The sequence below is a fragment of the Schistocerca cancellata genome, chromosome 8, assembly GCF_023864275.1.
Source record: "Schistocerca cancellata isolate TAMUIC-IGC-003103 chromosome 8, iqSchCanc2.1, whole genome shotgun sequence".
NCBI classification, from domain to species: Eukaryota; Metazoa; Arthropoda; class Insecta; order Orthoptera; family Acrididae; genus Schistocerca; species Schistocerca cancellata.
In genome coordinates, this window is record NC_064633.1 from 290,079,117 (window position 1) to 290,223,295 (window position 144,179).

Sequence of the window (144,179 nt, forward strand, 5' to 3'; positions counted from 1 at the left end):
CAAAATTACAACTTCTTGTCTTTAATGTTGCACACATTCGAAATTTAATAAAAAGTGTATTTTTCTGGAAACTAGTAAGTGGACCACACAGACTGAAAATATGTAACACTGGTATGGTCTTACATCATCTGCAAAATTATAGTGACTTTATTAAAACATTTATATAATTTTGTAGTAATCTGAGAGCTCGTGGAAACGTTGAGAATGGCCAACTTGGATTTGGCCAGGTGATGGGGAAATACTGATCTCAGTTGCTCGCCACCGTTCCTGTGTAGCCACCGCACTTGCTTCCCCACAACTGTATGGCAAAAATGTTTCATCTTCTTTAAAGCTGTTTTGATTGTCAAAGATATTAATAGAGTAAACGTCATCTGAGCCTGTCATTAACATGCTAAATTTCTTTGGAGTGTTGCTTACACAAAATTCGAGGATGTACACAGTATATCGCACTTGCTATAGGTTTCTATGCATCGGATACTTTGTATAAGATTGTGGTGTAGTTACGAGAGTATCATTCCATTTCATATCAGTGTCTCCACAAGTGCAAATTAAACTACCTTTCTCATATTTCTGAAATCAAATGTCTGGGGAGATCTGCAACATGGATGCCTGATTAGAGTCGATAATATTATGCTTGTACGTGAACCTAGAACATTCAGCATCAAATACATGTACAAGAAGCATTCAATTAGTAACGCAACACCTTTTCCTATGAAAGCAGGTTGGTTTAGTCAGGTCCAATACACGATATTAATTCAGACTATTTTGGTATACACCCAAATTTTCATCGTAATCGCCGTTCAATACGACAGCACTATGATACCTTACTAGACGGGGCTGTAGGCCTGTGTGATACTGGTGGACGTCAGAGCCAACGTCTTGCTGCATCAGTAATCGTCCCACCATTCACAGTTGTGCGACGGACTGTTTGATTGTGATCCGTCAATCACTTTGAATGGTAGAGTCCGCACGCAACAACATGGCAGGAGTTAAAGTGTGCGGCTGGCCGGCACATCGGAAATTAGATAGGCTGCGCGACCTTGTTGTGATGACGTTTACAATGCCATTTGGCACGAACCTCCGTCACAGACACAATTTTAAACGCTTCGTATAGATAGATTGATTAACTGACTGAGTGGGCCTGTGGGACTAATCAGGAAGGCAACGTATAGTGCCGCCACCTAACGGAACTTCATGAAACCATAGGGCTAAAGTGGGAATATTCCACGATGCTCCACAACAAATTACATATAATTCCAACCGACAGTGGCCGAGAAAAAAATAGCGTTGGACCTCTTTATGGACGCCCCTCGTATTTTGCCATGTTTTATGTTCATTGATAAAATTTGTTGCCTCATACTGAAGTGAATGTGCATTCAGAATCACATCGCAATCTCAGATATGGAACCAACAATTTATTTATGTAAGTGGTGATTTTATTTTGGTTCAAATGGCCCCCTCCCGGATGACGAACTTCGTCGTGACATCTACCCTTCCTTCCAACTATAACATGGCCTTGTCCCCCCCCCCTCTCCAGGGACCCCTTTTTCCTCTCGCCTCTTTCTCTCAGGGAAGATTTTCCTCCTCCACCCACCCCCCCTGAGACCCTACACGCCATACTTGCCTCTTTCCTTCCCACATCCCTCACTTCCTTGCCCTCTTCAGCGCGCCCCCCACCCATCTCCCCCCTCTCCACCCCACCCACCCTTCTACCAGTCTCCCTCATCTCCCAGCGCCTGGCAGATCCTCCGTTTTGATCATCGTCAGTGTGCCACGTCAGTGTTTAGTTCTGTTTCTCCTGTGCGTCAAGAGGTGTGATTTTAATTGTGTGCTGCCTAGAGGTTGGCTGTCAGTGTTTGTTATGTGCTACGCCATCCATCGATACTTTTTATGCTTGTCATATTGTGCCTTGTGTTCTTTTCACTGTCGCAATGTGTGGCTTTTTGTGTGCGCTACTTTCAAACAGATATCTCCCTTTTTTCTGTCTATTGCCTTCCACGATGTTCCCCCTTTTTTTTATATCTATGTTCACCATATTCTCTCCTTTGTATATTTTTCACTGTCTTCTATAGTTTGTTCTATGTCTTTCGGCAGAAGAGCAGCGCATATGCTGCTGCCAGCCCGCCCCGATGGGGAATTGAAATACAATAAAGAAAAAAAAATAATTGAAGTGGTTCAAATGGCTCTGAGCACTATGGGACTTAACCTCTGAGGTCATCAGTCCCCTAGAACTCAGAACTACTTAAACCTAATTAACCTAAGGACATTACACACATCCATGCCCGAGACAGGATTTGAACCTGCGACGGTAGCAGTCGCGCGATTCCGAACTGAAGTGCCTAGAACCGCTCGGCCACGGCGGCCGGTGATTTTATTTTGTCCATGATCAAGTTACTAAAACAGAACTTACGTCTCATTTCTAATGGTATACTTCCAACATTACATTTTCGAGACATTTAAAATGTGTTAGTTTGTTTTAGTACAAGAAAATGCCATCGAAATTGAAAAGAAGAAAAAGTTGCAGTAAAAAAGACCAGTAACAGAGAGTTATAGATGAAATGAGAATTACTTATTCGCAAATGAGAGCTAATTAATTTATAAATAAAGATTAAAAGATGGCCTTTTGAGTTTATTTTTAGTATTGTTACTTTGCTAGGAACAATTAAAAAAATTAATATTCACTTCATGTTTCACTCAGTATCTGACCTCCTCACGATGCAGTGTGCCTTGTCCGTGACCTGATGTTACGCTAAAGGCCATCAGTATTCGAAGACACAATGAAACATTGGACAAAGGCGGTTGCTAAACACCATAACTTCCTACCTTGTTATTCGTTTTCCACATCGGCACACAGGGGTACGACTGAAGTTAGTAATTTACCGTTTGTTGATCCACTTAATAGTGTAGTGTATTCGAAATACTGTCAAAGTTTGGATTTGAAAGCTGTTAATCCTGATAAAATTTGGGGAAGATCGTATACTTAAACACTGAAGTAGCAGAGCTAAAACAATTTCGAGAAAACTTTATTATTCTGTGAAAAAAACAAAAGGTCTTGCTCATGTAGATGGATCAGAACTTACACACTGAATATATCTGAAAAGTGTAGACCAAGTGAGCTGTAAATTTGGGTTTACTACATTGTTGTTGTTATATCTGCCAGGAGATTTCAGTTAGTAAAGTAGCATACTGATATGAACTTCCAAGAATCTATGAAAAGATAACTCTTTTAATATTTCATACAATGAGGTGTCAAATGTGGTGGGGTACCTCGTAATATAGTGTCGGACCTCCTTTTGTCCGTTGTTGTACAGCAACCCGATGTAATATGGACTAAAGAAGTCATTGGAAATCCCCTGCAGAAATACTGACACATGCTGACCTATAGCCGTCCACAACTACGAAAGTGTACCGGTGCACGTTTCTGTGTACAAACTGTTGATTATGTCCCATAAATGTTCGATGGGATCATATCGGCCGATGTGTATGCCCCGTCATTCGTATGTATTGCCCAGAATGTTCTTCAAAACCAATTACAAGGGATTCCGTCCCGCCACGCGGAGTGGACGCATGGTTTCAGGCGCAACGTCACGGTTTGCGCGGTCTCGGCTGCCGGAGGTTCGAGTCCTCCCTCGGGCATGGATGCATGTGTTGTTCTTAGCATAATTTATATTAAGCAATGCGTAAGTCTAGGGACCGATGAACTCAGCAGTTTGGTTCCTTAGGAATTCAGACACATTTGAACACTTGAATGTGCCCGGTAACACGGCACATTGTCATTCACAAAAATTTCGTCCCTTTTTGGATATATGAAGTTCTTGAATGGCTACAAGTTGTCTCCAGGTATCCGAAAATAACCATTTCTAGTCAATGATCGATTCAGTTAGTCCAAGAGAGCCAGTCCATTCCACATAAAAAACCAACACTATTATAACCCCGTCACGAGCTTGCAGTGCCCTGTTAACAGCAGAGTCCTTATTTACGTGGGCTCCGCGCTACGGTCGAACGCTACCATCAACTCTTATGAACTGATATCGTGGCTCATCTCGCTTTTCCAGTCGTCTAGGGTCCAGCCGATGTGGTCACGAGCACAGGTCAAACGTTTAAGGCGACGTCGTGCTCTACCAAAGCAACTCGCGTCGGTCGTCTGTTGCCATAGCCCATTAACGCCGAATTTCATCTCACTGTCCTAACGGATACGTTCGTCGTACTCCCAGCATCGATTTCTGCTCCTGTGTAACGAAGTGGTGTTTGTATTTTAGCACTGACATCTCTACGTTAATGTCGCTGTTCACGATTGTTAAATGAAGGCCATTGGCCACAACGTTGACCGGGGTTAGAGGTAATGCCTGAAATGTGATATTCTCCGCATATTCTCAGCGCTGTGGGTCTCGGAATATTGAATTCACTAATGATCTCTGAAATGGAATGTCTCATGTGTCTAGCTCCATCTACCATTCCGCATACAAATTCTGCGGCCGTAAACACGTCGTCTAATTTTGCGCATGAATCACCTGAGTACAAATTATCTCTCCACTAATGCATTTCCCTTTTATACCCTGTGCACGTGATACTCCCGTCATCTGTACAGTATATGTGTATATCGCTATGCCATGACTGTTATAATCTCAGAGCATGTTTCAATAGTAAGGGTAAATAATGCACTTTAGAATTGTCATCTACAACCTATCTTGGAGATACACACACAGAACATTTGCTTTACAAACTATACTAAGATTGCACGAAATATAAGGACCGCATGAACTTTGTAAAAAGCCCACGCTCCAGTGGTTACCATAAAGAATAAAACTGTGAGCGTTTGAATATAGTAGCTTTTAACTGTTGCTGCAGGGAGAGCATTTAATGCACCGGTTACCTGAATATAATGCAAATTCAATGGAACAGATACTTCCCTATTTCAGTCATTTAAAAGAACACATAGCAGCATTTGAGGAAACATGAAGATTTCTATATTTAAGTTCCGCTCCAGGCAATTATCAAGTAGTAGGTTCTTTAAAAGTGCTTTGCTTTCCTGCTGTGAAACAGGTTTCGTAGTCAACCGTATAATTACACCAGTTATCACTAGTTATTTATGCACACTCAATTATTTACTACAAAGGGAATGACGGGCTAGAGGTTTGCTCATTGAAAACCAAAACAAAAGATAGTGGTCTGCGCCGTTTGACAAAGAACATTCATATAATGCTTTGGTCTTGCCTTGGAGGCGAAGTCCACGATGTTTGTGCACATTTAATGGCTGTTCATCAGTCTGGCTCCATTTTGTACAAACCACGTTCTAATTGTAAATTCTGGTTCTGTAAATACACTCCTGGAAATTGAAATAAGAACACCGTGAATTCATTGTCCCAGGAAGGGGAAACTTTATTGACACATTCCTGGGGTCAGATACATCTCATGATCACACTGACAGAACCACAGACACATAGACACAGGCAACAGAGCATGCACAATGTCGGCACTAGTACAGTGTATATCCACCTTTCGCAGCAATGCAGGCTGCTATTCTCCCATGGAGACGATCGTACATATGCTGGATGTAGTCCTGTGGAACGGCTTGCCATGCCATTTCCACCTGGCGCCTCAGTTGGACCAGCGTTCGTGCTGGACGTGCAGACCGCGTGAGACGACGCTTCATCCAGTCCCAAACATGCTCAATGGGTGACAGATCCGGAGATCTTGCTGGCCAGGGTAGTTGACTTACACCTTCTAGAGCACGTTGTGTGGCACGGGATACATGCGGACGTGCATTGTCCTGTTGGAATAGCAAGTTCCCTTGCCGGTCTAGGAATGATAGAACGATGGGTTCGATGACGGTTTGGATGTACCGTGCACTATTCAGTGTCCCCTCGACGATCACCAGTGGTGTACGGCCAGTGTAGGAGATCGCTCCCCACACCATGATGCCGGGTGTTGGCCCTGTGTGCCTCGGTCGTATGCAGTCCTGATTGTGGCGCTCACCTGCACGGCGCCAAACATGCATACGACCATCATTGGCACCAAGGCAGAAGCGACTCTCATCGCTGAAGACGACACGTCTCCATTCGTCCCTCCATTCACGCCGGTCGCGACACCACTGGAGGCGGGCTGCACGATGTTGGGGCGTGAGCGGAAGACGGCCTAACGGTGTGCGGGACCGTAGCCCAGCTTCATGGAGACGGTTGCGAATGGTCCTCGCCGATACCCCAGGAGCAACAGTGTCCCTAATTTACTGGGAAGTGGCGGTGCGGTCCCCTACGGCACTGCGTAGGATCCTACGGTCTTGGCGTGCATCCGTGCGTCGCTGCGGTCCGGTCCCAGGTCGACGGGCACGTGCACCTTCCGCCGACCACTGGCGACAACATCGATGTACTGCGGAGACCTCACACCCCACGTGTTGAGAAATTCGGCGGTACGTCCACCCGGCCTCCCGCATGCCCACTATACGCCCTCGCTCAAAGTCCGTCAACTGCACATACGGTTCACGTCCACGCTGTCGCGGCATGCTACCAGTGTTAAAGACTGCGATGGAGCTCCGTATGCCACGGCAAACTGGCTGACACTGACGGCGGCGGTGCACAAATGCTGCGCAGCTAGCGCCATTCGACGGCCAACATCGCGGTTCCTGGTGTGTCCGCTGTGCCGTGCGAGTGATCATTGCTTGTACAGCCCTCTCGCAGTGTCCGGAGCAAATATGGTGGGTCTGACACCGGTGTCAATGTGTTCTTTTTTCCATTTCCAGGAGTGTATGTTATCATGTGTTACTGACATCGTAATGTTACAGATTTAAGTGAAAGTAAAAGAACAGATATTATAATCATGGCATGACATAAATATCATTTTAACAGGTTTAGTAAAAAATACGAATGATTAAAAAACGACTCAAATATAGATATGGAAATCACATACCCTTTCTGTTGTTTTACTCTTTATTTAGTGTAGCTACGTTACAAGCTCAGTGGCAAAAATGCGTACGCTCCTCCGACATCCAGGAGATGGTATATTGCAGCCCCTTTTACTATGGCTTTAAACTGAGAGTAACTGTAAGAAGAATATAATTAACAAAATATATACTTTGTTGTTAGCTAACATTACTATAAAAGAGAGCAGTCGTTATCCTTTATCGTTCACCGAATGGATAACGTGATAAAATGCAGTCACTAATTTCTTCAGTAAAATTTGAAAAGTCAAGGAACAAAATGAACTGTGGAACATGGATACAAACTAATGGGCTACTGCAGATGATTACATTAGGGGAAGTACAACACAATGTGTTTTGTTCCGAAAACAGCATGACATTTGAGGAGGGAGGGCTCTCAATTTGTAGCAGTAAAGCCGGCAGTTTCTACTAGAGGCGAAGTACAGCACTCGTCCGATGAAACCGGAAGCTCTGTCGGACTTAAGTGAATAAAAGCAGAAATGCTCTAACGTCGTAGAACTAAAGAGGGTTCTCTAGAAGCAACACACATTGGTCGGACGCTGAGAGTGCTTCTCGGAAGTGAGGTAATGTGAGACGCAATGCTCGATCTCGTTAGCGAAGTGTGACGTGGTATAGGGAGCCGAAAGTGAATTGGATTGGAACATAAATGAAACATAGCTACAGTTTCTGTGGGAAATCCATCACGCTGGGTATAAGAAAATGTACAGCAATCGAAAGACCACGGCAACGAGACGAACTGTGTTGCAAGGGATTAGGTAACTCTCACAGGTTCTTATTTCGCTTCATGACACTAATAGGTATGAACGTCAAACTAAAAGTCCATTTAGGTGATCTCCTTACGTTGATTGTACTGCAGTGATTTGAGAACTCTGTTTCATGATGGAACATGTGATTATTATATTTATTACCTTCGTTAAAAAAGGAACACAGTGTTAGAAACTTATTTTTTTTTTAATTTTGAAGGCAAACGTCAAAGTGCGGAAAAAATGCGAAAAAATTATCTGAGTCACACAAAAACATTAAGCTTATTAAAACAGAAGGGTGGTTCAGTTGGAAAAGAAGACTGGAACTCATTGTCATATTATGAGGCAAACATAAGGAATTTTTCATAGAAAACTGAAATCTGTGTGCATCGCTTGGAAGGAGAAAGCTTAGGTGGTTTCCTAATATGCAACATGTTCACTGCCTCCTTTACAGTGAAAGTTTCCCGATTTATTTCAAAGTATGTTTTCTACATACAAGTACATAAAAGAGTGCCAAAAGGACTAAGAAGGTATTAACTGTGGCACTAATTGAAAATGGCAGTACTAATATGGCACTGCATCCTGAAAAATTTTCTTGTGATGCACAGATGATTATCGAAAAGACTATGGAACATGGAAGGCACATCATGCTTACCATGCTAAAAGACAGGATAAAAACATGTTACAAAAGAATTATAAATAATTCTGCTTGCGCATAACGACGTACGAGAATTGAACACTGGAACAAAAATAATTAACTGCAGAAAAATTTTACATATGTCACACTGTCATCATCTGGTAAACGAACACGTTTGATTTTAACACAAATATCGACGAGTATAAATTGGAAAATGTCACCTAAAGTTACACTGTTGAGTACATATGTAACGAAGGTAAGAAAACGTCCAGCGTACACTACCGAACATGGGTCAACACGAAACACGAAACGTTTAAAACGTCCACAATTCGGTTTCTGCTTTCTCACATCATAGTCTTACATCTCAACGAGAGTTCATGAGCCAAACACTCTGTAAAAGATTAGATGGATGAAGACGGTATAATAACAGACGCTAATGAAACGATACGTTTACATTTGTAGATCTATTCATGGAAGGAGAGTGTACGAGAAGTGTTACCAGGAAAGAGGTACATGAAAATAGTTGGTAAAAAAGAATGTGAAAATGGCGTCCTCCACAGAGAAGAAAGGAAGACTTTCATCCAGGAAATGGCATGAAGACCTTAGTGAAGCAATGTTTCCAAAATAATTAGAAGCACTGACCATATGAAAACCAGTGACTGAAGATCAATTATAATCATAGTGCACAATATGACCCAGTCCCAGAATTCGCTATTTTCTAAAACAATAAATTTGGGGCAACCGAATGAGATTTAAGGACAATCTACATTCACACGAGACGCTTTTCGTACCAAAGCGAAAGCAGCTGACCCCATTATCACGATTCTACCCACATATAGATAGACAACATTCATTACTTAAGTTTTGGTATTGTTGGGGTGAAGGTAAATGATTGGAGAAATCTTCTAAGACTTCTTCAAGCACATAAACATGAAATAGTCATACAATACCAGAGAGAAACTCAAAACATTCAAGGACTGTTTTCAGTGGCACCAGGGCATGGTATATGCATACTGAGGGGTTGCAGGTTTAGTGCTTCATTTGTCACTGTCATTGATGGTCAGTAGGCGCTTAGTAGGCCTGTCTGTGAACCCATAGTTCCGACTCTGCAAACAGTAACAGTGCTGAGTTTAGGTGTGGACTGTCTCTGCGACTTTCATTCTAAGATGCAACAATGCACGACGTAGGAATACGCACTTATATTGAAGAGATTCAGCCATTAGAACGGGAATGCGTTGTGAGTCTGCAGGCAGCTGTATGGGTGCATCGACGACTATTTTGGGCACAATGAACCGGTGAAGTGTCTCGGGTTTCATCTGTGGTCACTGAGACATTCCCACACCTGCAGCCCATGTTCTAAGCGTCCACGTAGTACAAATACACGTCAAGATCAGCGCATTGTGACAGCAGTAGTGGCTGACCAAACATCATCCAGGGACGAAATCCAGTCACATGTACCCCCTGCTGTGTTATTACGAGCAACTGGGAATCGTCTGCTACCAGCAGGATTAAGACCACGTATGCCTCTGACTGTGCTACCACCGACACCACCTGACCGACAAATATGGCTACCCTGGTGTCGTTAAATAGTGGAATGGCGTTTTATTGTCTTCTGAGATCAGCCCAGGTGCTATCAGCATGCGACTGACGAAGTTCACTGATATGGCATGGACCGGGTGAGTTACGCAATCCAAAGTGAATTCATCCATGACACACAGGTCTAATCCTAGGCTCCATGGTGTGGGTGGTCATCAGTTACAATTCGCTCTCACATTTGGTGTTTCAGCTGGGTAAAGAAACCAGTGGGTGCTACAATGCATAAGCCGTTAGCCTTGTGCTACTGCCATTTCTTCGCCCTGAGGGTAATGTGCTTTTTCAGTAGTACAGTGCTCTTCAACAAATGCCTGTTCCAATGCAGGGTTGTCTTCATGATGTACAATAATGATCCTGTCCAGCAAGATCACTAGGTGTCTCATTAAGTGAAGACGTCACAGGTCAATATATATATATATATATATACACACACTCATCGCCTCAGTTTAGCCTTTGTTCTCCACAGTAATCTCAATTTTGTGAGTGAAAAGAGCTATCAGAGCCGTACACGTAAAGAAGCAGTGATTAAAATGTATAGTGCAAACACATAAACAGTTATGCAGTAGTTTCATAATTCTTTATATGTGACGGAAGGTAGATCTCATCGAAAATTATTTAACGTTAGTAAGAGGCGTGCTGATTCGATTCACACACTCAGTAAATGGGAGGCTGAGTTGAGAAGTGGACGTCATTCATCTGAAGACGATGCACACAAAAGTGCTTTACAAAATGGCAACCACATGGAAAGATATCGAAAAGTGCACTTTGTGTTACTACACGAAATGCAACTGATGTTTTACAAGGATAGATAATGCCAAAGGTGTTTGAGGAGAGGGAGACTCTGTAAGTTGGTGCACGGGATCTAACTCTGAAAAAACTTTATCTTGAATAAGTTTTTACATTTTTCTGATATTTTAGTCATTTATCTGTCTGTACATGTATATCACAGCTACCGATTTCCGTTATATTCGGATAATTCCTTAGTTGCAACCACGTTCTTTTTATTTTTCATTTTTTGTCCCAGATTTTACTAAACAATTATGAGTGCAGTTACTAGGATAAAAATGTGGACTTTATAAGCTCTGTGGAAATATACGATACTGTTAGAACTCAAACTAGTTTCAGTGGCAAGCTTCGTGTCATCACAGTACTGCAGAATACAGAGTCAAATATAACGCTGTCCTTCTTTATGTCACTACGAAGAAATAGGCACATATTTGGATCATCCGATTTATCGCTGGATTTTCTCTTCCAGACTGATGGTTGTAAATGTGTAGTAAACTGCTACTGCATAACGTGTAGTTCATCTTCTTTTGCCCACATCAGAGCTTGTATAAATTTAAATTACTGGTGACATACGAAGCTCTCATATAACTTTAGAGATCGGATAATACAATTTTTGCTTCCATAATGTCTTTCATTTCTTCATACAGAACTGAAATTGTATTTTGTTTAAATAACGGAGCTAAATACAATCCTGATCACGACAACATTATGCTTTTATTTTCATTTTACTTAATTTAAAATAGCTCTCGTTTAAAGACTAACAAGCGGTTCTGGAGACAAAGACGATCTTAATGACAGACGATGAAAGCAATACAGATTTAGATATTTAAATGCAAGGTCCACCATCATAGTTTTAAAGTATCGCTCTACCCTGCATGGCGTATATTGGAATAATTTCGGATGTAAAACAAGAAGCTATATCTTAGAATAATGCGCAACACATTCAAAATACTGAATAAGATATCTTCGATACACAGGCACCTACCACATACCGACGATACGTTGTGTTTCTGATTCACTTTATCATATTACAAGCTCTATTTATAGGAATATTAGTAGTGAACTTTATTTCATTCTAGAACATTTCTCATTTTTTCAAGCCTTCTTCTGTCTACTATTTTAACACTAATCTAGAGCATAAGCAATTTATATCTCACCATAACGTCTCTCAATAAGTGTTAGTGTGATTTTTCTTTGACGTCCTGGGACAATAGCTACTGGTAGTAGCAAAGACTATGTCGCTGTTAGCAGTATCAACACAGATATACGTAAAATACATTCCGCATTATTTTAAAGATGTTACTAGAAATTTTCGGTAAGTGATGGTCTGTCAGATTTGTTTAATTTCGTTAAATGAATTTTTACAATTCTTGTTTCAGCATGTGAAGTATAAAGCCGAGTTGCTAAACATGATGGAACGATGACTGAAACTAAAGAAATATGTGATACACAGTGATCCTGAGTGTACGTGAAACCACTGAGTTTGCTATCGAAGGAAAATGCTTCCAAATGTAATTACCATCGCGATCGCATGCACCACGGCTGAAGTAAATAGTTGGTGTCTGGCGACATAGAAGCTCATTCCTCATTTCTAACAATGGACTTGAACAATAGTAAATGGCTGGAGGTACTGTGAACCGTTGCGTAGCATCAGTCTGAGGAATTCAACAGTCGAGTAAAGAGCCTTTCGGAGCTTTCTGACCGTTGCTTGATCCAGTGAAGACTCTTACCGTCCGAGGTAAGTATCAACTGTCTTTAATTTCATTGTCTACTTGAACTACAGTGATTATTCACAATATGAAGGCTGAGATATAAAAAGTGTGCGATAGCAGACGCAGTCTTTTGTACAGGCCTACTGTGGTGCTCTATGGGAATTTCGGAAGATACAGGTTCTCGGCAGTCGGAGGGGTGAACATGCGTTAAGGGGAGGCAGCTATAATGCAGATAAATACGAATCCACAAAATTTTCAGTTATTTACTAATGACGGAAGAATTTGTAGATATATAATTTCATTTACACCTGTATTAGTATGGGGTCTAGTGCAGCAGGGGTTACAACCCGTCGGCTTTGAACAATGACGTCATTCCTTAGTCATAGATCGTAATGTCTTCACTTCGAGGCATAGATAATAAAGCAGTTCTGTGTTCTAATAAGCACTATCATTAAAATAATTGAATGTTAATCTAAAAGCGATTTCACGTTAACGATATCGCGTGTTTGTATCTTACTATTTCTCCGCAAAATACAATGGAAAGAAATGAATGAAATTACTAGCAAAGAATACATTACGTTACATGTACGTCAGTTGTATCTCGAAAGTCTTTCGAACTGTATTGCTGAAGTGCAGTACGGGATACAAGTTCAACGCAGTCGATTTCTTACTTTCAACTAGCATTGCTGTCCTGTTGTTCACTTGAACTATGTATCCCCTGCTTCACTAAAACGCAAATGAAACCCGATACAAATTAAAAGCTCATTCGAAGTGTTTTGCTCAAGTACAGTCGGGAATACGAGTTTGTCGTAAGGCGATTTCTTCGTTTTCACTAGCATTACTGTCCTGTTCTTCACCTCAACGATGTATCCTCCGCTTCAGTAAACCCTAAGTGGAACACGGAATACAAATTGTAGATGTGCTGTTTATTTCGTCTCCGCTATTACGAACATAAAGTGGGATCAGTTTATTCTATCTCGTGAGATTTTTTTTAAAGCCAAAAAACACTTATCAGCTACTGAAGCATCTGTATCTTAGGATCAGTTTATTCTATCTCGTGAGATTTTTTTTTTAAAGCCAAAAAACACTTATCAGCTACTGAAGCATCTGTATCTTCTAATGGGTGCGGGAGTTCCGACTCCTGGGGAGGTGGGTGGGTGTGAATCGGAACTCCCGCACCCATTAGAAGATACAGATGCTTCAGTAGCTGATAAGTGTTTTTTGGCTTTTTTAAAAAAAAATCTCACGAGATAGAATAAAGTGATCCTAGGATACAGATGCTTCAGTAGTTAAGTGTTTTTTGGCTTTTTTAAAAAAAATCTCACGAGATAGAATAAACTGATCCTAAGATACAGATGCTTCAGTAGCGGATAAGTGTTTTTGGCTTTTTTTTAAAAAAAATCTCACGAGTTGGAATAAAGTGATCCTACTTTATTAAGCAGTCAGTAAAAAAACTAAACTAAAACATAACAGCTTTTGCTGTTATGTTTCAGTTTCGTTTTTTTACTGATTGCTTAATAAAGTACGATCACTTTATTCTATCTCGTGAGATTTTTTTTTAAAAAGCCAAAAAACACTTATCAGTTACTGAAGGGAGCTACAACACTAAGAAGAATCGCTTCTCGGCTTTTGACAAATTATTGCTTAATAAAGTAGGATCAGTTTATTCTATCTCGTGAGATTTTTTTTAAAAAAGCCAAAAAACACTATTGCTTAATAAAGTAGGATCAGTTTCTTCTATCTCGTGAGATTTTTTTTTAAAAAAGCCAAAAAACACTTAGCTACTGATGGGAGCTACAACACTAAGAAGAATCGCTTCTCGGCTTTTGACAAGATCAATGTTTATCTCTCTCGCATTCCTTTGTTTCTCAACATTCTCCTCAGCTCTTTCATCTTTCTAATACATGGTCTCTGGCGACTTGTGACGTCATTGTTCAAAGCCGACGGGTTGTATCCCCTGCTGCACTAGACCCTTAGTATGTAGGGAATACCATGTGCTGTCGTACGCTTCGGAACGAACAGGTAGCATTGACACAGCTGTCATTTGTACTCAGATGATTCATGTGGAAAGATTTCCGATGTAACTGTGTGCGCATAACTGAAATCAACGGACTTAGAACGCGGAATTGTGGATAGAACTAGACACATGGGGCATTCGATTTCGGAAATCATTGGGGAAATCAATATTCCGAATTCTCCAGTATCAGGAGTGTGCCGAAATACCAAATTTCAGGGAATTACCTCTTGTCGCGGAGAACGCACTGGCCGACGATCTTCACGCAACGAAAGAGAGCGGCATAGTCTGTGCAGAGTTGTCAGTGCTAACAGCCAAGCAACAATGCGTGGAAAAACCGTAGAAATCGACGTGGTACGTACGACGAAATATCCGTTAGGTTGGTACGGCGAAATGTGTCGTTAATAGGCTAAGGCAGTAGACGACCGTCGCGAATGCCTTTGCTAACAGGCGCCGTCTACATCGCCTCTCCTCGGCTCGTGACCATATCGATTAGACGCTAGACTACTAGGAAACAGTGACGTGGTCAGATGAGTTCGAATTTCAGTAGATAAGGGCTACACCTACATCCGTCTGATTACTCTGCTGGTCACAATAAAGTGCATGGCAGAGGGTTCAATGAGCCACCTTCAAGCTGTCTCACTACCGTTCCACTCTCGAAGAGCGCGCAGGAAAAACAAGCACTTAATTTTTTGTGCGAGGCCTGATTTCTCTTATTTTATCGTGATCATTTCTACCTATGTAGCTGGGTGCCAACAAATGGTTTTCGCAATCGTAAGAGAAAACTGGTGATTGAAATTTCATGAGAAAACCCTGTCGCAACGAAAACCGCCTTTGTTTTAATGATTGTCTCTCCAATTCACGTATCATGTCTGTGGCACTATCTCCCCTACTTCGCGATTGTAAAAAACGAGCTGCCCTTCTTTGTACTTTCTCGATGTCATCCGCCAGTCCCATCTGAAGGGGATCCCACACCGCACAGCAATACTCCAGAATTGGGCGGAGTAGCGTGGTGTAAGCAGTCTCTTTAGTGCATCTACATCTACATCTACATCCATACTCCGCAAGCCACCTGATGGTGTGTGGAGGAGGGCACCCTGAGTACCTCTATCGGTTCTCCCTTCTATTCCAGTCTCGTACTGTTCGTGGACAAAAGCCCGTACCGAGCTACTGAGCGTCTCTCCTGCAGAGTCTTCCACTGGAGTTTATCTATCGTCTCCGTAACGCTTTCGCGATTACTAAATGATCCTGTAATGAAGCGCGCTGCTCTCCGTTGGATCTTCTCTATCTCTTCTATCAACCCTATCTGGTACGAATGCCACACTGCTGAGCAGTATTCAAGCAGTGGGCGAACAAGCGTACTGTAACCTACTTCCTTTGTTTTCGGATCGCATTTCCATAGGATTCCTCCAGTGAATCTCACTCTGGCATCTGCTTTACCGACGATCAACTTTATATGATCATTCCATTTTAAATCACTCCTAATGCGTTCTCCCAGATAATTTATGGAATTAACTGCTTCCAGTTGCTGACCTGCTATTTTGTAGCTAAATGATAAGGGATCTATCTTTCTATGTATTCGCAGATCATACACTTGTCTACATTGAGATTCAATTGCCATTCCCTGCACCATGCGTCAATTCGCTGCAGATGCTCCTGCATTTCAGTACAATTTTCCATTGTTACAACCTCTCGATACACCACAACATCATCCGCAAAAAGCCTCAGTGAACTTCTGATGTCATCCACAAGGTCATTTATGTATATTGTGAATAGCAGCGGTCGTATGACACTCCCCTGCGGCACACCTGAGATCACTCTTATTTCGGAAGACTTCTCTCCATTGAGAATGACATGCTGCGTTCTGTTATCTAGTGAAACGTCCCCTTATAACAACTTGACATATGAAACGTCCACTTAGAACAATTGTACAAGCCTGTGCTTAACCGGACACACAATATTATTTAGCGCAACGCAATCTGACTTTCAATAACCCCTACAAAACAATGGCCCTGACTAACTTTAACCTATACCTTTTACAAATCACTTACCTCACAAAAATCTTCGCTACTCAAGCTACTGCAAAACAGCGAGCGCCACTATTTCCAGCTAAATAAAAGATTCAAACTACTGAAGGTACTAACTACTGATAGGGATAGTTAGCAAATGAAAGATATTAATAGAGAACAAACAATGTATTTACCTTAATATTCATAATTGACATTCAGTCTTACAGATTATCAAAACTCCGCCATCTCTCTCCCCACGTCCACCACTGCTGGCGGCTCACCTCCAACTGCCCAACGCTATCTGCTGTTCACATCCAGCTATAGCAGTTCATGACAACAATGGCAGGCAACAATGCAAACTAGCGACATACTGCACACAGCACAGCCAGTGATTTTCATATAGAGTGCTATGTAACGTTGCCAATAAAAAACATAAACAGCAAACTTACATAAAGAAAACATAAACAGCCTACTTACATAGCCCCCATGCTCCCCACAAAAAATTTTACAAAACATTTTTGGGCAGTGGCCAATAAAGATTTGATAAAATTTTTCATAATTACAGTAAGAAAGATATCAAATGCACACACTTATTAATACAATGTTGGTCAACAGCTAAAATTTTCTCACAGTCAATAAAGACAGTCCTGATCATTCACCACAGTAAAACTGCCATTTCTTTTATCAAAGTCTGAGCAATAAAAGGCAATGCACACGGAAGTAGTGGATGTCCATGCAGTCTTGAAGAAGTAGTGTTGTCCTTCTAACAGAAAGACAGTGCTGACTCTTGAAATGCTGACAGGTAATGGGCCACAACAGAGCAAACCCACAGCAGAGTCAGTCGAAGTTGATGAATATTGGTAGGTAGGTCATCACAGAGTAGACCCACTGTAGTCCTGGTAGAGATTGTGGTAATGGTGGGCCACCAGAGGTGTAGACCCACTGTAGTCCTTGTAGAAAGTGTGGACAGGCCCACTGTAGTCCTGGTAGAGAGTATTGGTGGGCCACCAGAGATGCAGACCCACTGCAGTCCTTGTAGAAATAATGGTATTGGTGGGTCATCAGAGATGCAGACCCACTGTAGTCCTTGTAGAGATAATGGTATTGGTGGGTCATCAGAGATGCAGACCCACTGTAGTCCTGATAGAGATAATGGTATTGGTGGGTCATCAGAGATGCAGACCCACTGTAGTCCTTGTAGAGATTGTGGTACTGGTGAGTCAGCAAAGGTGTAGACCCACTGTAGTCCTGGTAGAGATGGCCAGCAGCCATCTGCTGCGACTGTGCAGGTGCACAATCACCATCGAAGAGTCTTGCAGAGAAGATAGCAAGTCCATAAACCACCACTTCTGCACTCACAAAGTTTGTGGAATTGTCCTTAGAACCAGCAATGCTGTTATCCAGTCCCTTGCGGAATTATTAACACACGTGCAAACACTATCAGTCCCTACTTCTCACATATTGTCCATATACTATGACCAACAGAATGTGTGCAGTGAAATGAATGCGTACAAGTTGCTTAATTGGATTAACTGGCGTCAATTACAGTTATATAACATAAGAATACAATTACAAAGATACAAAATACTTCATTAAAAACATAACAATACAGATAATATTTGTAGTAATAGGGCTTTACAAAACAATAGAAATAAACATATACATCAGTGTTACAGGAATGATGACATGAGTACATACATAAAAGATCAGAATCACTTTTAAAAATTCAACTTCACACATGAGCATTAAAACAACACAGAATAAATAATGTCTAAGCATCTTTACAAAGAAAATAACAGAGTATTAGAAAAATTCTACAACATAGCTCTCATCAGCTAAACACATAAAGACAGGAAAAACACAAATACACAAGGGTACACAAACATATAGCGGAATAACACAAAAGGAAAGGACAGGGTTTGTTTTCAGTGTAACATTTGGTACTGCAGTCCACCCCACAACTTCATTCCGTATATCTTTCCTCGTATTTCATCCTTTGTTTCCACCAAAAAATTCTATCTAAGCATGCTTTCTGTATTTATATGTTCACACATTGCTTACCTCATAATTTATTTCCAAGAAAATCCTACCTATACCTCGTTCCTGTATTCTATTCATATTCCTTTCAAAATAATTATTTCTGATTGTACCATACTCATTTGGGCCCAAATCTTTCTTCGCAATGCATTCTTTACCTATTCTCCATAGTCAGTTTCTTATATAGTCTACCCCCTCTTAAGCTAACTTAAATCTACTGAGCTCAGATGCTAAACTAAGGGACGAGGCAATGCAGCAAAAAAAATAATTAACACAAACATCAATGACAAAAAATAGAAATGGCAAAGCAAGCAGCATAAATTAGCAAAGCAAGTGCAATATTACAACTAATATAAGGCAATGCAGGAAACAAGAAAAACTAGCTTAGAAGAGTAACACAAAGTCAAATTCAGTAACACTATGCCTGACAAACAGCAGCAACTTATACCTAAACATGACATAGCTCAAGCAGAAAAAATATTACAGGAAACAACAATGCAGACAAGGGAAATGCATATTCACATCTTAATGTCTATGTAATTAAAGTGGTGCACCATAACAACTGATTGTAAAAAAAATATTACCATGTACCTGAAAAGAAAATTAAGTGTTACTGTTACTAGTTACTTCTTATTATTCTTTCCTTTCCAAGTGCTCCTTTTTTAAAGAATGTGGATTACAAAATTATCATTTAATAGATCTGTTGACAGAAAGAGTTCACATTAGCAAGTGCATCTCATTTTATAAAAGCAATGCTGCAACACAGCTGGAAACCAGATATCAAATGAAATAAGCAATTACACAAACCAAAGCATAAAAATATCATTCAGTAGTCATGTGACATTTCATTTCATAAGTTAATGGCTCTCAACTCTCGTAGAAAGACACTTGTCATAATCAGGTGTGCAGATGTAAAAATATTTCTTGTCATTTTGTTAGGCATTTCAGTAAATATCATAAATTTTTAAGTAACGAGGGTGTTGCATTAGCGATGAAAGGCACATCCTAATGGCTTATTCTCCAGGTGTTTGACACAGCTGTGTGCCCACAACGCATTACAAAAATCATATGTTTTCAAGTAACGAGCGTGTCGCATTAGCGATGCCCTCTACAAAGGAATGTCATTAACAGGCCTCTCTTTCTCCTTCTCTATTCATTACTCCTTACCTTATTCGTCGACACTTTTTCCATATTTCATCATAACAGATACATAGCATAATCAAATAACTCATATAGCATCAGCTTATAGATCATAAACTTACCGCAACAGCATAATACACATCGTCGTCGTAAAAATAACATCATAAAACCTCAGTCAAATCTCAAAATCGTCGTAGCTTCCTCCAATAATTTCAAAACCTAAACAAAATTCTCTGCTCATTTCAGTAGTGTCATCTGCCTCCAACGTACTTTAAAATCATACTCTCTTACCAAATACATCATTCAAAGCTCTCATAGTATCACAATGGTTCCGAAAAAAATATGAAGAGTTCACACAGTACAGACAAAGTACAATTTCTTAAGTGTGAAGTAATCCAACTCTGTAATTGCGTAAACATGTGTCACTGACGTAATAAACAAGTTTGTCTCTCTCAGTTAAATGATCAGATAGCTGTGTAATTTATGTGTTAGAGAAATATGGTACCGATGTGTAAAGTTGTATAAGCAAATACCATATTAGCTAGGGCTCCTTGTGCTTGCCAAACACATGGTACACAAAGTAGGCGTGTACCCCCCTGAGGTTTATTGTAATTATACCCTCAGGTGTTACAGATTACAGCAATGGAATGAAATGTATTGCGAAAAACTTTCTTTGTAATTCAAAAATCTTTAAAAATAAATGTTTTAAGTACAAAATTAATCACTCAAATACGTGTCCTGTAGCGCTAAATGTGCGTCTTGCTGTAAGATAATCTCTGGGAAGTGTCGTAGTTATTGTCCTCCGAAAGCTAAGTTCTGCAGAAGTCAATGTACTTACCTCATGATACACAAAAGTGGAATGCTTTGCGTATAGATATCATACTTATTACGCTTATTGCCGTGATGAGGAAAGTACTGTGCTGTAACGTATTGTTGTCCTACGGAAAAGGCTGTCTCCTTGTAGCTGTACCACAAACATTACTACTAAAACATGTTTTACTTTCCAGAATAATACATAAAACTGTGGAGACATAAAACAGAAACACCGCAAAAGCAACATTGTAAATTGTCACTCATTAGTAGCGTCGTGATAAAATCGTGTAGCTGTCACATAAACTAACCACTGTGTCATCTGGTATCTCACAGAAAGCACCTCAAATCCAGAATCCACTCGTAAGCAAACCAAAATGTTGCATGTTAACAGTTTCTCAGTGTGACAAATTGTACAAGTAGCGTGAAGTGAAAATTGCAAAGACTAAGTTAAAAAAGCAGATTATCTGTCAATAAATGGTTTTACATGAGAAATGTGGTGTAAACCTTTACTCTTCCTAGTACGCAGAGTTTCAACTTCAACGCAATTATCATGTGGTATACGTCGGGTTCTGTAAGGTCCATTGTAAACTAGAAAGAATTTGTGACTCAAGTGTTTCTTCTTATGTGACAATGAATGAGCTTTAATGAGAACTTTCTGACCAATATATAATTTCTTTGCATTTGCTTTACCGTGTAGTTTTCTCCTTTTGTCTGCTGCAGATTTTATATTTTTTAGAGCCAAATCAATTATGTCTTTGTGTCGAAGTTTACGTGTATTCGGGAAAGGTACAAGCTCTCTGATTCTGTTCGGAGGTTCTTCATTCTTCAGTACAAGAGTAGGTGGTAAAGCAGTGGAATCATGAGGCATTTCATTCAGCACATTTTGAAATAAGTGTAAATATCTGTCCCAATGCTGATGCTTTCTGTGACAATAAAGTCTGCAAAGCTTATTGATTTCTTTCATAATCCGTTCAGACGGGTTACAATGTGGTGAATACAATGAAATAAAAACAGGTTTGATTTTATGATTCCGAAGCATGCGTGACCAAACAGCAGATCTGAATTGCGGTCCATTATCTGAAATGACTTTACTAACGTGTCCAACTTCACGTAAGAAATTTTTAACAAAGGCGTTGGATACAGACCGTCCAGTGGCTTTACGTAACGGAGTGAAAGAAACAAATTTTGAAGTAAGTTCAACAGCGACTAGAACGTACGAAAATCCATTCGATGTTCTGACAAGGGGTCCCAAGAGATCAACAGCAGCAAATTCTTTTAATTTAGAAGGAATAATAGGAAACAACGGAGCACGATGTGAGATAGTAGATGGTTTCGCCTTTTGACAAAGTTTACAAATAGACAAGACTCTTCGAATTCGCTTTTCCATATTGTTAAAATAACAAGTCGTTCGAAGAATATGATAACATTTTCGTGGGCCAAAATGTGCGTAGCTGAAATGAATGTACCAAATGAGCTTATTAACAAAATCGTCTGGAATGCAAAGTACCCATAGCTTGTCATCAACAGTGCAGCGTTTGAAGAGTATGTTGTTTCTAACCAGGTAATAATGCCGAATCTGAGTGTGTGTCTTTTCATGCCATTTACTTTTGATATCTTTCCAAATCGGATCTTTATCTTGTTCATGAGCAATGTCCTTTAAAGATGTGGTGATGAAGTTTTCAAAGGCGACTTTCTGAATGTAAAGAATACTGAAATTTTTCTCGAGGTTGCCTTCTGTGTTACTTTTCTCAAGCCCAGCCGGTGCGCGTGACAGCGCGTCCGCAACAATGTTCTCCTTGCCGGGAATGTAGACTATTGTGAAGCGGAATTCTTGCAGAAACAATGCCCAACGTTTTAACCTATCATGATTTAATTTTGAAGACATAAGAAATTGTAATGCACGATGATCACTGTATACTTTTACGTGCTTACCAGAAAGAAAGAAACGGAATTTGTTAAATGCCCAAACGATAGCTAAAGCTTCTAATTCAGTAACGGAATAATTTTTTTCAGATTTTGTTAGCACTCGGCTAGCAAAAGCAATGGTTTTCTGAACAGTAATGTCATCTTCTATGGCTTCTTGAAATAAATGGGCACCAAGACCAACTTTGGAAGAATCAGTGCTAAGGCAGAAATCTTGTGACAGATCTGGATGAGCTAGTATTGGCGCGTGAAGTAACGCTTCTTTCAAAGAATTGAATTCCTACTGTGCTTGTTCGTCCCAGTTCCAAATTGTATTTTTTCCAGTGAGAGAACAAAGTTTTGGTGTAACTAGAATTTGCATATTCAGAAAACGACGGTAAAAATTTACGAGACCTAGAAAACTGCGGACTTGTCTTTTTGTGGATGGAACAGGAATGGCTCTGATTGCTTCTAACTTTTCTGGATCCGGCTGAATGCCTTCAGAAGAAATAATATGTCCCAAAAACTTCATCTTTGACCTACCGAATTCAGACTTTTCCAAGTTAACTGTAATTCCAGATTCTGCAAAAATACGTAACAAACTGTTGAGGATGCGGTTATGTTGTTCCCATGAAGCCTCTGCTATTAGAATATCGTCCACATATAAAGTGATGTGACGTTTTAAGAACTCAGGTAATATGGAATTTAACCCACGAATTAATGCTGCCGAAGAAATGTTCAAACCAAAAGGAAGTTTCCGAAACTGATAACAAACGCCGAAACAAAGGAAAGCTGTGTATTTTCTGCATTCTGGATGAAGTTCGATCTGATAAAAGCTGGATCTGAGATCAATGGAAGACAACACTTTTACACCATTAAAATTTTGAAGAAGTTCTTCCATCGTCTGCGGCCTGTCTGTTTCAGGAATAATGATAGTATTGATTTGTCTCGAATCTAAAACAAGCCTAATCGATCCATTTTTCTTCTCAACAACATGTAATGGATTGTTGTATGAGCTTACTGCAGGCTCAATAATGCCCTCGTCAAGCATAGATTGTATTTCTGTTCTAACACGGTCGCTATAATGTGCCGGAATTACGTATGGTCTAACACAAAATTTAGTATGCTCACGAACACGAAATTGGTATTGAAATCCCTTGATTGTTCCTGTCTTGTGAGTAAAAACTGTGGAATGTGCTTGTAAAATCTCAAAAAGGTCCTGCCTATCAGTGTCATTACAATTCTCAATTGTTTGAATTTTAGTCTGAATTAACTCATTAATTTCAAATATGCCGTCCATATCATCCCTTTCAGTACTTGCAGAGTGATTGTTGGTGTCTAGTTCCGTAGAAAATTCCGAACTGTTATCTAACAGAAGGTAAAGCCGATTAATTTCCTCATCATGGTTTGAGAGCCAGTCTTCAAATTTCAAAGCTATTGACTTACCTTCTTTCTCTAAACTTATTTCAGCATCGTGAAAGCTTAAGATTGCTTTGTATTCATTCAAAAAGTCTACTCCCAGTATAATTTCCGTCGACAATAATGGAACAATAAGGAAGTTCATAGAGAAGCTGTGGCTTTGACAAAAGAATTCTAAGTTGGTTTGTTTGCGTACATCTACACTTTTTCCAAAGATTGCACCTTGTAATTTAATCTTACGTAACGGAAGTGTGGGGCAATCGTTCGCTTTGTTGCATTTGCTAAAAGCTGTTTCGCTAATTACTGAAATGGGACTGCCAGAGTCAAGTACTGCCGTAAATTTTACGTCATTTACAGTAATGTGAATCACAGGATATTCAATGGTGTTACGTGTTACGTCGTGTTCCTGGAGTAAGATGTCCCTAATGTCTTCCATTTTTACGTAATTACTAGCTACGGCAGCTGCGTCGTCAGTTTCATAAGTACGTCTTGTGGCTGCCAGTGGTGTGAGTCATCGCCTATTGTCTCTTTGTTGGCGCGCGTCGTTATTGGGATTTGGAGACCTAAGTTCTACAAATTCATCGTGACGAGAGTGCTCTGCTCTGTTTAAATCTCGCCAGTTCTGATGCAATTCAGGTCTGTCGTTACGATCATATCGTCTGTCGTCATGTCGGTAGTTTCCATAGTTTCTTTCTTGTCGGTCACATGGTGGAGAATTTCTCCTTGAATCGTAACTACGCGCTGGACCGTTGCGTCTAAAGTTATTCTGTCTTCCTTGATAATAGTTATTTTGGTTCCCATATTGTCTGTTTCTCTGATTGTCTCTGTGATAGTCATTACCGCGGAAAGGTGATCTTTCCCTGTAACTATTACTCTGCCAGTGGTTATCATATTGGTGGTGTCTGTTTTGGTCACGATTTACGTTGTAAGAATAGGTTTGTCGTGGCCATTTATTGTTTCTGTCGTCACGGAGTTGTGACAGATGTGACCTGTAATGATTGTTTTCCTGTTTTCGCATCCCGCGACTGTCTGTGTCAATTTCCAGTTCTTGTAACAGTCCCTGAAAAGCTTCAATGTCGTCTTTGCAACGTCCTGCTAAAATAATATGTCTCAAATGTTCAGGCAGTTTGATTAAGCAAATGCGGATGAGTTCTGAGGGGCTGTATGGGTTTGACAGGTACTGATTCTTGTGCAACATGTCTTCAAAATATTTCACAAGACTGGAAAATTCAGATTGTTCAAAGTGTTTCATCATCATGATGCTATGTTTTACGCGGTCTTGTGTGGCTTGAGACCAATATGCTGAGAGGAAGGCATGGTAAAATTCTCCTTCACTGTGGCAATCGTGAATGACCGATCCATTATCTCTACAAGGACTACAGTGGGTCTGCATCTCTGATGACCCACCAATACCATTATTTCTACAAGGACTGCAGTGGGTCTGCATCTCTGGTGGCCCACCAATACTCTCTACCAGGACTACAGTGGGCCTGTCCACACTTTCTACAAGGACTACAGTGGGTCTACACCTCTGGTGGCCCACCATTACCACAATCTCTACCAGGACTACAGTGGGTCTACTCTGTGATGACCTACCTACCAATATTCATCAACTTCGACTGACTCTGCTGTGGGTTTGCTCTGTTGTGGCCCATTACCTGTCAGCGATCCAAGTAGCCACACATAAATTCTAATCTGTGCTCCAATGACCAGTTGGGAGGAAAACAATGAGAGAATTGATGGAGCCACGCTTGTGGATGAATGTCGTTGGCAGAATTCTTGAATGTTTTGAATTTACGTGTAGTAATGAACAGCTTATAGTCAAAATCATCGTGTCGGCGAGTAGCATATCGGTCATTGTTACGTCGTGTCGGCTGTTCCATCTCAAAATTCGGTGTACCTTGCCAATTGCTTTCATAATTACCGAAATGCCCTGTGTTATTATTTTGTGGCTGTTCCGTATTTCTATGTCCCTCTTCCCTTATTGGGGCGCGAGTGTCCTCTGAAATACGTAATTCTTGTATTACCTGTGTCAGCTGATCTTGTACTTCCCGCATTTCTCTTTTGTATTGCGTATTAATTTGATTCTGATTTTGTTTGAATTTTCTTATTTGTTCATACTCTTCTGTGTCAGTGAAGGCTACGGGTCTTGTGTCATTCAGATCATCATCTACCTTTGTAGATAAATTAGTGACCTGATCCGAAAGTTCGGCTACTTTCTCTGATAATGAACTAATTTCCCCCATGTGTCTTTCTACTGTGTCCTTTAAGTTTTCCTGAGTTTTTGCAAGTTGCGTAACCGAATCGGTAGATGCAACTGAGTCCATTTTAGCTTGCAAGGTCTCATGATTTTCATGAACAATAGTTTGCAGTTCTTTTATGGCTGCTTCGTGATTCTGTAATGCATTTTCATGCCGCGAAAAAATAGGCTGAAAATGCTCACAAATTTGTGTTTTTACGTCATTACAGACTTTTTGACATTTCGATTCAATGTTATGTAACTCAGTAGTTAAATCTTCACGTGTTTGTTCAAGTGTGGTATCTAACTTTTGAAGCTTTTGCTGTGTTTGTCTCTGATTTTGTTCCATTGTGTCTAACTTTTTAAGATTTTGTTCCATTGTGTCTAACTTTAGGAGATTTTGTCCCATTTGTTGCATTAATTGTAATAACAATGCATTAGTGTCTGGAATCTGTTCCTCTACGCTTTTCGGCAGTGCATTTGCACCAGCAACATTCACATTTTGACAAGCAGAAAATGTGTCTTGACTCATTTGAGAAGACGGTGAGGACGCAAAACCTGAATCTACAGTATTTGCAAAATTGTGTCCTATCATTTCGGATTCCTGAGGCGAGCTGTTGCCGACCGATCGATCGATAATGCTTCCCTGTTCACTACCTGTTTGACTGTCTACGCCATTGTTTGACGCCTGCTCCATTTCCCTATGCACAGTTACCAAATTACTACTTTGAACATTAGTTAACTCATTACACAGTGGCGCTAACACATTGCTTTCGTCTTCACTGTCGTTTCTCATTTTACTTTGGAGCCGAGTGTTACGTTTTTCACACGCCATTATTGTGACAATATTTCACACGATAACACAGAAAAGCACAATTTGAATAGCAAAAATAAGAGAACACATTAACATAGCACTGAAAATAATGCTGCGAAATACTTGTTGCAAATCTACATGCATGCCACAACTGTTTTACATTACAACAATGAAAGACTGCAACTACAAAGGAGATTCTCTCTACAATTACGCGCTAGCAATAAACAAAAGCTACACTAAATACACAAACTACAAGAAAAAATCAGAAGATTCCAGTGAGGTATCCTGGCAGGGTCGCCATATGAAACGTCCCCTTATAACAACTTGACATATGAAACGTCCACTTAGAACAATTGTACAAGCCTGTGCTTAACCTGACACACAATATTATTTAGCGCAACGCAATCTGACTTTCAATAACCCCTACAAAACAATGGCCCTGACTAACTTTAACCTATACCTTTTACAAATCACTTACCTCACAAAAATCTTCGCTACTCAAGCTACTGCAAAACAGCGAGCGCCACTATTGCCAGCTAAATAAAAGATTCAAACTACTGAAGGTACTAACTACTGATAGGGATAGTTAGCAAATGAAAGATATTAATAGAGAACAAACAATGTATTTACCTTAATATTCATAATTGACATTCAGTCTTACAGATTATCAAAACTCCGCCATCTCTCTCCCCACGTCCACCACTGCTGGCGGCTCACCTCCAACTGCCCAACGCTATCTGCTGTTCACATCCAGCTATAGCAGTTCATGACAACAATGGCAGGCAACAATGCAAACTAGCGACATACTGCACACAGCACAGCCAGTGATTTTCATATAGAGTGCTATGTAACGTTGCCAATAAAAAACATAAACAGCAAACTTACATAAAGAAAACATAAACAGCCTACTTACACTAGGAACTCTCCAATTGAATCACACAATTGGTCTGATAGTCCATATGCTCTTACTTTGTTCATTAAACGGCTGTGGGGAACTGTATCGAACGCCTTGCGGAAGTCAAGAAACACGGCACCTACCTGTGAACCCGTTTCTATGGCCCTTTGAGTCTCGTGGACGAATAGCGTGAGCCGGGTTTCACACGATCGTCTTTTTCGAAACCCATGCCGATTCCTACTGAGTAGATTTCTAGTCTCCAGAAAAGTCAATACACTCGAACAAAATACGTGTTCCAAATTTCTACAACTGATCGACGTTAGAGATATAGGTCTATAGTTCTGCACATCTGTTCGACGTCCCTTCTTGAAAACGGGGATGACCTGTGCCCTTTTCCAATCCTTAGGAACGCTATGCTCTTCTAGAGACCTACGGTACACCGCTGCAAGAAGGGTGGCAAGTTCCTTCGCGTACTCTCTGTAAAATCGAACTGTTATCCCATCAGGTCCAGCAGCCTTTCCTCTTTTGAGCGATTTTAATTGTTTCTTTAGCCCTCTCTCGTCTATTTCGATATCTACCATTTTGTCATCTGTGCGAAAATCGAGAGAAGGAACTACAGTGCAGTCTTCCTCTGTGAAACAGCTTTGAAAAAATACATTTAGTATTTCGGCCTTTAGTCTGTGATCCTCTGTTTCAGTACCATTTTGGTCACAGAGTGTCTGGACGTTTTGTTTTGATCCACCTACCGCTTTGACATAAGACCAAAATTTCTTAGGATTTTCTGCCAAGTCAGGACATAGAACTTTACTTTCGAATTCATTGAACGCCTCTCGCATAGCCCTCTTCACACTACATTTCGCTTCGAGTAATTTTTGTTTGTCTGCAAGGCTTTGGCTATGTTTATGTTTGCTGTGAAGTTCCCTTTGCTTCCGCAGCAGTTTTCTAACTTGGTTGTTGTACCACGGTGGCTCTTTTCCATCTCTTAGGATCTTGTTTGGCACATACTAAGTGTCTGTCAATGAATCACAGTCTTTAGTTTTGTCCACCCACAACATTATTTATATGATCGTTCCAATTAAGGTTATTTTTAATTGTAATCCCTAAGTATTTAATTAAATTTACGGCCTTCAGATTTGTGTGACTCATCGCGTAATCGAAATTTAGCGGATTTCTATTAGTAGTCTTGTGAAGAACTTCAACGTTTTTTAACCATGATCAATTGCAAATCTAAATCATTTTGGAATTCGTTTCGGTCATCCGATGACTTTACAAGACAGTAAATGACAGCATCAACTGCAAAAACTCAGAGTGCTACTCAGATTGTCTCCTATGTCGTTAACATAGATCAGGAACAAAAGAGGGCCTATAACACTTCTTTTGGGAACGCCGGGTATTACTTCCGTTTTACTCGATGACTTTCCGTCTCTTAGTACGAACTGTGACCTTTATGACAGGAAATCATGAATCAAGTCGCACAACTGAGGCGATATTCCATAGGCATGCAGTTTGGTTAGAAGACGCTTGTGAAATACGGTGTCGGAAGCCTTCTGGAAATCTAACTATGTGTTAATAAATCGTTTCCTTCGAGGTAATTCAAACACAACATATGTTCCAAAACCAACTGCAAATCGTCGTTAGTGATATGTGCCTGTAAATTAGCGGATTACTACTATTTCCGTTTTCGGGTATTGGTGTGTCTTGAGCAATTTTCCAGTCTTTAGGTACGGATCTTTCTGTGAGCGAGCGGTTGTATATAATTGTTAAATATGGAGCTATTGTATCAGCATAGTCTGATAGCTGATGCTGGGTTTCGAGTGTGGCGCAGACGCCATGAACCATGGTCCCGAGGTGCCAACAAGTCACTGTTCAAGCTGTGGTGACTCCATAATGTTAATGTTTCACCACTTTAATGATCGTATGCAACAGCATTTTAACTGTTGGACAGTCGTACTAATAAGTATATGGTCGTTCAGTTGCACTTGTAGGCTTGTTATTAAAATTTTATCGTAGATATCAACTACTTTCCTGATAAACGATGCGATGTAGCTCAATGTGGGGAGTGCCACCTATGGCGCGCAGGATGTAGCACATTTGACGACCTTGCGCCTAATATAACAGACGTGGTGGCGTAGGACATAAACAGTTTTACTTACGATCGCAACAGGCTTACGTCTGTTGAAGTTATTTTATTTTATTGCTCTTGACGAAGCCGCTGGCCAAAGACATTTTTCATTTATAAAAGCTCATGTAGGTAATTTGTTATCACATACGTAATTTTACGAGTTTATGTATAGGCCTAGATTGTATTACTGGTCTAGATGTTATTTTGATCACTTTAGGACTTCTGGAGAAGGTTGTATTATTATAGCAGAAACCATGGTCAAGGTTTGGGATAAACATAATTAGTGCAACTGTGAGCTGTTTTTCATTCGAGACGACTCCATAATGGTGTGGGCTGCGTTCACATCAAATGGACTGGGACCTCTGGTCCAACTGAACAGATCATTGGCTGGAAATGATTATGTTCGGACACCTGGAGACCATATTCACCAATTCATGGGTTTCATGTTCACAAACAACGATAGAGTTGTCGTCGTGTCACATTTGTTCACAATTAGTATGAAGAACATTCTGGACACTTCGAGTGAATAATTTGGTCACCCACATCGCCCGACATGAATCCCATCGAACTTTTATCGGACGTAATCGAGAAGTCAGTTCGTGAATAGAATCCTATACCGGCAACTTTTTCGCAGTTCTGGACAGCTGTAGAAGCACTCAAGGTTGAATATTTCTGCAAGGGACTTCCGAGGACTTGTTGAGGATATGCCACATCGATTTTCTGCACTATGCCGAACACAAGTAATTGCTACACGATATTAAAAGGGCATGACATTTTTCACCTCATGGTATTTATAAACGGCTGGAGACCGTGATTTGTGTGTAGAATCGAAAACAGCACAAACAGGCAATGTTCCCGCAGAAACGTTGCCTGCTGGCCGGTCTTTACAGTGTTCCAGTGAAATACCACCCCTCCTCCACGCTGAGATGGTGGGGCACCGGGATTCTACGGGTTCTCATCCTGATGATCAGGTGACGCAATCCGACATCGGCACTGCATTACCTGTCTCTTCAGTTCTCATGTTGCTGTAAGTCGTTGTGAGTTGTGCTCTCCGATTTCCGATGAGTGCAATGGAGATGGCTCCTCTATTAAATCGGAGCTTGACGTGACCCCAACCCTTTCACATCAAGAGTGTGTGTATTCACGGAGTGGTGTGAAACAGCGTTTTGAACCTGCAAGTGCAGCGGCGCGTCGTAGAAAGAAAAACGAGGATTCCTCGGTTCCCGGTGGGGAGGATTAGAATTATATGTTCTTTCCACCACCTCCGGACGTTGAGGAGAGAAGGGCGTGATGAGTGCATTTTCCTTAGTGTTTTTTCATTGACCTTACATGTGATAACGGATGCAGGCATATACACTTCTCACCTTCAGTATTAATAGGATATGTTCCCAATTACGGCTTGCTGCATTACGCCAGTTTATTTACGATTCCCAAGCTAATATCCTGTGTTGACAAGTGGTGTCATTTGATGTGTTTTGTCTTCCTGGGTACTCTACGTTTTTCAATGTCGCGCCTAAAAATTCTACCGGTATGGCTTTGCTTTATCGAGATGGAATCCCGCTGACGGACTTGGAAATGCTAGATGATGTTCGCGGTACAGGCTGTAGCTTTTTTTTTTCTTTACGCTCCGTTTGGATCCGGTCGTTCATCCGACGGCGCGCTGTTTTATAAGGAAGAAGTTGTTTATTTATTTAGACGGAACCCACGATAGGTTTTGTTGGGGGAGGCGGGGGGACAATTTTAAATGCGTCTTACATCGTGTAAATCAGACCCCCAATTATACATATTGTCATGAACTTAACGATACGGTGACGTCTTTGCATCTCCAAGATGCTTGGGCATGCAGATATTCTACATTGGTGCTGTTTACGTTTTTTACTGCTACTTCAAGTAGCCGATTGGACCCCTTTCATTTATCTGCCCCCACCTGTAGTCAGGTTCTATCGATTGATGTAATTCCTGCCAGTTTCACCGATCACTGTGCTGTTTCAATTACTTTTAACCACGTCCCGCAGCGGGTTCATCTTTTGCGCCCTTTATGGAAGCTAAACACTACATCTCACGGACCCCTCTCTGAAAGGCATCATCGCAGACGTACGGCGGCGGACAATCCAGTCCCAGGTGCGTTATCCCTCAATTCTTGAATGGTGGGTTACCTTTGCTAACCACGGATTCGAAATACACTCAAGCGTTTTAGCGCTGAAAAATCTGGTGAAATAAGGCGAACTATGGAATTTTATTATGCTCTCCTTTCCCATCTTTACGATAATGCTCGTAATTCCCCTTGAGAGTCTTAGACGTCCACCGTGTGAAGGCAAAAGTGCTACATCTCAAACGTAGGCATATGGATGGTGTCTGTCTGCGTTGCCAGCCTCGTTCAATCGTACAGGATGAGTTGGCCTCTCTCTATCATCTTCTTCGGCTTCACAAAAGTTCTCAAAGGACGTGCCTTACTACCATTCGTTCTCTAGATGGGCGTGAGTGGTCCTCCCAATCTGCTATCGTGCGTGAACTTTACCATTACTTTTCTGACCTTTACACTGAAGTGGATTCAGACAGTCTACCGTCTGTTGATTTTATCTCCCTCCTTCTTAGTGTTGTAACGCCAGCTCACGAGGGAAAGTTTATCTCTGTATTCCATCTCGATGGCATATTTGATATTGTGGCTCAATCTCCCTACCACAAATCGCCTTATTTCGGTGGCCTTCCCAGAGAATTTTATATTCGAATTTGGCCCCTGATGGGAGATACGAGAACTTCTATGGTGAATGAAGTATTCCACAGAGGCCTTATCCCGCCCAGCTTTAAGGTTGCTAAATTTTCCTGATCCCCAAGAGATCGGGACTTTTGCGTATGGACCAGGTCCGGCCGATAACCATCTTCCACTATGATTGTAAGATAGTGGCGCGAATGGTAAATAGCAGACTATCGGTGTTGTTGGCTACCATCATCGCGAGCCATGTAAGTTGTCTTCCGGGTCGTACCCTCCTGAATCCCGTTGCTGAATGTCGTGATCTAATTTCGACTGCTTCCACCATTCTCGTGCCAAGCGCTTTGCTTTTCATTGATTATTACCATGCGTTCGACCGCGTTAATCATGGTTTTCTCATGCGAGTATGGACGACTGTTGGTTTTAATTATTAATTAATTAATTAATAATTAATGGTATTCGGGTGTCCATTGACATAAATGGCCCTCTTACTTCCCCCATCGCGGTGTGTCAGGGCGTCCTTCAAGTTAGTCCATTATCTGTGTCACACTACGGTCTGTTTCTGGAATCCTTATGCGATCTATAGCTGCTCATTTGGGTGGCTGGTCGCTGTTTGGAGAAAAGTTTACCGTTCGTGCATATGCTGATGACGTTATGGTTCTTCTCCGTACCCCTGATGATATACCACTGCTGAAGGAGGTTTTGGATGCTTTTTGTCGTCTTACTGGAGCGCGGGTTAATGACCAGAATTGTCACTTACTCAGTTTGCTAGGATTTGACGCTGTTGAAATTCAATGGGCTTTTAAGGTCACCCGCTATCCATCGTTAGGTGTTATAATTGACAGTTGTCCGCTAAAGATGGCTACGAAAACTGGAAGTCTGTCACGGATAAGATTCAGGGAGCAATCATTGAACACGAGCGTCGGTCTCTCTCACATCTTCATAAGGTCCGGGCCATGGAAACGTATGTGTTAAGTAAGGCTTATTTTACTGCACAAATCTTTCCACTTACTGCGATAATGTACCGCAAGTTGCAAAGTTTAACTGGCAGGTTTATCCGGCCCAACTCTATATTTCTCTTGCGTTATGGGGTCATGTGCGCCCCCATCGCCTGGGAGGTTTGGGCCACCCTGACATTCGAGGTAAGGCTTCTGCCTTCCGTCGCACCGTTTTAACATGTCTACGCGCTCCCGAGTCACTTGCAGCTCGCTTTCATGACTGTATCCAACCGGCAAGTTTAACACCTCCAGTAGATATTAGTAGGATTAGTTATAAACTAAGGCACGTTTATGAATTTTTTCTTGAAGTCTGTTATTTAGGAGTAAATATCCTTTCTCAGGCGAATCTCTCCCTAAAAATACTGTTTTGCCGCTCGCCAATTCCTCGTAGCATTCCCTCTGTGGAAGCCCCGTCGCCAGAAACGAATTGGAAGATTGTTAGCTCTAACGTTAGCCTCCGGAATTTCCTGATGGAAGTGTCGTCCTTGTGGTACCAAGTTGTTCATGATATTGTACCAACCAACGTGTGCATTTTTCGTATTGGCTTCAGTGTGACGGATCGTAGCACTCGTTCCATGAAACTGATACATTATATCATCGGTTGATCTCCTTCCGCTTCGCCGACAACTAGCATTTCTCCTCAGGACGTCGGAGGGAGAGTCTCCTGTGTCCCGATTCAACCTTCTTTCCCCGGTCGAAGAACAATGACATCATGTGGCTTGTTGGACATTATGTCCACTACGTGATGGTGAATGGATATCACGCAGATCCGATTGCCCTTTCTCAACATATGGCCACAGATCATTAGACGTGGCTCAGGATGCCACGTTATCCAGAGTTTTTTCCTATATGCTGTATCTTGTTTTCCATCGACAAGGAGTTGGATGAGTTGAAATCCCCCGCCCCCTTTTGTGGACACTCTTTTTTGGATTTAAATGTTACAAGATATAGAAGCGTCGGAGGAAAAAGGGTGAGGGCACGTTAAAATTGACGCCATATTCATTCATATACGTTTTTCTGATTTAACCATTTTGTTTTCGTTGAAATGACCTTTTTTGTTTTATTTTTAATTCATTGCCTTAAATTGCAGGGAGAAAAAAGCGGTAGCGTCTTGCACTACGGATCAAAATGCTCTAGGTGCCGGGTTAGACCCCAGCTAATGCATACATTTTGTCTATAGATCATCAACACTGGCACCGAGTACTTTTCAACAGGATTGTCAGTTATACTAGGGACGTGGCCAGAGGTTTTGTGCAACCTCTGAATCTTGGTGTGGGAACTATCCGTAATGAGGAATAATCACTAGTGGTCAACGCTATGAATGAGCAAAATGCAGTGCAAAACATAGTATTAACAACACATAACATGTGTACACATGAAATGTGGCCTCCAACTGAGAAAGTGTCTTGATTGTCTCTCCATTGGCAAGAGAGTCAGATCTAGCCTATCATTTGCATATGCAGGAATGGAACTTTCCAAGAGAGGTGACCATGAAAAAATGATTGAACTTTCAACAATACCGTTATATTCTACGACTTCGGATGTGAAACTAAAAGATCTGAAAAAGGTAACTGTAAAGGCTCAATGTAGATATAGTTGTGTAGATGAAGTGAAATTTAAAGAACTCCAAGATTTCTGTTCTGACTAATGAAGAATAGTATTAACAGTACCAGAAAATGATGTAACGAGGGTGGAACTCATTTCGAGTAGGGAGGTAGGACACAAAGTTGATGTACTATGAACTGTTCAGTCACAGGGATAATCTTAACAGAATCTACAGGGAACCATTACCAACGAATGTAGCTCAGGTATACATGTTGAGTGACGATCAGAAGTTGAAGAGATGGATATAGAGTATTTATTTATTTTATTTTACTTTATTTATTTATTGCCATATTATAGACCTGTTGCCTGATGTTTAAACCAGGTCGTACATCTTACAATTTTGTTTTTTCATCTTTTTACAGTTTTCTTTCCTTTTGTTTTATCTACAACATTTACACAGAATGATACTTTTCAAAATAACAATAATTTAAGGTTGCAATATAAATAAATTTTTGTTGTTTTTTAAGAAGAATATAAAAGGAAGATAGGATAGATGAGAGATTTGTTAGTACAATCACCGAATCTGACTGACGGTGAATACCTCGGAATGGTTTCTTCGAGCCGTTGACCGCCAGTCACACACACACAAACACACACACACACACACACACACACACACACACACACACACACACAAATGGTTATTAGTAGCGAAATGATGTTGCTTATCCTATTTATAACTAATCCTATGTATTAACTACTTTAGGTGCCCATCCATGTACAGCATTTGGTGTTTTCTTGGCTGGATTGCCAGCACTTTTGTTTATTTACTGTCACATCTCAGCTTCCTCCTCCTGTTCCTCCTCATTGCCACTATTTTCGTTGTCACTGTGGGTATCGCTGTCCATCCTCTGGAGATTGCTGTTATGCTGCACATAGGCATGTCTGTAATGTCGTGTCTGCATATACTCTTGATGTATTGTTTTTGAAATACTGTTTGTCAGTGCGATTAATTGTGCCCATTGTTTTTCGTCTTTTATTGCTGTGTATATATCTATGTCTGTATCTGTGTAATCTAAGTATAATGTATGCCTATTGTTCGCGTATTGCCCGCAGAAAAAGACAGTGTGTTCTGGGGGACCTTCTTCCCCGCATGTGCATGTAGGTGTCTGCCTCAGACTCACGCGGTTTAAGTGCGTGGGACAAGGTCCGTGTCCGGTTAAGAAATGTACCATACCGCGGCTGGGATCGATATGTTTCACTCTCAACCGCTCCCTTATGTCACGGAGGAAGTCGTGCAGCCTACGTCCCTTATCACTTACATCCCACTCACCTTGCCATGTATCCAAACGCCAACTTTTAAGGCGACGTATCGTCTCTATGGGCACACCGGTTATTGTGTGTACTTTATGTAGTCTCCCCACCTTTAACCAGTAACTTGCAGCTCTGTATTTGATCGTGATATCTATGGGGCATATTTCGAGCACCACACACAGTGCATCCGCTGAGGTAGCATCGAAGGCTCCAGGTAGCCTAAGTAGGGCACTTCTCTGCTCTCGTCTGACGGATGCTTCGTTGGTTACCACGTTCAGTCTATATGCCCACGTGCTGCGAAGCTGAGTACTGATTCGAAGAGCGCACAGTGGTATGTACGTATGATTGGTAGACGTAGTCTGTACTGTTTTGAATTTAGCCTCACCAGTTTGTGTATTACTTTTTCTGCTTTGTCTGTTGTTAGCCTTATGTGTTCGTGGAAATTCAATTTTTTATCTATGTGTACCCCAAGATAGCGCGTAATGCGTGCTCGTTTGATGTTTGTGTCCCCAATTTTAACCGAAGGATTCCTCTGGAGTGATCCTTTCAGTAAAGTGTATGTTGTTTTGTTTTCGGCTATCCTGAGTTTGCTGTTGTCACACCACTGAGTAATTGTTTGAGGTATTCCACTGGCTTTCTCTTCTAACTGGGCTCTGTTGTTTGCAGTGACTACAACTAATAGGTCATCTGCGTAGGCGACAATTCCGTCTGACCTGTCATCCCCATCCAGAAGTTGTAGGAGGGGTTCGATTGTTATGTCCCAGATGATGGGGCCGCAGATCGACCCTTGAGGACAGTCTTTGGTGATTCTTTTAATTACTTTCCGGCTGTCCATATGCCTTCGACTACTCGGTCTTTACAGTCGTCTAGGAAACCGATGTACAGTGACTGCGGTACCTCCTGATGTCTTAGCCTCTGAAACAGTGCGGGCCACCAAAGATTATCAAAAGCTCCGGCAATGTCAATCATTATTCCCATGGCGTATTTCTGTTTTGTGGTGTTAACTATGTGCAGGGCCTGGTTGATGGCATCATGTATTGATCTGCCAGATCTGAAGCCGAACTGGTGTTGGCTCATACCCCTTCTAGTATGATAAAAAAATAAAAAATAGTTACGTTAAATATATTTCAATTCTATCAATTTAAATCTGTATTTCATACTAGAATGCCGTGTTCCCAGTTTGGCACAGCTTTGCCACAGGACACACGAAAGCGGTCGAAGACGTCCGTCTTCTGGTCGGCTCCTGATCGTTGTCAGAAGGAGGCTAGTTTCTGATTACGCAAAGACTTATATTATTTGGAAAAGAACAACCCGGATTTCTTTACGTAATCTGTATGAATTTTATAATTACCTAAGGGATCTTACACAATGATCAGTAAAAAAAAATGCATTTGCAAATGAAATCATTAATAAATGAGGCAGCTATGAGCTGTATAGAAGACAAGGAGCGGCCTTCTGTCTACGACCAGGATGCCGCAGCATTCTCTGCTGTAGTAAAGGCTGTTTGACATTTATAAAAATAATATGGCATGGAGGATAAAAAAGTATAAAGGAAAAGAACAGAATAAGAAGTCTGGTAAACACTAAATATATTCAAACACTTCTCACTAGCAAAATTAGGGCTTATTTATAAACAATACAACTTACATAATTACTTTTCTAACAGTATGGTGCGATCAGATTTCAGCCTGTCCTGTGCTGTCTCCTTGGTTCACGTTTTTTTTTTTTTTTCACAAATTATAGTCACTACTTTTCTCCTTTCGTTGAAGACAATTCTTGCACTGTTCAACACCTCCGATAACAATAACTTGCTGATTTACAGTTTCGAACATGAATTACCTTAATTTTATTAATTAATAATGTTGTCTGCACGCTAGCAAGACCGCTCACTTTTTTAACTTAAAGTCGACCTCCTTTACGTTTTCACATAACAAGCAGAAGCACATTAAAATCTGAAGATCTACAAAAGTTTTCTACCGTCATCTTTTATTTAGATCGAAGCGGAACGACAGTTCAGCTTCTGTTAAAATGTTTCTTTGACTGCGCAATCGATGTATTAGCGTCCGCGCTAGATGCGCATCTTTACAGTTATGTAAATTATACAAAACAAATGTCTTTGAAAGGGTACTCAAAGCTTTCGTAGGACGGAAATACCAATAATATTACACCCTGAGAGCTCTGTGTGTTTGCAGGCGCCTACACAGTAGCTTCTCCTGAATCTTTGCTAGGGTGTTTATTAGGCTTATTGGTCTGTAAGTCTTTGGATCTGAAGGATCCCTGTCAGCTGATTTCTTAATAATGACTGCTTTGAAGGTTTTCCATACTGTAGGTACCTTGCCCAGCCGTAAGGCATCGTTCAGTAACGTTGTTAGGAACTGGGTGGTCTGCGGTGCTAGTTTTTTCAGTGGTTCCGAGTGGATACCATCTGGTCCAGGTGCTTTTTTGTTTTTGAGCTCTGAGATTGCTAGCGCAACCTCATCTTGCGCAAAAGGACAGGTGACAGTTGCAGTGTTGTACGGTGTGTGTAGGTTTTTCTTAGTGTTGCATGATATTGTGTGTCTGTATCGATAACGTCGTCAGGGAGCAGTTTATACAGCAGAAGCTCCGCTGTATTCCTCCATCCCCTCGTCATCGTGCCGTCATCCTGCCTTAGCGTTCCAAGAACTAGTAGGTTTTTTATCTTCTCTGTCAATATTTTGTATAGTCCCCCCCATATATTTTGCTCTGTTTGTTTTGTTACAAATAGCTCCCATTGTTGTCTACGCGTGTTGTATAGGGTCTGTCTATATAAGTCTTGTGCATGCCTATATGCTTCAAGTCTTATTCTTCTGTCCCTATCTGCTATCGCCCTTTGATATAATTTTCGTTTGCGTCTTGCGTCTTGTTTGAGTCTCGTGAGTTCGTTGGTCCATGGTAATGGCGAGCAATTTGTGTTCTTTGCTGTCGGTATTGAAGTGTTTTGTGCATTACCTGTGTTAACTTGTGTGATCTATAATCGATACTTCCACTGATGTTTTCTAGATCGTGTCGTTGGATAATTTCCGTTAATTTGTTCCAGTCTCCTTTGTGCAACAGCAAGTGTCTGGTGTATGATTTGGTCATTGTGTTCTGAGTGTGAGTTAGTGTGTATGTTATGACATTATCACTACTGGTTATGTTGTCGTGTACAGTCCAGTTTGTTACATATGCCATTGCTGCATTATTTGCTAGCGTGAAGTCGATATTACTGCTAGTAGCATCGAACCCAGCATATGTTGGTATAGGTCCTTCCGTATTCATTACATGTAATTGTGTTTCTTGTATTAGATCGGTGGTTATGCGTCCTCTGTCATCTGTTCTGTCTGGTGTTCCAGAGGGTCGATCAGGAATTAATGTCAGCACTTATCACAAATTTTTTGTCTCTGGTATACATTACTAGGTCTCTGATGTAGTCTGCGTACTGCTGTATTTGATGGCTGTATTGGGCGTACATGGATGCAATAACCCATGTGACGTTCCCGTTAGTTATCTCTATGGTAACCAAGTGTTGATTACATAACTGTGTTACCTTAATTATGTTATAAGTTCTATTTAGAATTACTATTGCAGCCTTACAGCCATTGCTGCCTGTTATTGTGGTAGCATGTTTTGGTAGACATATCAGTTGCCCATTTCTATTATAAGGTTCTTGTAAGAACATGATGTCTGCCTGCAAGTCTTGTGCTATTTTAGGGATTTCCGTTCTGACTGTCGTATTGTTTTTCATATTATGTTGTAAGATATTCATTTCTTGTCTATGTGTTCTGGGTGTTTTACGTGTACAAAACGTTTACTGCCAGTCTGTGAGTAATCGAAATATGTTCGTGCATGTGCTCTTATATGATCTACATATATTTTGTCCAAGTCGAAAGATTCTGACATGCGCAGGCAGACCTGGAGCATGAAATCGAGCAGCAGCTCTGCTGATGTAGGGATATTTTCTGTCTTTAGGATGATTCTGTCTGTTTGCTCAGTTACTGGAAAACAGAGAGAATCTCCCTTTGGATGGCACAATCTAAGTAGCAGCCGCTGCACTGTTTGCAGTATCTCTTTTTTCTCTAGCCTACTTAAAAGTGAGTTAAGTTCTAAATTATCATAATTAGTTGCAGCTGGCTTGCTGTTGGTGCTGGTTTCTGTTGCGGTCTCTGAGGTGGTACTAGACGAATAGTGGCTTGGTGTTGGCAGCTGACTGGGGGACATTTTAAGACCTCTTTGGGATGTCACACGGCTATTTTTCGTTTTGTCACACGCTTCTTCAATGCTGTTCGCCTTCACACGTTTTTCACTGATGTTGGTGGTGCTTGCTGGCTTGGTGTCGGCGATGGTGGTGATTTGTATGGGACTGACTGTATGTGTTATGTTGTCTTTGTTTATGTTTGGAGTGAAGGTTGTTGCTAGACGCACGTTGACATCGTTGCAAATGTCACATGTCTCTCCCTCAGATTTGTCCCCCATCTAATTGGTCTACTTTTATAAGTCTGGGTCAGGTAGTTTTGAGTTTTGTATTGGTCTGTGGGCTGAGTGTTTCGATGTGTTTTGATTCAGGGACTGCGTGCCTGTCTGTTCCTTGTTCCTTTCTCCCGGGGTGAAGAGTGCCTCCCGAGACTTAATTTGACTGGTTTGATGTACTGTTTACATTTACGTGTGTCGTAGGGTTTTCCATGTGATGATGATTCTGGTTTGTGCTCATCCTGTGTATATGTGGTGTGATGTACTTCGGCTGGGGTAATTGTGAGGGAGTATGTCCGTTTTGTTTGTACACTTTCTTGTGCACAATATATGTAAGCTCATCTTCCAACTCATCTATCCTCTGCGGGAATGTTATTTGGAAGTTTATCCAGTGGTGTAGTTGTCTTTTACTTTGCTTTGACACCTCGTAGTGTATGGAGCCACAGATTGTCATGTCATCTATATATTTTATCGTATTAATGCAGCTATCCTGTAACGTCGTTGTGTGTGTTAGGGGCGGGATGGGTTCATTATCGACGTAATTCTCCGGCAGAAGATTCATTTGTCTTCTCCAGGAAATTGATCTTTGGTAGCTTCTCTGTAATGTTGACGGTGATTTGTATTTATGTTGTTTGGGTGGTTGGCTTTGGGCGTTCGTGTTTCTTGTGTGTGTGATGATTTTAGCTGCCACAGTCTATACTGTCTATGAGCCGGTCATGCAACTGTTTGCAGGACTGAAAATCACCTCCTTTTGTTTTATTGCAGACGCGGCCTCTGTATTTGCAGGGGATACAGACGCAAACCGCGGACCTGCACTCACTGCGCTTGTGTCCTTGGTTGCCGCACTTGGCACACGTGACGTCGGCTTTCTTGCAGCGTTTAGTTGTATGTCCTGGGTCGCAACACTTCAAACACTGGTTTACTACTGTATAGTCTTTCCCAGAAAGTGATTCGAAGTCTATGTAGACTCTCTGTCTTCTTGTAAGGACTCTGTACAGGTGTGGGCTGACTTCCAAACTCTGGTGACTGAAACCCCTTCCCTTAGGCCCTGTTTTGAATCTTCTTTTGACCTCTCTGTCGAAGTCTTCTTTCGTGGTGTCACCGCTTAGATTCTGCTCGTACAGGCTTTCTAGAAACTCTTCGTCGGTACGTGTATTGGGCACGTGGTAAACTGCCACGAGTGGCTTGCGTTTTCGCGGTCCCTCACAAACAATGGTGTGCTGGTCTTTAGTCTCTTCTATTGTTTTTCGACAATCCTCCTGCGTTTCCGTTTCTACTAGAACTGTAGTCTGTGTGGTTCTTATTGATTTTATATGTATATTCTCTTTCCTGGGATTTATATCCTTGGTGATGGTCTGTCAAACAGCTTTGGCGTCTTGATTTTCTTTCGATTTCATATATAGGGTTGTGGCCTGTTTTGTTTTAGCCTGTTCTATTCATCGAGCCTCTTTGGTTTTGGGCTCCACAGTTAAGGCGGCAGCATATGTCTGTGTCTGTGCTTGTTGTGTGACTTTATTAGTTAGTTCTCTTATTTGTTGCTGCAAGTCTTGGTTCGCTACATTCCATTCCCTATATGCGTTCTCTAATTTCTCAGCCTTCTCTTGCAAAGTTTGTATTTGTAAGTCTTTGACTGTGTTCGAGGCTCTCTGTAGGTCTAGTCTTAGTCGCCTATTTTCATCGTTTAGGCAGGGCAGTTTAGCTTCAAGGCTAGTTATTTTGAAAGCCAAGGGTAACACTTTGTCTCTAATGACGGTTAATAGAGCAGATGAAACATGCTTTGCTTTTAACTCTACTCTTATTTCACTCAATATTTTGTCTATGGCTGCTATCTTTTGACTGGGGGACATAGGCACAAGCACTATAGAGTATGACGACATTGAAAGGAGGACCTAAACCTAATAACCACGGGGAATGGAACGCTATGGTGGAGAAAGAACAACAGGGTTATGGGAGGCCGCGCGGGATTAGCCGAGCGGTCTCAGGCGCTGCAGTCATGAACTGTGCGGCTGATCCCAGCGGAGGTTCGAGTCCTCCCCCGGGTATGGGTGTGTGTGTTTGTCCTCAGGATAATTTAGGGTAGGTATTGTGTAAGCTTAGGGACTGATGGCCTTAGCAGTTAAGTCCCATAAGATTTATAAAATAATGTTATGGGCGAATATGGTGTCGGTATTAGGAATAGAGAGGATAAAGACACCATGAGACGTGAAATAAATTTCTGTTGGTAAATGCTATGCACAATACGGAATCACAACAGAAAAAGATCTGCTTGGAACAGGATCGAATGTATAAGAAGATAGTACGTAGATTACAACTTACTGACACAGATATTTCGAATTCAGAAACTGGGGTTTAAAACATACACAAAAGCATTTAGAATCAGATCACAATTTAGCAATGATGAAGAGTAAGCAAACGTTTGAAGCTGTAGATGCTACGATAGCGAGGTAAGTGGGAAAGAACAATGGTTAACGTAAGAGACAATTTTCAGGAATGAAAGAAAGAGGAAATTATTTACAACCACCGTAGCGTGACAGTTTTATCGTGTGAATTTCCTTTATTCCAACATGTATATAATACACATTACCTACCAGTCTCAGTTCTTTGTCATTATCAAACATAAATCTCATTGGTGGTGTGTGTGTCACGTTTAAAAATTTCAGCAGTGGTGTGTCCTTTCTCACACTACTGACTGCTAAACAGTGGTGACCATCGAAGACGTAACCAATAATCAGTGGCTGGAGGCAACGTATGCTATTGGGTAGCATCATTCTGAGGAATTAAACGTTAACGTTCTGAGCCATTCTGGAACTTATGTAAATTTTTTCCATTGAAGACTACCTTAGTTATCAACTACTTTTCGTGCCATTGTCTGATGATGCTGATAGTTATTATTTTAGACTCGGAGGGCTGAGATATGAAACGGTGTGATAATAGAGGCAGTAGACCTATAATGGAGCTCCGTGGGAAGTTCGCAACATAGACCATCGAATCTTGATAGTTCGAGAGTAGTATGTCAGTTACTGGAACACTACTGTAAAGTGTATAAAACTGAATCTGTAAAATTTCCGTTACTTAACTATGATGTAAAGTAATTACACACAAGTAATTTCATTTACATCGGTGCTAAGTTGTAGGACACGATTCGTAGCGTGCACCAGGCAAGTTAGATGCAACACATCGGAATTATCAGCGAGCAAGATACACATGTAGATCAGAAAGGGGCAAAACCGCGACTCTGAATAAGATAAACGGACTCTCGATGAAAATCATCTTCAGTCAATGCAAGCGCCTATGTCGTAAAATTCATAAACCTCCAGTTCTGCATCTGCGGCGAAGTGTATTTTATCGACATTGCAATATAAATTATTTTACTACACTTCTCAGACCAAATATTTCACTCTGTAGCGGAATGTGAGCGAGAATGTGAGAGTGGACTCTCCCTCCCACCCTCAGCCACCATATTTTGAAATGTGACACACACACCCTCATAACGAACGCTACACATTTGAAAACGGCCAAGGGCTGAAACTGGCTAGTAATGTGAAACATATACGTGGTTCATTCAACGCACTTTGCGTAATAAAACTGACAGCCTACGGTGGTTATAAAAGGTTTCATTATTTAGAAGCTGCTTTGAAGCTGTGAACCCAAACATGAAGTAACTGAAAGAGGTACAAGAATCTTCAGAATAAAAACCATAGCTACGTAATTGACTTATCAATGAAATGAATAGGAATTCAAGTAATCTAAAGCGATCAGGTGCGGGAACAATGCGAAGATATCGGAAAGGAAATGGTCTTCAGAATGTCGGGTTCAGCGTGTACATAATTCAGAGGCAAGAGAAATGGCCTCAACATATAGAGCACATACGGAATTCCACCGTTGAACCCAGGAGAGAGCTCGATAAGTGGAAAGCATTAGTTGAATATGTCGAACTGGGAAGGAGCTGTTTACAGAAGTGATATAAGAAGAAATGGGAGTCAATTTGGAAGACACAGAGGGTTGATTAACAGTGTCAGAGGGTAACCAAGCTACTGAAAAATCGTAACTAAAGATTGAAGAAGGAATAGATAATATTCCTTCAGTACTTCTAGAATCTCTATGTAGGATCTACAATACTCCTATTTTAACGATGTGTTGTAATTAGTACTAAATTAAATTTTTAACTAAATTCTTCAAGCCTATCATGCTAATTCTGATACTCCTAGTACTCTATGAATGTTCGGCACTTATATGGAATACTTCCAGAAATAGAGAAACAGGGTATCAGTCAATGCTGCGCTACCTGTACTCTTGGGAATTACGTGAACTAACGAGGTATCCCGGTTGTCATTTTCAGTGAAACATATAGGTATGATATTGATCAGTTCAAATGGCTCTGAGCACTATGGGACTTAACGTCTGTGGTCATCAGTCCCCTAGAACTTAGAACTAGTTAAACCTAACTAACCTAAGGACATCACACACATCCATGGCCGAGACAGGATTCGACCCTGCGACCGTAGCAGTCGCGCGTTTCCGGACTGACCGCCTAGAACCGCTAGACTACGGCGGCCGGCTATTATTCAGTACCTCAGTCTTTATTTGGTAGCTTCGGATCACTCGTTGTCCTCGTCAAAAATAAATCATCAGAAATTCTAGGAAAAGCGCAAATGCAGCTCATAAGACGCCAGAGCTGTTGTATACGCCGTCGACATTGGCAGATCATGGTTGGCGAACTGATTCACGACTTTGGAATATAAGCCATTCGGTCACGCCGGACGTTCACCCAGAACGCATTCGGGCACGATGGGCACGCCCCCTGCCTCGTCATGAATATGCGGCCACAAAGTGTTCGATCGTGTCTTTTCAGCACCTAATTACGCTCACTGATGTGCCCATTTCAGTTTGACACGTAACTGGCGGTTGCCAACTTTCACTCACAGGACAAACATGATGCAAACACTTCGTCTCTAGTAAACCTCACGTGACGGAGCGTTCAATATGGTTGAGTGGAGGTAATGGGCACGGTTTACTGTAGGTATGTTATGGCGTATAGTAGTTGACACGGGTCTTCTCTGACGCAGATGTTACGCCGTTTGTGCCCTTGCATCCGCCGGCGTGCCGCTGACCGCGACGAGCGGAAGAAGCTGATGAAGAACCAGAAGGCGCGGGTGAGTAGTGGCTCTCTACGTCACACCAATAGCATACAAAACTTACTCTCGGCAGGATATCTCCCCCTGTGTCATACTTAGTTGCTTGATCCAAAAACTTGATATACATGTTTAAATGACGATTTACGTGTGGACATCGATATGGCTATTGACAATTTCAACTTTCCTTTTGCACACTCGGACATGCAACACGCCAAATGTGTTTGCTAGATTGACTGCCCAGTAGATGAGAATTTTTGATGCTGTAGGTGATAGTAGGTCGGCAATATGGTGGGGCTGCCTTTCATTTGTGGTAAAACATGTTCAAACGACCGTGAAATCTTATGGGACTTAACTGCGAAGGTCATCAGTCCGTAAGCTTACACACTACGTAACCTAAATTATCCTAAAAACAAACACACACACCAATGCCCGATGGAGGACTCGAACCTCCGCTAGGACCAGCCGCATATTTGTCGTACACTAAGCGAAACTCGATGTGTAAAAGTGCATTTCGACATATTTTACCCTTTCACTGCAATGACCTGATTACGGAGTAAATCTACACACTTTTATTCTCTATTATTATACGAGATTATCTCCGGTTGTTGGATCTAAATGCCTTTGATAATTATTTAGTAGGTATGCGAATAAATATCATGCGAATAGCAGAAGAAAAGCATCAGCCTTATTATGTTTGAAGACTACCTAGGGTTTCTCGTCGATGGCTTGGACGTGCTAATGGCTGACGACCTCGTGGCAGATCCAAGACACGATGGCAGGACCGTATCAATAAAGATACGGAATTCATCAATTCCACCTACACAGAAGCACCTGACAGACCCGAATGCAGTCTGATGTACCAACAAGTCGACGCTGCTAGCGCGGGATAAACGCTAGAAAGCAGTAAAACAAGCCTTCGATTCTTCAAAAGAGCCACCTCACTCACACCATTCATAACACGCTTACACTGCCGTATATTGGCAGGAAATAATTAATACGACCTTCCACTTTGGTTTCTGACAGTTGATTCTCCTTCATAAAAGAGTCAGTGACTTTCTCAAATGCCTACGTGTTCTGCCTGGCGTCAGCATATGCCAAGTACGGCTGCTTAAAGGATAAATGAACGACTGACATAACCAACAGAAGTAACGGGACCTGTCCTGCTACAGATGTGGAAAGACAATGCGCCAGCTATAGACGGTGCAGACCAGCTACTGCTAGGATCTCGCTTACTGGACGCTGAGCATTTGCTCATTTTTCGTGACTAGCTGCAACCATACCCACATTTAGGGCTAATAAGTACAGTTGGTCTCACACTCATTACCGTCTGTCGTTGACTACGTTAACAGGCACTACACGCTATAGGACCTAGCGAGACGAATCCTCAATGTACAGTCGCAGTTACAGCAACGTGCACACATGTCGAAGGAAATGAGTGTGAATAAAATAAACTTCCCCCTTTTAGAATGGTAATCCTTTACAACACAGACCAATCGTAGTGACACACATTATTAAAATCTTTCATGCCGCAAAAAAAGCTGTCGCTGCATCCAGCGAATCGCCTTACTGTATCATCACAGAAGGTATAATTCTTCACAAAGTCAACTCATATCATAAGAAAATGTTCAGATTAGGGATGCACAATGATGGCAAAGCTTCGATGCTAATTTCTAATGCTACGCTCACGTCTGCACCCCGATGGAAGACAATAACCGACGTTAAATATTGAATTTGGAGAATGATGTTAGTAGCTGATATTTACTTGTAGAACTCACTGAGTCTGTCTTCTCTCACATTCGTACCACCAAGCCCATATTCTTTAGTATTCTTCTACTCGTTCCCCTACAACCGCATTCCAGTCCCCCATTACTAACAGTGTTACATCCTCTATTACTTATTGAAATACCCGTTCACTATATTCGTATACTTCATCTCTTCATTGTCAGCTTTCGACGTCGGCATGTGTACATGTACTATTATTTCCGGTATTCATTTGCTGCCTATTCTGATGAAAATAACCCTATCACTGAACTGTTCACGGTAATACACTCTCTGTCCAACGCTCCTATTCACAACGAATCCTACTGCCATCATACCATTCACTGCTGCTGTTGATATTATCCTATATTCAACTGACTATAAATTGTTGTCTTCCTTCCATTTACTTCTTTGACCCCCACTATATCTAGATTAGGCCTTTGCAATTCCTGTATCAGAATTTATAGTTTCTCTACCATGTTCAGACTTTCACATAATCACATCCGGCTCTCAGAACATTATCCTTTCGTTCGTGACTTAATCTTTTTTCTCACGGTCACATCCATCTTCGCAGTCTCCCGTGTCTTTTGCCAGTGGGGAGAGCATCATGACACTTTTTCAATTCACAGTCCACAGATCAAAGTCGTTTTCAGTATAAGATTTAGTTCTTTTGCCGGAAGTCTTCCGCCGTAAGAGATACAAAGGAGGTGCCACAACTGACTATGACAAACTATATGTAGCAACTCAAATCATCCAGTTATCCTATGGAATTCTGAAACGTTACTGATTCATCATCTGGAGTGACGCAAAAAGTTGCAACCATGTTAATCGACAGAAAAGACTAGCGGCCCTCATTGGCTGCAGTATTTTGCTGTGTAACATTTCGACTGTGGTTACCTCGTTTTGAAGTAACCCATTTTAACTACACAAATTCAAATGTATAATTTCACGTGCACCTTAAAATAGTAAATTGGTGAGCACCCCATACGACTTGATCAACGTAGCTTCACCGGAATACACTGACAAAAAAACTGCAGCACTAACGAGGAGTTAGATGACATAAACGAAAGTTGGTAGCCATCTTCCTACATCTGAAACAAGATGATATTTAAATTTCGCACCCGTCGCCTGAGAGTGGCGTTAGTAGCACCACTATGAGGTTTCAATCGTTTCCTTTAAATACAGGTTGTGACGGTCGTAAAAGTTAATTATTTTTTAGACGAGACATGGTTAGTAGATGACAGTAAAGAATGTCGTTATCAACACCTCACTTAGTTAGAATCGGACCATGTGATAGAGCTACGAGAAGCTGGATGTTCCTTCTGCAATATTGCAGAGATATTAGGAAAGAATGTAGCTACTGTACTTGATTGCTGGCAGAGATGGTCACGAAAACGTACGGTCGCAAGAAGACCAGGCCCCGAATGGGCAAGAGACACGACTGAGTGGGAAGACCATCGTGTGCGGCGTATGGCTCTCACATGTAGTACTGACTCAGCAGCACCAATATGAGCAACAATACTGTAGTGTTTCATGACGAAAGCAGGTTCTACCTCCATACTAGTGTTGGTCGTGTGTTGGTTAGAAGGAAGAGCCAGTTGAGGTCCTGCAAGCAGTCTGTCTGTGTGCTTGATCTATTAGAGCATCACCTAGAGCTACCGTCTGAGGTGCAATTTCATATGACAGTGGAGCGCTGTCATGGTTATCCCACTCACCCAGACCGCAAATTTGTACATCAGTCTGTTGATCTGACGTGTTGTGCTGGCATTCACGTACAGCATTCAAGGCTTTGTTTCATACTGCTGTTGTAACCCAAAATGATGTTCAGGGTTTCGACATAATACCTTGGCCTGCTCAAACACCAGATATTTCTCCAATCGATCATATGGGGCATTATCCATCGACAACTCCAGTGTGATCTACAGCTATCTGTAACGGTCCCTGTGTTGACTGACCAGGTGACACAGACATCGATCTCCATTCCACAAACTGACATGTGGCATTTGTATAACACAATGCACACACCTTTGCATGTACCATTAAAATTTCTGGTGGATTGTTCACGCTTCCATTAACCTGTGTTCTTGTAATACCTATCAGATAATATTTTACTTAGACAAATGTATTATTGCATTTTTTTAATCTGCAATAATTATATTTTCGTATTTCACTTCTTCTCTTGTCAGTGAATATACAAAAACAGTTATTACAAGCACGTAATCTGAACCAGTACTACATACAAGAAAGTCAATCCTAATACATAATATCCTTCTGCTTCCAGGCTTCTGATGTCTCTGAAACCATGAGCAGTGGCTACACTGCACCTGCCGAACAGCAGCCGCTGCCACCGACGCTGCCACGCCCGCCTTCGCCGACGCCGCCGCCGCCGCCGCCGCCGCCGCCGCCGCTCAACACCTCAGGCGGCGAGACCACAACTACTGATGAGCTGCTGCCCACCACCAACTTGGGCAGTGGCGATGTCAATGTTTCTGATGACTCTCTGGCCCCCACCACCTCGCCTAGTGGAGATAGTAATGCTGCTGAGTTGCAGCCCCCCACCTCCTTTTGCAATGGAGACAACACTGCCGACGGTGAACCGTCTCACCCAACTGTCTTCGCAGGCAGTGACACCACATCCACTGATGAACTGCAGACCCCCACTGTCTTGCACAGTGAAGAAATTATTACTGCTGAATTGCAGCCCCCCACGACACTGGGCAGTGGCAACAAGGCTGCCAACGATGAACCACCGCATCCCACAATCTTGGATGTTCTCAATGCCTCATCCACTAGTGAGCCACTGCCTCCCAGCAACCCTAGCAGTTGCGACACTCATACTGCTGAGTCGCTGCCCCCAAACACCTTGGGCAGCAGCGAAACGGCTGCCGATGTCAAGCCACCATGTTCCCCAATCTTGGGTGTTCTCGATGAAACATCCACTCATGACCTGATCCTGCCCACCGCCTTGGGCACTGGCAATACTATTCCTGCTGAGTCACTGCCCCCCACCACCTCGGGCAACTTCAACACAGCTGGCAGTGATGAAGTAATGAAGCCCATCATCTCCCAAGAATTGCCTCATGTCGCTGATGTTGCACCATCAGCCCTACAGGGTGCGCTTCTCACTGGCCCCCCTCCGAAGCAGGCGTTCCCTACGATTTCCAAAAAGAAAAGTCCGTCTGATCAGCTGGTATATCTTCAAGGCCCTCCACCTTTTCCCGCTTTTGCAAATAAAATGTAATGTTATTAGTTTATCCTTGGAACTCAAAATTAATAAAGTTTATGAAAGCATCTTTGTTATTAATCTTGAATTTTGTGGCTTGTATTGCAAATTGTGTTGCTGAATCTTTGAAGTCAGTTATAATCTCATGTATCATGCCATGTACACATGTGGGATAGTACTGCGCCAGCCTTCAGAAACGACCAAACTGCGAAATGATACGATTAGACACTACAGAAGCACAGTGACACAAATAAAGTGAGACCAACGACGCACTGCAGAAATCAATACCTTAATTTCACTCAGTTGTACTCAAGATGCGCATGACAAGAACCAGCTACGTCATTTCTATCGTGGAAGTTCGTTACCCGATTGTACATGTAAAATTACACCTAAGATAACCAGACAGTTTAAACTCATGTATTGGAAATATCGTCTGCACAGATCAAAAACAAGACATTTTTACTAGGAAGTTGACATTCTCATTTATCTCGCACTACGTACCAGTATAAAGATGTTGTGCACTGTAAAATTTTCACAGATACTATTATTGGTTTCAGGGGCTAGTGGTAGCTGCCGGAATATGATAATTACACTACTGGCAATTAAAATTGCTACACAACGAAGATGACGTGCTACAGACGCGAAATTTAACCGACAGGAAGAAGATGCTGTGATATGCAAATGATTAGCCGTCAGAGCATTCACACAAGATTGACCGGCGTTGCCTGGTGAAACTTTGTTGTCATGCCTCGTGTAAGGAGGAGAAATGCGTACCATCACGTTTCCGACTTTGATAAAGGTCCGATTGTAGCCTATCGCGATTGCGGTTTATCGTATCGCGCGTTGGTCGAGATCCAATGACTGTTAGCAGAATATGGAATCGGTGAGTTCAGGAGGGAAAAGCGGAACGCCGTGCTGGATCGCAATGGCCTCGTATCACTAGCAGTCGAGATGACAGGCATCTTATTCGCATAGCTGTAACGGATCGTGCAGCCACGTCTCGATCCCTGAGTCAACAGATGGGGACGTTTGCAAGACAACAACCATCTGCACAAACAGTTGGACGACGTTTGCAGCAGCATGGACTATAAGCTCGGCGACCATGGCTGCGGTTACCGTAGACGCTGCATCACAGACATGAGCGCCTGGCATGGTGTATTCAACGACGAACCTGGGTGCACGAATGGCAAAACGTCATTTTTTCGGATGAATCCAGGTTCCGTTTACATCATCATGATGGTCGCATCCGTGTTTGGCGACAGCGTGGCGAACGCACATTGGATGCGTATATTCGACATCGGCATACTTGCATGTCACCCGGCGTGATGGTATGGGGTGCCATTGGTTACACGTCTCGGTCACCTCTCTTGTCCGCATTGACGTCACTTTGAACAGTGGACGTTACATTTCAGATGTGTTACGACCCGTGGCTTTACCCTTCATTCGATCCCTGCGAAACCCTACATTTCAGCAGGATTATGCTCGACCGCATGTTGCAGGTCGTGTACGGGCCTTTCTGGATAGCGAAAATGTTCGACTGCTGCCCTGGCCAGCACAATCACCAGATCTCTCACCAATTGCAAACGCCGGGTCAATGGTGGCCGAGCAACTGGCTCGTCACAATTTCACTACTCTTTAATGAACTGTGGTGTCGTGTTGAAGCTGCATGGGCAGCTGTACTTCTACACGCCATCCAAGCTCTGTCAGACGTACCAAGGTCGTTATTACGGCGAGAGGTGGTTGTTCTGGGTACTCACCCAAATTGGGAGAAAATGTAATCACATTACAGTTCTAGTATAATATATTTGTCCAATGAATACCCGTTTATCATCTGCATTTCTTCTTGGTGTATCAATTTTAATGACCAGTGGTGTATGATATTAATAATGCATCTAACTTTCACAATATCTGCAAGGTATGTACGAATAACAGCATAGATGATCTCAGCTTCAATGGAAAATGCTATGCACTATAGTACACGTTGGATAGAAAATCAGATACTCGAACTCACAACTCACAGCAACAAAATATAGTCTTCCATTTTACTTCTCTGCTACACGACAATGCACTCGCTAATTAACGATGTGACGGAAATATTCAAGTCTTTTATTAAAAAAAAAAAAAGGATGAGACGTCGTGCTTGATAGGAACGTGTAAATATCTTTCCACTCCAAAATCACAACCACGTTGTGTATAACTTGCTAAACGCAGCGAACTAGACAGCACTTTTAAGTAATATTTATTTTGTGCCGCACTTTCAGAGATATGATTCACTCTCTTTTTTTAATTGACGTTATGAACCACAGATATCCTCTCTAAGTAGCAACCATGACGACAAAAAAGAAGGGAGGAGGAACCGCAGATTTATGTTGTACGTTGTATTGAAGCCAGAGGGGGTGGGCCCTTCCACTATTTTAAGTAGCCCCAAACATTAGTAGACCACTGTTTACGACTGCTTCATGCTCCGTATTTACGTCGCGAGTGCCAAGGAAGGCAATTTCGAACTTTTACTGTTCTGGAATACGCTTTTGCCCAGGAAAAAAACACGTTTGGCTTCGTTAATCTAACTTGCTATTTTTTGTGGGATATATTTCGAATAACAAGAAGTGGAAAATGCAATATGAAAGGGATGCTTTCGCAATGCATTTTATTGAAGGGGTTTTTATATTTGTATTAGTAGTAAATGAATATGGACCACGAAAACCAGTGCTTGTTTGCTACTGGAAGTGCTTTTTGTTCGTCATATTTTAAGCTTTCAACTCGTATGTACAACGTTTTCAATGTTCAAGATTGCAAAAGACTTTCATATGTGTCCTTTATTAGCCCATAGCTCTGTGCAGAGGAGAAAGAAGGAATGCATCCCATCGTATCTTGTGCATGTCGATGAATCTAACGATTGCCGAAAGGTCTAAGAAACTGAACTGTATAGCGGTATACCTCCACGTAGAATTCTGGTTTTATTACGAAGTCACTCCATTAGTCTCACTTTAGGTTGCACATCTTCTCACTTTGAAACCTTAGCATTGATGCGTCGCTTAATGTGTGCCTAATAGTAACAATTTACGACGAAGATAAGAATCTTCCAGCTTTGCGGAATGCTATAAATATAATTGAGGGAATGGTCCCAAACGCTCACGACCCCGGAAAATGTATGTTTTGCTTTAACATATATGTAAGTTTTTCGTAATGGTAGATTAAACTGTGTAATGACGCCCCTTTCCACGGAATATTTCTTTCCAGTAGCACTCCAAATTTTTATGCTATGACCGTACATAGTACAAATGGAAGGTGGGTTTACTTTTATTATATGCTCCATTCTACTTTTCATGTATTCAGCCTGTATTATTCTATACCATGCTTTCTGATATACCAGTAGTTAGTTACTGCGTAGCGTGTTGCATGTATCATTTGCATGAGAAAACGTAGTGATATCGAACGAGTCATTATACATTGACAAAACCCTTTTGCGAATATGCCTCCATCCCGATTATTTATTAGTGTTTACGTTTTTTAATCAAAGACTGACAGAGGTTAATAATTCCTACCCATCGCCGTTTATACATCATGCAGACTAGTAGGAATTATGAAAGAAAAACATTTTCAGTTTAATTTCCAATTTTACTTTCCAGTATGTCATGCATTTTATATCACAGGGCAAGTGATCATAACTTTCGGTTGCACCATTGTGAATCCCTGTTTGTGCTACAGACAACTTTAATGCGACATACTGAATGCAATTTTTTTCTTATAATATTATAGTTACGTACATCAACGTTCCTGTTGCAGTGCAGTACAACTCACTTCAAGAGGAAGTGACTATACTGTGGAGTGGATAGATTGATACACACCGAGCACAACGTCCATGAACAGCGCAAGCTGGAACTTCTGATTAATCAACTACGTCTCCATACAATCGAAGCACTCAGCACTGTCGAGATTCGGCACAGTCACTGTCAGAGTGACGTCACTCGGAAGTATCACCGTGCTAATCGAAGGAAGTGTGAATGCGATGTACCTAATGTTTTGGACAAGTTAAGATGACGGACCACGGCTTCATGTTTGTGACATAATGAAACCCCCTTCTTTGTCTACCTGCATGTAGCAACCCATAGAAGTAAAATAAGAGGGGAGGTGGTATTACCCCCAAACTTGAAGCCGGTGTCCGCTATCTTATCTAGCCCAAAACATTAGATTCACCACATTCACTCGTCCATAGTTCACCTCGGTGACAGTTTCCCATAATCATATTGACTGTGTCATGTTACTAGAGCAAATACACATTCAAGAACAGAAAGTCTTTCGAAATTGCCTTCCTGGCCCTATGTTATTTATGTTAGCTGTGTGTTTTTACTATTTAAAACAGTTATTGCTCACACACGACTAATATAAGCACTTGTAAACTGCAGTCCTCTAAAGTTTCAGGGTACTGAAAATGGCCCCCACTCTGCCTTCAAAATACGTTCAGCGTAAGTCTGTAGTGCCAAGTCCCTTCTGTTTCTACCTCCAGGTATCAACCACGTTATAGCAATATCGCTGTATAACTTGAATACCAACATATTAACTCATTTCAAAATTCTCACACTTTCAGAAACAAGTAAATTACCTTTCTTTCAAGAATAATCATCGTTGTCTTTAAGTAAAATACTGGAGATAATAATTTTAAGAAATATGAAATGATTTACTATTTGGAAATTAACATATTTGAAATAATATCCTTTTTCCTTGGTAATAAGTGTCTCTGCTTTCTATAATGTTGCAGAATTTACTTTATTTAATCACTTTATGACATAGCAAATTATTATTCATATTCTATAATAATGAATTTCGTTTAGGTCAGACGCTGCAGTCGTTTAGGAGAATTCCGTGTGGATGTTATCGGCTTATTTGAAAAATATTTACGCCGGTCATTGATAAATTCGACTTCACTTCGTGGAACGAAAATCGTCAAGTGATTTATTTATTAGGGAACTTAGAATGTCGTGTGAGACTGCAGTAGTGCTTAAGGTATATTGTAGTTTGGGATTAGTTTCTCGTGGCTGTTGATTGTATGCCAAATAAGTTACTGAAGGATGTGTAGGTTAAAAGCCACTCGTCGGTAGACGATGCGTATCTCGGTTGGATTGGAGATTTTCCATTTTGTTGTGCCATTTAAGTGGCGTTGTCACATGAAGTCTTTATTTGAATTTAAAGGTAGGGAAATAATGCACTACGGAAACATTTAGTTGTTGTATTAGTCGATTTTGAAATTGAGATTTTGCGATAATTAGTATAGGCTTACTTTGCGACTTCAACGTGTGCGTCGATTTATCTTAGTTAATCTTTATAAATCTCAGAATAGTTACAAGGACTGTGTTATGTTTGTAATTCGGAGAACGGGCAGTCTACAGTTGCAATGTATGTAGTGAGATGACTCTAGAGTTAGTAGAAAAATTTGCATGTCTGCTCTTAGATGTAGTGGCTTTTCCAACAAAACCCGCTAAGTGCCCCACCTATCGTGCGAGCGCTGTGTTTTAAATGATTTCAATAGTAATGCGTCCACAGAAAGTAAGCACCTGAAGTGGAATTAATTTTGTGCCTATTTGTAAGTCCAAATAGATCAAAAGTGGGGATGGAATCCAAGTTTTTTATTTAATGTTTTTTCAGGGTAGAGGTCTTCTTTCTGATAGTCCAGCACTCGTAAAATCAAAACTGCCTTGTATCTTTATGTGAAAGGAAACGGGTAATAACACTGAACAGCTTAGGTTTACAAAAACTCAAAATAGTGACCCGAACCTCCATTGCCATATATTTCATATTCAATGACATTTTCAAAGTCAATTTCAGTTTTATATCAAACGAATACTAATTTGCAAATATGGCAAATTGGTAAAAGTAAGTAAAAGATTTGACAAAGAAAATTCTGGAACACGATCAAAAGAAAAAGAAAATCCTGCAACGTCGTAAAAAGCAGAGATATTGATAGCCAAGGAAAAACGACTATTATTTCACGATGTTAAGTTATATACCTGTCGACCATCTAGTTTCCAAACTAATTTTATTTGGCTGTGAGTTTCAGCTTTTTACTACGCCATCCTCAGGCACCTGACCGACCTGTATCGAACAGCCAAGTCCTGCAACCACCTCTAAAGATATAGACATACAAAGAATATTATTTCAGGTTAGTTAATTTCCAAAGAGGGAAATCACTTCATATTTCTTAAATTAAAAAGGAGAGATATTATCTCGAAGATTTTATTTAAAGGCAAAGAAATTATATTTCTTCTTATTACTTACTTCTGAGAATGTGAGAACTGTAAAACGAATTAATACATTGGTATTCAAGGTATACACTGATGCTGTTGAAGCATGGTTGCTACATGGAGGTAACAAGAGAAGGAAGTGGCACACCAGATTTAAACGGTACGTATATTGCTGCCAGAAAGGGCACCATTTTAAATACCCAAAAGCATTAACAGACTGCTGTTTATGAGTGCTTCTTGTTCATTATATCTGTCGTGTGCGTGGAATAACTGTTTTACATACTATAAATCTGCGTGCTTGACGCACTGGGCCTACACCTGGAGTTGTAATCTGGGGTGCGATTTCGTTTGACAGCAGAAGCACTCTCTTTGCTATCCCGTGCACACCGACTGCAAAATTGTACGTCAGTCCGGTGATTACACCTGTCTTACTACCATTGATGAACTGGATAACACTCGCGCCGGCCGCTGTGGCCGAGAGGTTCTAGGCGCTTCAGTCCGGAACCTCGCTGCTGCTACGGTCGCAGGTTCGAATCCTGCCTCGCGCATCGTTGTGTGTGATGTCGTAGGTTAATTAGGTTTAAGTAGTTCTAAGACTAGGGGACTGATTACCTAAGATGTTAAGTCCCATAGTGCTCAGAGCCATTTGAACCATTTGACAATGCTCGCATATATGCTGCTTTTGTAACACAACAAACTCTCCATGGTGTCAACGTGTTTCCTTTGGCTGTCCGATCAACAGAACTGTGTAATCGAGCACATAAGGGACGTCGTCAGATGCCAACTCCAGCGTCTTACACTACATCCTGTGTTGCCCGACCAAGTGCAACGGTCGTGGAAGCCAACCACAAACTGAGTTCCGGCACTTGTACAACACAATTCATACACGTTTTCATTTTGCATTCAACATTGTGATGATTAGAAAGGTTATTAATGTACAAGCATTTCACATTTTCAATGGCTTATCTCAAGCTTACAATAACATTCATTCAACAATGTTAATCACTTAAATACGTTATGTACACAAATGTATTCCCGAAATTTCAATTACACTTCATCTTTTATTTTTTGTACTAAAATTGTTTTTCGTCAATGTATTTCCTCCACAGAGCCCCTTGTGGCTGCAAAATAATCTGAGAATTTCGCTGTTATCAATGGTGTATTGTGGCGTCGCAAAATGTATAACAACATGGTTGAAAGCCATTTCGGTGGTAGGTATCTAATGCATCCATAGCACCCACAAGAAGGATTGAATCTCGACTGGGTGTTTCATGCAGTAAATTGTGAAACCGCTAATAAGAAGCATCCTCGTCTTTGTCCTTTAAATCTTTTTTTGTGTACAGATGTGGACAATAGTTGTCTTGGTATGAGTAGAATAAAAAACAGTGCGAACATGATTTTATATGTTATGCTTAAAATTTTGCTACTCCCCGTGAAGAAATGCACGTGTAGTAGCCAGTAACCAAGAAAGTAATTTTTGTTAAGAATAAGAGAAAAACCTTTGGAAACATTTAATAAATACTTGCAGATGAATCTGTTCCTCGAAGTTTTGTCGAGGTACTGCTCTCTAGCAAACGCAAGTAACAATGAAACAACACCCAAAAGGGTTCCAACGTAGAGAAATGTGGACAATATTAACGCTGTAGAAGTAGGAAGTTACATGTAACATTGGAACCTTTTGAGATATTGTTAAATTGTTACATGTGTTTGTTAGAGAGAATTTGAAACTGAGCCAGTGACGCTATTCCTGTGTATGCTGCCTGCTGTGACCAGTGTCAACGGGAAGCAAGCGCAAAGGGGTGACCGTCGGCAGTTCTTCAAAACCACAGCGAATAATAGCCGAGACGCAGCATGCAATGCGAAGGATCACCTACTGCATTCTGCCTGTATGCCTGGAAGCCTTATTCGACATTTTGAAGGGGCTGTTTCAGCAGCCGCTGAAGGAACAGGGAGCAAACAACTGGAGATCGTAGTGTATGTTGGAATTTTGGAATGAACTATGCCTGTTGACTAAGGTCTGAGATTAATCCAGCAACTCGCAGAGAGGGTGAAAGTTTTTTGCTCATAGTATCTATTTATTGATTTTGCATTGGCAACTGCTCTGCCTCGATGGGCGGAAAGGTTCTTTCAGAAGTTGCGTCTATCGCAAACAATGAGTCGCAACAAAAGGTAAATTGACAGGCAGTACACTTTCGGAAAAAGCTTACTGAGTCGCCCGGTAAAGAAAACCACCTTCTACCTTAGCTCCCTTCAAAAATCGTAACACTCGGCTTGGTATGTCTTTACGTCCCTGACAAAACCTTGACTGATTTATGGTCATATGGAAAGAAATTTCTTTTAAATCCGGAATTTAATTTTTATTTTTATTATTCTCGTTTGGCTTACCATGGTGACGAATAACGCACAGACAACTCCTTTCTGGAAACTGGCTCTGTTGCTATTGATAACTACTAAAAAGGCGTTTCTCATTTACTGATTGGCAAACTAAATGCAAATGAACTCAGCGTGCAATGAGTCCACGTAACGTGTCTGCATTTTGTAACCGCTCAATGTCACTCAATACGACCACGACGACACCTCTCGATCGACGTTAACACTCACGGTGTCACTCGCCTTCATACATGGCAGTGGACGTTTGAAAATTCGTGACGCTAGCTCAATGGTCGTCAATTGATTTAAATTTATTTCCCGGCTGTCACTTAATTCAATTACTGCCACGGGGGCGAGGAGAAATAACACATCCTGGTGGTACCAGCATTATGCGTATTTAGATGTTCGATTAATCTGAATGGTTTGCAATGTTCCAGCGATTCTCTTCGAACTCTATCTTGATGTACCTACAAGGACCAATTTCGCAGATAAACATGCAAGTACGTAATGGATGTTCAGTTTCTCAATATATTTCGTCGCACTCACACATTATACATCCGCTGTAAGAACAATTTCATGCATTTACATTTTTGGTGTCCCACAAAATTGGTTGGCTAAGTATTACGACGATACGTTGCATACAACTTCCACAGATATTGTTTATCATTTAGTCAAGACTACGTAATGAAGCCAAAATCGTGGATAAAATTGAAATGTAGTTTGTTTATTAACACTTTTCTTTTCACTAATTAAATATGAAATATGAATCGGGATTGGAGGTGATGATCCTATCGTTCTTTTTTAGTATTTTAGGTTCCCGTTAATTAATATCTAGTAGTTAATAAGCGAACTAATTTTAATGCTGGCGCGTTGTTTGTATCAGTTACCCCCGCAACCGTCCAAGGATAAGATTCTATTAATGTTCCGCGCAGATGCGTTTCACCATTTTGTAAAATGCTGAATTACGAATTACGTAAACTATAGATTTTCGGTGCGCACAACTTTCGTGAGTTCCACAACCATAATAGTTTCCCAAGAGTATTTTTCCCAGCTAACACAAAATGTTGTGGGATTCATTTTCACTCCACCAGATAATAAACATCTCTGATCACTTCGTAACACGTAATGTATTTTAAAATTGCTTGAAGGGTCATTAAATATCTCCTTAACGAATTTCGCAGTCGCATACCACTTTTTCATCGACTAACCCAATCGCGATAACTGAAGGTAGAGAGCTCGATAATGTGTTACATGTTCTTTTATATATATTAAAAAACTAACGCGCACCTATATCTTTCTGTTCCGCTTGGTCTTTGCTACTTTGCTTTTTATTACTTTTCATTATATTGCTTTTTAGTAATACTGTGCAGTTGTTAAAGTTCGTATTACTTTCCCTTTTTAATTCTTCCAAAATAAAGTCTATTTATCCCACATTTCAATTAATATGATGCTAATTGACACGCTTTCCCGCAAAGTATCGTTATATTTTCAATTGCAATTTTGGAACTTTTTCTCCTGAATGATAATGAATGCGAAATGGACGATGACGTAGACGATATTCTACGCCCTATTTTGTTGGTTTCCGTAGGAAGTCATCCTGGGCTTACATTTTAGCAAGATAACGTAGCCCGTACACATGGCGAGAGTCTCTCTAGCTTGTTTTTGTGCTTGTAAAATCCTAGCTCCGCCACCTTGGCCAGCAACCAACCGAGACTGTTTTGAGCATTATGGCCGGAGCCCTTAACCCGCTTCGGGATTTTAACGATATAACGCCCCAACTGGACGAATTTAGCTCGTTATCTCTCAGGAGGACATCCATTAACCTTATTAAACTTATTCATCAAGGGCAATAACTGCATGCTTAGCGTTAGAGAGGACCAACTTGTTGATGACTTGCTGAATTTACGAAGCTCTTTATGTTGAATAAATCTCCCAGTTTTACTGAAATTGCGATCATTTGTTCCGGCTGTAAATCTACACCAAATCTTCCGATTTCGGTCATATTCGCTTAATTCCTATTAGGTACGTCGTTTTCTTACTTTTATTTCTATTTTTTGTCTTACTTTTTATTAATTACTTCCGAGCACAGTCATTTGGATATATGCGAGCAATTTTTAAGCTATGTGGTAATGTACGATATTGGTAGAACTCAAACTAGTTTGAGCGAAAAGCATCACTTAACGAGAATACTACAGAATACATAGTTAAATACAACACTGTCTTACCTCATATCTCTAGGACGAAATTGGCAACCAATTTGTTTGATGAAACATTAACAAAGGACTGTTTCATTTTTTAGTTTCTAAAACAAAAATGTCAAAGTGTTTGATGAGTTTGTTACATGCATCCGAATTTCGTTAATAGAGGAATTACACAATACCTAGATCACATAAATAATTTTACTGTAGCTGTAGTGATTTCATCGACGATATCCCGGTAACTCAGTTAACATCTGACGGCCGTAACATCGCTCAAATGTGTAACCTCTTGCTTTTGCAGGTACATCTTCCTTTGACCGGTTGAATGAAAAAGTTAGAAAAACGTCTGCGTATTTTCCCAGCCAAATATTTCCGCGGTGCGGTAAAATAATTAGACCCACGGAGTTCGGAATTCTGATGGCGGAGGCACGCGCGGAAATTAATTTTCCTTCCTGTTGGAATGAGCACCAACTCTTTCTGGTTACGTCCGCTTTAATTTCCACTGAAATATACCTAAGCTAGGAACAGTAAATTATACGATTAGGTTTCACTTTCAGATCTTTTCTATCGTTTGTTGACACGAAGAAACGATACTTCATGCTGTTACCTGCAGCGAACACCTACTGTATTCTGACTTCATAATTCCTCAAAGGCTTGCCTATCGCGCGCTGGAAAAATAAAATACCACTCCATATTCTTATTGCTGATCCAGAAAAGGAAATGAAACGGGAAAGCATTTTCTTCAGTGAACCTCACCGTATTTTGGAACTAGAGAATATGCTACGATATTGCAGTGCCCGTATTATTCCGCTCGGATAGCCTATTGGTTAGTCTGCCTTCGGCAGGCCAGCAGTGCGGACCGCGCTCGGCCGTCCTGACCGAGCGAGGTGGCGCAGTGGTTAGCTCACTGGACTCGCATTCGGGAGGACGACGGTTCAATCCCGCGTGCGGCCATCCTGATTTAGGTTTTCCGTGATTTCCCTAAATCACTCCAGGCAAATGTTTGGTCTCTTCCCCCCAAACAAGCCAATCCAATCCAATCGGGCGTCCACGCCGCTGCGCGCGCCGAGTGTTTAATTTCCCGTCACTGCGCTTCTTAGTCGAACAAGCTACAATGGCCAACTCTTACGCGAAGAACACTCTTAAGTTCGCTTTCTCAAATGAATACGCATGACCCAAAGAACTGTCCATCAAACGCTTCCTACGCGATTGTGTGAAGGTCCCCCCTAACGAGCTCATCAGCATACACCTATCGATCATTAGCAGGGTCGTTTATGTTAAGATGACTTCCTACGCTGCATGCAACGAGATTATTCAACGGACTTGACATAGACTACAATTTCGACACTCCGACGGCAACGTCGGAGCTATGGACGTCGGCCATGCAGGACTTGTCCTTCGAACGATCCGTGTATTCGAATTGCCTTTCGAAGTGAGTGAAGATGAAGTATTGCGGCGCTAAGCCCGTACGGAAAAGTCCAGAGTCACGTAGTCGAGACACACGCACAGTTAACAACGTGTTCGGTGCTTAGTGGTGTGAGACAAGTCCGAATAGATCTCAAACGGCGCGTCCCATCGTACATTTCAATCGGTGGCTGCCGTGAGTTCGTCATTTGCGACGGACAACCTCGAACATGTTCAGTTGGTGGCAAAGAAGGCCACGTCCGTAATGAATGCCTGCAACGGCGCATCGCACAACTACGGCACGACGACACCAACACCGACCGAACCACAACCGCCCTTCCAATCACCTATGCGGAGACACTGCACGTTCAGCCCTCACAAGACGCAGTTCATGAGCGCCTCTCTGGACCGATACACGCGGGGCGTCCCAGCACCTTGCCACCGGCATTGACGCCCGCCAACATGACTTACAGTCGGACACACCCAAGTTAGAAGATGGAGACTCAAGACTGCGTCGTAGCATCTGAGGTGACGTGAATCTCTTCCTTCCTCAGACACCGAAACACATTGCTGCATCAGTAATCGTTCCACCATCCACTGTTGTGCGGCGGAGTGTTTGATTGCGGTCCGTCGATCAATTTGAATGGGAGAGTCCACACACAACAACATCGCAGGAGTTAAAGTGTGTGGCTGGCCGGCACACCGGAGATTGGATGGGCTAAGCGACCTTGTTGGATGATGACTGACGCCTCGCCAAGGAATCGCCGTGCTTTTGTTAGTTTCCAGGTGTTCGTAGATACTGTGCAGGTGCCTTAAAACGTTTACGATGTACTCAATAACAGCTATTTGGAACGCACCTCCATCACAGACTCCATCTTAAAGCCTTGCTATAGATTGATTGATTAACTGATTGAGGGGGCTTGTGGGACTAATCAGGAAGGCAACGTATAGTGGCGCCTCCAATCGGAACGTAATGAAACTATAGGGCCAAAGTGGGAATATTCCACGATGCCCCACAACAAATTACGTATAATTCCAACCAAAATTGGCCGAGAAAAAAAATTGCGTTGCACCTCTTTATGGACGCACCTCGTATTTCAATATGTTTTATGGTCATTGATAAAATTTGTTGCCTCATACTGAAGTGAATGTGTATTCAGAGTCACATCGCAATCTCAGATATGGAACCAACAATTTATTTACGTAAGTGGTGATTTTGTTTTGGTTCAAATGGTTCAAATGGCTCTGAGCACTATGGGACTCAACTTCTGAGGTCATCAGTCCCGTAGAACTCAGAACTACTTAAACCTAACTAACATAAGGACTTTACACACATCCATGCCCGAGGCAGGATCCGAACCTGCGACGGTAGCAGTCGCGCGGTTCCGGACTGAAGTGCCTAGAATCGCTCGGCCACCACGCCCGGTGATTTTATTTAGTCCACGATCAAGTTACTAAGACAGAACTTACGTCCCATTTCAAATGGTATACTTCCAACATTATATGTTCGAGAGATTTAAAATGTGTTAGTTTGTTTTAGTACAAGAAAATGCCATCGGAATTGAAAAGAAAAAAAAAAGTTGCAGTAGAAAAGACCAGTAACAGAGTGTTATAGATTAAATGAGAAATGCTTACTCGCAAATGAGAGCTAATTTGTTTGTAATTAAAGATTAAAAGACGGCCTTTTGAGTTTATTTTTAGTAATGTTACAACTGAAGTTTGTTGATCCACTTAATAGTGTAGTGTATTCGAAATACTGTGAAAGTTTGGATTTGAAAGCTGTAATCCTGATAAAATTTGGGGCAGATCGTGTACTTAAACAGTGAAGTAGCAGAACTAAAACAATTTCGAGAAAACCTTATTATTCTGTGAAAAAACAAAAGGTCTTGCTCATGTAGATGGAGCAGAACTTGCACACTGAATATATCTGAAAACTGTAGACCAAGTGTGCTGTAAATTTGGCTTTACTACATAGTACTTTTTATGTCTGCCAGGAGATTTCAGTTAGTAAAGTAGCATACTGATATGAAAAAATGGTTCAAGTGGCTCTGAGCACTATGGGACTCAACATCTTAGGTCATAAGTCGTCTAGAACTTAGAACTACTTAAACCTAACTAACCTAAGGGCATCACACACACCCATGCCCTACTGATATGAACTTCCATGATATCTATGAAAAGATAACTCTTTTAATGTTTCATTCAATGAGTTGCCAAAGAACCGCGAAAGTGTACCGGTGCACGTTTTTGTGCACAAACTCTTGATTATGTCCCATAAATGTTCGATGGGATCATATCGGGCGATGTGTGTGCCCCCATCAATCGTAGGTATTGCCCAGAATGTTCTTCAAAACCAATTGCAAAGGATTCCGTCCCGCCACGCGGAGTGGCCACTTGGTTTTAGATGCCATGTCACGGTTTGCGCGGTCGCGGCTGCCGGAGGTTTGAGTCCTCCCTCGGGCATGGATGCGTGTGTTATTCTTAACATAATTTATATTAAGTAATGCGTAAGTCTAGGAACCGATGACATCAGCAGTTTGGTTCCTTACGGATTCACACACATTTGAACATTTGATTGTGCCCGGTAACACTGCACTTTCTCATTCATAAAACTTCCATCGGTTTTTGGATATATGAAGTTCTTGAATGTGTGCAAATTGTCTCCAGGTATCCGAAAATAACCTTTTCTAGTCAATGGTGAATTCAGTTGGTCCACAAGAGCGAGTCCATTCCACTTAAAAACAGCTAACATTATTATGGCGGCGTCACAAGCTTCCACAGTGCCATGTTGATAACCTGGATCCTTAATTACGGGGGGTCTGCGCTACAGTTGAACCATACCATCCACTCTTACAAACTCATCCGACCAGACCACGCTTTTCCAGTCGTCTAGTGTCCAGCCGATGTGGTCACGAGCCCAGAACAAGCGTTCCAGGCGACGTCGCGCTTCTTCCAGATGCACTCACGTCGGTCGTCTGCTGCCGTAGCCCATTAACGTTTAATATCATCACATTGCCCTACGTTACTCGTACTCCCCACATTGATTTCCTCTGCTGTTTAACGAAGTGCACTGGCAACTCTAAATTTTGTCGCTGCTGAGGATTGTTAAATGAAGGCCATTGGCCACTGCGTTGACTGTGGTGAGTAGTAACGCCTGAAATGTGATATTCTCGGCGTTGTGGATCTCGCAATATTGAATTCCCTAACGATCTCGGAAATGGAATATCTCAAGCGTCTAGCTCCATCTACCATTCCGCATTCAAAGTCTGCTGATTCCCCGCAGTGCGGCCATAATCACGTCGTCAAATTTTACGCATGAATCACATAAGTACAAATGACCTCTCCTCCTCTCCCGTGCACGTGATACTCCCGCCGTCTGTACAGTGTATGTGCATATAGCTATGCCAAGATTTTCGTGACCTCAGTGTATATTTCAATAGTAAGGGTAAATAATGCACTTTAGTATTGTCATCCACAACGTATCTTAGAGATACACACAGAACATTTGCTTTACAAATTATTCTAAGATTGTACAATATGTAAGGATTGCATGAACTTTGTAAACCGGCTACGTTCCCGTATTGCCATGAAGAATAAAACTGTGAGCGTTTGAATATAGTAGCTTTTAATTGTTGTTGCAGAGGGAGCAGATAATGCAATGGTTATCTGAGCATAACGCAAATGCATTGTAACAGATACTTCCTTATTGCAGTCACTTAAAAGAACACATAGTTTAATACGGTGAAAAATTAAGATTTTGAAATTTTAACTCCGCCCCTGGCAAGTATTAAGTAGTAGGCTCTTTAATAGTGCTTTGCTTTCCTGCTGTGAAGAAGCTTTCGTAATGAACCGTATAATTACACCAATCATCACCAGCAATTTATGCACACACAGTTATTTACTCTAAAGTGAATGACGGGCTAGTGTTTTGCTTATTGAAAACCAAAACAGAAGATAGTGATCTGCGCCCTTTGAAGAAGGAAATTCATATAAAGCTTTGGTCTTGCCTTGGAGGCGAAGTCCAAGATGTTTGTGCACATTTAATGGCTGCTCATTAGTCTGGCTCCGTTTTGCACAAATTACGTTCCAATTGGAAATTCTGGTTCTCTAAATATGTTATCATGCGCTACTGACATCGTAATGTTACAGATTTACATGAAATAATGCAAATAAGAGAACTGATGTTATAATCATAGAATGACATAAATATTATTTTTAACCGGTTTTGTTAAAAATAAGAATAATAAAAAAACCACTCGAATATAGACATGGAAATCACATACCCTTTCTGTTGTTTTCCTCTGTATTTAGTGTAGCTACGTTACACGCTCTCAGGCAAAAATGAGTACGCACTTCCGACATCCAGGAGATGGTATCATGCAGCCCCTTTTCTATGGCTTTAAACTGAGAGTAACTATTAGAAGAATATAGTTATCAAAATATGTACTTTGTTGTGAGATAACGTTACTATAAAAAAGAACAGTCGTTACCCTTTATCGTTAACTAATCTCACACTTGTCACTGAATGGATAACATGATAAAATATAGTCACTAATTTCTTCAGTAAAACTTGAAAAGTCAAGGAACAAAATGAACTGTGGAACATGGATACGAACTAACGGGCTACTGCAGATGATTACATTAGGGTAAGTACAAAGCAATGAGTTTTGTTCCGAAAACCGCATGACATTTGAGGAGGGAGGGCTCTGAATTTGTTGCAGTAAAGCCGGCAGTTTCTACTAGAAGCGAAGTACAGCATTAGTCCTATGAAACCGGAAGCTCCGTCGGACTTAAGTGAATAAAAGCAGAAATGCTCTAACGTCGTAGAACTAAAGAGGGTTCTCTAGAAGCAACACACATTGGTCGGACGCTGGGAGTGCTTCTCGGAAGTGAGGTAATGTGAGACGCAATGCACGATCTCGTTAGCGAAGTGTGACGTGGTATAGGGAGCCGAAAGTGAATTGGATTGGAACATAAATGAAACATAGCTACAGTTTCTGTGGGATATCCATCACGCTGGGTATAAGAAAATGTACAGCAATCGAAAGACCACGGGAACGAGACGAACTGTGTTTCAAGGGATTAGGTAACTCTCACAGGTTCTTATTTCGCTTCATGTCACTAATAGGTGTGAACGTCTAACGAAAAGTCAATTTAGGTGATCTCCTGAGGTTGATGGTATTGCAGTGATTTTAGAACTCTGTTTTACGATGGAACATGTGATTATTAGATTTATTACCTTCGTTAAAAGAGAAACACACGGTTAGAAACATTTTTTAAATTTTGAAGGCAAACGTCAAAGTGAGGAAGAAATGCGAAAAAATTACCTGATTCACACAAAAACGTTAAGCGTATTAAAACAGAAGGGTGGTTCAGTTAGAAAAGAAGACTGGAACTCATTGTTATATTCTGAGGCAAACATTAGGAATTTCATACAAAACTAAATTATGTGTGCGTCGCTTTGAAGGAGAATGCTTAGGTGATATCCTAATATGCAACATGTTTTCTGCCACATTTACAGTGAAATTTTCCCGATTTATTTCAAAGTATGTTTTCTACATACAAGTACATACAAGAGTGTCAAAAGGACTAAGAAGGTATTAATTGTGGCATTAATTACAAATGTCACCTAAAGTTAGTACTTTCGAGTAAATTGTAACGAAAGCAAGCACACTTACAACCTACAATATCGAACATGGGTCAACACGAAATGCGTAACGATAAAAACGCCCACAATTCGGTTTCTGCATTCTCACATCATATTCTTACATCTCTACGAGAGTTCATGTGGGAAATTACACTGTAAGAGATTAGATGGATGAAGACGGTATAATAACAGACGCAAATATAACGATACGTTTACATTTGTAGATCTATTCGTGGAAGGACAGTGTATGAAAATTTTACCAGGAATGGGGAACATGATAATAGTTGGTAGAAAAGAATGTGAGAATGGCGTCCTCCACACAGAAGATAGGAAGACTTTCATCCAGGAAATGGCATGAAGACCTTAGTGAAGCAATGTTTCCAAAATAATTAGAAACACTGACCGTATGAAAGCCACTGACTGAAGATTAACTATAATCTTAGTGCAAAATATGACCTAGTCCTAGAATTCGCTATTTTATAAAACAATAAATTTTGTGCAACCGAATGAGATTTAAGGCAATCTACATTCACACGAGACGCTTTTCGCACCAAAGCGAAATCAGCTGACCCCACCATCACGATTCTACCCACAGATAGATAGACAACATTCATTACTTAAGTTTTGGTATTGTAGAGGTGAAGGTAAATTATTGGAGAAATCTTCTAAGACTTCTTCAAGCACCTTCACCACGGTCGATAAACATGAAATAGTCATACAATACCAGAGAGAAACTCGAAACGTTCGAGGACTGTTTTCAGTGGCATCACGGCATGGTATATGCATACTGAGGTGTTGCAGTGTTAGTGCGTCATTTGTCACTGCCATCGATGGTCAGTAGGCGATCAGTAGGCCTGTCTGTGAACCCTTAGTTCCGACTCTGCAAACAGTAACAGTGCTGAGTTTAGGTGTGGACTGTCTCTGTGACTTTCATTCTAAGGTACCACAATGCACCGTACAGGAATATGCACTCATGTTGAAGAGCTTCATCCATTAGAACGGGAATGCATTATGAGTCTGCGGGCAGCTGAATGGGTGTATCAACGAGAAATTTGGACACAATGAACCGGTGAAATATCTCGGGTTTCATCTGTGGTCTCTGAGACATTCCCTCACCTGCAGACCATGTTCTAATCGTCCACGTAGTACAAGTACACGTCAAGATCAGCGCATTGTGACAGCAGCAGTGGTTGACCAAACGTCATCCAGGGACGAAATCCTGTCACATGTAGCATCTGCTGTGTTATTACGAGCAATTGGGAATCGTCTACTACCAGCAGGATTAAGAACACGTATGCCTCTGACTGTGCTGCCGCCGACACCACCTCACCGACAAATGCGGCTACCGTGGTGTCGTTAAATAGTGGAATGGCGTTTTATTGTCTTCTGAGATCAGACATCAGCATGTGACTGACGAAGTTGACTGATATGGCATGGACCGGGTAAGTTGCGTAGTCCAGAGTGAAATCATCGATGACACACAGGTCTCATCCTAGGCTCCATGGTGTACGTGGTCATCAGTTACAATTCGCTATCACATTTGGTGATTCAGCTGGGTAAAGAAGCCAGTGGGTGCTAATTTGCATAAGCCGTTAGCACTGTGCTACTGCCATTTCTTCGACATGAGGGTAATGTGCTTTTTTCAGTAGTACAGTGCACCTCCACAAATGCCTGTTGCAATGCAGGTTTCTCTTCATGATGTACAATAATGGTCTTGGCCAGCAAGATCACTAGGTGTCTCATTAAGTGAAGACGTCACAGGTCAATATATATACACTCATCGCCTCAGTTTAGCCTTTGTTCTCCACAGTAGCCTCAATTTTGTGAGCGAAAAGAGCTATCAGAGCCGTACACGTAAAGAAGCAGTGATTAAAATCTATGGTTGAAACACATAAACAGTTATGCAATAGTTTCATAATTCTTTGTATGAGAAGGAAGGTAGATCTAATCGAAAACTATTTAACGTTAGTAAGAGGCGTGCTGATTGGATTCACACAGTAAGTAAATGGGAGGCTGAGTTGAGACGTGGATGTAATTCATCTGAAGACGATCCACATAAAAGTGCTTTAGAAAACTGCAACCACAGGGAAAGATATCGAATAGTGCACTTTGTGGCAGTACAGGAATTGCAATTGATGTTTTACCAAGACAGATCATGGCAAATGTGTTTGAGGAGAGGGAGACTCTGTAAGTTGGTGCACGAAGAACTAACTCTGAAAAAAATTGGAACAAGATTGGTGCGTTATCAACTGTCTTTACTAAAACAGACGCGACAGGAATTTATCATCATGAACTCCACTGCCTTAAACGGTAGTCAGCGTATTTTGCGTTGTATTTCGTTAGTGTGACCGAGCGGTGCTAGTGGCTTCAGTCTGGAATCGCGTTACCGCTACGGTCGCAGGTTCGTATCCTGCCTCGGGCATGGATGTCTGTGATGTCCTTAGGTTAGTTAGGTTTGAGTAGTTCTAAGCTCTAGGGGACTGATGACCTCAGATATTAAGTGCCATAGTGCTCAGAGCCATTTTTAAAATAAGGTAATTGTTCGTTTTACTTATTGTTTATGTTTATTGATTTTGCATGGACCGTTGCTAGCCTGGATTGTCTGAAAGACGGTCTGAGAAGTTCACTCTATTGCAAACAGTTAATCAAAACAGAAGTTAACCTAACTGAGTGGTTTCCAAGAAAGTTTACTGAGTAGCCTAATAAAGAAAAACAGATTCTGCCTAATCTTCCTTCAAAAATCGTAAAATTCTGTTTTTTACATCTTTACTTCTCTGACAGCAAATCTGATAACACCGCAGACTCGCAGTGTCACAGATGACATTGCTCGCTGTCTGGCAAACAAAGTATGCGGGACTGCTGTAGTATATCCAAGTTCTAAGGGAAGTTGATAGCGAATAAATACCAATATACCCACGTACCAACACTCCTGTCAGCTTTATTTTTTTTTAATAAATATGACCCCTCGACGAACCATTAAGGAATTAACCGAATAGGACAGAAATTGGCAGATGTGATGTATATAAACAGACAAAAAGATGATTACAAATTTAGAAAAACTGAATAATTTGTTCAATATAAAGAGCTTCACAAACTGGGCATGTCAGTAACTCATTGGTCCACCTCTGGCCTTATTCAAGCAGTTCATTTGGTCTCTAGAAGCGAGACTCATCACTGAAGACATTTCGACTCCAGTCAATGAGATTGCAGGCCGAAGACGCGTCTGGAGACGCCTAGGACAGCGATGGGATACAAACGTAAATGTCGCATAGCAACCTGTAGCCCGCAATACGGCCTCACAACCATGCCTTGTCCATCAACCCCTATACCGGCTTGCGTAAGGGCCATTGATGGACCCTTTTATGCACCCATTTGTATTGAGCGTTATTGACTTGCTCAATTTTAGGAGCACTTTGTCCTGAAAAAATTATTAAATTTTTCTGATATTTCAGTCATTTGTCTGTCTGTACATATATATCACAGCTACCGATCTCCGTTATATTCGGATAATTCCTTATTGTTAGTGGAGCTTCGTTCTTTTTATTTTTCATTTTTTGTCCTAGTTTATTAACCAATTTCGAGTGCAGTTATTCGGATAAAAATGTGGATTTTTATAAACTCTGTGGAAATATACGATATTGTTAGAACTCAAATTAGTTTCAGTGGCAAGCTTCCTATCATCAGATTACTACAGAATACAGAATCAAATATAACACTAACCTTCTTTATGTCGTTAGGACCAAAAAGGGACGTATATTGGATCATCCGATTTCTAGTTGTCTTTTTTGTTCCAGAATGGTGGATGTAAATGTGTAGCGAACTACTACTACTACATGAAGTATAGTTCATGTTTTATTCCCCACGCCAGAGCTTGTATAAATTTAAAATACTGGTGAGATATGAAGCTATCATATAATTAGAGAGATCGGATAAGTAAAATTTTTACTTCCATAATGTCTAACATTTCTCCACACGGCACAGAAATTGTATTTTATTTAAATAACTTAGTTAAATAAAATCCTCATCGCAACAACATTATGCTTTTATTCTCATCTTACTTTATTTAATAAAGCTCTCGTTTAAAGACTAACAAGCGTTGCTGGAGACAAAGACGATCTGAATGACAAACGATGAAAGCAATACAGAGATAGATATTTAAATTGAAGGACTCCAATCAATGTTTTAAAGTATCGCTCTAGCCTTCATGGCGTATAATGTAATGGTTTCGGATTTACGGCTACAAGCTATATCTCAGAATAATGCATAACACACTCAAAATACTGAATAGGATATCTACGAAACACAAGCACTTACCACATACCGACAATACGATGTGATTCTGATTTACTTTATTATATTACCAGGTATATTTTTTAGGAATCTTACTACTAAACTTGATTTTCTTCTCAAATATATCTAATTTTGTCAAGCCTTCTTCTGTCTACTATTTTAAAATTTGTCTAGAGCGTAAGCAATTTATATCTCACCATAAAGTCTCTCAATAAGTGTTAACGTGATTTTTCTTTGACGTCCTAGGACAGAAGCTACTGGTAGTAGCGAAGACTGTGTCTCTGCTGTCAGTATCAACACAGAGATACGTAAAATACATTCAGCATTATTTTAAAGACGTTACTACAAATTTTCGGCACGTGATGGTCGGTCAAATTTGTTTAATTTTGTTATATAAATTTTCGACGTTGCTTGTTTCAGCATGTGAAGTGTTTAGCCGAATTGCTAAACAGGATGGAACGATGATCGAAAATAAGAGAAATACGTGATACACAGTGAGCCTGAATGTATGTGAAACCACTGAGTTTGCTATCGAAGGAAAATGCTCTCAAATCTAATGCCATTATCAACGCGATCGTATGCACCACGGCTGATGTAAATAGTTTGTGTCTGGCGACACGGAAGCTCATTACTCATTGCCAACAATGACGACGAGCAAAGACTTCAACAATAGTAAATAGCTGGAGGTGACGTGAACTGTTGCGAAGCATCAGTCTGAGGAATTCAACAGTCGAGTAAAGAGCCGTTCGGAGCTTTCTGACAGTTGCTTTATCCAGTGAAGACTCTTACCGTCCGTGGTAAGTACCAACTGTCTATAATTTCATTGTCTATTTGAACTGTCAGTGATTTTTCATAATATGAAGGCTGAGGTACAAAATACGTTCGATAAGAGACGCAGTCTTTTGTATAGGCCTACTGTGGTGCTCTATGGGAATTTCGGAAGATACAGATTCTCAGCAGTCGGAGGGGTGAACATACGTTAAGGGGAGGCAGCTATGATGCAGATAAATACGAATCCACAAAATTTTCAGTTATTTACTAATGACGGAAGAATTTGTAGAGTTATAATTTCTTTTACACCTGTGTTAGTATATAGGGAATGCGATGTACTGTCTTACGCTTCGGAACGTATAGGTAGCGTAATGTACATTGAGCTGACTAACGTCATGAGACAGAGATAAGCACATATACGGATTGTGGCAGTATCGCGTACACTGGGTATCAATAGGCAGCGCATTGACGGAGCTGTCATTTGTACTCAGATGATTCATGTGGAAAGATTTCCGATGTAACTGTGTGCGCGTAATGGGAATCAACGGACTTAGAACACAGAACATTGGATGGAACTAGAAACATGGAGCATGCCTTTGCTTACGGGCACCGTCTGCTCCGCCTGTCCTGGGCTCGTCACCATTACAATTCGACGCTAGTCTACTGGGAAACAGTGACGTGGTCACATGAATCAGACTTTTAGTAGATAAGAGCGACATCTACACCCACATGATTACTCTGCTAGTCACTATAAAGCGCCTGGCAGAGGGTTCAATGAACCGCTTTCGAGCTGTCTCTCTACCGCTCCTCTCTCGTACAGCGCGCGGGAAAAACGAGCACTTAAATTTTTCTGTGCGAGCTCTGATTTCTCTTGCTTTACCGTAATGATCATTTCTCCCTGTGTAGCGGGGTGCCAACAAATGGTTTTCGCAATCGTAAGAGAAAACGTGTTAATGAAATTTCATGAGGATACCCTGTCGCAACGAAAAATGCATTAGTTTTAATGATAGCCACTCCACGTATCATGTCCATGGCAGTATCTCCCCTACTTCGCCATAATAGAAAACGAGCTGCCCTTCTTTGTACTTGTTCGATGTCATCCGTCAGTCCTATCTGATGCGGATCCCACACCGCACAGCAATACTCCAGAATATGGCAGACAAGCGTGGTGTAAGCCGTCTCTTTAGTAGGTCTGTTGCACTTTCTAAGTGTCTGTCAATGAATCGTAGTCTTTAGTTTGCTCCACCCATAACATTATTTATATGATCCATCCAATTTTGGTTGTTTTTAATTGTAGTTCTTAAGTATTTATTTGAATTTACGACATTCAGATTTGTGTGCCTCGTCACGCAATCGAAATTTAGCGGATTTCTATTAGTAGTCATGTGAATAACTTCATACTTTTCTTTATTCAGCGTCAACTGCCTCGTTTCGCAGCATACTTATATCTTATCTAAATCATTCTGCAATTCGTTTTGGTCATCTAATGACTTTACAACACGGTAAATGACAGCACCCTCTGCAAACAATCTAAGAGGGCTACTCAGATTGTCTCGTATGTCGTATATACTGCAGATCAGGAACAATAGAGGGCCTATAACACTTCCTTGGGGGTATAGTGGATTTTACTTATATTTTACTCGATGACTTTCCGTCTATTACTACGAACTGTTACCTTTCTGACAGGAAATCATGAATCAAGTCACACAACTGAGGCGATATTCCATAGGCACGCAGACTGTTTAAAAGACGCTTGTGAAAAACGGTGTCGGAAGCCTTCTGGAAATCTAAAAACATGCAATCAATTTGACATCCCATGTCGATAGCACTTCATGAATATAAAGAGCTAGTTGTGTTCCACAAGAACGATATTTTCTTAAGCCGTGCTGGCTATGTGTCAATGAATCGTTTCCTTCGAGGTGATTCATAATGTTCGAACACAACACGCGTTCCAAAACCCAGCTGCAATTCGGCGTTAATGATATGGGCCTGTAAATTAGCGGGCTATTTCCCTTTTTGGGTACTGATGTGTCTTGAGCAATTTTCCAGTTTTTAGGTACGGATCTTTCTGTGAGCAAGGGGTTATATATAATTGTTAAATATGGAGCTATTGTATCAGCATTTTCTGTTAGCTGATGCCAGTTTTCGAGTGCGCAGACGCCATGAACCATGGTCCCAAGGCGTCTACAAGGCACCGTTAAAGCTGTTGTGAGTCCATAATGTTAATGTTTGACCATTTTAATGATCGTATGCAGCAGCATTTTAACTGTTGGACAGTCGTATTAATAAATATGTGGTCCTTCAGTTCACTTGTAGGCTTGTTATTAATATTTTATAGTAGATATCAACTAGTTTTTTGATAAACAGTGCGATGTAGCTCAATATGGGGAGCACCACCTATGGCGCGCGGGATGTAGCACATTTCACGACCGTGCGCCTAGTATAACAGATGTAGTGGCGGAGGACATACGGTGCCTTATACCAGATTTACTTATGATCGAAATAGGCTTATGTCTGTTGAAGTTATTTTATTTTATTGATCCTGACGCAGCCACTGGTCGAAGACATTTTCCATTTTTAAATGCTCATGTAAGTAATATGTTATCACATACCTAATTTTAGGAATTTATGTATAGCTATTACTTTGATCACTTTTACCACTTCTGAAGTAGGCCAACTGAACTGATCATTGGCTGGAAATGATTATGTCCGGACACCTGGAGACTGATTCATGCGCTTCATGTTCACAAACAACGATATAATTGTCGTCGTGTCACATTTTTTCACTATTAGTATGAATAACATTCTGGACACTTCACTTCAAGTGAAAAACATGGTCATCCACTTCACCAGACATGATTCCCATCGAACGTTTATGGTACGTAATCGAGAAGTCAGTTAGTGAATAAAATTCTATATCGGCATCACTTTCACAGTTATGGACAGTTACAGAGGCACCCACGGTTGAATATTTCTGCATGGGACTTCCAACGACTTTTTGAGTTCATGCCACATTGATTTGCTGCACTAAGCCGGGCACAAGTAATTGTCATACGATATTAGAAGGGCATGACATTTATCACCTCATACTATTTATAAACGGCTGGCGACCGTGATTTGTGTGTAGAATCGAAGATAGGATAAACAGGCAATTTGGGCAAGATGAATGGGACCTCGTCGGACCCCTCTCACGTCTTAGCAAGTGTCTCTATCCAAAACTTACAGATCTGTCTCTGTCACAGTGGGTGTTTCATCGAAATATTGTGATTAAAATGATTACGGCAAACTTTCCCTGAACTAATCCCTGTGGGCTAGTGTGAGAGAGAGGGCACTATACCACATCCTTCCCCCCCCCCTCTCCCACCACCGCCTCCCCAACACCACTCATCACTCTCCGCTGCCCAAAACCTTGGCTGTGGTGTGACACACTTTTCTGCACTGTAGGCCAAATTATTTATTAGGTTCGATTATGATCATGGTGTTGCGAGATGGAGGAACCAACGGATGTGAATACTATACAAAAGATGTGATATCACACCGCTGTGTCCCATTCTGACAAAAGCGTTTGCCTGACGAATACTCGAGCAGGATATCTTTCTCTTTGCCACCAGAGCAATTTTTAACCCTAGAAAAGGCCGTATTGAGTTTCCCCGCATAGTTCAAATATTTTTGCAGTATATACGGCCGAAGCACTTCCTTTCTGGTAGTTTTACAGAGGTTTTGTAAAGTCAAATGGTAGTTTGAAGGAGAAAGTTGTGACGTAATTATTTTTAGTGGTACCTTTTATATTTTCTGGTGTGCCGAACACGAATCTGGAGATTGCCAATAACTATTTTCCTGTCAGATGTAAAGACGAGGAAATTACCTACAATTCATGACTTCAACACATTTTTGTAAGTCATATGGTTTCCACGCAAAACCGAGTTGAAATGTCGGGAAAATCAGTAATTTTTGGAAAACAAAGATAAATGCCCTTAATATATGCTACATTTCATTTAAGTAAGCTTTATTATTTAGGACAACGAAAGAGGATAATTTATGTACAAATTGTATGTATTTAAGTAGTAATACGAGCTCTCGTTCTCTGTTCCATAATTACTTTAGGGCAGATTTGCAGTACTTCTACGCCTAAAACAAACGATGAGTGACGTAATTCCAAGTGACTGACCATTTACTGAATAGATATGAAGGCATAATTATTAATAAGCGTATTTTGGACACGCAAATAAACAGAGAGTGAAGAAATATATGTGAGATTTAATTATTTCTGCGTAATTACCTGCAAGTAGTATATGTAACTCCGGAGAAACCTCTGCTTCTTCTTCCATTTCTGCAGAGGGGATGTTATTGCAGTTGTTCTCGAAGTTCAGTTACGTGTTCGAACAGATGAAGCTTGTTTCCTTACATACATAGATGGGTTGAAAGATCTTCTCGCATTTGCAAGAAATCAGTTTTAGAACTGCGTCTGGCGCTGGCACTGGCTGCAGATCACCCCCTTATTTCCTCCAACCACATTGTACAGGTTCCCTTTCATTACCACAGAATTGTTGCACCTGTAAGTATACTCTCAAGAAAAGTTAATGTGTCGAAGCCTCAGTAGATAGTGACGAGGCCAAATAGGCTGGTGTTATGCATGGAGACCCAAAATAGCATTTATATCTCAGTTTGTTCAAGGACGTCCTTTTCTTGTCAAAACGTAAGGCCAGCACTTGTAACAGCGCCAGCATGTGCCGTAGGATCTTTGAAAGTTTCAATGTCCTTGTGTAGAGCAAAATTTTTCTCCAGGGTTTAGAAAAAATCCGTATTTTTCCTATTTTGATCGGGGCACGCAAAAATAATATGTTGTCAGTGACGCAATGTTCGGATTAGCAAGTAGGACAAAAAACTAGTTGTGAACCTGCCTGTTTGTCCGTCTTCAGAAAATATACATTTCAGTGTAACCTCGACTTACTAATAATCATTAATACCAGCTATTCTACAGAGTTATACTGTTGTGCGAGATCCTTTTCTGTGATTACGATAAGACTATCCGAGTCCTCTTGGGCCTATTTTGTGTGAGTAACAAATGGCTCTGAGCACTATAGGACTTAGTTATCAGTCCCCTAAAACTTAAAACTACTTAAACCTAACTAACCTAAGGACATCGCACACACCCATGCCCGAGGCAGGATTCGAACCTGCGACCGTAGCGGTCGCGCGGTTCCAGACTGTAGCGCCTAGAACCGCTCGGCCACCCCGGCTGGCTGTGAATAACAACTGCTGCAAAGTTGCCCTTCAGTATTGTGATGAGACGATTCTTGTTTTCCTTATTGCCTAGGATTTTTTCTTGATGCGCTGTCGGGATCACTGTTTCGTCGAACATCCCGTCTACTGACATCTGTTTATGTATTCCTCTAGCTCACTCAGAATTATTGGTTCCTTTTTGAACGTAACCATCGAAGACGAATACAGTACTGTACTTGTACTTAACAAATGAAAGATAACTTTCACAAATTGATGAAATTGGTTGACCCCTGGTCCACATGACTCTGTGTAGCAAATATCCTCCATCTATGGCCTATACACATCCCTGTAGGTTTTCCTGTTCAGTTGGTTTGGATGCTTCGTAAAAAAAAAAAAAAAAAAAAAAAAAAAAACCAGACATATTACCTTTTCTCATGCCATAGTCGTCAAAAAGAGACAGCGGATAAGGGGTTAATTCATATTTTAAGGACTCTTACCAGACTGCTTGGCAATCGTGAATCTTTGAAAAATTGTCATAGGATTTTAGGAGATGGTTTCGTCACTCATTTTGAATGCATTCTTCGTGGCAGAAAGTAGCAAACTTCTGTCACAATACTGTTATTGTGGTGACCAGCGCGACGATAAAGGACAAACTTATACCAAGTTAATATTAAATACAAAAAAAAAAAAACTGGTAGTTTCACTGACTTTGCTCGTCAACCATGTGTTCCTCATGGGATATTCGGCGGCTTGGAAACGACACCGGAAGCTGTCCTTGTTTCCCGAAAACCCAGTAAACTAGATACTTCTCAGCCGAATATTAAGAGAATCTCGGAAGGCTGAATTTTTGCTCGCAAGTTGTTCGAGAACAGGTACTGGAAAAGGTACAGTTGGCCCGTGTTTCCTCTCTATTTTAATCGACGATCTGACAGATTTCTGCTTGCGCGATATGTATGGACAGATGGGTCGTCCGAAGAGACTAAATCCATAGAATGATTTACGAATTCACTTTGGAATCATTCTTTCTTCAGGCTATTTTAGGACTCGTAGCCGTCTGTTGCAACGTAGGTCGTTGGCAAGATTACATGCTTTGTGGGAGACACTAAAAGGTTTCTTGCTTCTCGAATATAATGGAACTATGAATCACTTCCAGCGTTCGCTTTGAGCGTCTCGGAAAATTCGTATGTGTTTAGTTTAACTTTTTAATGGTCGTCCATTCTTGTATTTCCGATTTGTCCATTTCAACGTTTTTTTTTCGATAGGGGCACTGTCATTCGTGATTTCGTGATTATCACGTAGCTGTCTTACCGACAAAATCTGTTATAGTCATAAATCACGTCTGTCGGTGACTAAGCTTTATTAAGCGGTCGCTTGTAGGGTATAGTCTCCTACTCAACACGAGGCTAAAATAATTATCTTTACAATGGTCAACATACGATTGACGATACATGTGGTTTTCCTTAACGGTGTCCTTTCCAGACACCACATGCAGCACACTTGAAAAATGAAGTTACCGTCCGGGCATTTCTTACAAAATTACATACAACTGTATTCATGACAATTAAGACAATTATTGAAATCGTAATTTGGCAGAAAACTAAACTCCCAACACATATCTATACGAAATTGCTCGCTACGTAAGAGTATCGGGGCTAAAGACTACAACGACTTCAATCATTTCTATTCACAACGCTAAACGTTCACGATGTTCCCTTGGCAACGCACTAAACCTTTCCGTATCTCGTGCCACGACAACACTGCGTTCGAGGTATTGCCTCTTTCGATATGTATCGTTCGGAGCCTACGCTTTAGATAGGCAACACTTCTTGGAAATTACCTTCTGTCGCACCTTCGGCACGCACGCGCACCGTCATAAGGCATACTAGACTAAGAATTATTCACTAGCAGGAGAGTTCACGCTGACACCGAGCCACACCACCACTAATTCTGATATTGACTTCAGCACAGCGAAAAAGAGTGCACATATTGCTCCCCGTATTCTATATCCAGCTAAACCCATTCATTGATCGTGGGACCCCTAAGTGCTACCAAATTTCAGGGATGTTTCGCCGGAAGTTGCAACCAGTTTCTGAAGTTTTGTTTGTAATTGAGATCGAATGTTTTAGGTGATAGTCTTAGTGTAATAACGAGCCTGAGTATCACTCAAAATAGGAATCAATGGGTCCAAATCCGTGAACACAGCTACTGCCATCTTAGAAGAAGGGAGTGTCCACAGAAAACTCGCCACGAAGGTGTAGAAGAAAAGGTAAAACCTGGTCCACGGAAACGTTGAAATAAATGATGTCGCTCGCGTTTAGGTTAACCTGACCAATGGGCCCAAGTCATGGTACGAATAATACACGAAACCACCTCCATCTTTAACTACAGCCTGCACACACCACGGGTGAAGCCTAATTTGGCCACAGTTGACTCGACGGATTGTTTCGTTTGAAAAGACGCAAAATCGTGAATCCTCGGAACACATTACACGCCTTTAATGAGCTGATGCCAATATTTTTTCTTCTTTGGTTCACTGAAAATGTGCGCCTTTCTCTGTCACTGTAAGTGAGGTACTCGAGTCCAAGTGACCATTTCACTAAGTTTCTTTCGCTATGTTCGATTAGCAAATCTAAAAACAGTACAAAAAAATTGGAAGAATAACAGAAAAACTTAAAACTAGCCGTATCTGACATATCTTACGAGATTCTGTGGAAGAAAAGTAAATACAGGAAACGTAGTGGAGCAATGCATTGGACGCCAGAGATTACAGAAAAACAAGAAGCCGTCAAGGCGTATGTACTTAATTCCACTAATGAAAAGTATAGGGAATATAAAGAGAAGAGAAAGAAAGTGAAATACATAACTCGGATAGCAGACGCAGAATCGTGGGAATGTTCTATTAGCAATATAGAGGTTCATTTACATGACACACAATTTGTCACTTATAAAGTGGTGCGATCACTCAGTACACACTAAAATGATCGTATGTGTGTTAATAATATAGGAGAGAAGGTACGTGTTAATAATATTGGATGGAAGGAGTGCACAGATCCTTATAAAACATGTGGTATAATGACACTGTAAATCAGACTTTACCTGAACTAAATGATTTAACACTGCTGGTAAAATCCTGAATGCAAGACTTAAGAATATCATCTAAAAGCTAATATCTGAAGAATAATCAGGTTTTAGAAAAGGAAGCTGAACTATTGACAATGTTCTTACGCTGCAATACGTTATAGAAAGGAGACGAGAGTTCAGTACGGAAACCCATAATGCTTTTTCGGATTTTGAGAAAGCACTCGAAAATGTGAGTAGGACAATGCTATGGAATATCATGACTGAACGAGGTTATCTAACTCACCTCATAAATGCTCTTAAGAGCCTACACAAAAAGATCGAAATTGTTATAGGAAATATAACAACAGTCATTTGACACAAACAACGGTACGACAAGAGTGTTGTATTTCCCAAACACTCTTCAACACACATACAGATGAAGTTATCAGAAAATGGAATGTTTTGGACATAAATGGAGTCCTTTAACATAGTACCACTAGACTAAATATAATTTCATACGAGGATGACCTAACACTTATTACAAATAAGTAAGATGACCTTGAATTAGTAGTCTATAAGTTGCAGCAGATAGCCTCAGACTACTACCTAACACTGTCGGTAGTTAAAACGAAAGTTTTGGTTTCTCAGGGCAGACAACCAGTAAGATCTAAAACAGTTTTCAATAAAAAAAACTCTTAGAGCAGGTCAAACATTTTAAATATCGAGGATTCGACATCATTTAAGAAAATAACCATCACGTGGACCAAAATTAAATAAATTTTTTTCCGTATATGGAACCATCGTAAGACGTTTACAGAATAAAGCCAGAAAAAGATCCCCAGTGAAGTTTTGCAAAAAGTAGCAATACCAGCCCGTACTTACGGAAGTGTAGCATGAGTAAGAATACAACAAGAATGTAGAATACAAGCTCAAGGAATGAGATACGTAGGAGAGTGGAAGGATGTGCAAGGGAAAATCGAAAATCAAATGAAACTGCATGGAAAGGCTTAGGAATATATAACCTAAACGAAAAAATAAAGGAAAATAGGAGATAATGGAACGAACATGTAAATAGCATCGGTGGCCAAAGTCCCGTTAAGGTCTGTCAGATATAAATAGACTGGAAGAACAAACGTAGGAAAACCATACAGGAGATGAATTACCGTAACAGGAAATTTGTCTAGTACATGAAGCGAAGAACAAGAAAAAGACGAAAATTATGTTCGCTTGGAAACTGATTGCGAGGGTCTCGCATTCAATGGCCACAACAATTATGACTGGTTTGAAATAAATTATCGATGTGAATGCATGACTCTTGTCACCATTGCCTGTCATTTACAAGAGTTTTAGACCCACCGTATTTACTTCGTGTTAGACGTGTGCACGTGGTACACATCGTCCGTACACATATGGGACAGTCTGCAAGGACTGACCTGCAGATCTGGCCGTTTCATGCACAGTGTTGACGTGGTTATCTGAAAACACGTAGCCTCCTTCCTGCCATATGCACATCACTCATATTCGTTGACATTCGCTAGCTGTAGTGGGTCACATTACATCTTTGTGCCACTTCTGCACCGTTAATAGCGCTCTAAAGCGATCAGCGTGATGTTTCAACAGGCGAGCCACCACATTCATTATCTCGTGATCGACTTATAAAAAAGGTAACACTGGACCTGAGACTCCTTGAATAGTTTATTTATCTTCCCTCTTCGTCTCATTATCATTCTCCACAGGCGAAGGATTCAGTGAAGCTATGCCTCCCAACAGGGGAAGATGAAATGAAAGATGGAAGAGAAGATTAATGATAGTTACAGGTACCTATCAAAAGAGTGGAATGCTGCACATAGAATGTACTTTCAACATTTTTTGCTGTAGCCAAATTTTAAGAGCATGCTTTTTAGCGTTCCGTACCTCATTCGCTAAAAACGAAAATCTTTAAGGCTCACCTTGTGTTCATCTGTCTGTCTGTATGTCCTACTGTTAAAACAGCTTTTCCTCACCAACGGGGAGATTTATCAATTTATTTCTGAGTTACCTTCTACGGTCTACCGTCCCTTGGCGTCAATTTATGTCACATACTTTCATATTCTCATACCCAGGCATCAACACCTGTAGCGGACTTCCAGTTGACTTCGAATCACAAAATTTTTAAGTAAGCAAGGTTTCACACTATAGCCAAACAAAAAAATCTCAACACTATTAATCTGTAGGTGTATAACATGGAATTTTTTTCGTCATTTATTATCAGACTGTCTGCTAAGCCCTCTTTTTCTATGGAAAGTGTAGACGCTCACGTTGTAAATTGATGTCACATATTACGGTCTATAGTCTCTTGGTGGTGGAGTAATGTGAGCTTCTAAGCCAATGCAACTGAAAGACACCGCCATTTAGGTCACATATTTCGATTCTCGCAAACCCACTCATGCAAACGTAACAAATGTAGGGAGTGAATCCCGTTGGTCCAGAATCACGAAATTTGGCAATAAGCACGTTTCACAGCAGAAGTCTCGAATGTCTTTGAATCCCTGGCACCGATGTTTTGCGGGTATAAATGTAGACAACAGGCAAAAATATCGAGAATCTCGAGTTTCTACGGAACCCCCAACGCGCCTACTACCGCCTGGTCAGTGTTTTAAGTAAAATCCGTGTGGGAAGATAATATCCAAATTGAATCACGTTAATTTATATGCTATTAAAGCAGAGAAAATGCACCTTCCTTTTTAATTGCAGAGGGAAAAAACCTTCTATCCCCTAATTACAATATTTATTAGGTATTTTTCAGAAGATTCTATACCCTAAAAAATTTGTTTCTGTGACGAAGGCTATTTGATACTGGTGCTCACTAGGAAGAAAATACCAGAAAAAGACATCCAAAAAGTCATAATAATTTATTATTTAGTGGTTTCTGCACCAGGATTTTAATTCTGGACTATCATCAGGTATGAATTATTTAAGTATTCTTTATCTGTAGTTCTCAGCACATTCCAGCCAGCAAGATTCTCTTCATTCAGAGCTCCGTTGAAGAGTACATTTCGTTCGAGGTTTATGAGATACTACGCTGTCGTATTACATCTAGGCTATACGTTATTTATCCATGTATGTGCAGCCGCGCGGCCTTGGGCACCTTGTCATGGCCCGCGCGGCTCCCCCCGTCGGAGGTTCGAGTCCTCCCTCGGGCAGTGGTGTGTGTGTGTTGCCTTAGCGGAAGTTAGTTTAAGTTAGATTAAGCAGTGCGTAAGCTTAGGGACACATGATGTCAGCAGTTTGGTCCCATAAGACCTTACCACAAATTTACAAATTTTTTCAATGTACGTGCAAAGCTAGAGCTGGCCTCGTCCTGCACTTTCACGCAAAATGTGGTAAAGTAAATGGAAACCTCTAGGAGCAACAGATAGTTATGTTTCTAAACGTATCTCCCCAAATTGACTGGTATAAAACTGGCAGTAATTAACGAGTGATATCACCTGTGACGCAAGACAGCTGCGGCTTCCATAGCGACATCAAATCTATAGCTACACGTCGGAGTGAGCTGTGGCCACTCGAAAATCTGGAAGTATGGTTCTCCGTCTTGACAACGCACTTTTTGAAATGTCACCTATTAAGTTTTGTGGAATTTTGTTACGGCATTAAAAGCGTAAGGACTGCTCACTTCTCTGAATATTCTATAATACCAGCTCTCTAAGATTCCACAAAGACGAACAGTATTCACGAAATATTGAAATTAGATTTGTAAGCAATCTGCGTCATACGTGAAATCCTTAAATTCACTTGCACTCCTTTCGCTAAATCCCCAACAGTCATCAATGTTTCTCACGGCTAGATATGCGTCATCGTTGAAAACTACATTGCCCAGCACAGATCGGTTCTAGCACTGGCGCGTATTATTAACACCAATGGCTGGTCACCGATCGCGTAGTTACATGATCTCGTATCTTCCCGTCTATTTCCATGCAATAATCCATGTCAATAACTGTTGTAGGTCGCAGTGGTATAGGGCTCAGTGTCGCCTAGCGCGTCGAACGAGCAGGTCGTAGTTCACTATCGGCTGTGTCGCAGCGCCGCTTGTGTCGAAGCTACTCAGTCTTGTTGGTGTATCGACCGGAGTGACATGGTAGTTGCGTAGCGGAGTTTGTTGTCGTTTCTCTCTCGGTGGCGGTGATTGCTGCTCGCGCCATGGAGTCTGTCGATTCTCCAAAGTCTATTCCTCATCGAGCTACTGTTCCGACGACTCCTGCAGTACAAGTCAAACTCCGGCGGACAGAGGACCGTAGACATTTCGAGAGAGTCCCTCTCCAGTCTCGTTCTTGCGACACGGCGTTGACAGAGGCTGCACCTTCTGGTGGTACTGAGTTGCCTACTGACGTTAATTGTGATCCCAGTATTCCCAGAAATTATGTAGCCGCTTCTGTTGATGCTGAAATCTGTGTTGTATCTGAGTCCCTCACTTCACGTGAGACGCGACGGTTCCCGTGAGTTCAGATGTTCCCGCAGCGACGTTGCCTGCTGGCCAGTCTTTACAATGTTCCAGTGAGATAGCACCCCTCCTCCACGCTGAGACGGTGGGGCAACGGGATTCTGCGGGTTCTCATCCTGACGATCAGCTGATGCAATCCGACACCGGCACTGCATAACCTGACTCTTCTGTACCTGATGTTGCTTTAAGTCGTTGTGAGTTGTGCTCCCCGACTTCCGATGAGTGCAGTGGAGATGGCTTCTCTATCAAACCGGAGTTTTGCGTGCCCCCAACCCTTCGACATCAAGAGTGTGTGTTTCCACGGAGTGGTGTGAAACAGCGTTTTCAACCTGCACGTGCAGCGGTGCGTCGTAAAAAGAGAAACGAGGTTTCCTCGGCTCCCGGTGGGGACAATTAGTATTATACCTTCTTTCCGCCGCTTCTTGACGTTGAGGACAGAAGGGCGTGATGACTGCATTTTCCTGAGTGTTGTTTCATTGACCTAACATGTGCTGAGGGATGCAGGCATATACATTTCTGAAGCTCAATGTTAATAGGATATGTTCCCAATTACAGCTTTCTACGTTACGCCAGTTCACTTACGATTCCCAAGCTGATATCGTGTGTTTACATGAGGTGTCATTTGATGTGTTTTGTCTTCTTGGATACACTATGTTTTTCAATGTCGCACCTGAAAATTCTACCGGTATGGCTTTGCATTATCGAGATGGAATCCCGCTGGCGGACTTCAAAACGCTAGATGATGGTCGCGATACAGGCTGCAGTTTTTATGACCTCACCTTAAGTTTTCTTTACGCTCCGTCTGGATCCGGTCGTTCTTCCGACCGCGCGCTGTTTTATAAGAAAGACGTTGTTTATTTACTCCAACGAAACCCGTGCACTGTTTTGCGGCAGGTGGGCCGGGAGGGGGGGGGGGGCTATTTTAACTGCGTCTTAAGTCATGAAGATCAGAGCCCCAGTTATACACATTGTCGTGAACATAATGATATGGTGACGTTCTTTGCATCTCCAAGATGCTTGGATTTGCAGATATCCTACATTGGTGCGGTTTACTTTATTTACAACTACTTCAAGTAGCCGATTGGACCGCTTTTGTTCATCTCCCCCATCTGTAGTAAAATCCTATTCATCTATCGATAGATGTAATTCCTGCCAGTTTCATTGTTCAATGTGCTATTTCAATTACTTTTAACCACGTCCCGCAGCGAGCCCATCTGTCGCGCCCTTTATTGAAGCTGAACCCTACATCTCGCGGACCTCTATATGGAAGGCATCGTCGCAAGCGTACGGCGGCGAACAATCAAGTCCAGGCACGTTATGCCTCAATTCTAGAATGGTGGGTTACCTTTGTCAAACCTCGGATTCGAAATACACTCAAGCGTTTTAGCGCAAAAAAAGCGGCTGAAATTAAGCGCACTAGGAAATTTTATTATGCTGTCTTCGCTTTCTTCACGATCATGCTCGTGATGCCCCCTTGACAGTCGTAGACGTCCACTGTATGAAGGCAAAAGTTCTACAACTAAAACGTAAGCAAATAGATGGTTTCCGCTTGCGTTCACAGCCTTGTTCAACTGTACAGGATTAGTTGGCCTCTCCCTATCATCTTCTTCGGCTTCACCAGCGATCTCAAAAGACGTGTCTTACTACCATTCTTTCTCTAGACGGACGTGAGTGGTCCTCCCAATCTGATATCATGCATGAACTTTACCATTACTTTTTTGACCTTCACACTGAAGTGGATTCAGACAGTCTGCCGTCTGTTGACTTTACCTCCCTCCTTCGTAATGTTGTAACGCCAGCTCTCCAGGAAGAGTTTTTCTCTCTATTCCATCGCGATGATATGCTTGATATTGTGGCTCGTTCTACCTCCCACAAATCGCTTCGATGGTCTTCCCAAAGAAATTTGTACTCGATTTTTACTCCTGATAGGAGATACGATAACTTCTATGGTGAATGAAGTATTCCACGGAGGCCTTTTCCCGCCCAGATTTAATGTTGCTAAAATTGTCCTGATCTCCAAGAAGTCGGGACGTCTGCTTGTGGACCAGATTCGCAGATAACCCTGTTCAACTATTATTATAAGATAGTGGCGCGAGTGGTAAATAGCAGACTGACGGTGTTGCTGGCTACCATCATCGCGAGCCATCAAAGCTGTCTTCCGGGTCTTACTCCCTGACTCCCGTTGCTGAATGTCGTGATCTAATTTCGATTGCTTGTACCATTCCTATGCCAAGCGCTTTCCTTTTCATTGATTTTTACCATGCGTTCGACCGCGTTAATCGTGGATTTCTCATGCGAGTATTGACGACTGTTGATTTTAACCATGCTGTACGACTGTTGTTTATCTCTCTAATTACTGGTATTCGGGCGTCTATTGACGTAAATGGCCGACTTACTTCCTACATCGCTGTGTGTCAGGGCGTCCTTCAAAGGAGTCAATTATCTACGTCGCTCTACGTTCTGTTTCTGGAATTCTTATGTGATCTATAACTGCTCGATTGGGTGGCTGGTTTCTGGTCGCTGTTTAGAGAAAGATTTACCGTTCGTATATATGATGCTGACGTTATGGTTTTTCTCCGAATCCACTGATGATATACAGGGTGTCCACGAAAGGACTCCCTGATTTCAAAATTAAATATCTCGAAAACAAAGATCGATAGAGGAATGCAGTAAACAATATGTTTATTGTGAAAACTGTAAGAAGTTTATACAGCAGTTTGAAATAATAGTTACAAAAGCTGCTAACAGATGGCGCTGTAATCGCCATACGTAATGCCTAGTATAAATAGTGATCCGAAGCCCAGAGCGATCAGTTCCACTATTGAAACGTGAAAGGAGGTTAGCGTACCGAAGTAAGAGATTAAAACCATGTTCTCCATTAAACAACGCGTTTTTCTGGTGCTAGGGTACCACAGGTTAGAAGAGAGTCCTACAGCAACAAGGCGAAGTTTTCAAGCACGATTTAATGTTCGAGCGTAACTGATTATCTAGTGGGGCATGTTGGCCGCAAGCAAACCGCAGTTACGCCTGTTTCTGGAATTAATCAGCGAAACCCAATGTCATCCGTCCGTAGAATTGCATCTGAGACTGGTTTGAAGCGTTCCAGCACGCAGAAAATACTGAGAAAGAGCCTACACATGTTTCCATTCAAAATTCAAAGGTACCAGGCCATACCCGTACGAGCTGTGCAACAAAGCGTTGCCTTTGCTAATCAGATGCTCACAATGATTGATAGTGAAGGATTTGATGTTGGGTGCATCTGGTTTACAGATGAAGCACACTTCCACCTGAATGCATACGTGAATAAGCAGAACTGGCGATTTTCGTGTTCCGAAAAACCATATTGGTGTGAAGCGAAACCCATGTATTCTCCTAAAGTTACTGTGTGGGCTGCAGTATGCAGCAGAGGCATTATTGGCCCTTTTATCATTCGAGAAACGGTCGCTGGAGCACGTTACGTAGCAATTTTGGAACAATTTGTCGCCACACAGCAAGCGTTAGAGGATCGACCAGCTACTGAATGGTTTATGCAAGATGGAGCCCGACCACATTGGACCGAACAAGTGTTTCGCTTTCTTGAGGAACACTTCGGGAATCGAGTCATTGCTTCGGAATATCCCATATTTACTGGTGCAGGCATGGATTGGCCTCCATATTCGCCGGATGTGACTCCCTGTGACTTCTTTTTGATGGGCACAGTGAAAGACATGGTCCACCCGAAGCATCCCGCCACGCTGGACGAGCTTGATTCGGCGATCACTGTGGCATGTGAATCCATTTCGGTTGAGACGCTACGAAATGTGATGGCGAATTTCATTCTTCGTTTGCGCCGCCTCTGTAGTGCCAATGACGAACATTTTGAAAACATTGTGATGTGATTGTTTGCAAAGATTGTTTTCATACGATTATTTCACTTATGTATGCTAATATGAGCTGTACAGCGTACAGCGCCATCTGTTAGCAGCTATTGTAACTACTATTTCAAATTGCTGTATAAACGTCTTCCAGCTTTCACAATAAACATACCGTTTACTGCATTCCTCTATCGATCTTTGTTTTCGAGATATGTAATTTTGAAATCAGGGAATCCTTTTCTGGACACCCTGTACCACTGCTGAAGGAAATTTTGGATGCTTTTTGTCGTCTTACGGGAGCGCGGGTTAATGACCAGAAATGTCGATTACTCAGTTTGCGAGGATTTGACGATCTTGAAATTCCATGGGCTTTGAAGGTCACCTGCTATCATTCGTTAGGTGTTATAAGTGACAGTTGTCCGCTAAAGATCGCTACGATAAACTGGAAGTCTGTAACGCATAAGATTCAGGGAGCAATCATTGAACACGAGCGACGCTCTTTCTCACTTCTTCATAAGGTCCGGGCCATGAAAGCGTATGTGTTAAGTAAGGCTTATTTTATTGCACAAATCGTTCCACTTCCTGTGATGATGTACCGCAAGTTGCAAATCTTAACTGGCAGGTTTATCTGGCTCAACTCTATGTTTCTCATTGGTGATGTGTGTGTCACGTTTAAAAATTTCAGCAGTGGTGTGTCCTTTCTCACATTACTGACTGCTAAACAGTGGTGACCATCGAAGACGTAACCAATAATCAGTAGCTGGAGGCAACGTATGCTATTGGGTAGCATTACTCTCAGGAATTATACGTTAACGTTGGGAGCCATTCTGGAACTTACGTAATTTTTTCCATTGAAGACTACCTTAATTACCAACTACATTTCGTGCCATTGTCTAATTATACTGGCAGTTATTATTTTAGACTCTAAGGGCTGAGATATGAAACTGTGTGATAATAGAGGCAACAGGCCTATAATGGAGCTCCGTGGGAAGTTCGCAACATAGAGCTTCGAATCTTGATAGTTCTAGAGTAGTATGTCAGTTAATGGGACACTACTGTAAATTGTATAAAACTGAATCTGTAACATTTCCCTTACTTCACTATGGTTAAAGTAATTACACACACGTAATTTCATTCACATGGGTGCTAAGTTGTAGGACACGATTCGTAGCGTGTACCAGGCACGTTAGATGCAACACATCGGAATTATCAACAAGCACGATACACATGTATATCAGACAGTGGCCAAACCGCCACTCCGCATAAGATAAACGGTATCTCGATGAAAATCATCTTCAGTCAATGCGAGCGCCCGTGTCGTAAAATTGATAAACTTCCAGTTCTGCATCTGCAGCGAAGTGTATTTTATCGACATTGCAATATAAATTATTTTACTACACTTCTCAGACCAAATATTTCACTCTGAAACTGGCTAGTAATGTGAAACATATACGTGGTTCATTCAACGCACTTTGCATAATAAAACTGACAGCCTACGGTGGTTTAAAAAGATTTCATCATTTACAAGCTACTTTGAAGCTGTGAACCCAGACATAAAGTAACTGAAAGAGGCACAAAAATCTTCAGAAAAAACCGTAGCTATGTAATTGACTTATCAATTAAATGAATAGGAATTCAAGTAATCTAAAGCGATCAGGTGCGGGACAATGCGAAGATATCGGAAAGGAAATGGTCTTCAGAAGATCGGGTTTAGCGTGTACATAATTCAGAGGCAAGAGAAATGGCCTCAACATTTAGAGCACGTACTGAATTCCACCGTTGAACCCAGGAGAGAGCTCGGTAAGTGGAAACCGTTTGTTGAATGCGTCCAACTGGGAAGGAGCTGTTTACAGAAGTGATATAAGAAGAAATGGGAGTCAATTTGGAAGACACAGAGGGTTGATTAACAGTGTCAGAGGGTAACCAAGCTACTGAAAAATCGTAACTAAAGATCGAACAAGGAATAGATAATATTCCTTCAGTACTTCTAGAAGCTCTATGTAGGATCTACTCTACTCCTATTTTAACGATGTGTTGTAATTAGAACTAACTTAAATTTTTAACTACATTCTTCAAGCCTATCATACTAATTCCGATATAGCTACTACTCTATGAGTGTTCGACAGTTACATGGAATACTTCCAGAAATTGAGACACAGGGTATCAGTCAATGCGGTGGTACCTGTACCCTTGAGAATTACGCGAACTAACGAGGTATCCCGGTTGTCATTTTCAGTGAAACATATAGGTATGATATTGTTCAGTTCAAATGGCTCTGAGCACTATGGGACTTAACGTCTGTGGTCATCAGTCCCCTAGAACTTAGAACTAGTTAAACCTAACTAACCTAAGGACATCACACACATCAATGGCCGAGACAGGATTCGAACCAGCGACCGTAGCAGTCGCGCGGACCGGACTGAGCGCCTAGAACCGCTAGACTACCGCAACCGGATATTATTCAGTACCTCAGTCTTTATTTGGTAGCTTCGGATCACTCGTTGTCCTCGTCAAAAATAAATCATCAGAAATTCAAGGAAAAGTGCAAATGCAGCTCATGAGAGGCCCGAGCTGTTGTATACGCCGTCGACATTGGCAGATCATGGTTGGCGAGCTGATTCACGACTTTGGAATACAAGCCATTCGGTCACGCCGGACGTTCACCCAGAACGAGTTCGGGCACGATGGACACGCCCCCTGCCTCGTCATGAATATGCTGCCACAAAGTCTTCGATCGTGTCTTTTGAGCACCTCATTACGCTCACTGATGTGCCCACCTCAGTTTCACACGTGACTGGCGGCTGCCAACTTTCACTCACAGGACAAACATAATGCAAACACTTCGTCTCTAGTAAACCTCACGTGACGCAGCGTTCAATATGGTTGAGTGGAGGTAATGGGCACGGTTTACTGTAGAAATGTTATGGCGTATAGTAGTTGACACGGGTCTTCTCTGACGCAGATGTTACGCCGTTTGTGCCCTTGCATCCGCCGGCGTGCCGCTGACCGCGACGAGCGGAAGAAGCTGAAGAAGAACCAGAAGGCGCGGGTGAGTAGTGGCTCTCTACGTCACACCAATAGCATACAAAACTTACTCTCGGCAGGATATCTCCCCCTGTGTCATACTTAGTTGCTTGATCCAAAAACTTGATATACATCTTTAAATGACGATTTACGTGTGGCCATCGATACGGCTATTGCCAATATCAATATCGTTTTGCACACTCGGACAGGCAACACGCCAAATGTGTTTGCGAGATTGACTGCCCAGTAGATGACAATTTTTGATGCTGTAGGTGAAGGTAGATCGGCAACATGGTAGGGCTGCCTTTCATTTGTGGTAAAAAATGTTCAAATGTGTGTGAAATCTTATAGGACTTAACTGCGAAGGTCATCAGTCCGTAAGCTTACACATTACTTAATCTAAATTATCCTAAGAACAAACACACACACCCATGCCCGAGGGAGGACTCGAACCTCCGCCAGGACCAGCCGCATATTTGTCGTACACTAAGCGAAACTCGATGTGTAAAAGTGCTTTTCGACATATTTTACCCTTTCACTGCAATGACCTGATTACGGAGTAAATCTACGGATGCTATACACTTTTATTCTCTATTATAATACGAGATTATCTCCGGTTGTTGGATTTATATGCCTTTGATAATTATTTATTAGGTATGCGAATAAATATCATGCGAATACCAGAAGAGAAGCATCAACCTTATTATGTTTTATGAATACCTAGGGTTTTCCGTCGACGGCTTGGACATGCAAATGGCCGACGACCTCGTGGCAGATCCAAGACACGATGGCTGGACCGTATCAATAAAGATACGGAATTCATCAATTCCACCTACACAGAAGCACCTGACAGACCAGAATGCAGTCTGATGTACCAACAAGTCGACGCTGCTAGCGCGGGATAAACACTAGAAAGCAGTAAAACAAGCCTTCGATTCTTCAAAAGAGCCACCTCACTCACACCATTCATACCACGCTTTAACTGCCGTATATTGGCAGGAAATAATTAATACGACCTTCCACTTTGGTTTCTGACAGTTGATTCTCCTTCATAAAAGAGTCAGTGACTTTCTCAAATGCCTACGTGTTCCGCCTGGCGTCAGCATATGCCAAGTACGGCTGCTTAAGGGATAAATTAACGACTGACATAACCAACAGAAGTAACGGGACCTGTCCTGGTACAGATGTGGAAAGACAATGCGCCAGCTATAGACGGTGCAGACCAGCTACTGCTAGGATCTGGCTTACTGGACGCTGAGCATTTGCTCATTTTTCGTGACTAGCTGCAACCATACCCACATTTAGGGCTAATAAGTACAGTTGGTCTCACACTCATTACCGTCTGTCGTTGACTACGTTAACAGGCACTACACGCTATAGGACCTAGCGAGACGAATCTACAATGTACAGTCGCAGTTACAGCAACGTGCACACATGTCGAAGGAAATGAGTGTGAATAAAATAAACTTTCCCCTTTTAGGATGGTGATCCTTTACAACACAGACTAATCGTAGTGTCACACATTATTAAAATCTTTCACGCCGCAAAAAAACGCTGTCGCTGCATCCAGCGAATCGCCTTACTGTATCGGCACAGACGGTATAATTCTTCACAAAGTCAACTCATATCATAAGAAAATGTTCAGATTAGGGATGAACAATGATGGCAAATCTTCGATGCTAATTTCTATTTCAACGCTCACGTCTGCACATCGATGGAAGACATTAACCGACGTTAAATATTGAATTTGGAGAATGATGTTAGTAGCTGATATTTACTTGTAGAACTCACTGAGTCTGTCTACTCTCTCATTCATACCACCAAGCCCATATTCTTTAGTATTCTTCTACTCGTTCCCCTACAACCGCATTCCAGTCCCCCATTACTAACAGTGTTACATCCTCTATTACTTATTGAAATACCCGTTCACTATATTCGTATACTTCATCTCTTCATTGTCAGCTTTCGACGTCGGCATGTGTACATGTACTATTATTTCCGGTATTCATTTGCTGCCTATTCTGGTGAAAACAACCCTATCACTGAACTGTTCACGGTAATACACTCTCTGTCCAACGTTCCTATTCACAACAAATCCTACTGCCATCATACCATTCACTGCTGCTGTTGATATTATCCTATATTCAACTGACTATAAATTGTTGTCTTCCTTCCATTTACTTCTTTGACCCCCACTATATCTGGATTAGGCCTTTGCAATTCCTGTATCAGAATTTATAGTTTCTCTACCATGTTCAGACTTTGACATAATCACATCCGGCTCTCAGAACATTATCCTTTCGTTCGTGACTTAATCTTCTTCTCATGGTCACATCCATGTTCGCCGTCTCCGGTGTCCATTGCCAGTGGGGAGAGCATCAAGACACTTTTTCAATTCACAGTCCACACATCAAAGTCGTTTTCAGTATAAGGTTTAGTTCTTTTGCCGGAAGTCTTCTGCCGTAAGAGATACAAAGGAGGTGCCACAACTGACTATGACAAACTATATGTAGCAACTCAAATCATCCAGTTATCCTATGGAATACTGAAACGTTACTGATTCATCTTCTGCAGTGACGCAAAAAGTTGCAACCATGTTAATCGACAGAAAAGACTAGCGGCCCTCATTGGCTGCAGTATTTTGCTGTGTAACATTTCGACTGTGGTTACCTCGTTTTGAAGTAACCCATTTTAACTACACAAATTCAAATGTATAATTTCACGTGCACCTTAAAATAGTAAATTGGTGAGCACCCCATACGACTTGATCAACGTAGCTTCACCGGAATACACTGACAAAAAACCTGCAGCACTAACGAGGAGTTAGAAGAAATAAACGGAAGTTGGTAGCCATCTTCCTACATCTGAAACAAGATGACATTCGAATTTCGCACCCGTCGCCTGAGAGTGGCGTTAGTACCACCACTATGAGGTTTCAATCACGTTTCCTTTAAATACAGGCTGTAACGGTCGTAAAAGTTAATTATTTTTTAGACGAGACATGGTTAGTAGATGACAGTAAAGAACGCCGTTATCAACACCTCACTTAGTTAGAATCGGACCATGTGATAGAGCGCCGAGAAGCTGCATGTTCCTTCTGCAATATTGCAGAGATATTAGGAAAGAATGTAGCTACTGTACTTGATTGCTGGCAGAGATGGTCACGAAAACGTATGGTCGCAAGGAGACCAGACCCCGAATGGGCAAGTGACACGACTGAGTGGGAAGACCATCGTGTGCGGCGTATGGCTCTCACATGTAGTACTGACTCAGCAGCACCAATATGAGCAACAATACTGTAGTGTTTCATGACAAAAGCAGGTTCTACCTCCATACTAGTGTTGGTCGTGTGTTGGTTAGAAGGAAGAGCCAGTTGAGGTCCTGCAAGCAGTCTGTCTGTGTGCTTGATCCATTAGAGCTTCACCTAGAGCTACCGTCTGAGGTGCAATTTCATATGACAGTTGGAGCGCTGTCATGGTTATCCCACTCATCCTGACCGCAAATTTGTACATCAGTCTGTTGATCTGACGTGTTGTGCTGGCATTCACGTACAGCATTCAAGGCTTTGTTTCATATTGCTGTTGTAACCCAAAATGATGTTCAGGATTTTGACATAATACCTTGGCCTGCTCAAACACCAGATCTTTCTCCAATCGATCATATGGGGTATTATCCATCGACAACTCCAGTGTGATCTACAGCTATCTGTAACGGTCCCTGTGTTGACTGACCAGGTGACACAGACATCGATCTCCATTCCACAAACTGACATGTGGCATTTGTATAACACAATGCACACACCTTTGCATGTACCATTAAAATTTCTGGTGGATTGTTCACGCTTCCATTAACCTGTGTTCTTGTAATACCTATCAGATAATATTTTACTTAGACAAATGTATTGTTGCATTTTTATTAATCTGCAATAATTATATTTTCGTATTTCACTTCTTCTCTTGTCAGTGAATATACAAAAACTGTTATTACAGGCACGTAATCTGAACCAGTACTACATACAAGAAAGTCAAGCCTAATACAGATATCCTTCTGATTCCAGGTTTCTGATGTCTCTGAAAACATGTGCCGTGGCTACACTGCACCTGCCGAACAGCAGCCGCTGCCACCGACGCTGCCACGCCCGCCTTCGCTGACGCCGCCGCCGCCGCCGCCGCCGCTCAACACCTCAGGCGGCGAGACCACAATTACTGATGAGCTGCTGCCCACCACCAACTTGGGCAGTGGCGATATCTATGTTGCTTATGACTTTCTGGCCCCCACCACCTCGCCTAGTGCAGATAGTAATGCTGCTGAGTTGCAGCCCCCCACCTCCTTTTGCAATGGAGACAACACTGCCGACGGAGAACCGTCTCACCCCACTGTCTTCGAAGGCAGTGACACCACATCCACTAATGAACTGCAGACCCCCACTGTCTTGCACAGTGATGGTATTATTTCTGCTGAACTGCAGCCCCCCACGACACTGGGCAGTGGCAACAAGGTTGCCAACGATGAAACACCGCATCCCACCATCTTGGATGTTTGTAATGCCTCATCCACTAGTGAGCCACTGCCTCCCAGCAACCCTAGCAGTTGCGACACTGATACTGCTGAGTCGCTGCCCCCAACCACCTTGGGCAGCAGCGAAACGTCTGCCGATGTCAAGCCACCATGTTCCCCCAACTTGGGTGTTCGCGATGAAACATCCACTCATGACGTGATCCTGCCCACCGCCTTGGGCACTGGCAATACTATTCCTGCTGAGTCACTGCCCCCCACCACCTCGGGCAACTTCAACACAGCTGGCAGTGATGAAGTACTGAAGCCCATCATCTCCCAAGAATTGCCTCATTTCGCTGATGTTGCACCATCAGCCCTACAGGGTGCGCTTCTCACTGGCCCTCCTCCAAAGCAGGCGTTCCCTACGATTTCCAAAAAGAAAGGTCCGTCTGATCAGCTGGTATATCTTCAAGGCCCACCACCTTTTCCCGCTTTTGCAAATAAAATGTAATGTTATTAGTTAATCCTTGGAACTCAAAATTAATAAAGTTTATGAAAGCATCTTTGTTATTAATCTTGAATTTTATGGCTTGTATTGCAAAATGTGTTGCTGAATCTTTGACGTCAGTTATAACATGATGTATTATGCCATGTACACATGTGGGATAGTACTGCGCCAGCCTTCAGAAACGACCAAACTGCGAAATGATACGATTAGACACTACAGAAGCACAGTGACACAAATAAATGGAGACCAACATCGCACTGCAGAAATCAATACCTTAATTCCTCTCAGTTGTACTCAAGAAGCGCATGACAAGAACCTGCTACGTCATTTCTATCGTGGAAGTTCGTTACCCGATTGTACATGTATAATTACACCTAAGATAACTAGCCAGTTTAAACTCATGTATTGGAAATATCGTCTGCACAGATCAAAAACAAGACATTTTTACTAGGAAGCTGACATTCTCATTTATCCCGCACTACGTACCAGTATAAAGATGTTGTGCACTGCAAAATTTTCACAGATATTATTATTGGTTTCAGGGGCTAGTGATAGCTGCCGGAATATGATAATTACACTACTGGCAATTAAAATTGCTAGACAACGACGATGACGTGCTACAGACGCGAAATTTAACCGACAGGAAGAAGTTGCTGTGATATGCAAATAATTAGCCTCTCAGAGCATTCACACAAGATTGACCAGCGTTGCCTGGTGAAACTTTGTTGTCATGCCTCGTGTAAGGAGGAGAAATGCGCACCATCACGTTTCCGACTTTTATAAAGGTCCGATTGTAGCCTATCGCAATTGCGGTTTATCGTAACGCGCGTTGGTCGAGATCCAATGACTGTTAGCAGAATATGGAATCGGTGGGTTCAGGAGGGAAAAGCGGAACGCCGTGCTGGATCGCAACGGCCTCGTATCACTAGCAGTCGAGATGACAGGCATCTTATTAGCATAGCTGTAACGGATCGTGCAGCCACGTCTCGATCCCTGAGTCAACAGATGGGGACGTCTGCAAGACAACAACCATCTGCACAAACAGTTCGACGACGTTTGCAGCAGCATGTACTATCCGCTCGGCGAGCATGGCTGCGGTTACCCTAGACGCTGCATCACAGACATGAGCGCCTGCCATAGTGTATTCAACGACGAACCTGGGTGCACGAATGGCAAAACGTCATTTTTTCGGATGAATCCAGGTTCCGTTTACATCATCATGATGGTCGCATCCGTGTTTGGCGACAGCGTGGCGAACGCACATTGGAAGCGTGTATTCGACATCGGCATACTTGCATGTCACCCGGCGTGATGGTATGGGGTGCCATTGGTTACACGTCTCGGTCACCTCTCTTGTCCGCATTGACGTCACTTTGAACAGTGGACTTTACATTTCAGATGTGTTACGACCCGTGGCTCTACCCTTCATTCAATCCCTGCGAAATCCTACATTTCAGCAGGATTATGCTCGACCGCATGTTGCAGGTCGTGTACGGGCCTTTCTGGATAGCGAAAAAGTTCGACTGCTGCCCTGGCCAGCGCAATCACCAGATCTCTCACCAATTGCAAACGCCGGGTCAATGGTGGCCGAGCAACTGGCTCGTCACAATTTCACTACTCTTTGATGAACTGTGGTATCGTGTTGAAGCTGCATGGGCAGCTGTACTTCTACACGCGATCCAAGTTCTGTCAGACGTATCAAGGCCGTTATTACGGCGAGAGGTGGTTGTTCTGGGCAATCACCCAAATTGCGTGAAAATGTAATCACATTACAGTTCTAGTATAATATATTTTTCCAATGAATACCCGATTATCATCTGCATTTCTGCTTGGTGTAGCAATGTTAATGACCAGTGGTGTATGATATTAAAAATGCATCTAACTATCACAATATCTGCAAGGTATGTACGAATAACTGCCAGCATAGACATCTCAGCTTCAATGGAAAATTCTATGCACTATAGTATGCGTTGGATAGAAAATAAGGCACTCGAACTCACAACTCACAGCAACAAAATATAGTCTTCCATTTTACTACTCAGCTACACGACAATGCACTCGCTAATCAACGGTGTGACGGAAAAGTTCAAGTCTTTTATAAATAAAAAAAAAGGATGAGACGTCGTGCTTGATAGGAATGTATAAATATCTTTCCACTCCAAAATCACAACCACGTTGTGTATAACCTGCTAAACGCAGCGTACTAGACGGCACTTTTAAGTAATATTTATTTTGTGCCGCACTTTCAGAGATATGACTCACTCTCTTTTTTTAATTGACGTTATGAACCTCAGATATCCACTCTACGCAGCAACCATGACGAGAAAAAAGAAGGGAGGAGGCACCGCAGATTTATGTTGTACGTTGTATTGGAGACAGAGGGGGTGGGCCCTTCCACTATTTTAAGTAGCCCCAAACATAAGCAGACCACTGTTTACGACTGCTTCATGCTCCGTATTTACGTCGCGAGCGCCAAGGAAGGCAATTTCGAACTTTTACTGTTCTAGAATACGCTTTTGCTCAGGAAAAACAACACGTTTGGCCTCGTTAATCTAACTTGCTGTTTTTTATGGGATATATTTCGAATAACAAGAAGAGGAGAATGCAATGTGAAAGGGATGCTTTCGCAATGCATTTTATTCAAGAGGCTTTTATATTTGTATTGATAGTAAATGAAGAAGGACCACGAAAACCAGTGCTTGTTTGCTACTGGAATTGCTTTTTGTTCGTCATATTTTCAGCTTTCAACTCGTATATACAACGTTTTTAATGTTCAAGATTGCAAAAGACTTTCAGATGTGTCCTTTATTAGACCATAGCTCTGTGCAGCGGGGAAAGAAGGAATGCATCCTATCGTAACTTGTGCATGTCAATGAATCTAACGATTGCCGAAAGGTCAAAGAAACTGAACTGTATAGCGGTATACCTCCACGTAGAATTCTGGTTTTATTACGAAGTCACTCCATTAGTCTCACTTTAGGTTGCACATCTTCTCACTTGGAAATCTTACCATTGATGCGTCGCTTAATGTGTGTCCAATAGTAGCAATTTACGACGAAGATAATCTTCCAGCTTTGCGGAATGCTATAAATATAATTGAGGGAATGGTCCCAAACGCTCACGACCCCGGAAAATGTATGTTTTGCTTTAACATATATGTAAGATTTTCGTAATGGTAGTTTAACCTGTGTACGGACGCCCCTTTCCACGGAATATTTCTTCCCAGTAGCACTCCAAATTTTTATGCTATGACCGTACATAGTACAAATGGGAGGTGGGTTTACTTTTATTATATGCTCCATTCTACTTTTCATGTATTAAGCCTGTATTATTCTATACCATGCTTTGTGATATACCAGTAGTTAGTTACTGCGTAGCGTGTTGCATGCATCATTTGCATGAGAAAAAGTAGTGATATCGAACGAGTCATTATATATTGACAAAACCCTTTTGTGAATATGCCTCCATCCCAATTATTTATTAGTGTTTACGTTTTTTAATCAAAGACTGACAGAGGTTAATAATTCCTACGCATCGCCGTTTATACATCATGCAGACTAGGAAGAATTATGAAAGAAAAACATTTTCAGTTTAATATCCAATTTTACTTTCCAGTGTGTCATGCATTTTATATCACAGGCAAGTGATCATAACTTTCGGTTGCACCATTGTGAATCCCTGTTTGTGCTACAGACAACTTTATGTGACATACTGAATGCAATTCTTTTCTTATAATATTATAGTTACGTACATCAACGTTCCTGTTGCAGTGCAGTACAACTCACTTCAAGAGGAAGTGACTATACTGTGGAGTGGATAGAGTGATACACACCGAGCACAACGTCCATGAACAGCGCAAGCTGGATCTTCTGATGAATCAACTACGTCTCCATACAATCGAAGCACTCTACACTGTCGAGATTCGGCACAGTCACTGTCAGAGTGACGTCACTCGGAAGTATCACCGTGGTAATCGAAGGAAGTGTGAATGCGATGTACCTAATGTTTTGGACATGTTAAGATGATGGACCACGGCTTCATGTTTGTGACATAATGAAACCCCCTTCTTTTTCTACCTGCATGTAGCAACCCATAGAAGTAAAATAAGCGGGGAGGTGATATTACCCCCAAGTCTAGTCCAAAACATTAGATTCACCGCATTCACTCCTCCATATTTCACCTCGGTGACAGTTTCCCATAATCATATTGACTGTGTCATGTTACTAGAGCAAATACACATTCAAGAACAGAAAGTCTTTCGAAATTGCCTTCCTGGCCCTATGTTATTTATGTTAGCTGTGTGTTTTTACTATTTAAAACAGTTATTGCGCACACACGACAGATATAAGCACTTGTAAACTGCAGTCCTCTAAAGTTTCAGGGTACTGAAAATGGCCCCACTCTGCCTTCAAAATACGTTCAGCGTAAGTCTGTAGTGCCAACTCCCTTCTGTTTTTACCTCCAGGTATCAACCACATTATGGCAATATCGCTGTATAACTTGAATACCAACATATTAACTCATTTCAAAATTCTCACACTTTCAGAAACAAGTAAATTACCTTTCTTTCAAGAATAATCATCGTTGTCTTTAAGTAAAATACTGGAGATAATAATTTTAAGAAATATGAAATGATTTACTCTTTGGAAATGAACATATCTGAAATAATATCCTTTTTCCTTGGTAATAAGTGTCTCTGCTTTCTATAATGTTGCATAATTTTCTTTATTTAATCACTTTATGATATAGCAAATTATTATTCATATTCTATAACACTGAATTTCGTTTAGGTCAGACGCTGCAGTCGTTTAGGCGAATTCCGTGTGGATGTTATCGGCTTATTTGAAAAATACTTACGCCGGTCATTGATAAAGTAGACGTCACTTCGTGGAACGAAAATCGTCAAGTGATTTATTTATTAGGGAACTTACAATGTCGTGTGGGACTGCAGTAGTGCTTAAGGTATATTGTAGTTTTTGATTAGTTTCTCGTGGCTGTTGATTGTATGCCAAATAAGTTACTGAAGGATGTGTAGGTTAAAAGCCACTCGTCGGTAGACGATGCGTATCTCGGTTGGATTGGAGATTTTCCATTTTGTTGTGCCATTTAAGTGGCGTTGTCACAACAAGTCTTTATTTGAATTTAAAGGTAGGGAAAGCATGCACTACGGATACATTTCGTTGTTGTATTAGTCGATTTGAAACTCAAAGCAAACGCTTAGGAAATTGTGACATTGCGATATTTTGTTTGAGCTTACTTTGGGACTTCAACGTGTGCGTCGATTTATCTTAGTTATTCTTTGGAAATCTCAGAATGGTTACAAGGACTGTGTTATGTTTGTAATTCGGAGAACGGGCAGTCTACAGTTGTAATTTATGTAGTGAGATGACTGTAGAGTTAGTAGAAAAATTTGCATTTCTGGTCTTAGATGTAGTAGCTTTTCCAATAAAACCCCCTAAGTGCCTCTCCTATCGTGCGAGCGCTGTGTTTTAAATGATTTCAATAGTAATGCGTCCGCAGAAAGCAAGCACCTGAAGCGGAATTAATTTTGTGCCTATTTTTAAGTACAAATAGTTCAAAAGTGGAGATGGAAGCCAAGTTTTTTATTTAATGTTTTTTCAGGGTAGAGGTCTTCTTTCTGATAGGGCAGCACTCGTAAAATCAAAACTGCCTTGTACCTTTATGTGAAAGGAAACGGGTAATGAAACTGAACATTTTAGGTTTACAAAAAATAAAAATAGTGTTCCGAGCCTCCTTTGCCATATATTTCATATTCAATGACATTTTAAACGTGAATTTCAGTTTTATATCAAACGAATACTAATTTGCAAATATGGAACAATGGTAAAAGTAAGTCAAGGATTTGATAAAGAATATTCTGGAACACGATCAAAAGAAAAAGAAAATCCTGCTACGTCATAAAAAGCAGAGATATTGATAGCCAAGGAAAAACGACTATTATTTCAGGATGTTAAGTTATATACCTGTCGACCATCTAGTTTGCAAACTAATTTTATTTGGCTGTGGGTTTCAGCTTTTTACTACGCCATCCTCAGGCACCTGACCGACCTGTATCGAACAGCCAAGTCCTGCAACCATCTCTAAAGATATAGACATACAAAGAATATTATTTCAGGTTAGTTAATTTCCAAAGAGGGAAATCACTTCATATTTCTTAAATTAAAAAGGAGATATATTACCTCAAATATTTTATTTAGAGGCAAATAATTTCTATTTCTTGAAAGAAATATAATTTACTTACTTCTGAGAATGTGAGAACTGTAAAACGAATTAATACATTGGTATTCTAGGTATACACTGATGCTGCTGAAGCATGGTTGCTACATGGAGGTAACAAAAGAAGGAAGTGGCACACCAGACTTAAACGGTACGTATTTTGCTGCCAGAAAGGGCACCATTTTAAATACCTAAAATCGTTAACAGACTGATGTATATGAGTGCTTCTTGTTCATTATATCTGTCGTGTGCGTGGAATAACTGTTTTACATACTATAAATCTGCGTGCTTGACGCACTGGGCCTACACCTGGAGTTGTAATCTGGGGTACGATTTCGTTTGACAGCAGAAGCACTCTCTTTGCTATCCCGTGCACACTGACTGCAAAATGGTACTTCAGTCCGGTAATTACACCTGTCTTACTCCCATTGATGAACCGGATAACATTCGCGCCGGCCGCTGTGGCCGAGAGGTTCTAGGCGCTTCAGTCCGGAACCTCGCTGCTGCTACGGTCGCAGGTTCGAATCCTGCCTCGCGCATCGTTGTGTGTGATGTCGTAGGTTAATTAGGTTTAAGTAGTTCTAAGACTAGGGGACTGATTACCTAAGATGTTAAGTCCCATAGTGCTCAGAGTCATTTGAACCATTTGACAATGCTCGCCCATGTACTGCTGTTGTAACACTATAAACTCTCCATGGTGTCAACGTGTTTCCTTTGGCTCTCCGATCTACAGAACTGTCTAATCGAACACATAAGGGACTTCGTCACATGCCAACTCCAGCGTCTTACACTACATCCTGTGTTGTCCGACCAAGTGCAACGGTCGTGGAAGCCAACCACCAACTGAGTTCTGGCACTTGTACAACACAATTCATACACGTTTTCATTTTGCATTCAACATTGTGATGATTAGAAAGGTTATTAATGTACAAGGATTTCACATTTTCAATGGCTTAACTCAAGCTTACAATTACATTCATTCAACAATGTTAATCACTTAAATACGTTATGTACACAAATGTATTCCAGAAATTTCATTACACTTCATCATTTATGTTTTGTACTAAAATTTTTTTTGTCAATGTATTTCCTCCACAGATACCCTTGTGGCTACAAAATAATCTGAGAATTTCGCTGTTATCATTGGTGTATTGTGGCGTCGCAAAATGTATAACAACATGGTTGAAAGCCATTTCGGCGGTAGGTATCTAATGCATCCATAGCACCCACAAGAAGGATTGAATCTCAACTGGGTGTTTCATGCAGTAAATCGTGAAACCGCTAATAAGCAGCATCCTCGTCTTCGTCCTTTAAATCTTCTTTTTGTGTACAGATGTGGACAATAGTTGTCTTGGTATGGGTAGAATGAAACAGTGCAAACATGATTTTATGTGTTATGCTTAAAATTTTGCTACTCCCCGTGAAGAAATGCACGTGTAGTAGCCACTAACCAAGAAAGTGATTTTTGTTAAGAATAAGAGAAAAACCTTTGGAAACATTTAATAAATACTTGCAGATGAATCAATTCCTCGAAGTTTTGTCGAGGTACTGCTCTCTAGCAAAATGTGGACAATATTAACGCTGTAGAAGTAGGAAGTTACATGTAACATTGGAACCTTTTGAGATATTGTTAGATTGTTACATGTGTTTGTTAGAGAGAATTTGAAACAGAGCTAGTGACGCTATAGCTGTGTATGCTACCTGCTGTGACCAGTGTCAACGGGAAGCAAGCGCAAAGGGGTGACCGTCGGCAGTTCTTCAAAACCACAGCGAATAATAGCCGAGACGCAGCATGCAATGCGAAGGATCACCTACTGCATTCTGCCTGTATGCCTGGAAGTCTTATTCGACATTTTGAAGAGGCTGTTTCAGCAGTCGCTGAAGGAACAGGGAGCAAACAACTGGAGATCGTAGTGTATATTGGAAGTTTGGAATGAACTATGCCTGTTGACTAAGGTATGAGATTAATCCAGCAACTCGTAGAGAGAGAGAAAGTGTTTTGCTCATAGTATCTATTTATTGATTTTGCATCGGCAACTGCTCTGCCTCGATGGGCGGAAAGTTTCTTTTAGAAGCAGCGTCTATCGCAAACAATGAGTCGCAACGAAAGGTAAATTGACAGGCAGTGCACTTTCCGAACAAGATTACTGAGTCGCCTGGTAAAGAAAACCACCTTCTACCTTAGCTTCCTTCAAAAATCGTAACACTCGGATTGGTACGTCCCTGACAAAACCTTGACTGATTTATGGTCATGTGGAAAGAAATTCCTTTTAAATCTGGAATTTAATTTTTATTTTTATTATTCTCGTTTGGCTTACCATGGTGACGAATAACGCACAGACAACTGCTTTCTGGAAACTGGCTCTGTTGCTATTGATAACTACTAAAAAGGCGTGTCTCATTTACTGGGTGGCAAACTAAATGCAAATGAACTCAGCGTGCAATGAGTCCACGTAACGTGTCTGCATTTTGTAACCGCTCAATGTCACTCAATACGACCACGACGACACCTCTCGATCGACGTTAACACTCACGGTGTCACTCGTCTTCATACTTGGCAGTGGACGTTTGAAAATTCGTGACGCTAGCTCAATGGTCGTCAATTGATTTAAATGTATTTCCCGGCTGACTCTTAATTCAATTACTGCCACGGGGGTGAGGAGAAATAACACATCCGAGTGGTACCAGCATTATGCGTATTTAGATGTTCGATTAATCTGAATGGTTTGCAATGTTCCAGCGATTCTCATCGAACTCTATGTTGATGTACCTACAAGGACCAATTTAAAAGATAAACATGCAAGTACGTAATGGATGTTCAGTTTCTCAATATAGTACGTCGCACTCACACATTATACATCCGCTGTAAGAACTATTTCATGCATTTACATTTTTGGTGTCCCACAAAATTGGTTAGCTAAATATTACGACGATACGTTGCATACAACTTCCACAGATATTGTTTATCATGTTGTCAAGACTACGTAATGAAGTCAAAATCGTGGATAAAATGTAAATGTAGTTTGTTTATTAACACTTTTCTTTTCACTAATTAAATATGAAATATGAATAGGAATTGGAGGTGATGATCCTATCGTTCTTTTTTAGTATTTTAGGTTCCCGTTAATTAATATCTAGTACTTAATAAGCGAACTATTTTTAATGCTGGCGCGTTGTTTGTATCAGTTACCCCCGCAACCGTCCAAGGATAAGATTCTATCAATGTTCCGCGCACACGCGTTTCACCATTTTATAAAATGCAGAATTACGAATTACGTAAACTATAGCTTTTCGGTGCGCACAACTTTCGTGAGTTCCACAACCATAATAGTTTCCCAAGAGTATTTTTCCCAGCTAACACAAAATGTTGTGGGATTCAATTTCACTCCACCAGACAATAAACATCTCTGATCACTTCGTCACACGTAATGTATTTTAAAATTGCTTGAAGGGTCATTAAATATCTCCTTAACGAATTTCGCAGTCGCGTATCACTTTTTCATCGACAAACCCAATCGCGATAACTGAAGGTAGAGAGCTCGATAATGTGTTACATGTTCTTTTATATGTATTAAAAAACTAACGCGCACCTATATCTTTCTGTTCCGCTTGGTCTTTGCTACTCTGCTTTTTATTACTTTTCATTATATTGCTTCTTAGTAATACTGTGCAGTTGTTAAAGTTCGTATTATTTTCCCTTTTTAATTGTTCCAAAATAAAGTCTATTTATCCCACATTTATATTAATATGATGCTAATTGGCACGCCTTCCCGCACAGTATCGTTATAATTGCAATTGCAATTTTGGAACTTTTTCTCCCGAATGATAAAGAGTGCGAAATGGACGATGACGTAGACAATATTCTACGCCCTATTTTGTTGTTTTCCGTAGGAAGTCATCCTGGGCTTACATTTTAGCAAGATAACGTAGCCCGTACACATGGCGAGAGTCTCTCTAGCTTGTTTTTGTGCTTGTAAAATCCTAGCTCGGCCATCTTGGCCAGCAACCAACCGAGACTGTTTTGAGCATTATGGCCGGAGCCCTTAACCCGCCTCGGGATTTTAACGATATAACGCCCCAATTGGACAAATTTGGCTCGTTATCCCTCAGGAGGACATCCATTAACCTTATTAAACTTATTCATCAAGGGCAATAACTGCATGCTTAGCGTTAGAGTGGACCAACTTGTTGTTTGACTTGCTGACTTTACGAAGCTCTTTATGTTGAATAAATCTGTCAGTTTTACTGAAATTTCGATCATTTGTCCGGCTGTAAATCTACACCAAATCTTCCGATTTCGGTCATATTCGCTTAATTCCTATTAGGTACGTCGTTTTCTTACTTTTATTTCTATTTTTGTCTTACTTTTTATTAATTACTTCCGAGCACAGTTATTTGGATAAATGCGAACAATTTTTAAGCTATGTGGCAATGTACGATATTGGTAGAACTCAAACTAGTTTGAGCGAAAAGCTTCACTTAACGAGAATACTACAGAATACATAGTTAAATACAACACTGTCTTACCTCATATCTCTAGGAGGAAATTGGCAACCAATTTGTTTGATGAAACATTAACAAAGGACTGTTTCATTTTTTAGTTTCTAAAACAAAAATGTCAAAGTGTTTGATGAGTTTGTTACATGCATGCGAATTTCGTTAATAGAGGAATTACACAATACCTAGATCACATAAATAATTTTACTGTAGCTGTAGTGATTTTATCGACGATATCCCGGCAACTCAGTTAACATCTGACGGCCGTAACATCGCTCAAATGTGTAGCCTCTTGCTTTTGCAGGTACATCTTCCTTTGACCGGTTGAATGAAAAAGTGAGAAAAACGTCTGCGTATTTTCCCAGCCAAATATTTCCGCGGTGCGGTAAAATAATTAGACCCACGGAGTTCGGAATTCTGATGGCGGAGGCACGCGCGGAAATTAATTTTCCTTCCTGTTAGAATGAGCACCAACTTTTTCTGGTTACGTCCGGTTTAATTTCCACTGAAATATACCTAAGCTAGGAAGAGTAAATTATACGACTAGGTTTCACTTTCAGATCTTTTCTATCGTTTGTTGCCACAAAGAAACGATACTTCATGCTGTTACCAGCAGCGAACACCTACTATATTCTGACTTCATAATTCCTCAAAGGCTTGCCTATCGCGCGCTGGAAAAATAAAATACCACTCCATATTCTTATTGCTGATCCAGAAAAGGAAACGAAACGGGAAAGCATTTTCTTCAGTGAACCTTACCATATTTTTCAACTAGAGAATATGCTACGATATTGCAGTGCCCGTATTATTCCACTCGTATAGCCTATTGGTTAGTCTGCCTTCGGCAGGGCAGCAGTGCGGACCGCGCTCGGCCGTCCAGACCGAGCGAGGTGGCGCAGTGGTTAGCTCACTGGACTCGCATTCGGGAGGACGACGGTTCAATCCCGCGTCCGGCCATCCTGATTTAGGTTTTCCGTGATTTCCCTAAATCACTCCAGGCAAATGCCGAGATGGTTCCTTTGGAAGGGCACGGCCGACTTCCTTCCCCGTCCTTTCCTAATCCGATGAGACCGATGACCTCGCTGTTTGGTCTCTTCTCCCCAAACAATCCAATCCAATCCAATCGGCCGTCCACGCCGCTGCGCGCGCCGAGTGTTTAATTTCCCGTCACTGCGCTTCTTAGTCGAACAAGCTACAATGGCCAACTCTTACGCGAAGAACACTCTTAAGTTCGCTTTCTCAAATGAATACGCACGACCCAAAGAACTGTCCATCAAACGCTTCCTACGCGATGGTGTGAAGGTCCCTAACGATCTCATCAGCATACACCTATCGATCATTAGCAGGGTCGTTTATGTTAAGATGACTTCCTACGCTGCATGCAACGAGATTATTCAACGGACTTGACATAGACTACAATTTCGACACTCCGGCGGCAACGTCGGAGCTGTAGACGTCGGCCATGCAGGACTTGTCCTTCGAACGATCCGTGTATTCGAATTGCCTTTCGAAGTGAGTGAAGATGAAGTATTGCGGCGCTAAGCCCGTACGGAAAAGTCCAGAGTCACGTAGTCGAGACATACGCAGAGTTAACAACGTGTTCGATGCTTAGTGGTGTGAGACAAGTCCGAATAGATCTCAAACGGCGCGTCCCATCGTACATTTCTATCGGCGGCTGCCGTGAGTTCGTCATTTGCGACGGACAACCTCGAACATGTTCAGTTGGTGGCAAAGAAGGCCACGTCCATAATGAATGCCTGCAACGGCGCATCACACAACTACGGCACGACGACACCAGCACCGACCGAACCACAACCGCCCTTCCAATCACCTATGCGGAGACACTGCACGTTCAGCCCTCACAAGACGCAGTTCATGAGCGCCTCTCTGGACCGATACACGCGGGGAGTCCCAGCAACTTGCCACCGGTAGTGACGCCCGCCAACATGACTTACAGTCGGACACACCCAAGCTAGAAGATGGAGACTGAAGACTGCGTCGTAGCATCTGAGGTTTTTGTGTGGGAACGACGTGAATCTCTTCCTTCCTCAGACACCGAAACACATTGCTGCATCAGTAATCGTTCCACCATCCACTGTTGTGCGGCGGAGTGTTTGATTGCGGTCCGTCGATCAATTTGAATGGGAGAGTCCACACACAACAACATCGCAGGAGTTAAAGTGTGTGGCTGGCCGGCACACCGGAGATTGGATGGGCTGGGCGACCTTGTTGGATGATGAGTGACGCCTCGCCAAGGAATCGCCGTGCTTTTGTTAGTTTCCAGGTGTTCGTAGATACTCTGCAGGTGCTTTAAAACGTTTACGATGAGACTCAATAACAGCTATTTGGAACGCAGCTCCATCACAGACTCCATTTTAAAGCCTTGCTATAGATTGATTGATTAACTGATTGAGGGGGCTGGTGGGACTAATCAGGAAGGCAACGTATAGTGGCGCCACCAATCGGAACGTAATGAAACTATAGGGCCAAAGTGGGAATATTCCACGATGCCCCACAACAAATTACGTATAATTCCAACCAAAATTGGCCGAGAAAAAAAAATGCGTTGCACCTCTTTATGGACGCACCTCGTATTTCAATATGTTTTATGGTCATTGATTAAATTTGTTGCCTCATACTGAAGTGAATGTGTATTCAGAGTCACATCGCAATCTCAGATATGGAACCAACAATTTATTTACGTAAGTGGTGATTTTGTTTTGGTTCAAATGGTTCAAATGGCTCTGAGCACTATGGGACTCAACTTCTGAGGTCATCAGTCCCGTAGAACTCAGAACTACTTAAACCTAACTAACATAAGGACTTTACACACATCCATGCCCGAGGCAGGATCCGAACCTGCGACGGTAGCAGTCGCGCGGTTCCGGACTGAAGTGCCTAGAATCGCTCGGCCACCACGCCCGGTGATTTTATTTAGTCCACGATCAAGTTACTAAGACAGAACTTACGTCCCATTTCAAATGGTATACTTCCAACATTATATGTTCGAGAGATTTAAAATGTGTTAGTTTGTTTTAGTACAAGAAAATGCCATCGGAATTGAAAAGAAAAAAAAGTTGCAGTAGAAAAGACCAGTAACAGAGAGTTATAGATTAAATGAGAAATGCTTACTCGCAAATGAGAGCTAATTTGTTTGTAATTAAAGATTAAAAGACGGCCTTTTGAGTTTATTTTTAGTAATGTTACAACTGAAGTTTGTTGATCCACTTAATTGTGTAGTGTATTCGAAATACTGTGAAAGTTTGGATTTGAAAGCTGTAATCCTGATAAAATTTGGGGCAGATCGTGTACTTAAACAGTGAAGTAGCAGAGCTAAAACAATTTCGAGAAAACCTTATTATTCTGTGAAAAAACAAAAGGTCTTGCTCATGTAGATGGAGCAGAACTTGCACACTGAATATATCTGAAAACTGTAGACCAAGTGTGCTGTAAATTTGGCTTTACTACATAGTACTTTTTATGTCTGCCAGGAGATTTCAGTTAGTAAAGTAGCATACTGATATGAAAAAATGGTTCAAGTGGCTCTGAGCACTATGGGACTCAACATCTTAGGTCATAAGTCGTCTAGAACTTAGAACTACTTAAACCTAACTAACCTAAGGGCATCACACACACCCATGCCCTACTGATATGAACTTCCATGATATCTATGAAAAGATAACTCTTTTAATGTTTCATTCAATGAGTTGCCAAAGAACCGCGAAAGTGTACCGGTGCACGTTTTTGTGCACAAACTCTTGATTATGTCCCATAAATGTTCGATGGGATCATATCGGGCGATGTGTGTGCCCCCATCAAACGTAGGTATTGCCCAGAATGTTCTTCAAAACCAATTGCAAAGGATTCCGTCCCGCCACGCGGAGTGGCCACATGGTTTTAGATGCCATGTCACGGTTTGCGCGGTCGCGGCTGCCGGAGGTTTGAGTCCTCCCTCGAGCATGGATGCGTGTGTTATTCTTAACATAATTTATATTAAGTAATGCGTAAGTCTAGGAACCGATGACATCAGCAGTTTGGTCCCTTACGGATTCACACACATTTGAACATTTGATTGTGCCCGGTAACACTGCACTTTCTCATTCATAAAACTTCCATCGGTTTTTGGATATATAAAGTACTTGAATGTGTGCAAATTGTCCCCAGGTATCCGAAAATAACCTTTTCTAGTCAATGGTGGATTCAGTTGGTCCACAAGAGCGAGTCCATTCCACTTAAAAACAGCTAACATTATTATGGCGGCGTCACGAGCTTCCACAGTGCCATGTTGACAACATGGGTCCTTAATTACGGGGGTCTGCGCTACAGTTGAACCATACCATCCACTCTTACAAACTGATATCGTGGCTCATCCGACCAGACCACGCTTTTCCAGTCGTCTAGTGTCCAGCCGATGTGGTCACGAGCCCAAAATAAGCGTTTCAGGCGACGTCGCGCTTTTGCCAGATGCACTCACGTCGGTCGTCTGCTGCCATAGCCCATTAACGTTGAATTTCATCACACTGTCCTAACGTATACGTTAGTCGTACTCCCCACATTGATTTCTTCTGCTGTTTAACGAAGTGCACTGGCAACTCTAAATTAATGTCGCTGCTGAGGATTGTTAAATGAAGGCCATTGGCCACTGCGTTGACCGTGGTGAGAACTAATGTCTGAAATTGGATATTCTCGGCATATTCTCGGCGCTGTGGATCTCGCAATATTGAATTCCCTAACGATCTTGGAAATGGAATATCTCAAGCGTCTAGCTCCATCTACCATTCCGCATTCAAAGTCTGCTGATTCCCCGCAGTGTGGCTATAATCACGTCGTCAAATTTTACGCATGAATCACCTGAGTACAAATGACCTCTCCGCCAATACATTCCCCTTTCATACCCTGTGCACGTGATACTCCCGCCGTCTGTACAGTATATGTGCATATAGCTATGCCAAGACTTTTGTGACCTCAGTGTATGTTTCAATATTAAGGGTAAATAATGTACTTTAGTATTGTCATCCACAACGTATCTTAGAGATGCACACACAGAACATTTGCTTTACAAATTATACTAAGATTGTACAATATGTAAGGATTGCATGAACTTTGTAAAAAGGCTACGCTCCCGTATTGCCACGAACAATAAAACTGTGAGCGTTTGAATATAGTAGCTTTTAATTGTTGTTGCAGAGGGAGCATTTAATGCAATGGTTATCTGAGTATAACGCAAATGCATTGTAACAGATACTTCTTTATTGCAGTCACTTAAAAGAACACATAGTTTAATACGGTGAAAAATTAAGATTTTGAAATTTTAACTCCGCCCCTGGCAAGTATTAAGTAGTAGGTTCTTTAATAGTGCTTTGCTTTCCTGCTGTGAAGAAGCTTTCGTAATGAACCGTATAATTACACCAATCATCACCAGCAATTTATGCACACACAATTATTTACTCTAAAGTGAATGACGGGCTAGTGTTTTGCTTATTGAAAACCAAAACTGAAGATAGTGATCTGCGCCCTTTGAAGAAGGAAATTCATATAAAGCTTTGGTCTTGCCTTGGAGGCGAAGTCCAAGATGTTTGTGCACATTTAATGGCTGCTCATTAGTCTGGCTCCGTTTTGCACAAACTACGCTCCAATTGGAAATTCTGGTTCTCTAAATATGTTATCATGTGCTACTGACATCGTAATGTTACAGATTTACATGAAATAATGCAATAAGAGAACTGATATTATAATCATAGAATGACATAAATATTATTTTTAACCGGTTTTGTTAAAAATAAGAATAATAAAAAAACCACTCGAATATAGACATGGAAATCACATACCCATTCTGTTGTTTTCCTCTGTATTTAATGTAGCTACGTTACACGCTCTCAGGCAAAAATGAGTACGCACTTCTGACATCCAGGAGATGGTATCATGCAGCCCCTTTTCTATGGCTTTAAACTGAGAGTAACTATTAGAAGAATATAGTTATCAAAATATGTACTTTGTTGTGAGATAACGTTACTATAAAAAAGAACATTCGTTACCCTTTATCGTTAAATAATCTCACACTTGTCACTGAATGGATAACATGATAAAATATAGTCACTAATTTCTTCAGTAAAACTTGAAAAGGCAAGGAACAAAATGAACTGTGGAACATGGATGCGAACTAACGGGCTACTGCAGATGATTACATTAGGGTAAGTACAACGCAATGAGTTTTGTTCCGAAAACAGCATGACATTTGAGGAGGGAGGGCTCTCAATTTGTAGCAGTAAAGCCGGCAGTTTCTACTAGAGGCGAAGTACAGCACTCGTCCGATGAAACGGGAAGCTCTGTCGGACTTAAGTGAATAAAAGCAGAAATGCTCTAACGTCGTAGAACTAAAGAGGGTTCTCTAGAAGCAACACACAATGGTCGGACGCTGGGAGTGCTTCTCGGAAGTGAGGTAATGTGAGACACAATGCTCGATCTCGTTAGCGAAGTGTGACGTGGTATAGGGAACCGAAAGTGAATTGGATTGGAACATAAATGAAACATAGCTACAGTTTCTGTGGGATATCCATCACGCTGGGTATAAGAAAATGTACAGCAGTCGAAAGACCACGGGAACGAGACGAACTGTGTTTCAAGGGATTAGGTAACTCTCACAGGTTCTTATCTCGCTTCATGTAACTAATAGGTGTGAACGTCTAACGAAAAGTCAATTTAGGTGATCTCCTGAGGTTGATGGTATTGCAGTGATTTTAGAACTCTATTTTACGATGGAACATGTGATTATTAGATTTATTACCTTCGTTAAAAGAGAAACACACGGTTAGAAACATTTTTTAAATTTTGAAGGCAAACGTCAAAGTGAGGAAGAAATGCGAAAAAATTACCTGATTCACACAAAAACGTTAAGCGTATTAAAACAGAAGGGTGGTTCAGTTAGAAAAGAAGACTGGAACTCATTGTTATATTCTGAGGCAAACATTAGGAATTTTTCATACAAAACTAAATTATGTGTGCGTCGCTTTGAAGGAGAATGCTTAGGTGATATCCTAATATGCAACATGTTTTCTGCCACATTTACAGTGAAATTTTCCCGATTTATTTCAAAGTATGTTTTCTACATACAAGTACATAAAAGAGTGTCAAAAGGACTAAGAAGGTATTAATTGTGGCATTAATTACAAATGGCAGGACTATTTGGGCACTGTATCCTGAAAAATGTTCTTATGATGCACAGATGATTATCGCAAGGACTATGGAACATGGAATACCCATCATGCTTACCATGCTAAAAGGAAGGATGAAAAATGTTACAAAAGAATTTGAAGAATTATAAATAATTCTCCTTGCACATAACGAGGTACGAGAATTGAACACTGGAACAAAAATAATTAACTGCAGAAAACGTTTAAATATCCCACACTGTCATCAACTGGTAAACGAACACGTTTGATTGTAACACAAATTTCGACCAGTATAAATCGAAAAATGTCACCTAAAGTTAGTACTGTCGAGTAAATTGTAACGAAAGCAAGCACACTTACAACCTACAATACCGAACATGGGTCAACACGAAATGCGTAACGATAAAAACGCCCACAATTCGGTTTCTGCATTCTCACATCGTATTCTTACATCTCTACGAGAGTTCATGTGGGAAATTACACTGTAAGAGATTAAATGGTTGAAGACGGTATAATAACAGACGCAAATATAACGATACGTTTACATTTGTAGATCTATTCGTGGAAGGAGAGTGTATGAAAATTTTACCAGGAATGGGGAACATGATAATAGTTGGTAAAAAAGAATGTGAAAATGGCGTCCTCCACAGAGAAGAAAGGAAACTTTCATCCAGGAAATGGCATGAAGACCTTAGTGAAGCAATGTTTCCAAAATAATTAGAAGCACTGAGCATATGGAAACCAGTGACTGAAGATCAATTATAATCATAGTGCACAATATGACCTAGTCCTAGAATTCGCTATTTTCTAAAACAATAAATTTGGGGCAACCGAATGAGATTTAAGGACAATCTACATTCACACGAGACGCTTTTCGTACCAAAGCGAAAGCAGCTGACCCCATTATCACGATTCTACCCACATATAGATAGGCGACATTCATTACTTAAGTTTTGGTATTGTTGGGGTGAAGCTAAATGATTGGAGAAATCTTCTAAGACTTCTTCAAGCACATAAACATGAAATAGTCATACAATACCAGAGAGAAACTCGAAACGTTCAAGGACTGTTTTCAGTGGCATCACGGCATGGTATATACATACTGAGGTGTTGCAGTGTTAGTGCGTCATTTGTCACTGCCATCGATGGTCAGTAGGCGCTCAGTAGGCCTGTCTGTGAACCCTTAGTTCCGACTCTGCAAACAGTAACAGTGCTGAGTTTAGGTGTGGACTGCCTCTGTGACTTTCATTCTAAGGTGTCACAATGCACCGTATAGGAATATGCACTCATGTTGAAGAGCTTCATCCATTAGAACGGGAATGCATTATGAGTCTGAGGGCAGCTGAATGGGTGTATCAACGAGAATTTTGGACACAATGAACCGGTGAAATATCTCGGGTTTCATCTGTGGTCTCTGAGACATTCCCTCACCTGCAGAGCATGTTCTAATCGTCCACGTAGTACAAGTACACGTCAAGATCATCGCATTGTGACAGCAGCAGTGGTTGACCAAACGTCATCCAGGGACGAAATCCTGTCACATGTAGCATCTGCTGTGTTATTACGAGCAATTGGGAATCGTCTAATACCAGCAGGATTAAGACCACGTATGCCTCTGACTGTGCTACCGCCGACACCGACAAATGCGGCTACCGTAGTGTCGTTAAATAGTGGAATGGCGTTTTATTGTCTTCTGAGATCAGACCAAGATCTATCAGCATGCGACTGAGGAAGTTCACTGATATGGCATGGACCGGGTAAGTTGCGTAGTCCAGAGTGAAATCATCCATGACACACAGGTCTCATCCTAGGCTCCATGGTGTAGGTGGTCATCAGTTACAATTCGCTATCACATTTGGTGATTCAGCTGGGTAAAGAAGCCAGTGGGTGCTACTTTGCACAAGCCGTTAGCATTGTGCTACTGCCATTTCTTCGACATGAGGGTAATGTGCTTTTTTCAGTAGTACAGTGCACTTCCACAAATTCCTGTTGCAATGCAGGTTTCTCTTCATGATGTACAATAATGGTCTTGGCCAGCAAGATCACTAGGTGTCTCATTAAGTGAAGACGTCGCAGGTCAATATATATACACTCATCGCCTCAGTTTAGCCTTTGTTCTCCACAGTAGCCTCAATTTTGTGAGCGAAAAGAGCTATCAGAGCCGTACACGTAAAGAAGCAGTGATTAAAACCTATGGTTCAAACACATAAACAATTATGCAATATTTCATAATTCTTTGTGTGAGAATGAAGGTAGATCTAATCGAAAACTATTTAACGTTAGTAAGAGGCGTGCTGATTGGATTCACACAGTAAGTAAATTGGAGGCTGAGTTGAGACATGGATGTAATTCATCTGAAGACGATCCACATAAAAGTGCTTTAGAAAACTGCAACCACAGGGAAAGATATCGAAAAGTGCACTTTGTGGCAGTACAGGAATTGAAATTGATGTTTTACCAAGACAGATCATGGCAAAGGTGTTTGAGGAGAGGGAGACTCTGTAAGTTGGTGCACGAAGAACTAACTCTGAAAAAAATTGGAACAAGATTGGTGCGTTATCAACTGACTTTACTAAAACAGACGCGACAGTAATTTCTCATCATGAACTCCACTGACTTAAACGGTAGACAACGTATTTTGCGTTGTATTTCGTTAGTGTGACCGAGCGGTGCTAGGGGCTTCAGTCTGGAATCGCGTGACCGCTACGGTCGCAGGTTCGAATCCTGCCTCGCGCTTGGATTTCTGTGATGTCCTTAGGTTAGTTAGGTTTGAGTAGTTCTAAGTTCTAGGGGACTGATGACCTCAGATATTAAGTGCCATAGTGCTCAGAGCCATTTTTTAAAATAAGGTAATTGTTCGTTTTACTTATTGTTTATATTTATTGATTTTGCATGGACCGTTGCTAGCCTGGATTGTCTGAAAGACGGTCTGAGAAATTCACTCTATTGCAAACAGTTAATCAAAACAGAAGTTAATCTAACTGAGTGGTTTCCAAGAAAGTTTACTGAGTAGCCTAATAAAGAAAAACAGATTCTACCTAATCTTCCTTCAAAAATCGTAAAACTCTGTTTTTTACATCTTTACTTCTCTGACAGCAAATCAGATAACGCCGTATACTCGCAGTGTCGCAGATGACATTGCTCGCTGTCTGGCAAACAAAGTATGCGGGACTGCTGTAGTATATCCAAGTTCTAAGGGCAGTTGATAGCGAATAAATACCAATATACCCACGTATCAACACTCATGTCAGCTTTTTTTTTCTTTAAAAAAAAAAAAAAAAGACCCCTCGACGAACCATTAAGGAATTAACCGAATAGGACAGAAATTGGCAGATGTGATGTATATAAACAGACAAAAAGATATTACAAATTTAGAAAAACTGAATAATTTGTTCAATATGAAGAGCTTCACAAACTGGGCATGTCAGTAACTCATTGGTCCACATCTGGCCTTATGCAAGCAGTTCATTTGGTCTCTAGAAGCGAGACTCATCACTGAAGACATTTCGACTCCAGTCAATGAGATTGCAGGCCGAAGACGCGTCTGGAGACGCCTAGGACAGCGATGGGATACAAACGTAAATGTCGCATAGCAACCTGTAGCCCGCAATACGGCCTCACAACCACGCCTTGTCCATCAACCCCTATACCTGCTTGCGTAAGGGCCATTGATGGACCCTTTGATTCACCCATTTGTATTGAGCGTTATTGACTTGCTCAATTTTTGGAGCACTTTGTCCTGAAAAAATTATTAAATTTTTCTGATATTTCAGTCATTTGTCTGTCTGTACAATATATCACAGCTACCGATCTCCGTTATATTCGGATAATTCCTTATTGTTAGTGGAGCTTCGTTCTGTTTATTTTTCATTTTTTGTCCTAGTTTTTATTAACCAATTACGAGTGCAGTTATTCGGATAAAAATGTGGATTTTTATAAACTCTGTGGAAATATACGATATTGTTAGAACTCAAATTAGTTTCAGTGGCAAGCTTCGTATCATCAGATTACTACAGAATACAGAGTCAAATATAACACTAACCTTCTTTATGTCGTTAGGACCAAAAAGGGACGTATATTGGATCATCCGATTTCGCGTTGTCTTTTCTGTTCCAGAATGATGGATGTAAATGCGTAGCGAACTACTACTACTACATAAAGTATAGTTCATCTTTTATTCCCCACGCCAGAGCTTGTATAAATGTAAAATACTGGTGACATATGAAGCTATCATATAATTTGAGAGATCGGATAAGTAAAATTTTTACTTCCATAATGTCTAGCATTTCTCCACACAGAACAGATATTGTATTTTATTTAAATAACTTAGTTAAATAAAATCCCCATCGCAACAACATTATGCTTTTATTCTCATCTTACTTTATTTAATAAAGCTCTCGTGTAAAGACTAACAAGCGTTGCTTGATACAAAGACGATCTGAATGACAAACGATGAAAGCAATACAGAGCTAGATATTTAAATTGAAGAACTCCAATCAATGTTTAAAGTATCGCTCTAGCCTTCATGGCGTATATTGGAATGGTTTCGGATTTACGACTGCAAGCTATATCTCAGAATAATGCATAAAACATTCTAGATACTGAATAGGATATCTACGAAACACAAGCACTTACCACATACCGACAATACGTTGTGATTCTGATTTACTTTATTATATTACCAGCTATATTTTTTAGGAATCTTACTAGTAAACTTGATTTCCTTCTCAAATATTTCTAATTTTGTCAAGCCTTCTTCTGACTACTATTTTAAAATTTGTCTAGAGCGTAAGCAATTTATATCTCACCATAAAGTCTCTCAATAAGTTTTAACGTGATTTTTCTTTGACGTCCTAGGACAGAAGCTACTGGTAGTAGCGAAGACTGTGTCTCTGCTGTCAGTATCAACACAGAGATACGTAAAATACATTCAGCATTATTTTAAAGATGTTACTGCAAATTTTCGGCACGTGATGGTCGGTCAAATTTGTTTAATTTTGTTACATAAATTTTCGACGTTCCTTGTTTCAGCATGTGAAGTGTTTAGCCGAATTGCTAAACAGGATGGAACGATGATCGAAAATAAGAGAAATACGTGATACACAGTGAGCCTGAATGTATGTGAAACCACTGAAATTGCTATCGAAGGAAAATGATCTCAAATCTAATGCCATTATCAACGCGATCGTATGCACCACGGCTGAAGTAAATAGTTTGTGTCTGGCGACACGGAAGCTCATTACTCATTGCTAACAATGACGACGAGCAAAGACTTCAACAATAGTAAATGGCTGGAGGTGACGTGAACCGTTGCGAAGCATCAGTCTGAGGAATTCAACAGTCGAGTAAAGAGCCGTTCGGAGCTTTCTGACAGTTGCTTTATCCAGTGAAGACTCTTACCGTCCGTGGTAAGTACCAACTGTCTATAATTTCATTGTCTACTTGAACTGTCAGTGATTTTTCATAATATGAAGGCTTAGATACAAAAAGTGTTCGATAAGAGACGCAGTCTTTTGTATAGGCCTACTGTGGTGCTCTATAGGAATTTCGGAAGATACAGGTTCTCGGCAGTCGGAGGGGTGAACATGCGTTAAGGGGGAGGCAGCTATAATGCAGATAAATACGAATCCACAAACTTTCAGTTATTTACTAATGACGGAAGAATTTGTAGAGATATAATTTCCTTTACACCTGAATTAGTATATAGGGAATGCGATGTACTGTCTTACGCTTCGGAACGTATAGGTAGCGTAATGTACATTGAGCTGACTAACGTCATGAGACAGAGATAAGCACATATACGGATTGTGGCAGTATCGCGTACACTGGGTATCAATCGGCAGCACGTTGACGGAGCTGTCATTTGTACTCAGATGTTTCACGTGGAAAGATTTCCGATGTAACTGTGTACGCGTAATGGGAATCAACGGACTTAGAACACAGAATGGTGGATGGGACTAGAAACATGGAGCATGCCTTTGCTTACGGGCACCGTCTGCTCCGCCTCTCCTGGGCTCGTCACCATTACAATTCGACGCTAGTCTACTGGGAAACAGTGACGTGGTCATATGAATCAGACTTTTAGTAGATAAGAGCTACATCTACACCCACATGATTACTCTGCTAGTGACAATAAAGAGCCTGGCAGAGGGTCCAATGAACCGCTTTCAAGCTGTCTCTCTACCGCTCCTCTCACGAACAGCGCGCGGGAAAAACGAGCACTTAAATTTTTCTGTGCGAGCCCTGATTTCTCTTGCTTTACCGTAATGATCATTTCTCCCTGTGTAGCGGGGTGCCAACAAATGGTTTTCGCAGTCGTAAGAGAAAACTGGTTACTGAAATTTCATGACAATACCCTGTCGCAACGAAAAATGCCTTAGTTTTAATGACTGCCGCTCCACTTCACGTATCATGTCTGTGGCAGTATCACCCCTACTTCGCTATAATACAAAACGAGCTGCCCTTCTTTGTACTTTTTCGATGTCATCCGTCAGTCCTATCTGATGCGGATCCCACGCCGCACAGCAATACTCCAGAATAGGGCGGACAAGCGTGGAGTAAGCCGTCTCTTTAGTAGGTCTGTTGCACTTTCTAAGTGTCTGTCAATGAATCGCAGTCTTTAGTTTGCTCCACCCATAACATTATTTATATGATGCATCCAATTTTGGTTGTTTTTAATTGTAGTTCTCAAGTATTTAGTTGAATTTACGACATTCAGATTTGTGTGCCTCATCGCGCAATCCAAATTTAGCGGATTTCTATTAGTACTTATGTGAATAACTTCACACTTTTCTTTATTCAGGGTCAACTGCCTCGTTTCGCAGCATACTTATATATTATCTAAATCATTCTGCATTTCGTTTTGGTCATCTAATGACTTTACAACACGGTAAATGACAGCACCCTCTGCAAACAATCTAAGAGGGCTACTCAGATTGTCTACTATGTCGTATATACTGCAGATCAGGAATAATAGAGGGCCTATAACACTTCCTTGGGGCATAGTGGATTTTACTTCTATTTTACTCGATGACTTTCCGTCTATTACTACGAACTGTGACCTTTCTGACAGGAAATCATGAATCAAGTCACACAACTGAGGCGATATTCCATAGGCACGCAGATTGGTTAAAAGACGCTTGTGAAAAATGGTGTCGGAAGCCTTCTGGAAATCTAAAAACATGCAATAAATTTGACATCCCATGTCGATAGCACTTCATGAATATAAAGAGCTAGTTGTGTTCCACAAGAACGATATTTTCTGAAGCCGTGCTGGCTATGTGTCAATGAATCGTTTCCTTCGAGGTGATTCATAATGTTCGAACACAACACATGTTCAAAAACCCAACTGCAAATCGGCGTTAGTGATATGGGCCTGTAAATTAGCGGGCTATTTCCCTTTTTAGGTACTGATGTGTCTTGAGCAATTTTCCAGTTTTTAGGTACGGATCTTTCTGTGAGCAAGCGGTTATATATATTTGTTAAATATGGAGCTATTGTATCAGCATTTTCTGATAGCTGATGCCAGTTTTCGAGTGCGCAGAGGCCATGAACCATGGTCCCAAGGCATCAACAAGACACCGTTCAAGCTGTTGTGACTCCATAATGTTAATGTTTGACCGTTTTAATGATCGTATGCAGCAGCATTTTAACTGTCGGACAGTCATATTAATAAGTATGTGGTCCTTCAGTTCACTTGTAGGCTTGTCATTGATATTTTATAGTAGATGTCAACTAGTTTTTTGATACACAGTGCGATGTAGCTCAATGAGGGGAGCACCACCTATGGCGCGCGGGATGTTGTACATTTCACGACCGTGCGCCTAGTATAACAGATGTAGTGGCGGAGGACATACGCTGCCATATACAGTTTTACTTATGATCGAAATAGGCTTATGTCTGTTGAAGTCATTTTATTTTATTGATCTTGACGCAGCCGCTGGTCGAGCACATTTTCCATTTTTAAAAGATCATGTAAGTAATATGTTATCACATACCTATTTTTTTGAAAACAAAGAAAAATGCCCTTAATATATGCTTCACTTCATTTAGGTAAGCTTTATTATTTATGACAACGAAAAAGGATAATTTATGTACATATTGTATGTATTGAAGTACTAATACGAGCTCTCGTTCTCTGTTCCATAATTACCTTAGGGCTGCTTTGCAGTACTTCTACGCCTAAAACAAACAATGAGTGACGTAATTTCAAGTGACTGACCATTTACTGAATAGATATGAAAGCATAATTATTAATAAGCGTATTTTGGACACGCAAATAAACAGAGAGTGAAGAAATATATGTGAGATTTAATTATTTCTGCGTAATTACCTGCAAGTAATATATGTAACTCCGGAGAATCCTCTGCTTCTTCTTCAATTTCTGCAGAGGGCATGTTATTGCAGTTGTTCTCGCAGTTCAGTTACGTGCCCGAACCGATGAAGCTTGTTTCCTTGCATACATAGGTGGGTTGATACGTCTTCTCGCATTTGCAAGAAATAAGTTTCAAAACTGCGTCTGGCGCTGGCACTGGCTGCAGATCACCCTTTTATTTCTTCCAACCACATTGTACAGGTTCCCTTTCATTACCAAAGAATTGCTGCACCTGAAAGTGTACTCTCAAGGAAAGTTAATAAGTCGAAGCCTCAGTAGATAGTAATGAGGCCAAGTAGGTTGCTGTTCTGCATGGAGACCCAAAATAGCATTTATACCTCAGTTTGTTCAAGAACGTACTTTTCTTGTCAAAACGTAAGGCCAGCACGTGTAACAGCGCCAGCATGTGCCGTAGGATCTTTGGAGGTTCCAATGTCCTTGTGCAGAGCATGATTTTCTCCAGGGTTTAGAAAAAATCCGTATTTTTCCTATTTTGATCGGGGCTAAAGTTATGTCACGTCCTCCCATGGCACGCAAAAATAATATGTTGTCACTGACGCATTGTTCGGATTAGCAAGTAGGACAAAAAACAAGTTGTGAAACTGCCTGTTTGCCCGTCGTCAGAAAATATACATTTCAATGTAACCTCGACTTACTAATAATCATTAAGACCAGCTAATCTACATGGTTATACTGTTGTGCGAGATCCTTTTCTATGATTACGATAAGACTATCCGAGTCCTCTTGGGCCTATTTTGTGTGAGTAACAAATGGCTCTGAGCACTATGGGACTTAACAGCTGTGATCATCAGTCCCCTAGAACTTAGAACTACTTAAACCTAACTAACCTAAGGACATCACACACATCCATGCCCGAGGCAGGATTCGAACCTGCGACCGTAGCAGTCGCTCGGTTCCCGACTGCGCGCCTAGAACCGCGAGACCACCGCGGCCAGCAGTAACAAATGGCTCTGAGCACTATGGGACTTAGTCATCAGTCCCCTAGAACTTAAAACTACTTAAACCTAACTAACCTAAGGACATCACACACACCCATGCCCGAGGCAGGATTCGAACCTGCGACCGTAGTGGTCGCACGGCTCCAGGCTGAAGCGCCTAGAACAGCTCGGCCACCACGGCTGGCTGTGAATAACAACTGCTGCAAAGTGTCCCTTCAGTATTGAGATGAGACGATTCTTGTTTTCCTTATTGACTAGGATTTTTTCTTGATGCGCTGTCGGGATCACTGTTTCGTCGAACATCCCGTTTACTGACATCTGTTTATGTATTCCTCTAGCTCGCTCCGAATAATTGGTTCCTTTTTGAACGTAACCTTCGAAAACGAATACAGTACTGTACTTGTACTTAACAAATGACAGATAACTTTCACAAATTGATGAAATTGGTTGACCCCCGGTCCACATGACTCGGTGCAGCAAATATCCTCCATCTATGGCCTATACACATCCCTGCACGTTTTCCTGTTCAGTTGGTTTGAATACTTCGTAAAAAAAAAAAAAAAAAAAAAAAGAAAACCAGACATGGTACCTGTTCTCATGCCATAGTCGTCAAAAGGAGACAGCGGATAAGGGGATAATTGGTATTTTAAGGACTCTTACCAGACTGCTTGGCAATCGTGATTCTTTGAAAAATTGTCATAGGATTTTAGGGGATGGTTTCGTCACTCATTTTGAATGCATTCTTCGTGGCAGAAAGTAGCAAACTTCTATCACAATACTGTTACTGAGGTGACCAGCGCGACGACAAAGGACAAACTTTTACCAAGTTAATATTAAATACAAGAGAATCTGGTAGTTTCACTGACTTTGCTCGTCAACCATGTGTTCCTCATGGGATATTCGGCGGCTTGGAAACGACACCGGAAGCTGTCCTTGTTTCCCGAAAACCCAGTAAACTAGATACTTCTCAGCCGAATATTAAGAGAATCTCGGAAGGCTGAATTTTTGCTCGCAAGTTGTTCGAGAACAGGTACTGGAAAAGGTACAGTTCGCCCGTGTTCCCCTCTATTTTAATCGACGATCTGACAGATTTCTGCATGCTTCTATGTATGGACAGATGGGTCGTCCGAAGAGACTAAATCCATCGAATGATTTACAAATTCACTTTGGAATCATTCTTTCTTCAGGCTATTTTAGGACTCGTAGCCGTCTGTTGCAACGTAGGTCGTTGGCAAGATTACATGCCCTGTGGGAGACACTAAAAGGTTTTTTGCCTCTCGAATATAATGGTACTATGAATCACTTCCAGCGTTCCCTTTGAGTGTCACCTATAATTCGTATGTGTTTAGTTTCACTTTTTAATGGCCGTCCATTCTTGTATTTCCGGGTGGTAATTTCCGATTTGTCCTTTTCAACGTTTTTTCTTCCGACCGATAGGGGCGCTGTCATTCGTGATTTCGTGATTATCACGTAGCTGTCTTACCGACAAAATCTGTTATAGTCTTAAATCATGTCTGTCGGTGACTAAGCTCTAGGAAGCGGTCGCTTGTAGGGTATAGTCTCCTACCCAACACGAGGCTAAAATAATTCTGTTTACAATGGTCAACATACGATTGTGATACATGTACTTTTCCTTATCGGCGTCCTTTCCTGACACTATATGCAGCACACTTGAAAAAGGCAATCACCGTCGGCGCATTTCTTACAAAATTACATACACCTGTATTCACGACAATTAAGACAATTCCTGAAATCGTAATTTGGCAGAAATCTAAACTCCCAACACATATCTAAACGAAATTGCTCGCTACGTAAGAGTATCGGGGCTAAAGACTATAACGGCTTCAATCATTTCTACTCACAACGCTAAACGTTCACGATGTTCCCTTGGCAACGCACTAAACCTTTCCGTATCTCGTGCCACGACAACATTGCGTTCGAGGTATTGCCTCTTTCGATATGTATCGTTCGGAGCCTACGCTTTAGATAGGCAACACTTTTTGGAAATTACCTTCTGTCGCACATTCGGCACGCACGCGCACCGTCATAAGGCATACTAGACAAAGAATTATTCACTAACAGGAGAGTTCACGCTGACACCGAGCCACACCGCCACTAATTCTGATATTGGCTTCAGCACAGCGAAAAAGAGTTCACATATTTCTCCCTGTATTCTATATCCAGCTAAACCCATTCACTGATCGTGGGACCCCTAAGTGCCACCAAATTTAAGGATGTTGCGCCGGGAGTTGCACCCAGTTTCTGAAGTTTTGTTTGTAATTGAGATCGAATGTTTTAGGTGATAGTCGTAGTGTAATAACGATGCTGAGTATCACTCAAAATAGGAATCAATGGGTCCAAATCCGCGAACACAGCTACTGCCATCTTAGAAGAAGGGAGTGTCCACAGAAAACTCGCCACGAAGATGTAGAAGAAAGGGTAAAACCTGGTCCACGGGAACGTTGAAATAAATGATGTCGCTCGTGTTTTGGTTAACCTGACCAATGGGCCCAAGTCATGGTACGAAGAATACCCGAAACCACCTCCAACTTTAACTACAGCCTGCACACACCACGGGTGAAGCCTAATTTGGCCACAGTTGACTCGACGAATTGTTTCGTTTGAAAAGAGGCAAAATCGTGACTCCTCGGAACACATTACACTCCTTTAATGAGCTGATACCAATATTTTTTCTTCTTTGGTTCACTGAAAATGTGCGCCTTTCTCTGTCACTGTAAGTGAGGTACTCGAGTCCAAGTGACCATTTCACTAAGTTTCTTTCGCTATGTTCGATTATCAAATCTAAAAACAGTAGAAAAAAATTGGAAGAATAACTGAAAAACTTAAAACTAGCCGTATCGGACATAGCTTACGAGATTCTGTGGAAGAAAAGTAAATACAGGAAACGTAGTGGAGCAAGGCATTGGACGCCAGAGATTACAGAAAAACAAGAAGCCGTCAAGGCGTATGTACTTAATTCCACTAATGAAAAGTATAGTGAATATAAAGAGAAGAGAAAGAAAGTGAAATACATAACTCGGATAGCAGACGCAGAATCGTGGGAATGTTCTATTAGCAATATAGAGGTTCATTTACATGACACACAATGTGTCACTTATAAAGTGGTGCGATCACTCAGTACACATCAAAATGATCGTATGTGTGGTAATAATATAGGAGAGAAGGTACGTGTTAATAATATTGGATGGAAGGAGTGCACAGATCCTTATAAAACATGTGGTATAATGACACTGTAATTCAGACTTTACCTGAACTAAATGATTTAACACTGCTGGTAAAATCCTGAATGCAAGACTTAAGAATATCATCTAAAAGCTAATATCTGAAAAGATTTTAGGTTTTAGAAAAGGACGCTGAACTATTGACAATGTTCTTACGCTGCAATACGTTATAGAAAGGAGACGAGAGTTCAGTACGGAAACCCATAATGCTTTTTCGGATTCTGAGAAAGCACTCGAAAATGTGAGTAGGAAAATGCTATGGAATATCATGACTGAACGAAGTTATCTAACTCACCTCATAAATGTTCTTATGAGCCTACACAAAAAGATCGAAATTGTTATAGGAAATATAACAACAGTCATTTGACACAAACAACGGTATGACAAGAGTGTTGTATTTCCCAAACACCCTTCAACACACATACAGATGAAGTTATCAGAAAACGGAATGTTTTGGACATAAATGGAGTCCTTTAAGATAGTACCACTAGTCTAAATACACTCCTGGAAATTGAAATAAGAACACCGTGAATTCATTGTCCCAGGAAGGGGAAACTTTATTGACACATTCATGGGGTCAGATACATCACATGATCACACTGACAGAACCACAGGCACACAGACACAGGCAACAGAGCATGCACAATGTCGGCACTAGTACAGTGTATATCCACCTTTCGCAGCAATGCAGGCTGCTATTCTCCCATGGAGACGATCGTAGAGATGCTGGATGTAGTCCTGTGGAACGGCTTGCCATGCCATTTCCACCTGGCGCCTCAGTTGTACTACCGTTCGTGCTGGACGTGCAGACCGCGTGAGACGCCGCTTCATCCAGTCCCAAACATGCTCAATGGGGGACAGATCCGGAGATCTTGCTGGCCAGGGTAGTTGACTTACACCTTCTAGAGCACGTTGGGTGGCACGGGATACATGCGGACGTGCATTGTCCTGTTGGAACAGCAAGTTCCCTTGCCGGTCTAGGAATGGTAGAACGATGGGTTCGATGACGGTTTGGATGTACCGTGCACTATTCAGTGTCCCCTCGACGATCACCAGTGGTGTACGGCCAGTGTAGGAGATCGCTCCCCACACCATGATGCCGGGTGTTGGCCCTGTGTGCCTCGGTCGTATGCAGTCCTGATTGTGGCGCTCACCTGCACGGCGCCAAACACGCATACGACCATCATTGGCACCAAGGCAGAAGCGACTCTCATCGCTGAAGACGACACGTCTCCATTCGTCCCTCCATTCACGCCTGTCGCGACACAACTGGAGGCGGGCTGCACGATGTTGGGGCGTGAGCGGAAGACGGCCTAACGGTGTGCGGGACCGTAGCCCAGCTTCATGGAGACGGTTGCGAATGGTCCTCGCCGATACCCCAGGAGCAACAGTGTCCCTAATTTGCTGGGAAGTGGCGGTGCGGTCCCCTACGGCACTGCGTAGGATCCTACGGTCTTGGCGTGCATCCGTGCGTCGCTGCGGTCCGGTCCCAGGTCGACGGGCACGTGCACCTTCCGCCGACCACTGGCGACAACATCGATGTACTGTGGAGACCTCACGCCCCACGTGTTGAGCAATTCGGCGGTACGTCCACCCGGCCTCCCGCATGCCCACTATACGCCCTCGCTCAAAGTCCGTCAACTGCACATACGGTTCACGTCCACGCTGTCGCGGCATGCTACCAGTGTTAAAGACTGCGATGGAGCTCCGTATGCCACGGCAAACTGGCTGACACTGACGGCGGCGGTGCACAAATGCTGCGCAGCTAGCGCCATTCGACGGCCAACACCGCGGTTCCTGGTGTGTCCGCTGTGCCGTGCGTGTGATCATTGCTTGTAGAGCCCTTTCGCAGTGTCCGGAGCAAGTATGGTGCGTCTGACACACCGGTGTCAATGTGTTCTTTTTTCCATTTCCAGGAGTGTATAATTTCGCCGGCCGGTGTGGCCTTGCGGTTCTAGCGCTTCAGTTTGGAACCGCGTGACCGCTACTGTCGCAGGTTCGAATCCTGCCTCGGGCATGGATGTGTGTGATGTCCTTAGGTTAGTTAGGTTTAATTAGTTCTAAGTTCTAGGCGACTGATGACCTCAGCAGTTAAGTCGCATAGTGCTCAGAGCCATTTAAATATAATTTCATACGAGGATGACCTAACACTTATTACAAATATGTAAGATGACCTTGAATTAGTAGTCTATAAGTTGCAGCAGATAGCCTCAGACTACTACCTAATACTGTTGGTAGTTAAAACGAAAGTTATGGTTTTGCAGGGCAGACAACCAGTAATATCTAAAACAGTTTTCAATAAAAAAAACTCTTAGAACAGGTCAAACATTTTAAGTATCGAGGATTCGACATCATTTAAGAAAATAACCATCCCGTGGACCAAAATTAAATAAATTTTTTTTTCCGTATGTGGAACAACCGTGAGACGTTTACAGAATAAAGCAAGAAAAAGATCCCTCGTGAAGTTCTGCAAAAAGTTGCAATACCAGCCCTTACTAACGGAAGTGTAGCATGAGTAAGAATACACCAAGAAAGTAGAATACAAGCTCAAGGAATGAGATACTTAGGAGAGTGGAAGGATGTACAAGAGAAAATCGAAACTGAAATGAAGCTGCATGGAAAGGCTTAGGAATATATAACCTAAACGAAAAAATAAAGGAAAATAGGAGATAATGGAACGAACATGTAAATAGCATCGGTGGCCAAAGTCCCGTTAAGGTCTGCCAGATATAACTAGACTGGAAGAACAAACGTAGGAAAACCATACAGGAGATGAAGTACCGTAACAGGAAATTTGTCTAATACATGAAGCGAAGAAGAACAAAAAGAAGAAAATTATGTTCACTTGGAAACTGATTGAGAGGGTCTCGCATTCAATGGCCACAGCAATTACTGACTGGTTTGAAATAAATTATCGATGTGAATGCATGACTCTTGTCACCATTGCCTGTCATTTACAAGAGTTTTAGACCCGTCGTATTTACTTCGTGTTAGACGTGTGCACGTGGTACACATCGTTCGTACACATATGGGACAGTCTGCTAGGACAGACCTGCAGATCTGGCCGTTTCATGCACAGTGTTGACGTGGTTATCTGAAAACACGTAGCCTCCTTCCTGCCATATGCACATCACTCATATTCCTTGACATTCGTTAGCTGTAGAGGGTCACATTACATCTTTGTGCCACTTCTACACCGTTAATAGCGCTCTAAAGCGATCAGCGTGATGTTTCAACAGGCGAGCCACCACATTCACCGGGGAGATTATCTCGTGATCGACTTATAAAAAAGATAACACGGGACTTGAGACTCCTTGAATAGTTTATTTATCTTCCCTCTTCGTCTCATTATCATTCTCCACAGGCGAAGGATTCAGTGAAGCTATGCCTCCCAACAGGGGAAGATGAAATGAAAGGTGGAAGAGAAGATTAATGATCGTTACAGATACGTATCAAAAGAGTGGAATGCTGCACATAGAATGTACTTTCAGCATTTTTTGCTGTAGCCAGATTTTAAGAGCATGCTTTTTAGCGTTCCGTACCTCATTCGCTAAAAACGAAAATCTTTAAGGCTCACTTTGTGTACATCTGTCTGTCTGTATGTCCTACTGTTAAAACGTAGGGGTTGAATCCCGTTGGTCCAGAACCACGAAATTTGGCAATAAGCACGTTTCACAGAAGAAGTCTCGAATGTCTTTGAATCCCTGGCACCGATGTTTTGCGGGTATAAATGTAGACAACAGGCAAAAATATCGAGAATCTCGAGTTTCTACGGAACGCCCAACGCGCCTACTACCGCCTGGCCAGTTTTTTAAGTAACATCCGTGTGGGAAGATAATATCCAAATTTAATGACATTAATTTATATGCTATTAAAGCAGAGAAAATGCGCCTTCCTTTTTAATTGCAGAGGGAAAAAAGCTTTCTATCCCCTAATTACAATATTTAATAGGTATTTTTCAGAAGATTCTATACCCTAAAAATTTCGTTTCTGTGACGAAGGCTATTTGATCCTGGTGCTCACTAGGAAGAAAATACCAGAAAAGACATCCAATTTATTATTTAGTGGTTTCTGCACCAGGATTTTAATTCTGGACTATCATCAAGGATGAATTATTTAAGTATCCCTTATCTGTAGTTCTCAGCACATTCCAGCCAGCAAGATTCTCTTCATTCAGAGCTCCGTTGAAGAGTACATTTCGTTCGAAGTATGTCGTTGATACGGTTTATGAGGTACTACGCTGTCGTATTACATCTAGGCTATACGTTATTTATCCATGTATGTGCAGCCGCGCGGTCTTGGGCGCCTTGTCATGGCCCGCGCGGCTCCCCCTGTCGGAGGTTCGAGTCCTCCCTCGGGCACGGGTGTGTGTGTGTTGTCTTAGCGTAAGTTAGTTTAAGTTAGATTAAGCAGTGCGTAAGCTTAGGGACAGATGATGTCAGCAGTTTGGTCCCATAAGACCTTACCACAAATTTACAAATTTTTTCAATGTACGTGCAAAGCTAGAACTGGCCTCATCCTGCAGTTTCACGCAAAATGTGATAAAGCAAATGGAAACCTCTAGGAGCAACAGAAAGTTATGTTTCTAAACCTATCTCCCTAAACTGACTGGTATAAAACTGGCAGTAATTAACGAGTGATATCACCTGTGACGCAAGACAGCTGCGGCTTCCATAGTGACATCAAATCTATAGCTACACGTCGCAGTGAGCTGTGGCCACTCGAAAATCTGGAAGTATGGTTCTCCGTCTTGACAACGCACTTTTTGAAATGTCACCCATTAAGTTTTGTGGAATTTTGTTACGGCATTAAAAGCGCAAGGATTGCGCACTTCTAAGAACATTCTCTAATACCAGTTCCGTAAGAGTCCACAAAGACGAACAGTATTCACGAAATATTCAAATTAGATTTGCAAGCAATCTGCGTCATATGTGAAATCCTTAAATTCACTTGCACTCCTTTCGCTAAATCCCCAACAGTCATTAATGTTTCTCACGGATATGCGTCATCGTTGAAAACTACATTGCCCAGCAAGATCGGTTCTAGCACTGGCGCGTATTATTAACACCAATGGCTGGTCACCGATCGCGTAGTTACACGATCTCGTATCTTCCCGTCTATTTCCACGCAATAATCCATGTCAATAACTGCTGTAGGTCGCAGTGGTCTAGGGCTCAGTGCCGCCTAGCGCGTCGAACGAGTAGGTCGTAGTACACTATCGGCTGTGTCGCAGCGCCGCTTGTGTCGAAGCTACTCAGTCTTGTTGGTGTATCGACGGGAGTGACATGGTAGTTGCGTAGCGGAGTTTGTTGTCGTTTCTCTCTCGGTGGCGGTGATTTCTGCTCGCGCCATGGAGTCTGTCGATTCTCCAAAGTCTATTCCTCATCGAGCTACTGTTCCGACGACTCCTGCAGTACAAGTCAAACTCCGGCGGACAGAGGACCGTAGACATTTCGAGAGAGTCCCTCTCCAGTCTCGTTCTTGTGATACGGCGTTGACAGAGGCTGCACCTTCTGGTGGTACTGAGTTGCCTACTGACGTTAATTGTAATTCCAGTTTTCCCAGAAATGATGTAGCCACTTCTGTTGATGCTGAAATGTGTGTTGTATCTGTGTCCCTCACTTCACGTGAGACGCGACGGTTCTCGTGAGTTCAGATGTTCCCGCAGCGACGTTGCCTGCTGGCCAGTCTTTTCAATGTTCCAGTGAGATAGCACCCCTCCTCCACGCTGAGACGGTGGGGCAACGGGATTCTGCGGGTTCTCATCCTGACGATCAGCTGATGCAATCCGACACCGGCACTGCATAACCTGACTCTTCTGTACCTGATGTTGCTGTAAGTCGTTGTGAGTTGTGCTCCCCGAATTCCAATGAGTGCAGTGGAGATGGCTTCTCTATCAAACCGGAGTTTTGCGTGCCCCCAACCCTTCGACATCAAGAGTGTGTGTTTTCACGGAGTGGTGTGAAACAGCGTTTTCAACCTGCACGTGCAGTGGCGCGTCGTAAAAAGAGAAACGAGGATTCCTCGGCTCCCAGTGGGGACGATTAGAATTATACCTTCTTTCCGCCGCCTCTTGACGTTGAGGACAGAAGGGCGTAATGACTGCATTTTCCTGAGTGTTGTTTCATTGACCTTACATGTGCTGAGGGATGCAGGCATATACATTTCTGAAGCTCAATGTTAATAGGATATGTTCCCAATTACAGCTTTCTACGTTACGCCAGTTCACTTACGATTCCCAAGCTGATATCGTGTGTTTACATGAGGTGTCATTTGATGTGTTTTGTCTTCCTGGATACACTATGTTTTTCAATGTCGCGCCTGAAAATTCTACCGGTATGGCTTTGCATTATCGAGATGGAATCCCGCTGGCGGACTTCAAAACGCTAGATGATGGTCGCGGTACAGGCTGTAGTTTTTATGACCTCACCTTAAGTTTTCTTTACGCTCCGTCTGGATCCGGTCGTTCTTCCGACCGCGCGCTGTTTTATAAGAAAGACGATGTTTATTTACTCCGACGGAACCCGCGCAATGTTTTTTTTTTTTTTTTGTGGGGGGGAAGGTATTTTAACTGCGTCTTAAGTCGTGAAGATCAGAGCCCCAGTTATACACATTGTCGTGAACATAATGATATGGTGACGTTCTTTGCATCTCCAAGATGCTTGGATTTGCAGATATCCTACATGGGTGCGGTTTACGTTATTTACAGCTACTTCATGTAGCCGATTTGACCGCTTTTGTTTATCTACCCCATCTGTAGTAAAATCCTATTCATCTATCAATTGATGTAATTCCTGCCAGTTTCATTGTTCACTGTGCTATCTCAGTTACTTCTAACCACGTCCCGCAGCGGGCCCATCTGTCGCGCCCTTTATTGAAACTGAACACTACATCTCACGGACCTCTATCTGGAAGGCATCATCGCAGACGTATGGCGGCGAACAATCCAGTCCAGGCACGTTATGCCTCAATTCTAGAATGGTGGGTTACCTTTGCCAAACCTCGGATTCCAAATACACTCAAGCGTTTTAGCGCTGAAAAAGCGGCTCAAATAAGGCGAGCTAGAGAATTTTATTATGCTGTCTTCGCTTTCTTCACGATAATGCTCGTGATGCCCCCTTGAGGTCGTAGACGTCCACTGTATGAAGGCAAAATTTGTACAACTAAAACGTAGGCAAATGGATGGTTTCCGCTTGCGTTCACAGCCTCGTTCAATCGTACAGGATTAGTTGGCCTCTCCCTATCATCTTCTTCGGCTTCACCAACGATCTCAAAAGATGTGTCTTACTACCATTCGGTCTCTAGACGGACGTAAGTGGTCCTCTCAATCTGATAACATGCATGAACTTTACCATTACTTTTCTGACCTTTACACTGAAGTGGATTCAGACAGTCTGCCATCTGTTGACTTTACCTCCCTCCTTCGTAATGTTGTTACGCCAGCTCTCCAGGAAGAGTTTTTCTCTCTATTCCATCGCGATGATATGCTTGATATTGTGGCTCGTTCTACCTCCCACAAATCGCTTCGATGGTCTTCCCAAACAAATTTGTACTCGATTTTTACTCCTGATAGGAGATACGATAACTTCTATGGTGAATGAAGTATTCCACGGAGGCCTTTTCCCGCCCAGCTTTAATGTTTCTAAAATTGTCCTGATCTCCAAGAAGTCGAGGCGTTTGCTTGTGGACCAGATTCGCAGATAACCCTGTTCAACTATTATTATAAGATAGTGGCGCGAGTGGTAAATAGCAGACTATCGGTGTTGCTGGCTACCATCATCGCGAGCCATCAAAGCTGTCTTCCGGGTCGTACTCCCTGACTCCCGTTGCTGAATGTCGTGATCTAATTTCGATTGCTTGTACCATTCCTATGCCAAGCGCTTTCCTTTTCATTGATTTTTACCATGCGTTCGACCGCGTTAATCGTGGATTTCCCATGCGAGTATTGACGATTGTTGATTTTAACCATGCTGTACGACTGTTGTTTATCTCTCTAATTACTGGTATTCGGGCGTCCATTGACGTAAATGGCCGACTTACTTCCTACATCGCTGTGTGTCAGGGCGTCCTTCAAAGGAGTCAATTATCTATGTCGCTCCACGTTCTGTTTCTGCAATCCTTATGTGATCTATAACTGCTCGATTGGATGGCTAGTTTCTGGTCGCTGTTTGGAGAAAGGTTAACCGTTCGTGTATATGATGCTGACGTTATGGTTTTTCTCCGTATCCCCTGATGATATACAGGGTGTCCACGAAAGGACTCCCTGATTTCAAAATTAAATATCTCGCAAACAAAGATCGATAGAGGAATGCAGTAAACGATATGTTTATTGTGAAAGCTGTAAGAAGTTTATACAGCAGTTTGAAATAATAGTTACAAAAGCTGCTAACAGATGGCGCTGTAATCGCCATACGTAATGCCTAGTATAAATAGTGATCCGAAGCCCAGAGCGATCAGTTCCACTATTGAAACGTGAAAGGAGGTTAGCGTACCGAAGTAAGAGATTAAAACCATGTACTCCATTAAACAACGCGTTTTTCTGGTGCTAGAGTACCACAGGTCAGAAGAGAGTCCTACGGCAACAAGGCGAAGTTTTGAAGCACGATTTAATGTTCGAGCGTAACTGATGATCTAGTGGGGCATGTTGACCGCAAGCAAACCGCAGTTACGCCTGTTTCTGGAATTATTCAGCGAAATCCAATGTCATCCATCCGTAGAATTGCATCTGAGACTGGTTTGAAGCGTTCCAGCACGCAGAAAATACTGAGAAAAAGCCTACACATGTTTCCATTCAAAATTCAAAGGCACCAGGCCATACCCGTACGAGATGTGCAACAAAGCGTTGCCTTTGCTAATCAGATGCTCACAGTGATTGATAGTGAAGGATTTGATGTTGGCTGCATCTGGTTTACATATGAAGCACACTTCCACCTGAATGGATACGTGAATAAGCAGAACTGGCGATTTTCGGGTTCCGAAAAGCCATATTGGTGTGAAGCGAAACCCATGTATTCTCCTAAAGTTACTGTGTGGGCTGCAGTATGCAGCAGAGGCATTATTGGCCCTTTGATCATTCTAGAGACGGTCACTGGAGCACGTTACGTTGCAATTTTGGAACAATTTGTCGCCACACAGCAAGCGTTAGAGGATCGACCAGCTACTGAATGGTTTATGCTAGATGGAGCCCGACCACAATGGACCGAACAAGTGTTTCGCTTTCTTGAGGAATACTTCGGGAATCGAGTCATTGCTTTGGAATATCCCATATTTACTGGTGCAGGCATGGATTGGCCTCCTTATTCGCCGGATTTGACTCCCTGTGACTTCTTTTTGATGGGCACAGTGGAAGACATGGTCTACCCGAAGCATCCCGCCACGCTGGACGAGCTTGAATCGGCGATCTCTGTAGCATGTGAATCCATTTCGGTTGAGACACTACGAAATGTGATGGCGAATTTCATTCTTCGTTTGCGCCACCTCTGTAGTGCCAATGGTGAACATTTTGAAAACATTGTGATGTGATTGTTTGCAAAGATTGTTTTCATACGATTATTTCACTTATGTATGCTAATATGAGCTGTACAGCGTACAGCGCCATCTGTTAGCAGCTATTGTAACTACTATTTCAAATTGCTGTATAAAAGTCTTACAGCTTTCACAATAATCATACCGTTTACTGCATTCCTCTATCTGGACACCCTGTACCACTGCTGAAAGAAATTTTGGATGCTTTTTGTCGTCTTACGGGAGCGCGGGTTAATCACCAGAAATGTCGATTACTCAGTTTGCGAGGATTTGACGCTCTTGAAATTCCATGGGCTTTGAAGGTCACCCGCTATCATTCGTTAGGTGTTATAAGTGACAGTTGTCCGCTAAAGATCGCTACAATAAACTGGAAGTTTGTAACGCATAAGATTCAGGGAGCAATCATTGAACACGAGCGTCGCTCTTTCTCACTTCTTCATAAGGACCGGGCCATGAAAGCGTATGTGTTAAGTAAGGCTTATTTTATTGCACAAATCTTTCCACTTCCTTTGATGATGTACCGCAAGTTGCACATCATAACTGGCAGGTTTATCTGGCTCAACTCTATGTTTCGCGTACGTTATGGGGTAATGGCGCGACCCCGTCTGCTGCGAGGTTTGGATGTCCCTGACATTCGAGTTAAGTATTCTGCCTTATTCATCCGTCGCACCGTTTTCACATACCTACACGCTCCTCAGTGACTTACAGCTTGCCTTTATGACTGTATCCGAGTTTAACACCTCCAGTAGATATTAGCAGGATTAGTTATAAACTAAGGCAAGTTAAGGAATTTTTTCTTGAAGTCAGTTATTTAGGAGTATATATCCTTTCCCAAGCGAATATCTCCCTAAAAATGCTGTTATGCCGCTGGCCAATTCCTCATAGCATTCCCTCTGTGGAAGCCCTGTCGCCAAAAACGAACTGAAAGATTGTTTGGTCTAACGTTAGGCTCCCTATTTTCCCGATGGAAGTGGCGTCCTCGTAGTAGCAAGGTGTTCATGATACTGTACCTACGTGCGACTTTTTCGTATTGTCCTCAGTGTGACGGATCGCTGCACTCGTTACCATGAAACAGATACATTATACCATCGGGTGATTTCCGGCAACTTCGCCGACAGCTGCCTTTTCTCCTCAGGATGTCGGAGGCGGCTATCTCGGGGAAGATTCTCGTGCGTCACGACTCAGCCTTCATTCTTCTGTCGAAGAACAATGCCATCATGTGGCTTGTTAGACATTATGACCACTACATGATGGTGAGTGGATATGACGCAGATCCGTGTGCCTTTTCCTAATACACTCCTGGAAATGGAAAAAGAACACATTGACACCGGTGTGTCAGACCCACCATACTTGCTCCGGACACTGCGAGAGGGCTGTACAAGCAATGATCACACGCACGGCACAACGGACACACCAGGAACCGCGGTGTTGGCCGTCGAATGGCGCTAGCTGCGCAGCATTTTTGCACCGCCGCCGTCAGTGTCAGCCAGTTTGCCGTGGCATACGGAGCTCCATCGCAGTCTTTAACACTGGTAGCATGCCGCGACAGCGTGGACGTGAACCGTATGGGCAGTTGACGGACTTTGAGCGAGGGCGTATAGTGGGCATGCGGGAGGCCGGGTGGACGTACCGCCGAATTGCTCAACACGTGGGGCGTGAGGTCTCCACAGTACATCGATGTTGTCGCCAGTGGTCGGCGGAAGGTGCACGTGCCCGTCGACCTGGGACCGGACCGCAGCGACGCACGGATGCACGCCAAGACCGTAGGATCCTATGCAGTGCCGTAGGGGACCGCACCGCCAATTCCCAGCAAATTAGGGACACTGTTGCTCCTGGGGTATCGGCGAGGACCATTCGCAACCGTCTCCATGAAGCTGGGCTACGGTCCCGCACACCGTTAGGCCGTCTTCCGCTCACGCCCCAACATCGTGCAGCCCGCCTCCAGTGGTGTCACGACAGGCGTGAATGGAGGGACGAATGGAGACGTGTCGTCTTCAGCGATGAGAGTCGCTTCTGCCTTGGTGCCAGTGATGGTCGTATGCGTGTTTGGCGCCGTGCAGGTGAGCGCCACAATCAGGACTGCATACGACCGAGGCACACAGGGCCAACACCCGGCATCATGGTGTGGGGAGCGATCTCCTACACTGGCCGTACACCACTGGTGATCGTCGAGGGGACACTGAATAGTGCACGGTACATCCAAACCGTCATCGAACCCATCGTTCTACCATTCCTAGACCGGCAAGGGAACTTGCTGTTCCAACAGGACAATGCACGTCCGCATGTATCCCGTGCCACCCAACGTGCTCTAGAAGGTGTAAGTCAACTACCCTGGCCAGCAAGATCTCCGGATCTGTCCCCCATTGAGCATGTTTGGGACTGGATGAAGCGTCGTCTCACGCGGTCTGCACGTCCAGCACGAACGCTGGTCCAACTGAGGCGCCAGGTGGAAATGGCATGGCAAGCCGTTCCACAGGACTACATCCAGCATCTCTACGATTGTCTCCATGGGAGAATAGCAGCCTGCATTGCTGCGAAAGGTAGATATACACTGTACTAGTGCCGACATTGTGCATGCTCTGTTGCCTGTGTCTATGTGCCTGTGGTTCTGTCAGTGTGCTCATGTGATGTATCTGATCCCAGGAATGTGTCAATAAAGTTTCCCCTTCCTGGGACAAAGAATTCACGGTGTTCTTATTTCAATTTTCAGGAGTGTATATGGCCACAGCCCATTGGACGTGGCTCAGCATGCCACGTTATCGAGAGCTTTTTTCAAATATGCTGTATGTTGTTTATCATCGGCCAGGAGTTGGATGAGCTGAAATCCCCTCCACCCCTTTTTTGTTGACACCCTTGTTTAGAGTGAAATGTTACACGATGTAGAAGTGACGGAGGGAAGACGCTGTGGGCGCGTTGAAATTAACGCCATGTTGCTATATATACGTTTTTCTGAATTAACCCTTTTGTTTTTGTCGAGATGACTTTGTAACGTCTACGCTCGGGCGTACGTTAACTCTTTAAAGCCTGTACTATGGTAAGTTGACGGGCTTCACCTTATAAGAAAGGATTTTAGTAAATATGTTGACCGCGTGTACCTGAATGGAGGCAAAATCAGACTTATACCCACTCAGTAACAACAATGATACGTCAAGCAAGGCTAAAGTGCAGCTACATGTTAGGACGGGCAAGAAACATACACAGTAGATGCTACCAATTGTTAATAACACGGTCGCCAACCTAATTAGGCATTAAGTGAGTTTTCTCCTTGTACAAGTGGATGTACGTACAAGCATAACAACACGTAGTAATACTGCATTACATGGTAAATTTTAGAACCAGAAAAATCTACTGAACTAATATTTTCACTTTCTGTACTAATTTGGGCAAGCTATAAATACACAACATTACACTATAATGATTACTACAAACTGCGTTTTGTCTATTGATCCGACTGAAATCGGGCATAGGTTACCCTAGAAATAGCACTTTTGAAACACACATACAATGTCAATTTTAAGAAGGGTAAAACACTGATAAATTTAGATTTTATGTTGACTTTAACTTTGCTGGTCAAATCAGTTCAGTACACTTCAGGATTCAAATGAATAGAAAAGAAAGAAAGGAGAAGGGGGGGGGCCCTGAAACTGTTATGATCACTGTAGTGAAAGTTTGATCATTGAGAGCCTTAAGCATTCTAGATTTCCAATATATGATTTACAACTCTTTTTGTCTTATTTCCTGCTCATTTAACTACTGTTATTTTTGTCTCAATTTAAATAAACTTCATTACTGAACCAATTTCAATATTATCTTCCAACTTGGTCAGACCTATATTATTCGTCCAGTATTTCATTAACAACAAAGTTCTTTAAACATCATCCTAACATAGATAGGTCTGCAGGTAATTATTATTAACATAAACTTTAAATCTTCATCTTGGGATACTCGGATTGCACAACATGTGGAAAGGACCCTGTCTAGGTTAGTTGTGAGGATAATTAATTGATAGGACATTTCTGGTAAAATTTAAGTTATTATTGAACAGTATGTAGTAAAAGTGACACTGGTCCACACGAATACAGTACTGAAAGTTTCAACCTGTTCGTATCGATGAGGCGGTCGGCAGGCGGCGAGATGGCGAGGCACAAAGCACACGTGCAATTACAGCAATGGCTCATGAAATATCGGCACTTTACTTCTTTATGGCGTCGCAATGCTTTTCCATTTAGTGCCTATGGAATATTGCCATGCTGTATAGACGTCAGAAACAGCGCATCCGAGGCTCAACGAAACCACTTTTTCCAGGAGAGCCTCCTCGATCTAGCACGTGTTTCTCAGATCGATGCCCAACTCCGACTACCTCTGCTGAGCCCGTTATGCCGTACAGCGCCCGTGTGCATTTTCCCGTGCCCGCCTGCCCCCACCTTTTACCGCTCCCCTACAGACAGGGTATTCACCAAAGGTTGTACATTCCACATATTCTAATACATTGCCTACGTATGGACCAGGCATACAATTACAACTTTCACATCTTACAATATTTCCAACATTAGGTACACTTCCCTTCGATTACAACATTGCTTGAAATTTGACATAAATATTAAAATTTACCTCGAAAATTGTTTATAGCTTCTTCAACATAATGGCATGAAACAAAAAAAGAAATGAAATCAGAACATCGATTATACTAACTTATTGAAATTCAGAAGAAAAGAATGTATTACATATACAGTAGGATAACGTTAGTGTTGTTACACATGCCCCTGTTTCCATTAAATTTCACTAAGTGCAAATTTGATGTGAACACTGAACTTTATATTTATACAGTGGTTCTGAATCTTTGTGTGATTGTCCCATCAAAAAAAATTTTTATACCACAAACTTCCTTTCACTCACTTTACATAAGTCTATAATTTTTTTTTTTTTTTTACATATCAAGAACATTTACCTATCGTTTGCTTAAGTGCCTTTGGCACAGTCCAACCTCCTATCACTGCATTATTTAAGTAGCAAACTACTCATCATTGTTCAATTTCTCAGACAAATAAAAACCAAATTTGGAACACAAACACTTATTTACAAAAGCAAATACAAATATCTATATACACTATAAAACAATTTGTTGCTGCTTGCATTGAATGGCAGTCCATTTCCTCATTTACTAAAATAAACACACAATAATATTTAGAAAATTACTACACACATTTGCTGCGTATTATTCAGATTTGGTTAGTCCTTTTCACCTCATATTGTCACATCTCCTGTATCACACTTACAATTCTCCTTTGACTATTTATCTGCCCTCTTTGGTGTTTGGCAGTCCTTTATATTATGGCTTATACACTGCCCATTTTCATTTTTGACAATCCCATCTTTTATCTCGCTGACAGCATTTATCCTTTCTTTTCAGCCCTTTTTCTCCATACCTCTTTACATTTATAGTACAATTGGTAATCTGAAACTCACATAATTACATTAGTACACTGATATTGGTCTACCTAAGTTACAAAGGTTTGTTACATTTGGCATAATTAGCTTCAGCACAATATACAGCATATTTACTGTAAATTGTTTTCTGGTTGTACTTAGTTCACTCACTTCTAGGAACATACAGTTTCAGGTCCACAACATTTCTTACACCTAAAGGTCTTTTGG

The 144,179-nt window shown here is 41.7% G+C and overlaps 1 protein-coding gene across 1 annotated transcript; it reads left to right on the forward strand.

Moving 5' to 3' along the window:
* Positions 1-45,909: 45,909 nt before the first annotated feature.
* Positions 45,910-98,524, forward strand: LOC126095527 (proteoglycan 4-like). The gene is made up of 4 exons (XM_049910310.1): positions 45,910-45,996; positions 50,018-50,926; positions 93,455-93,541; positions 97,985-98,524. Exons 1-4 carry the CDS (start codon positions 45,910-45,912, stop codon positions 98,522-98,524), a joined length of 1,623 nt encoding a protein of 540 aa, XP_049766267.1.
* Positions 98,525-144,179: the final 45,655 nt, after the last annotated feature.

What these genes read in the sequence shown, in the direction of transcription:
- LOC126095527 (XM_049910310.1), top strand. Translation starts at nt 45,910, where the DNA reads ATGTTACGCCGTTTGTGCCCTTGCATCCGCCGGCGTGCCGCTGACCGC. An exon ending in TGAAGAACCAGAAGGCGCGG is followed by an intron (nt 45,997 to 50,017) that starts GTGAGTAGTGGC and finishes TTCTGCTTCCAG; the next exon opens with GCTTCTGATGTCTCTGAAAC. An exon ending in AAAGTCCGTCTGATCAGCTG is followed by an intron (nt 50,927 to 93,454) that starts GTATATCTTCAA and finishes TCTCTGACGCAG; the next exon opens with ATGTTACGCCGTTTGTGCCC.